The following is a 144,179-nucleotide window of genomic DNA, read 5'->3' as shown; positions in this document are numbered from 1 at the left end:
ACCTGAAACCTGGCTCTCCCCCTGTCAACCTACCAACTCTCACACCTGAAACCTGGCTCTCCCCCTGTCAACCTACCAATCGTCACACCTGAAACCTGGCTCTCTCCCTGTCAACCTACCAACCCTCACACCTGAAACCTGGCTCTCCCCCGTCAACCTACCAATCGTCACACCTGAAACCTGGCTCTCCCCCTGTCTACCTACCAACCCTCACACCTGAAACCTGGCTCTCCCCCTGTCAACCTACCAACCCTCACACCTGAAACCTGGCTCTCCCCCCGTCAACCTACCAACCCTCACACCTGAAACCTGGCTCTCCCCCTGTCAACCTACCAATCGTCACACCTGAAACCTGGCTCTCCCCCGTCAACCTACCAACCGTCACACCTGAAACCTGGCTCTCGCCCTGTCAACCTACCAACTGTCACACCTGAAACTTGGCTCTCCCCTGTCAACCTACCAACTCTCACACCTGAAACCTGGCTCTCCCCCTGTCAACCTACCAATCGTCACACCTGAAACCTGGCTCTCTCCCTGTCAACCTACCAACCCTCACACCTGAAACCTGGCTCTCCCCCGTCAACCTACCAATCGTCACACCTGAAACCTGGCTCTCCCCCTGTCTACCTACCAACCCTCACACCTGAAACCTGGCTCTCCCCCTGTCAACCTACCAACCCTCACCCCTGAAACCTGGCTCTCCCCCCGTCAACCTACCAACCCTCACACCTGAAACCTGGCTCTCCCCCTGTCAACCTACCAACCCTCACACCTGAAACCTGGCTCTCCCCCGTCAACCTACCAATCGTCACACCTGAAACCTGGCTCTCGCCCTGTCAACCTACCAATCGTCACACCTGAAACCTGGCTCTCCCCCTGTCAACCTACCAATCGTCACACCTGAAACCTGGCTCTCCCCCGTCAACCTACCAACCCTCACACCTGAAACCTGGCTCTCCCCCTGTCAACCTACCAACCGTCACACCTGAAACCTGGCTCTCCGAATTTGCCCTCATTGACTCTCCCTATATCTCAAAACTCATCATGTCTTCCAAGACAGCAACTTGCTCCCTAGATCCTTTCCCCACTGTTCTCATCAAAGCCTGCCTGCCTGCTCTCTGTCCATATAACACACACATCGTCAACCTCTCCCTCGCACACAGAACTGTCCCCTCCAACTACAAAACAGCTGAACTCAACCCATCTTAATAATAGCCAGGACTGGACACCACCATCCTCAATAACTTCCGCCCCATTTCCAACCTCCCCTTCCTTGCCAAGACTCTGGAACATACTGATGCCTCCCAATTACAAACCCACCTGCTAATCAACAACCTGTTTGAGCCACCAGCCTGGTTTCTGCCCCCTCCACAGAACTGAAACTGCACTCCTCAAAGTTATCAATGACCTCCTCACCTCTGCTGATGCTGGTGCCCTCAACATCCTGAATCTCCTTGACCTAAATGTCGCTTTGACACAGTGAGTCATTTACATCCTCCACACCAGACTGGAGGGCCTGGGTGTTGAGGACATGGCACTATGCTGGCTACAATCATACCTCACAAACCGGACTCACTAAATCTCCCTCGATGGCTACATCTCAGACTCAGCTGCAGTTATACAGGGTGTCTCCCAGGGCTCTGTGCTGGGTCCCTTCCTCTTCATCATCTACATCCTCCCCCTTGGTCAGATCATCTGTCACTTCAACCTTGACTTCCACTGCTATGCCGATGACACCCGTATCTACCTCGGCACCGAATCCCTCCTCAACCCACCTCTGACCCACATTGAATCCTGCCTCTCTGCAATATAAACATGGATGCAACAAAACTTCCTTAAGCTCAATAGTGATAACATGGAACTCCTCCTCATAGGCCCCAAATCTACCCTCACCAACGCTGGCAACCTCACCCTCACCATTGACAACACCACTATCTCTCCCTCCCTCCAACCTTGGCGCCATCCTGGACACCACCCCTCTCATTTGATCACCACACAAGAGAGACTATCAAATCCTCATTCTTCCACCTCCGCCACATTGCCAAAGTCAGGTCCTCCCTCTCCCGTCCTGCCGCTGAAACCCTCATACATGCATTCATCTCCTCCCGTCTTGACTACTGCAACTCACTACTCTCCGGCATCAACTCAAGCTCCCTCCATAAGCTCCAAATATTTCAAAACTCTGAAGCCCATCTCCTCACCCACACAAGTCCTGGCAGCACATCACCCCTGTCCTCTGTGAACTCCACTGGCTCCCTGTCTCCCAACACATTGATTACAAGATCCTCCTTCTGACCTACAAAGCCCTTCATCACCTTGCCCCTCCATACTTCTCAGACCTTCTACTCCCCCACCAACCCACATGCGCACTCCGTTACGCCATAGGGGCCACTGTGTCATCCCCAGGAGGGAGCTCCAGAGCTTTGGCAGCAGGGCCTTCTCAAGGGCTCTGGAACTCCCTCCCTCCAGCCAGCCGTGACTCGGAGTCCATCACTGTCTTTCAGTCCCTCCTAAAGCCCCACCTTTTTGACAAGGTCTACACTTAAGCCCCCCCCCCCCCTCCACAAACACACAAGCAAATAAATACACTACTAAGACACACCTCTCTTCACCATAGTGAGCAGCACCTAACCCTTACCCTACCTCATATCCAAATCCCAATGCTCCCCCCCACCCCACACTGATACACCACACTCTTTCCCTTCTTTGAGCCCACTCCTCTCTTTAGTCATGTCTTGTTTAGTCTGATGTTTTGTTTTGACTCCTGTTATGTTGTTTTTCTTTTACATTTCTACAATTATAAAGTGACTTTGGCTCCATGAAAAGCGTATATAAGTCCCATGTATTATCATTATAATTAAGTACACTAAGTATAAACAACATTGTATTAACATGTTGTTACATAGTAATTACCCTTTAATTGCATATTGATATAATTGATCAACTCAATTCAGTGTTACCTGCCTAAGTTCATCAGTTTACACTTGTTTATCTTTGAAAGATAAGAAAGACTAAACAATTAAATGGAATGGAACATGAAATAAACGTTAGAGAAGCAACAACATCAAAGTTTATGCATCCTTTCAGTTGATAAATCATTCAAGTCTTCTGATCCTCAGATTAGTTTAGTATTGTGTTTTCATGACAACATTGCACTGAACCTTGACAGGCACGGAGTATTAATTTGTACAATTTGCAGAGTCAAAGATGAAAAATGGGAGAGATTCTGTTTCATCAACCTGAGAAGAAGGCCTGTGTACCAGATAATATATTTTTCTGTGGCCGATGTCTCTCTGTCTGTCTGTGTCTTTTAAAAGGCATTGTAGATTGCTTAGCCTTAACTTACTTGCCTAGAAGAAAGCAATCAGATTTCCTGGCCTTGGTAGATTGGTCCAGAAGGGGGGAACGTATTATACAATTCCGTAGCTCCCTGCTCTTGCCAATCTTTATTTTTCATCATTTTCTTCTTGTAAAGCACACATATGCAAAAGAAATGAACTACATAATACACCTTGTTTATTATTACCTTCAAAATGCCAAGTAAGAGTACAGAATAAAGTGCATTTGGCTCATTTCAAATGTGTTCATAATTCATGTTCATGTCCAGCAGGACCTTTATTATGTAGTTAATTACAGCAGGAGATAGAGATGGAGGATAGAGGTTGAGGATAGAGGTTGAGGATAGAGGTTGAGGATAGAGGTTGAGGATAGAGGTTGAGGATAGAGGTTGAGGATAGAGGTTGAGGATAGAGGTGGAGGATAGAGGTGGAGGATAGAGGTGGAGGATAGAGGTGGAGGATAGAGGTGGAGGATAGAGGTGGAGGATAGAGGTGGAGGATAGGATCTATTACACTGTTTACAGATATATTTTCACTCAGAGCAAAGACAGATTAGTCACAGAATTTTACTCTTGTGATACATGTTGGTAAAATAGTGTATGAAGGGATGTAAAATAAAAAGGTGGACTATGTTTTCCTTGCCTTTTCTTGGGTTTATCCTCAACTGTAGCATTGGGTATATAAGCTTATTGTAAGTTAAATGTAAAACTAAAAGCATAACTTGGAAAATAGGCTGTATTTGTGTTCCGACTCATGTAATCTGGGAGCCTACATTGTTGAAGCTCATGACTTTTACTTGCTATTTTCAAAGCACCTCTCTACAGTCAACAACTGCACTCCACAGTCTAGCTCCTTAATGAAATAAATAAATGATGCGTTAAAACAGTTGTTGAAGGTAGGGAGGGAAGGAGATAGAGAGAGAGCGAGAGGCGATGGAGAAGAAAAGAGAGGTTGGCTGACTGATCGATTGGGGCTTCATTTAAAGAGCTCCAACAGTGCCTGAGAAAGTCCACAAACTATCTTCCCCAGTTAGGCTGATGTGACTTACAGACCTTATGGACACACGCTGGGCTTATACAAAAGGGAGTGTAACATGTGCTTTGAAAATCAAGAAGCTCAGCCTGCACTCCCAAATTTCAACAAGGACACTTTGTGTCTGGGATATGAATGATGTGTTTGGTAGTATTACTCATGATACTGTGAGGTGAAGAACTACAGTGACAAAGGTTTTCAGCACTGGATAGCAGGAGGTATTTAATATAACCCTCCTTTTCTCAGGGGGTATTATAAGTAAGGGATTCTACAATAAATTGAATTTAGAGGAAGGCTTGATAGCAGTATGAATGAATTCTTATGAGCAAAACATTAGCAAAAGCTTAAGATACAATGAATAGACCACAGTTGATTTTCAGTTTTCCAAAGTCCAGTTTGATTTGATTTGATGCCGGAACCCCTGTATAGTTCATAGTTTGTGTTGCTTTAATCTCTGTTTTCAAATGCAAGAAAGAGCTTCTCCAACAGTTGGCTGCGTTTTGAAATATGATTACCCACATAGACTGTATTGATTTAGTGCTTCCAAACACTGAGACGCTTGAAAAACCAGACAACAGCGATGCTAACTCAAAGGCAAATACCCTTAGCATTCCATGCACAGATGCAGAGCCACCCACCTGTGGGTATGGGACGTTGATGGCAATGATCTGCCATACCTTAACATGGTCAGCAATTTCATTTAGACTCTGTAGAGGGAGTAGATTGAAATTGGAATCCGTTTAAGCAGTTCTCACAGATCATTGTCTCTATAGGTGTCACAAGGCATGAATTTAATGCTGATGCTTGTGAGGAATGGTTATAGGAATAGAGGCAGGTAAAGATAGAGAGGTGAGAGAGGAATAAAGGTGGGGAACAGGGAATTGAATGCATGACCGGCTCTCCATCTGAATGGAAATCAGAATGGAATCTAGAATGGAATCTAGAATGGAATCTAGAAGGGAATCTAGAATGCCAGGCTTCTTGTGCTATAATGGATGCACCATTTTATGAGGCCATTAAAATGGTACTGCAACAGGCAGGGTGCAGATAAATCTAGTTTGGGCCATAAAGTGAAACAGACATTTCCTGCAAGTGGTTTTTCTTGCAATGGTGACACCAAGTTGAATGTATTACTGTCATATTTGTGCTCAGGGACCATAACAGAGGGCCAATAGATATGGCTTAATAAGACACCGACATAGATTTCTTGCCACAGTGATAAAACATGCTCTCTTTGTTTGGAAATTACAATGTGGAGTCTATACTGTAATACCTGACCTTTTAATGCAATTGACTTCTTTTCGGCTCAGTTTTATCTCCACATTTGGTCCGTAATTTTGTTTTCAAAGTGCTTTAGTTTCATTTTCACTCACCTGGCCTGTAGCTTCCAGTCTGGCAACTAGAAATAACAATATCTAATCAGTTTCTGTCTGATAAACATCCTCTTGCATAATGAAGCATTGTAAATCCATGATGTAATTCTCCAAGTTCAAATTCTCTGAATGAAATAAACTTTATCATTGCAAGTGAGTTCTATTTTTAGAAAAACCTTTTAGTGTAATGCAAAAATCTTAAAGGAACTCAAGTGACATATCGCAAAGGTTTGGAAGATGCATGTCCTGAAAGTCATAGGGGGCTGTCTGAACTGAATCGCTCATCATTTCAACATACCATTCAGCAAACCAATTAGATGCTGACACCTCATGAATGTCAAAGTGTGACACATATACAAAGCATCATGTATGTGTTCCTTATCAAATCTGTCTCATTATGTAACTTTAAACCATGGCATTGTTGAATACTTGTTCCTAATTGGCTTGAAGGGCATTCTTGAAGGTGCAGTATTTCCCTATAGCGCACGGTGTACTCCGAGTCGGTATTCATGTCATAAGAAGGAATTCCCCTCAACCACGGCCCAAAATTGGGGAAAACAAACATTCTTTCCCATTGATCCCCATTGTAAAAGAGCCAGTTTCGTAGTCTATTTTTTGTTACAAAGAAATAACAAAAAATGTTCAAAAGCTGATGTTCAATGTACACTACTGCTCAAAAGTTTGGGGTCACTTAGAAATGTCCTTATTGTTGAAAGAAAAGGAAATTTTTTGTCCATTAAAATAATATCAAATTGATCAGAAATGTGTACAATGAGCATGCGCTGACCAACTAGTAACTGTCTTCACTGACATTTTCAACCTCTCCCTGTCCGAGTCTGTAATACCAACATGTTTTAAGCAGACCACCATAGTGCCTGTGCCCAAGAACATTAAGGTAACCTGCCTAAATGACTACCGACCTGTAGCATTCACGTCCGTGGCCATGAAGTGCTTTGAAAGGCTGTTCATGGCTCACATCAACACCATTATCCCAGGAACCCTAGACCCACTCCAATTTGCATACCGCCCCAACATATCCACAGATGATGCAGTCTCTACTGCACTCCACACTGCCCTTTCCCACCTGAACAAAAGGAACACCTATGTGAGAATGCTATTCATTGACTATAGCTCAGCGTTCAACACCATAGTGCCCTCAAAGCTCATCAATAAGCTAAGGACCCTGGAACTAAACACCTCCCTGCAACTGGACAGTTGTGAAGCGGGCACGACAAAACCTATCCCCCCTCAGGAGACTGAAAAGATTTGGCATGGGTCCTCAGATCCTCAAAAGGTTCTACAGCTGCACCATCGAGAGCATCCTGACTGGTTGCATCACTGCCTGGTATGGCAACTGCTCAGCCTCCGACGGCAAGGCACTACAGAGGGTAGTGCGTACGGCCCAGTACATCACTGGGGCCAAGCTTCCTGCCATCCAGGACCTCTATACCAGGTGGTGTCAGAGGAAGGCCTTAAAAATTGTCAAAGACTCCAGCCACCCTAGTCATAGACTGTTCTCTCTGCTACCATACGGCAAGCGGTACCGGAGCGCCAAGTCTAGGTCCAAGAGGCTTCTAAGCTTCTACCCCCAAGCCATAAGACCCCTGAACATCTAGTCAAATGGCTACCCAGACTATTCACCCCACCACTGCCACTCTCTGTTGTCATCTATGCAGAGTCACTTTAATTAACTCTACCTACATGTACATACTACCTCAACTAACCGGTGCCCCCGCACATTGACTCTGTACCGGCACCTTCCTGTATATATTATTATTTTTTACTGCTGCTCTTTAATTACTTGTTATTTTTATCTGTTATTCTTATTCAGATTTTTTTAAACTGCACTGTCGGTTAGGGGCTCGTAAAGTAAGCATTTCACTGTAAGGTCCACACCTGTTGTATTCGGCGCATGTGACTAATAACATTTGATTTGAAATACAGTGTAAACATTGTTAATGTTGTAAATTACTATTGTAGCTAGAAACGGCAGATTTTTTTATGGAATATCTACATCGGCGTTTAGAGGCCCATTATCAGCAACCATCACTCAATTGTTCCAATGGCATGTTGTGTTAGCTAATCCAAGTTTATCATTTTAAAAGGCTAATTGATCATTAGAAAACCCTTTTGCAATTATGTTAGCACAGCTGAAAACTGTTGTTCTGATTAAATAATCAATAAAACTGGCCTTCTTTAGACTAGTTGAGTATCTGGAGCATCAGCATTTGTGGGTTTGATTACAGGCTCAAAATGGCCAGAAACAAATAACTTTCTTCTGAAACTCGTCAGTCTATTCTTGTTCTGAGAAATGAAGGCTATTCCATACGAGAAATTGCCAAGAAACTGAAGATCTCGTACAACGCTGTGTCATACTCCCTTCACAGAACAGCGCAAACTGACTCTAACCAGAATAGAAAGAGGAGTGGCAGGCCCCGGTGCACAACTGAGCAAGAAGACAAAAGTACATTAGAGTGTCTAGTTTGAGAAACAGATGCCTCACAAGTCCTCAACTGGCAGCTTCATTAAATAGTACATGCAAAACACCAGTCTCAACATCAACAGTGAAGAGGCGACTCCGGGATGCTGGCCTTCTAGGCAGAGTTGCAAAGAAAAAAACATATCTCAGACTGGCCAATAAAAAGAAAAGATTAAGATCGACAAAAGAACACAGGCACTGGACAGAGGAAGATTGGAAAAAAGTGTTATGGACAGTTTGAGTTTGAGGCGTTCGGATCATTGTATATTTTGTTATTGAATATTTGCCATTGTTCCGATGTTTTTTCAGTGTGTCACACACGTAGGTTCTTTGTGGCACCTTTTTAAGTTGAAAATGATAACATCCGAATACCATACCATACAGTGGGAGATTTGTACAGGGTAAAAGGGATCTTGAAGAAGGAAGGCTATCACTCCATTTTGCAACGCCATGCCATACCCTGAGGACGGTGCTTAATTGGAGCCAATTTCCTCCTACAACAGAACAATGACCCAAAGCACAGCTCTAAGCTATGCAATAGCTATTTAGGGAAGAAGCAGTCAGCTGGTATTCTGTCTCTAATGGAGTGGCCAGCACAGTCACCGGATCTCAACCCTATTGAGCTGTTGTGGGAGCAGCTTGACCGTATGGTACGTAAGAAGTGCCCATCAAGCCATTCCAACTTGTGGGAGGTGCTTCAGGAAGCATGGGGTGAAATCTCTTCAGATTACCTCAACAAATTGACAACTAGAATGCCATAGGTCTGCAAGGCTGTAATTGCTGCAAATGGATGATTCTTTGACGAAAGCAAAGTTTGAAGGATACAATTATTATTTCAATTAAAAAACATGATTCATAACCTTGTCAACGTCTTGACTATATTTCCTATTAATTTTGCAACTCATTTCATGTATGTTTTCATGGAAAACAAGGACATTTCTAAGTGACCCCAAACTTTTGAATGGTAGTGTACATGTAAACCAGGTCAAAAATCCTGACCTATGGTTCACGTTGCTCCCACCTAGGGAAATAGAACCTGCGAGAAAGAGCCCTGTAGCTTCAGACTATCTGATGTAGAAGAGTGGGAATTTGTGGTGACTTGGTGTCCAAGTAGACCTCGCATAGCTATGTGTATGGAAAAACATTTAATCACAGGTAAGACATTTGACTAATTTAATATAGTGCGTTTGTAACGCCACTCACTACTTTTAGCTTCATAGTTTGTTTGTGTTTGGATAGCTTAATGTTCTGGTTGATATTTAGCAAGCAGTCACTCACTTGGCTAAAGTTAGCGCTGTCATAGGAAGGGGCATGAGGGAAGCCATATAACATTACATTTTTCTAAGTGGTTAGAACACCAGGGAGCAGGCAATGTTGAAAAGTAATATTTAGACATATTGTACTTTTCTTAAGTGTAGTTTTCTAATTGACTGTTAGGAGTGTGTATCGGAGGCAAAGTCAGGTGCAGGAGAGCAGAGTGTAGTGAACAGGTGCACTTTTTATTCCGGTCAAAATGACAGCACAAAAATAACATAAAATGTGCCCAAAACACAGAACATAGACAAAAAGTAATGCGCGTAACAATATCCACAATATCAAAATACACGTAACACAAACAATCCTACACAAAGACATGATGGGGAACAGAGGAATAAATACATATGAATTGATTGGGGAATGAAAACCAGGTGTGCAGGGAACAAGACAAAACAAATGGATACATGAAAAATGGAGCTGCGATGGCTAGAAAGCCGGTGACGTCGCCCGCCGAACACCGGCCGAACAAGGAGAGGAGTCGACTTCGGCGGAAGTCGTGACATTGACTAAAACACGCAGACAACAACAAAATTGCTGTGAGCCAATTGGGTAATCAAGGAAACCACAGGCTGTTTTCCCCAAAGTCAGGCAGGGCCGCAATGTTCTATTTAATACTGACTGGTACTATATCAGCACGGTAGAATTACATGTCTATATAGTTTATTCTTACATGTTCTGTATTTGAGCTGCTTTTGAAAGCGAAAGTCGAATTGAAAAAATTATTTGCATTGTTGAATTCGATATTCACAATACCAAACTAGGACTGATGGTTTGGTTAGCTAAACTAGCAAGTCTGTTTGTTTGGTTACCAAGGCAACTACTGTAGCTATCTAGTAAACTTCTTAGCTACTTCAGTGGATGTTGAACATATTTCTACCTACAAATGAATGTTTTTTTGTGACAAATGTGTTCAATTATTGCTATGGTATAAAAGGGATAATCAACTCGGGACTCTATGCATTTTCTGGAAAATAAGGCAACTCAGTGGAAGGTTAGTTCCACTCCACTAGTGAGACTTGGAACATCCACGTCGTTCATTATTTTCCATAGAACACATAGCCCCTCGTTGATTATCCCTTACATGATCTCCTGTTGATGCTGTTTGGAATATAACAATACTTCATTTACCGCATTTACCGAGATATCAGCATGCCACCTCACAATACCAATGTAGCTCTGAGAGTGTATGCCACTTGAGCCATGGTTCTCTTGATGGAATCCTTCCAACTCATTGAAACATTTCTAGCCAATAATAGAGTAGCAGTTTAGTGATGCACATTATCCTCACCAGATAATAAACTGCTAAAGGACCAAAAGAGATACCCAGACACTAGAATTACAAAGGGATTACTCTTGCTATGTATGATACCATGCTACAATGTAACTATTGTTACACAGCTACACAAACTTAATGTGATGTGTTACCCTTAAATTATTCAATCACTCTTTCACTTAGGTATCTATAGAAGGGCACACAGCTAATCATTTGATTCATGATCACTCAATTAGACCATCGGGCACAATGAGAGCAAAGATGCCTTGTCTTGTGGTCTACATGTCAGTGTATACAGTGGTGCACATGACCAAAATAAAATAAAATGTTATTGGTCACATACATATATTTAGCAGATGTTATTGCAGGTGTAGTGAAATGCTTGTGTTCCTACTGTAGCTCCCACAGTGCAGTAATGTCAAACAATGCACAAGAATACACACAAATCTAAAAAGTAAAATAATGGAATTAAGAAATATAGAAATATTAGGACGAGGAAAGTCGGAGTCTAGAGTATAAATATATATATACAGTGCCTTAGGAAAGTATTCAGGCCCCTTGACTTTTTCCACATTTTGTTACATCATAGCCTTATTCTAAAATTGATTAAATAGCTTTTTTCCCCCTCATCAATCTACACACAATACCCCATAATGTTTGCTAATTTATTAAAAATGACAAACGGAAATATTACATTTACATAAGTATTCAGACCTTTTACTCAGTAATTTGTTGAAGCACCTTTTGCAGCAATTACAGCCTCGAGTCTTCTTGGGTATGACAATACAAGCTTAGAAAACCTGTATTTGGGGAGTTTCTTCCATTCTTCTCGGCAGATCCTCTCAAGCTCTGTCAGGTTGGATGGGGAGTGTTGCTGCACAGCTATTTTCAGGTCTCTCCAGAGTTGGTCAAACAGGTTCAAGTCTGGGCTCTGGCTGGGCCACTTAAGGTCATTCAGAGGCTTGTCTCGAAGCCACTGCTGTGTTGTCTTGGCTGTGTGCTTAGGGTCGTTGTCCTGTTGGAAGTTGAATCTTCGCCCCAGTACCCTGTCAAAGGGTCTGAACTCTTTCCGAATGCACTGTATACAGTACCAGTCAAAGGTTTGGACACACCTACTAATTTCAGAGTTTTTCTTTATTTGTACTATTTTCTACATTGTAGAGTAATAGTGAAGACATCAAAACTATGAAATAACACATATGGAATCATGCATTAATCAAAAAAGTGTTTAACAAATCAAAATATATTTTATATTTGAGGTTCTCGAAAGTAGCCACCCTTTGTCTTGATGAGAGCTTTGAACACTCATGAGGTACCTGGAATATATTTCAATTAACAGGTGTGCCTTGTTAAAAACATTTGTTAACTGAGCCAATCAGTTGTGTTGTGACAAGGTAGGGGTGGTATACAGAAGATAGCCCTATTTGGTAAAAGACCAAGTCCATATTATGGCAAGAACTGCTCAAATAAGCAAAGAGAAATGACAGTCCATCATTACATTAAGACATGGTCAGTCAATTCAGAAAATGTCAAGAACTGTCAAACCATCAAGCTCTATGATGATGTCAAACCATCAAGCTCTATGATGATAAGCTCATTAGAGTTACCAGCCTCAGAAATTGCAGTCCAAGTGAATGCTTCACAGAGTTCAAGTAACAGACACATCTCAACATCAACTGTTCAGATGAGACTGCATGAATCAGGCCTTCATGGTCGAATTGCTGCAAATAAACCAATACTAAAGGACACCAATAAGAAGAAGAGACTTGCTTGGGCCAAGAAACACGAGCAATGAACATTAGACCGGTAGAAATCTGTCCTTTGGTCTGATGAGTCCAAATTTGAGATGCTTGGTTCCAACTGCCGTGTCTATGTGAGACGCAGAGTAGGTGAACGGATGATCGATGTATGTGTGGTTGCCCCCGTGAAGCATGGAGGAGGAGGTGTGATGCTGTGGGGGTGCTTTGCTGGTGACTCTGTCAGTGATTTATTTAGAATTCAAGGCACACTTAACCAGCATGGCTACCACAGCATTCTGCAGCGATACGCCATCCCATCTGGATTGCGCGTAGTGGGACTATCTTTTGTTTTCAAGGATATTGGATATTGACTATAATACAGTATATACATTGACTAGAATACAGTATATACATATGAAGTAGGTAAAACAGTATGTAAACAATATTAAAGTGACCAGTGTTCAATGACTATGTACATAGTGCAGTCTCTAAGGTGCAGGGTAGAGTAACTGGGTGGTAGCTGGCAAGTGACAGTGACTAAAGTTCAGGGCAGGGTACTGGGCGGGGGCCTGCTAGTGGTGACTATTTAACAGTCTGATGGCCTTGAGATAAAAGCTGTTTTTCAGTCTCTCGGTCCCAGCTATGATACACCTGTACTGGCCTTGGATGGTAGAGGGGTGACCAGGCTGTGGCTCAGATGGCTGAGGTCCTTGATGATCTTCTTGGCCTTCCTGTGACACGGGGTACGATAGATGCCCTGGATGGCAGGCAGTGTGGGGCAGACCCTCTGGAGAGCCCTGTGGTTGGTGGATGGTGCAGTTGCCGTACCAGGCGGTGATACAGCCCGACAGGATACTCACAATAGTGCATCTGTAAAAGATTGTGACGGTCTTAAAAGGGCCAAGCCACATTTCTTCAGCCTCCTGGGTTTGAAGAGGCGCTGTTGCATCTTCCTTAACACAATGTCTGTGTGGGTGATTTATTTCAGATTGTCAGTGATGTATATGCCGACGCTTTTCACCTTCTCCACTGCGGTCCTGTCAATGTGGATGGGGACTTGCTCCCTCTGCTGTCTCCCGAAGTCCACGATCAGCTCCTTCATTTTGTTGACATTGAGGAAGAGGTTATTTTCCTAGCACCACTCCGCCAGGGCCCTCACCTCCTCCCTGTAGGCTGTCTCGTCATTGTTGGTAATCAGGCCTACTACTGTTGTGTCGTCTGCAAACTTGATGATGGAGTTGGAGAATTGAGTGGCCACGCAGCCAAGGGTGAACAGGAAGTACAGGAGGGGGTTGAGCATACACCCTTGTGGGGCCCCTGTGTTGAGGATCAGCGAAGTGGAGGTGTTGTTGCCTACCTTCACCACCTGGGGGCGGCCCATCAGGAAGTCAAGGACCTAGTTGCACAGGGCGGGGTTCAGACCCAGGGCCCCGAGCCTAATAATGAGCTTGGATGGTACTATTGTGTTGAAGGCTGAGCTGTAGTCAATACACAGCATTCTTACATAGGTATTCTTCTTGTCCAGATGGGATAGGGCTGTGTGCAGTGCGATGGCGATTGCATCGTTTGTGGATCTATTGGAGTGGCATGCAAATTACAGTGTGTCTAGGGTGTCTGTTAAGGTGGAGATGATATGATTTTTAAGTAGCCTATCAAATCACTTCATGATGACATAAGTGAGTGCTATGGGGCGATGGTCATTTACTTCAGTTACCTTCACTTTCTTGGGTACAGGAACAGTGGTGGACATCTTGAAGCAAGTGGGGACAACAGACTGGGATAGGGAGAGAATGAATATGTCTGTAAACACTCCAGCTGGTATGCGCATGCTCTGAGGATGCGGCTAGGGATGCCGTCTGGGCCGGCAGCCCTGCGACGGTTAACCTGCTTAAATGTCTTACATCAGCCACGGAGAACGAGAGCTCACAGTCCACAGGAGCGGTGGTGGCCGGCGTCGACGACACCCTGTTTCCCTCGACGTGGAGGGTTTCCCCTTTATAATCCGTGATTGTCTGGAGTCCCTGTCAAATACGTCTCGTATCTGAGCCGTTGAATTGCGACTCTACTTTGTCTCTGTACTGACGCTTTGGCTGTTTGGTTGCCTTGCGGAGGGCTTAACTGACACATGTGTGATTTGATGAGAGTGGTGGTGATGGTGAGACACCCAGGGGACTGTCTCAGCGAGAGAGGACTCACTGTCAGTCTGACTAGAAGTTGATTTAACCTCTCTAGAAAATAGTGCAGCTTGGAATCTGTCACAGATTGTCACATTGAGTCCTTAATGCAATCCTTTCACTCTGATAGAGCTGCCCTCAGAGGTACAGCAGGGCCAGACTCTGAAAATGAGCTTCAGCAGGAAACAAGTGAGCAAATTAGCAATGAATAAATCATTTGGCGGAAAGAGAAACAGGCCAAAGATCAGAGGAATCTGTGACGATTAGTTTCTAGAGTTTAAGGTTAGTTTAAAAAGCACAAAATGTGCTCATTTGCTTCACCTGTTCAAGCTGTTCCTCTGGCCGTGTGGCTATGATCCCGTGTCACAGCTGTTCCTCTGGCCGTGTGGCTATGATCCCGTGTCACAGCGGTTCCTCTGGCCGTGTGGCTATGATCCTGTGTCACAGTTGTTCCTCTGGCCGTGTGGCTATGATCCCGTGTCACAGCTGTTCCTCTGGCCGTGTGGCTATGATCCCGTGTCACAGCGGTTCCTCTGGCCGTGTGGCTATGATCCCGTGTCACAGCTGTTCCTCTGGCCGTGTGGCTATGATCCCGTGTCACAGCGGTTCCTCTGGCCGTGTGGCTATGATCCCGTGTCACAGCTGTTCCTCTGGCCGTGTGGCTATGATCCCGTGTCGTTCTCTCGTTTTCCACCGCCAGAGATGATACGATTTAGCGCTGCTTCATGAAGGCAATTATTCTTCAGAACGAGTTAAATATTTGACTCTCTGACATTTACATTTTTGCTGCAGATTATTTCAAAAGGTCTTAATCACTAGATCATGCAAATTATCTCATTTGACACATACATAATAAACTTGATAAGCTTGAGGCATTTTCCTTCTGTGGGGTTAGAAGGTTTAGATGTGCTTTCATTGCTCTCATTGCCACACACACACACACACGCACACACACACGCATACACGCACCTCTCTCTCCTCTACCAATGTAGACCCTTATAGCCAAACTACCCAACCATTTTCAATCGCCGCCCTTCTCAATACAGGGAGCTGCAGCTGCTTCCCATTCCATTATAAACTGGAGAGGCGCCCGACAGGATGTTAATTGGCATCTCATCATCTTCCCAAGCCCTGATTATACTCCAGCTTCGAAAGATGAGCACCTTCTGTGCTGCATGGCACCGGGGCGAACCAGTGGGATTCACATAGAATGGATCATGGCATGTCCAAAAGCCATGCCTATGAAAAAGAGACGGATATGGACTGAAGTTAGCTATGCGAAAATTATATTTCCACAGTGTTTACTTTGGATATATTTGCAATTTCACACTTCAGAGAAAGACAAATGAGCTGTGCATTAATCATGTTCTTCTGGAACATACAGTCATTTTTCTTCCTAAGGCTTGTCTCACAGCATAAACAAAATTCCCTTTGCCCCCTCTTTTGACGTTCATAATGTATGTGTTTTGTGGAAATCTGGCTTCATGGTGGATCTTGATGAAGCATCCTGTGAAGGTTGAATAACATTAGGTCTTCAGTGCAGAGCTAAAAGCAACACAAAAATTGCAGAAAACTTACCAATTATCCTGAAATTCAGGCAATTGTTATAGTTCCTACATTTTCGTCCGATCTTGATTTGCAAGTTCTCCAAAGTTCTCAACATGAAAGTCTGTAGACTAGATCTGACAGCTTTATTAAAGTGTTCTGAGCCTAAAATGAAATCAGAGCTGTATTACAATTGGTTACGGTTTGAGTCAAGGTGGGTGTCTTTCAGAAGTATATAGCATTCTGTAAGAGATGTGAATTACTGGCATGATTGCAAAGCACTATAAAGACCCTGGCTGGGATATTATTGTACTCTAGACAAGGAATTGTTTAATCTAGCCTAGGTGACGATGCAGAGATAGTCTGACTTGGATCCGGTAATATTTTTGTCAATAAAGAATGTTCTTGAAGATCCGTCTAATGGAATTGGAACTGAGAGAGAGACTGCCAGGCAGTATTGCACTGATTAAAAATTAAATCTAATTCTTACATTACTCCACGTAGGCTGTTATGAGGTATGAGTAATGAAGAGTGCTGAAGTCTGCATAATACATTATGAATGGGCTATATAGAGTTATGAACATCTATAATGGATCATAATGAAGGTGCTGTCAAACATTTTGTCATATATCCAACCTTGGTTACTGAAAGTGTGTTAGACTGTTAGACTTCACTGCTAAATCCAGATCAAATCAACATTTATTTGTCGCATACACATATTAGCAGATGTTAAAGCAGGTGCAGCAAAATGTTTGTTTTCAGCAGTGCAGTACATGTCTAAGAGTACAATACTAATACACAAATAATCCCAAAGTGGGGCTATGGTGGGCAAAGTTCAGAGGATGGATGACCTTGTTTCACCCGTGATTTTGAGAGGGACAACAGATGCACTGGTATTTCAGATATGTACAGTACGTAGCTGTGACGTCTGATGGTGGGCGGCAGTTAGCCTAGCGGTTAGAGCATTGGGTAACTGAGCCAGGAACTTAACCCTAATTTCTCCAGGGTCACCGTTGATAATGGCAAACCCTAGCCGTGACCCCGCTCTCCGAGGTTGTCTCATGGAGAGTTGGGATATGCAAAAAACACGTTTCCAATTCACACATTAATACACACATGTACATGTGTGAAACAGGACAAATATACATACCCACCAAAGTATTATTACATCACCAGGCCCTCCCACTGGTGAAACAACAACACAGTGCCTCATGGGAAAGGTCCTATTCAGGAAAAGGAAGACATCCGTTGACTCATTTCCTCTAGTAGACTGAGTGGTATTCTTCTGTGAAAGAAAACTGCAGTCAGTGCCCTCTGACACAGAACACATTTTACTTTGATAAAGTCCCTGTACCTCTGAGTTACCTTTGAGGTGTGCCTCTATTCCCCTCACACTCTAGTACAGAACAGGAGGTCACTTGGGAACTAGATGGAGAATTAGGTCATGGTAGTCCAGAGCCCTGTTCTGTTCCGATTGGCCTAAAGGCCCTTGGATGTACTGAAAGTAAAGATAGGCCTTATCACAAACACTAACTTTAAGTGATGTATGACAAATGACTTTAAAATTGACTTTGCCTCCTGTGTGGCACAGGGGTCTAAGGCACTGCATTGCTAGAGGCGTCACTACAGACCCTGGTTTGATCCCAGGCTGTGTCACAACCGGCCGTGATCGGGAGTCCCATAGGGGAGCGCACAATTGGCCCAGCGTCGTCCGGTTTAGGGGAGGGTTTGGCCAGGGGGTAGGCCGTCATTTTAAATAAGAATTTGTTCTTAACTGACTTGCCTCGTTAAAAAAAGCTTAGATAAATAATAAAATAAAATATTTGAGTAATATAATTAAGTAGAACTCTAGTTAAAGTCCCAGAGTGCGTTCGTAGTTGTGCCAAATACCTTCCAAAGTAGTAATCCCGTTATATGCTTTGTTGTTCATTGGGCCATATTTGGATCCTTACAGACTTGTATTTTTTCCCCACTCAATCTTAAGTGTAAGTTATTGATGTGGTTGCCAAAACATTCTTTGTGAGTTGAAAAGTAAGATTTTCTTTGTGACCATTTGTAAAAGGCTAAACTAGCATTCTGCAGTTTGAACACGTCCCCTGGCGTAGCAACCTCTGGCCTCAGCACACAAACTAGGAGACATATTTATGCCAGCAGTTTTTGTTGCTCTTTGATGGAAAATGTACCCTTTGTTCTGAGAGGCGGGAAACAAAACCTGGACTCTTTAGTATTCTTCAGAGCTGTGTCTTTCTCCCAAGTGAGGAGCGTATACTCCTTCGAGCTTGCTGCATTATTTTCACCCCATTTATTTATTTGTTTTAAGAAATAAAAAAGAATAATATGAAAAGGATAAACAGTGAGGCAGAATGCAAATGCAATTTTCAAAAGCAGTCACGCTAGTTCCTCGGGCGCAACTGCATAGCAGAGCAGAGCAGTTGCTCTTGCTTAAAGCACCTCAGTCAGGTAGCGCAGGACCCTGTGGTTAAGCTGCAGCAGTTACATTGTTCCTCTAACCAACTGAAACACTATCAAAACACAGTGGACAGATTGTTCTTCAGATAACATCCACCTGGAATCTGTCTGAACATTATAGGGTTTGTTTTTGCAACAGATGTCATCATTTTTATTAAATTGTGGGCAGATATCAAGTCTTTGATCTCTGTCAGAGAATGACAACTATCTACGGTAGATTCAGTCTTGCAACGATTTCTGTCGGAGCGGAAGGTTAGCGGGCCGGAACATAAATGTAATAAATGACACACTGCAAATTGAACACAACTAAGCCCAAAATGAGATTGCATTTGAAAATAATAACAATTTCATACCTTGATTACATTGAGACGCAATAACATACTGTATATCAGTTTTCTTTATTTGTGGAATGTTTTTTGCTGATTTCCTGGTGATTTAAGTCTTTTTTTACCCCCAAAAATCACTTGCATGGTGGATTTGGTCCGCTGGCCGCCTGTTGCCGACCAATGGCATACTATATATTCCCAGCTATGAACCCAGCCCGACCAATGGCATACTGTATATTCCCAGCTATGAACCCAGCCCGACCAATGGCATACTGTATATCCCCAGCTATGAACCCAGTCCGACCAATGGCATACTGTATTTTCCCAGCTATGAACCCAGCCCGACCAATGGCATACTGTATATCCCCAGCTATGAACCCAGTCCGACCAATGGCATACTGTATTTTCCCAGCCCGACCAATGGCATACTGTATTTTCCCAGCTATGAACCCAGCCCGACCAATGGCATACTGTATATTCCCAGCTATGAACCCAGCCCGACCAATGGCATACTGTATATTCCCAGCTATGAACCCAGTCCTCATTTAGAAGTCATCAAAGGCATTTCACTGTTGACAGACATCATAACGAAATAGATTTTCTTTCTCTTGTTGATTTAATTGGAAGGGAAATTTGTCTAATTTACTGGCATTAAAATGTGCCAGCATCACAAAACTTTCACTGGCACTGTATCTCAATATCGCTTTCATCTCTACACCATGGGACTAAACTGCTGGCTTAGCAGATCCAATATAGCCTACATCAGGATCATAATGTACATGTGGATATGTCAATATACAAGATTCATCTATAGCTTTACAACCTGTTTTGTTCCCCATCCTCCTTTAACCAGTCAGATGTGCACGGTCTAAGATGACCCCATAGAATCCCATCGATGTACACCACCCCATGATTACAGCAGGCCTGTAATATCTACACAAGTTGAACGATTGATGAATTACCATATACATGGTGCCCACTTTGTTTTGTGTGTGTCAGCAAAATCCTGTGGTGCCTCATTTGTAGAGGAGTTCTGAGCGATTAGCGAACACCCCTGGTGAGTCTGTGGGGAACGGCTCCCTTTGAAGGCCAAGCACCACATTCCAGCTCCGTGCCGTTCTCCCGAGACCACACGGTGCCCTGACCTATAGAGAGAAGGAAATCCAATCTAGTGACACAATGGCCTGCAAAATATCACTCAATGGCCCGAGTTCATTGAAAGCTGACTCTGGACACTGAGGTACGGGTGGAGGTGGTGCCGCTGCGATGGCCTCATCTGAGAAAAAGCAGCTGGCAGGAGAACTGTGTGCCCACAAGCAGATAATAGAGCCTCTCTCTTTTCAACTATTTTTCATTTATTGAACTAGGCAAGTCAGTTAAGAATAAATTCTTATTTTCAATGACGGCCTAGGAACAGTGGGTTAACTGCCATGCTCAGAACGACAGATTTGTACCTTGTCAGCTCAGGGATTCAAACTTGCAACCTTTCGGTTACTAGCCCAACACTCTAACCACTAGGCTACCCTGCCCCCCAGGTGCTTAATGGACATACCAATGACTATTATTACTGGTCTAACAACTCTGAGTTTCCATTTTCAAATAAAATCAACGTTTATTGGTCACATATACAGTTTTGCAGATGTTATCGCAAGTGCAGTGAAATTATTATGTTTCTGGCTCCAACAATGCAGGAATATCTAGCAATACAATAACAATGCACACAATATCTAAAAGTAAAAAAAAGAACAAGAAATTAAGACATAACAGAACGAGCAATGTCAGAGTCCAGAATATAAATACACTGCTCAAAAAAATAAAGGGAACACTTAAACAACACAATGTAACTCCAAGTCAATCACACTTCTGTGAAATCAAACTGTCCACTTAGGAAGCAACACTGATTAACAATACATTTCACATGCTGTTGTGCAAATGGAATAGACAACAGGTGGAAATTATAGGCTATTAGCAAGACACCCCCAATAAAGGAGTGGTTCGGCAGGTGGGGACTACAGACCACTTCTCAGTTCCTATGCTTCATGGCTGATGTTTTGGTCACTTTTGAATGCTGGCGGTGCTTTCACTCTAGTGGTAGCATGAGACGGAGTCTACAACCCACACAAGTGGCTCAGGTAGTGCAGCTCATCCAGGATGGCACATCAATGCGAGCTGTGGCAAGAAGATTTGATGTGTCTGTCAGCGTAGTGTCCAGAGGATGGAGGTGCTACCAGGAGACAAGCCAGTACATCAGGAGACGTGGAGGAGGCTGTAGGAGGGCAACAACCCAGCAGCAGGACCGCTACCTCCGCCTTTGTGCAAGGAGGAGCAGGAGAAGCACTGCCAGAGCCCTGCAAAATGACCTCCAGCAGGCCACAAATATGCATGTGTCTGCTCAAACGGTCAGAAACAGACTCCATGAGGGTGGTATGAGGGCCCGACGTCCACAGGTGGGGGTTGTGCTTACAGCCCAACACCGTGCAGGACATTTGGCATTTGCCAGAGAACACCAAGATTGGCAAATTCGCCACTGGCGCCCTGTGCTCTTCACAGATGAAAGCAGGTTCACACTGAGCACGTGACAGACGTGACAGAGTCTGGAGACGCCGTGGAGAACGTTCTGCTGCCTGCAACATCCTCCAGCATGACCGGTTTGGCGGTGGGTAAGTCATGGTGTGGGGTGGCATTTCTTTGGGGGGCCGCACAGCCCTCCATGTGCTCGCCAGAGGTAGCCTGACTGCCATTAGGTACCGAGATGAGATCCTCAGACCCCTTGTGAGACCATATGCTGGTGCGGTTGGCCCTGGGTTCCTCCTAATGCAAGACAATGCTAGACCTCATGTGGCTGGACTGTGTCAGCAGTTCCTGCAAGAGGAAGGCATTGATGCTATGGACTGGCCCGCCCGTTCCCCAGACCTGAATCCAATTGAGCACATCTGGGACATCATGTCTCGCTCCATCCACCAACGCCACGTTGCACCACAGACTGTCCAGGAGTTGGCGGATGCTTTAGTCCAGGTCGGGAGGAGATCTCTCAGGAGGCCATCCGCCACCTCATCAGGAGCATGCCCAGGCGTTGTAGGAAGGTCATACAGGCACGTGGAGCCCACACACACTACTGAGCCTCATTTTGACTTGTTTTAAGGACATTATATCAAAGTTGGATCAGCCTGTAGTGTGGTTTTCCACTTAAATTTTGAGTGTGACTCCAAATCCAGACCTCCATGGGTTGATAAATTGGATTTCCATTGATTATTTTTGTGTGATTTTGTTGTCAGCACATTCAACTATGTAAAGGAAAAGTATTTAATAAGATTATTTCTTTCATTCAGATCTAGGAAGTGTTGTTTAAGTGTTCCCTTTATTTTTTTGAGCAGTATATAGACATACAAACATGCTCAAATTTGTTGGTACCCTTCCACAAAAAAGAAAGAATGCACATTTTTCTCTGAAATAACTTGAAACTGACAAAAGTAATTGGCATCCAGCATTGTTTATTCCATATTTAATAGAAATCAGACTTTGCTTCTGATTTTTTATTCTACATAATATTGTAAATAGTAAAACAAATGAAAATGGCATGGACAACAATAATGGGACCCTTAACCTAATATTTTGTTGCACAACCTTTAGAGGCAATCACTGCAATCAAATGTTTTCTGTAGCTCTCAATGAGACTTCTGCACCTGTTAACAGGTAGTTTGGCCCACTCTTCCTGAGCAAACTGCTCCAGCTGTCTCAGGTTACCATCTGCACCTGTTAACAGGTAGTTTGGCCCACTCTTCCTGAGAGAACTGCTCCAGCTGTCTCAGGTTACCATCTGCACCTGTTAACAGGTAGTTTGGCCCACTCTTCCTGAGAGAACTGCCCCAGCTGTCTCAGGTTTGATGGGTACCTTCTGCACCTGTTAACAGGTAGTTTGGCCCACTCTTCCTGAGCAAACTGCTCCAGCTGTCTCAGGTTTGATGGGCGCCTTCTCCAAACTGCAAGTTTCAGCTCTTTCCATAGATGTTCGATAGGATTCAGATCAGGATTCATAGAAGGCCACTTCAGAATTGTCCAATGTTTTGTTCTTATCCATTCTTGTGTGCTTTTAGATGTGTGATTTGGGTCATTATCCTGTTGGAGGACCCATGACCTGCGACTGAAACAGAGCTTTCTGACACTGTGCAGTACGTTTCGCTCCAGAATGCCTTGATAGACTTAAGATTTCATTGTGCCCTGCACAGATTCATGGCACCCTGTGCCAGCCGCAGCAAAGCAGCCCCAAAACATAACCGAGCCTCCTCCATGTTTCACTGTAGGTATGGTGTTCTTTTCTTTAAAAGCTTAATTCTCTCGCCTGTGAACATAGAGCTGATGTGACTTGGCAAAAAGCTTCCGTTTTGACTCATCTGTCCAAAGGACATTCTCCCAGAAGGATTGTGGCTTGTCAATATGCATTTTAGCAAATTCAAGTCTGGATTTTTTATGTTTTTCTTTCAAAAGTGGAGTGCTCCTGGGTCTTCTTCCATGGAGCCCACTTTCGCTCAGAAACTGACTTATCTTCACCTTGGAGTTCAGCTTGTATCTCTTTGGCAGTTAGCCTTGTTTTTTTTCTATCATTCACACTATCCTTCTGTTCAATCTGGGGTTGATTTTCCTCTTGCGGCCGCGCCCAGGGAGGTTGGCTACAGTTCCATGGACCTTAAACTTAATAATATTTGCAACTGTTGTCACAGGAACATCAAGCTGCTTGGAGATGGTCTTGTAGCCTTTACCATGCTTGTCTATTATTTTCTTTCTGATCTCCTCAGACAAATCTCTCCTTTGCTTTCTCTGGTTCATGTTCAGTGTGGCACACACAATGATACCAAACAGCACAGGGAATACTTTTCTCCATTTAAATAGGCTGGATGACTGATTACAATATTGAAGACGTGTGATACTAATTAAAGAAACAAATTAGTTTGAAATATCACTATAATCCAATTCTTTATTATCTTTTCTAAGGGGTACTAACAAATGTGTCCAGGCCATTTTAGAATATCTTTGTAGAATAAGCAATAATTAATCTCTTTTCACAGCTTCTTTGCTTTATTCTATGACACACCAAAGGCATGCAAGTATACCGTATATGAAAAAATAGCTTTTAATTGCATCACTTTTCAGGATGAATTAAGCATTATTTCAATGAGCTGTAAGGGTACCGACAAATTTGAGCACATCTGTATATGTATGTATGCGAATTGTGTGTATAGACAGTATGGACAGCATCTGAATAGGAAAAGTGTGTACAGCAGTAGTTATATAGGATAAGCCATGACTAGAATACAGTATATACATATAGAGTGGATAAAACAGTACGTAAACATTGTTAAAGTGACCAGTGCTCAATGACTATGTACAGCAGTCTCTAAGGTGCAGGGTAGAGTACCGGTTGGTAGCCGGCAGTGACAGTGACTAAAGTTCAGGGCAGGGTACTGGGCAGGGGCCTGCTAGTGGTGACTATTTAACAGTCTGATGGCCTTGAGATAAAAGCTGTTTTTCAGTCTCTCGGTCCCAGCTTTGATGCACTTGTACTTTCCCTGCCTTCTAGCCGGTAGCGGGGTGAACTGTCCGTGGCTCAGGTGGCTGAGGTCCTTGATGAACTTCTTGGCCTTCCTGTGACACCGGGTGCTGTAGATGTCCTGGAGGGCAGGTAGTGTGCCCCTGATAATGCGTTGGGCTGAACGCACCACCCTCTGGAGAGTCCTGCGGTTGTCGGCGGTGCAGTTGCTGTACCAGGCAACGATACAGTCCGACAGAATACTCTCAATGGTACATCTATAGAAGCTGGTGAGGATCTTATGGACCAAGCAGAATTTCTTCAGCCCCCTGAGGTTGAAGAGGTGCTGTTGTACCTTCTTCACCACACTGTGTGTGTGAAGGGGCTATTTCAAGTCCTCAGTGATGTGCACGCCGAGGAACTTGAAAGCTTTTGACCATTTACACTGCATCCCTATCGATGTGGATGGGTGCATGCTCTCTCTGCTGACTCCTGTAGTCCAAGCTTCTTTGTTTTGTTGATGTTGAGGGAGCTTTTATTTTCCTGTCTCGTTGTTGTTGGTAATCGGGCTTACCACTGTTGTGTCGTCAGCAAACGTAAAAGTTGAGTTAGAGGCGTGCGTCGCCAGTCAGTTATGGGTGAACAGGGAGTACAGGAGGGGGCTGAGCACACACCCTTGTGGGACCCACGCGTTGAGGATCTGCGTGGTGGAGGTGTTGTTGCCTACCTTCACCACCTGGGGTCGGCCTGTCAGGAAGTCTAGAACCCAATTGCACTGAGAGGGGTTTACACCCATGGACCTGAGCTCAGTGATGAGCTTGAAGGGCACTATGGAATTGAAGGCTGAGCTGTAGTCGATGAACAGCTTTCTTACTTAGGTATTCCTCTTGTCCAGGTGGGATGCCAAGGTAACTTGTCATGGCTCACATCAGCACCATCATCCCAGACACCCTGGAGTAGACCAAATACATTGTGCATTGTAACGTTGATTGCGTCATCAGTGGATCTCTTGGGGCTGTATGCAAATTGTATTGGGTCTACTCCAGGGTGTCTGGGATCATGGTGCTGATGTGAGCCATGACCAACCTTTCAAAGCATTTCATGGCTACTGATGTGAGTCATTTAGACAGGTTACCTTGGCATTCTTGGGCATAGGGACTATGGTGGTCTGCCTGAAACATGTAAGTATTACAGACTGGGTCAGGGAGAGGTTGAAAATGTCAGTGAAGACACTTGCCAACTGGTCAGCAGATGCTCTGAGTAAGCGTCTTTCCCCAGGGCCTTGTAAATGTGAGTTCTCTTACACAGTGTTGGAACTGTCCATGGTGCTGATCATGGTGCAATAACACCAAATAGAGTCTTTAAGAAATATCATACTGTAGTGGAGAAAAACAACATGGCAGGAAAATAAACCCCCTGAACATAGACATTAGGAACATGTACAAAACATTAGGAACACCTGCTCTTTCCATGACATAGACTGACCAGGTGAATCCAGGTGAAAGTTATGATCACTTATTGATGTCACTTTTTAAATCCACTTCAATCCGTGTAGATGAAGGGGAGGAAACAGGTTAAAGAAAGATTTCAAAGACAATTGAGACATGGATTGTGTATGTGTGCCATTCAGAGGCTGAATGCGCAAGACAATATTTAAGTACCTTTGAACGAGGTATGGTAATAGAAAGTGCCAGGTGCACCGATTTGGTGTCAAGAACTGCAACGCTGCTGGGTTTTTCACGGTCAACAGTTTCCCGTTTGTATCAAGAATGATTCACCACCCAAAGAACATCCAGTGGTGGGAAGCATTGGAGTCAGCATGGGCCAGCATCCTTGTGGAATGCTTTTGACACCTTATAGAGTCCATGCCATGACGAATTGAGGCTGTTATGAGGGTAAAAGTGCAATGCAATATTAGGAAGGTGTTCTTAATGTTTTGTACACTCATTGTATATTCCAGGTACAGTATATGGAATATGTCTACCTTCAAGATCTATACTGAACAAAAATATAAACGCAACATGCAATAATTGAATAGATTTTACAGAGTTACAGTTAATATAAGAAAATCAGTCAATTGAAACAAATGAATTAGGCCCTAATCTATAGATTTCACATGACCGGGCAGGGGCGCAGCTGTGAGTGGGCCTGGGAGGGCAGAGGCCCACTCACTGGGGAGCCAGGTCCAGCCAATCAGAATTTGTTTTTGTCACACAAAAGGGCTTTATTACAGACAGAAATACTTCTCAGTTTCATCAGCTGTCCGGGTGGCTTGTCTCAGACAATCCCGCAGGTGAAGAAGCCAGATGTGGAGGTCCTGGGCCGGTGTGGTTACTTGTGATCTACAGTTGTAAAGCCAGTTGGACGTACTGCCAAATTCTCTTAAACGACGTTGGAGGAGGCTTATGGTAGATAAATTGACATTCAATTCTATGGCAACAGCTCTGGTGGACATTCCCGCAGTCAGCATGCCAGTTGCACACTCCCTCAAAAATTGAGCCATCTGTGGCATTGTGTTGTGTGACAAAACTACACATTTTAGAGTGACCTTTTATTGTCCCCAGCACAAAGTGCACCTGTGTAATGATCATGCTGTTTAACCTGTTGGGGCTAGGGGGCAGTATTTGCACGGCCGGATAAAAAACGTACCCGATTTAATCTGGTTACTACTCCTGCCCAGTAACTAGAATATGCATATAATTGTTTGATTTGGATGGAAAACACCCTAAAGTTTCTAAAACTGTTTGAATGGTGTCTGTGAGTATAACAGAACTCATCTAATCAACAGCCAGTGGAATCGCGTCGCACTAAATGCAAAACCTCATAAATGCTATAACTTCAATTTCTCAAACATATGACTATTTTACACCGTTTTATAGATACATCAAAAAGGCTTTACAGCAAAAGCAAAACATTAGATTATGTCAGCAGAGTACCCAGCCAGAAATAATCACACAGCCATTTTCAAAGCAACTAGCATGCATCACAAATACCCAAAACACAGCTAAATGCAGCACTAACCTTTGACAACCTTCATCAGATTACACTCCTAGGACATCATGTTACACAACACATGCATTTTTTGTTCGATAAAGTTCATATTTATATATAAAAACAGCATTTTACATCGGCGCATGACGTTCAGAAAATCTTTTGCCTCAAATGCTTCCGGTTTATTTACAAAATTACTATTCGAAAACATTGTTAAAATGTAATATTGTCATTCAAAGACTTATAGATTAACATGTCTTGAATGCCATCTCTTTGCCAGATTTAAAAATAACTTTACTGGGAAATCACACTTTGCAATAAACGACGTGGTATGCCCAGAAAAAAAGTCTAGCCTATAAATGTTGGAGCCATCTTGGATCAACCATCAAAAATACTATTGTAAATAATCCCTTACCTTTGATTATCTTTATCAGAAGGCACTTCTAGGAATCCCAGGTCCATAACAAATGTAGTTTTGTTCAAAGAAGTTAATAATTTATGTCCCAATAGTGTTAGCGCACTCCGAAGGCTAGTGAAAATATACCGTGTGCGTCTGACTTGTTGTCAGGAATGAGCAAAAAATATATATTTAAGTTCGGTCAAACATGTGAAACGTTGTATAACATAAATCTTTAGGGGCTTTTTCAACCAGGGCTTCAATAATATTCCATTGGGACGGTTGCATTGTCTTTCAAAACGTTTCGAAAAGGGAGAGTACCCATGGGCGCCGACGTCACAATGGTAATGGCCCATCCCCTGTGACCAAGATAAACAGGCTCTCTTTCAGTCTTTTTTGATAGTAGGAGACTCAAACCACTTTGTAAAGACTGGGGACATCTAGTGGAAGCCATAGGAAGTACTAAATGATCCACCAGCCCCTGTGTGTTTCAATGGCAAATGTTTGAAGTGATATCCACACATCAGATTTCAGTTTCCTGTCAGGATTTGTCTCAGGGTTTTGCCTGCCATATGAGTTCTGTTATACTCACAGACACCATTCAAACAGTTTTAGAAACTTTAGGGTGTTTTCTATCCAAAGCCAATAATTATATGCATATTCTAGTTACTGGGCAGGAGTAGTAACCAGATTAAATCGGGTACGTTTTTTTATCCGGCCGTGTCAATACTGCCCCCTAGCCCTAACAGGTTTTAAACAGCTTGGAAAATTCCAGAAAATGATGTCATGGCTTTAGAAGCTTCGGATAGGCTAATTGACATAATTTGAGTCAATTGGAGGTGTACCTGTGGATGTATTTCAAGGCCTACCTTCAAACGCAGTGCCTCATTGCTTGACATCATGGGAAAATCAAAAGAAATCAGCCAAGACCTCAGAAAAAAATTGTAGACCTCTAAAAGTCTGGTTCATCCTTGGGAGCAATTTCCAAACACCTGAAGGTACTACGTTGATCTGTACAAACAATAGTACGCAAGTATAAACACCATGGGACCATGCAGCCGTCATACCACTCAGGAAGGAGATGCGCTCTGTCTCCTGGAGATGAACATACTTTGGTGCGAAAAGTGCAAATCAATCTCAGAACAACAGCAAAGGACCTTGTGAAGATGCTGGAGGAAACAGGTACAAAAGTATCTATATCCACAGTAAAATGAGTCCTATATCGACAGAACCTGAAAGGCCGCTCAGCAAGGAAGAAGCCACTGCTCCAAAACTGCCATAAAAAAAGCCAGACTACGGTTTGCAACTGCACATTGGGACAAAGATCGTACTTTTTGGAGAAATGTCCTCTGGTCTGATGAAACAATAATAGAACTGTTTGGCCATAATGACCATCATTATGTTTGGAGGAAAAAGGGGGACGCTTGAAAGCCGAAGAACTCCATCCCAACCGTGAAGCACGGGGGTGGCAGCATCATGTTGTGGGGGTGCTTTGCTGCAGGAGGGACTGGTGCACTTCACAAAATAGATGGCATCAATAGGATGGAAAATTAGGTGAATATATTAAAGCAACATGTCAAGACATCAGTCAGGAAGTTAAAGCTTGGTCGCAAATGATTCTTCCAAATGGACAATGACCCCAAGCATACTTCCAAAGTTGTGGCAAAATGGCTTAAGGACAACAAAGTCAAGGTATTGGAGTGGCCATCACAACGCCCTGACCTCAATCCTATAGAACATTTGTGGGCAGAACTGAAAAAGCGTGTGCGAGCAAGGAGGCCTACAAACCAGACTCAGTTACACCAGCTCTGTCAGGAGGAATGGGCCAAAATTCCCCCAACTTATTGTAGGAAGCTTGTGGAAGGCTACCCGAAACGTTTGACCCAAGTTCAACAATTTAAAGGCAATGCTACCAAATACTATTTGAGTGCATGTCAACTTCTGACCCACTGGGAATGTGATGAAATAAATAAAAGCTGAAATAGATCATTCTCTCTACTATTATTCTGACATTTCACATTCTTAAAATAAATTGGTGATCCTAACTGACCTAAGACATTACATTTTTACGAGGATTAAATGTCAGGAAATGTGAAAAACTGAGTTTAAATGTATTTGGCTAAGGTGTATCTAAACTTCCGACTTCAACTGTATGTATGTATATTATTTTACTGCTCTAGGGATGTAATTTACTATTACTTATTGATTTTCACCTTACTTTTTCTTTCTTTCTTTTGTCTTAGAATTTTTTTTTTCACTCTTTATGCGATGAGCAATGCAGAGAACACCGGAAGAAGAATTATAATTTTATTACCATAGTGAATTATTGTAAAGTTTGTTTGTGTCAATTAATCCCGTAAGGGATGGGTTGCCAAAAAGCGATTTGACACGAAAATACAATTTTATTCATTCATTCATTCATTCATTGTAATGTTGTAGGCTGCATGTTTTGTACCAGAATCTCATCTTCTCTCCGTGCTTTATCATGGTTTGAACTATGTGCATAATTCCAGTCCATCTAATACAGTATAACACAATACAGTAATACAGTTTACACTAAAAAAGATTAGCCTACTGGAGCTAGTTTCATTTATTTACCCAAGAGAGCATATAATAAGCTACATCTATGGGCTTTTCTGTTTTTCTGTTGTGTGTAATGTGCAGTAGCCTATATCATATATGTATTGGATAACGGCAAAATCATTTGGGCTTTTTTGGGCTTGGGCTTATTAAATGTCATTAATAATGAATGGCTCATCAGGCTCAGATAGCATCAGGTTTTACTTTTCATGCTGATCAAAGCTCCAGACATTTCTATGTTTTATAATGCTTTTGAATGACACTTCTGGTTTTGGCGGGAAATACAGGGTTACCCCGGGATGGAACATTTTGTAAAATACCCGGAAAATATTCAACCATAACATCAGGTGACTTGTTGTCATGTAGGCCTACACATCGAGCACTTTCCTATCAGTGGAGGCTGCCGAGGGGAGGATGGCTCATAATAATGTCTCGAACGGAGTAAATGGAATGGAATCAAACATTTGTTTTTTATGTATTTGATACCATTCCATTCCCTCCATTTCTGCTATAAAACTCCATTCCAGCCATTATTATGAGCCATCCTCCCCTCAGCAACCTCCACTGTTTCCCATGTAGCCTAGACGTTCATTAATAAAAAAGTACTTTACCTAACCAACAGTCTTTTTGTCTCAAAATTGTATTCATGGGAACTTGGTGTTCTGCCAATAAAGTAGTTCCTTACCAGCAGTGAAGAGGTTAAACGCTAGTGGCTATCAAACCTGTGTTGTGTATCGATATGACCACCTCTCAGGCAGCGAAGCACAAACAATTAACTGGGGAGCAGGCTAGCCCTCTGATCTCTCCACCATACTCGTTCTGACATCATAAAGAGACCTGTCAAAATGTTGGCGCTACCCTCGCTCTCTCTGCCCTCCTGTGTTGTCATTTTGCGCAACTGAAGTTGCCTAACTAGACAAAGCTTCAAAGCAGAAGCCAAGTCTGACAGGCACTGGTTTCTGTACAGTCCCTTTTTGCATTTCAAGATGGAGTGGATTTACAGTAATTTACAGTTGCTTCAGACATTTATGAACAACATTTATCATCCAGATTTGATCATTTTAGGGGGAAAACGTGACAAGTTTGAATCCTTGAGATGTTCAGAGTACCTTTCTCAACTGCTTAGATAATGTACAGTGTATGTGTGTAGCCATTTGCATTCCACAATACTAGGTGGATTATACTCTGGATAACACAGAGGTTATGTCACCCAAAGAGTGGTTATGAGGAAATAATTATGAGAAATATATTCAGTTGTATACTGATAGATCTTTTCTTATTATCAGCTTCCTCAAACAGTAGTTCAAGAGCTGCGTAGCCTATTACGGTATCCCAACATGTCATGTAACAACATCAAGTAACCACATCATCATGAACCTTGTAACAACAAACTTAACACCATATCGGTCTAACGTAACAACAAATAGTTAAGGGTGTGCTGTGGTTCGTATTGCTCTCAGTGTTGAAATACTGACTGTTATTTTCAATTGCTCTGATTCGCTGGGATCCTCAGAAGACCACTGTGGACAAAATGAAAGGAGAACCACCAAGACAGAGGTCAATCTAATGAGCGCTATATCTGCTGAATGAAAACGGCTGCCAGCCAAAAGGTCAAAGTTGTGTGTACAGCAAACAACAAACAAGGCCTCAGAGGACTATCATAAGAAACATAAGGGCCAATTTTTTTTTCTCCAAGAAACTAGTCTGAGCGGAGTCTCTTTGGCCACATTCCAGCACAAACACAACCATATTTAAATTTTCAGTACATTCTGAAGTCTTTTTAATAACAACTCATCTTTACATGGGTCATTTGAAACTTTGCTTCACACGTGCATGAGCTATCTGATTATCACCAGCGATAAGGAAGGCTGTAAACTTGTGAATATTTACCCACTTCACACTTTTCTATGTGTGAATAAGGAAGGTGTTGCATACACATAGTTCAGCCAATTGAGAACCGAAGGAAACCCTCACAAATAGAGCATAATGACATCTTCCGATGTTGGGTTATAAACAGACTACATTTGGAGAGAAAAAACTCCATATAATGACTGGAAATTATTCATGAACGTTCAAATGAACTGGAATAACTTGGAATGTGAAATGAGCAGCACAGTTCACGAATGCACACAGCACATGAACCCAAGCGATCTACCATCTGATGAGAGATTTCCAGCTGCCAGTATTCCTGTTCTGATATGAAAGGCTGAGGGTTGAACCTCGCAGGATTATTGAAGCTAGCGCTCCATGCCGCAGGATGGATCCATGTAAGAGCAGCAACTCAAAGCTTTGATGCAGTACTATCCCCCACCCCACACAGGAGATGAGAGAAAACGAACGAGACCAGCTCTTTGGAAAAAGAGAGGAAAGAAAGCATTTTTGTGACTATGGTTAAGTGTGTGTTCAGCTGAGATAAAGCCAAAAAGAAAGCCACAGCAACAACTGTATATCTGCTAACTTATCTCAGGGATATTTGCTGAATCACTCATCATGTATCTCCATTTTCTACTAGTAAAAACATTTGGGGGTATAAGCATAGAAATAGAATGAATAGAATGGGCTTGGAACCTCTAACCCTGGCAATTTGAATGGACACCCATTCTATTAATTCTGTTTCTATGAGTATAAGTAGATTCCTTCATTGACTAATAAGAAGAACCAATGAAAATAAGGCATGTGTCCATTTTATTCATTCTCACCAAGACAACTCTGGAAGCAATTACCTCAGCATTAGGAAGATAAAACACTAATTCATTTCTTTCTACCTCCAGAGCTGCCCAAAAGCCTCTCCATAATTTATTGAAAAGTCTTTCCCTCTCTCCAAATGAAAGCATCAATTAGCCTTATATATAGGCCTAACATTGGAGATAAAAGCGGATGATAGGACAGCTTCCCTTGTGGTTAAAATGCAATGGTTTTACATTATTTTAATTAAAATGATAAGTCATCATGAAACCAGTTGTTGGAAGTTCATGTTATCTTTGCAGAGACTCAGATGCACAACCTACCACCAACAGGGTGATTTTGTTGTCTTATCATGTGTCTTTGTTCTCTATGGTTCAGCCAGCTGCACGTATGGTAGCCTCCTTCCCTTCCAACAATTGGATTCTGATTCCTTACAAAACATATGCAGTGCTCCCATAACCATCATAACCATTTTATATTACAGTGCTATTACATCAGGAGAGACAATGGGCACACACACAGCCAGTGGTTGGTGTTATTTGGAACAGGACTGGCACCTCTCCAGTCCATCAGGGTAGCAGGCCTGGCATCGCAGCACACTGATAGACTCATTGAAGCGGTTGGCCAGCATGGACAGCTTGCTGCCATGGCATAGAGAGCATGGGGCACAGCCCGAACCTCCACAATGCTGGCAGCCAGACACTGCATCCTGCTGGAGGCACACACACATACACACAGTGTCACTAACAATCCAGTGAAACACTGCCACCAATGTCAACTCATATGACATATCATTACTAATGAATCCAACAAAATGGTAGAAAAGTACAAGTCAAAAAAAGATGACCTGGGACCAAACAGAGAATGTTAAAAAGGCAACAAAGAGAGAGAGAAAATGAAATATTAGAAAATATGGGGAGGCAGAGGAAATGAGAAACCTAGTGAGAGAAAGAGAGATGAGTTAGGAATGGAAAGACAAAGAGAGAGAGAGGGAGAAAGAGGGAGAGAGAGAATGGGGGGAGCGAGGGGAGAGAGGGAGGGAGGGGAGAGAGCAAATGGGGGGAGTGAGGGGGAGAGAGGGAGGGAAGGGGAGAGCGAGAGGGGGGGAGCGAGTGGGAGAGAGGGAGGGAGGGGGAGAGCGAGAGGGGGGAAGCGAGGGGGAGAGAGGGAGAGAGGGGAGAGCGAGAGGGGGGGGAGCGAGGGAGCGAGGGGGAGAGCGGGAGGGAGGGGGAGAGCGAGAGAGACTGAGAGCGAGTGGGGGGAGAGAGGGGGGCGAGGGGGAGAGAGAGAGGGAGAGCGAGAGGGGGAGAAAGAAGGAGAGAGTGCAACTGGCAATCAGTTGAAGAAGCGACCATGGGGAATTACTGAGAGTATCCCGGCTCATAAATGGCAGCAGAGAAACTGAGTAGTCATCACTATCTGTGCAGTCGGTAGGCAGAGATGGGAGACCATGTGGTTAGAGAGAGACAGAGAAGGGGATAGCATTGCTGAAGCACATTAACACGGTGCAAGGTGTTCTGGTCAGGCATTTTTACCCCGTCCTGTGGATGTGTGCTCTGCTCCTCCCCGTGAGCACAGAGTGCTTTGGGCCTTCTCTTGCCCCCTCTGTTACGCCCCTGTGAGTACTCGTCCATTCCCCCCAGGGTCTGAGGATGTCGCCCCGTCCCTTCTTCCCTCCGAGGGGCCCGGATGATCCGCAGATTGCTGGTGTAGATTATTATCTTTCCGAAGTCCAAAACTGAAGACTAGAGGGCAAACAAAAAGCATGGTCATGGTCTTTGATGTGCATTACTTAGTACAAAGTAGTTGATGTGTGTCTCTTTGTTAACAACAGAGGCGTCGCTCCTAATGGCCGGTGATTTTGATGCAGGAAAACTGAAATCCATTTCACCTAATTTCTACCAGCATATCACCTGTGCAATTTGAGGGGTGGAAAAACTCTAGATCACCTTCACTCCATACATAGAAACGCATACAACGCTCTCTCTCATCCTCCATTTGGCAAATCTGACAATAACTATATCCTCCAGATTCCTGCTTACAAGCTAAAACTCATACAGGAAGTACCAGTGACATGCCCAATACGGAAGTGGTCTGATGAAGTGGATGCTAAGCAACAGGACTGTTTCACTAGCACAGACTGGGATATGTTCCGAGACACATCCGACGCATTGAGGAGTTTACCACATCAGTCACTGGCTTCATTAATGAGTTCATCGACAACGACGTCCCAACAGTGACCCTACGTACTTATCCCAACCAGAAGCCATGGATGAAAGGCAACATCCACACTGAGCTAAAGGTTAGAGCTGCCGCTTTCAAGGAGTGGGACACTAACCTGAATGCTTATAAGAAGTCCCGCTACGCTCTCTGATGAACCATCAAACAAGCAGAGCGTCAATACAGGACTAAAATCGAATCATACCACACAGGCTCTGATGCTCATTGAATGTAGCAGGGCTTCAAACAAGATGCCCAATTACATGAGCACACCAGACTAAATGCCTTCTATGCTCACGTCATGGCAAGCAACACTGAACCATGCGTAAGACTGTGTGATCACGCTCTCCGTAGCCAATGTGAGCAAGACCTTTAAACAAGTTAACATTCACAAGGCCGTAGGGCCAAATGGATTACCAGGATGAGTACTCAGAGCACCCACTGACCAGCTGGCAAGAGCTTTCACTAATATTTTCAACCTCTCTCTGACCCAGTCTGTAATACCTACATGTTTCAAGCAGACCACCATAGACCCTGTGCCCAAGAACTCCAAGGTAATCTGCCTAAATTACTATTGCCCCATAGCACTCACATCTGTAGCCATGAAATGTTTTGAAAGGCTGGTCATGGCTCACATCAACACCATCATCCCAGACACCCTGGACCCACCCCCATTTGCATACTGCCCCAACATACCGACAGATGATGCAATCTCTATTGCACTCCACACTACCATTTCCCACTTGGACAAAAGGAACAGCTACATGAGAATGCTGGTCATTGACTACAACTCAGCATTCAACACAATAGTGCCCTCCAGGTTCATCACTAAGTTAAGGACCCTGGGACTGAACACCTCCCTCTGCAACTGGATCCTGGACTTCCTGACGGGACCCCAGGTGGTAAGGGTAGACAACAACAGATCTGCCATGCTGACCGTCAACACGGGTCCCCTTAGAGGTGCGTGCCTAGTCCCCTCAAGTACTCCCTGTTCACCCACGATTGGGTGGCTGCGCACGACTTCAACACCATCATTAAGTTTGTCGACGACACAATGGTGGTAGGACTGATCACTGACGACGATGAGACAGCCTATCGGCAGGAGGCCAGAGTCCTGGCTGTGTAGTGCCAGGACAACAACCTCTCCCTCAACGTCAGCAAGACAAAGGTGCTGATTGTGGACTACAGGAAAAGGAGGACCAAGCACGCCACCATTCTCATCGACGGGGCTGTAGTGGAGCAGGTTGAGAGCTTCAAGTTCCTTGGTGTCCACATCACTGATCAATCATGGTCCAAACACACCAACCCGGTTGTGAAGAGGGCACAACAACACCTCTTCCCACTCAGGAGGCTGAAAATATTTGGCGTAGGCCCTCAGATCCTCCAAAAGTTTTGGAGCTGCACCATTGAGAGCATCTTGACTTGCTGCATCACTGCTTGGTATAGCAACTGCTTGGCATTCGACTGCACGGCGCTACAGAGGGTAGTGCATACGGTGCAGTACATCACTGGAGTCGAGCTCCCTGCCATCCAGGACCTTAAAACCAGGCGGTGTCAGAGCAAGGCCAAAAAAATTGTCAAAGACTCCAGCCTTCTAAGTCATTGAATTAAAATATGGCGTCGACAGATAGGGCAGCCGTGCTTCTAGCTCCTAAGCAACTTTGCAGAATTTTGTTATTTTATGTATTAATTCTGACATTATCAGCCCATACATTTCTTTGTGTTATTACATACAACTGGAAATAACTTTGGGATATCAGATCGGTGGTAACTCACTCGGTATTACCAGCATTACGACCAGGAATACGACTTTCCCAAATTGAATCCTTTGTTCGTATACCCCAGGGCAATTGAACTGATTCCAGAGGCTGATCCAAATCACATCCAGCGGAGAAGAGGTATTTGGAATGGACTCTTAGTCCGACTCAGGAGGCGCACACACCACCCACCGCTTCCAAGTATATTACTCTCTAATGTTCAGTCTCTGGATAATAAAGTTGACGAGCACAGGGCAAGGATCTCCTTCCAGAGAGACATCAGGGATTGTAACATACTCTGTTTCATGGAAACATGGCTCACTCGGGATATACTGTTTGTGTCCGTACAGCCATTTGGGTTCTCAGTTCATTGCGCAGACAGGAATAAAGATCTCCCCGGAAGAAGAAGAGCGGGGTTGTATGTTTCATTATTAACTGATCATGGTGTGATTGTGATAACATACAGAAACTCAAGTCCTTTTGTTCACCCGACTTATAATACCTCAAAATCAAATGCAGACCGTATTACCTCCCAAGAGAATTCTCTTTGGTTATAGTCACAACCGTGTATATTTCCCCTCAAGCCAATACCACGACGGCCCTCAAATAACTACACTGGACTCTATGCAAACTGGAAACCACATATCCGGAGGCCACATTTATTGTAGTCAGGGATTTTAACAAACCTAATCTGAGGAAAACGTTACCGAAGTTCTACCAACACATTGACTGTAGCACTCGCTCTGAGAAAACATTGGTTTTCTTTGAAAACACTGCTACTCAACTTTTCAAAATGTCTACAAAGCCCTCCCCCGTCCCCCTCCCTTTGGCAAATCTGATCACGACTCCATTTTGCTCTTCCCTTCCTATAGTCAGGAACTCAAACAGGAAGTACTGTGCTACGGACTATTCAACGCTGGTCTGACCAACCGGAATTCATGCTTCAAGATTGTTTTGATCACGTGGACTGGGATATGTTCTGGGTAGCCTCTGAGAATAATATTGACAAATACACAGATATGGTGACTGAGTTTATCAGGAAATGTATATTAGATGTTGTACCCACTGTGACTATTAAAACATACCCAAACCAGAAACCGTGGATAGAAGGCAGCATTTGCACAAAACTGGAAGCGTAAACTACCGCATTTAACCATGGAAAGGTAACTGGGAATATGGCCGAATACAAACACTGTAGTTATTCCCTCCGTAAGGCAATCAAACAGGCAAAAGGTCAGTACAGAGACAAAGTTGAGTCGCAATTCAACAGCTCAGACACGAGATGTATGTGGCAGGGTCTACAGACAATCACGAACTACAAATGGAAAACCAGCCACGTTGCGGACACTGACGTCTTGCTTCCGGATAAGCTAAACACCTTTTTCGCCCACTTTGAGCATAACACAGTGCCACCGACGCCTCAAGCTACCAAGGACTGTGAGTTCTCCTTCTCCGTGGCCAAAGTGAGTAAGACATTTAAGCGCGTTAACCCTCGCAAGGCTGCCGACCCAGACAGCATCCCTAGCCGTGTCCTCAGAGCATGCGCGGACCAGCTGGCTGGAGTGTTTATGGACATATTCAATCCCTCTCTATCCCAGTCTACTGTCCCCACAAGCTTCAAGATGTCCACCGTTGTTCCTGTACCCAAGAAAGCAAAAGTAACTGAACTAAATGACTATCACTCTGTAGCACTCACTTCTGTCATCATGAAGTGCTTTGAGAGACTGCCCTATCCCATCTGGACAAGAGGAATACCTATGTAAGAATGCTGTTCATTGACTATAGCTCAGCATTCAACACCATGGTACCCTCCAAGCTCATCATTAAGCTCGGGGCCCTGGGTCTGAGCCCCGCCCTGTGCAACTGGGTCCTGGACTTCCTGACGGGCCGCCCCCAGGTGGTGAAGGTAGGAAACAACACCTCCACTTCGCTGATCCTCAACACAGGGGTCCCACAAGGGTGCGTGCTCAACCCCCTCCTGTACTCCCTGTTCACCCACGACTGAGTGGCCACACACGCCTCCAACTCAATCGTCAAGTTTGCAGACGACACAACAGTAGTAGGCCTGATTACCAACAATGACGAGGCAGCCTGAGGGCCCTGGGAGTGTGGTGCCAGGAAAAGAACCACTCACTCAACGTCAACAAAACAAGGGAGCTGATCGTGGACTTCAGGAAACAGCAGAAGGAGCGCCCCCCTATCCACATTTACGGGCCGCAGTGGAGAAGGTTAGAAAGCTTCAAGTTCCTCAGCGTACGTGACAAACTGAAATGGTCCACCCACACAGACAGTTTGGTGAAGAAGGTGCAATAGCGCCTCTTCAACCTCCGGAGGCTGAATAAATTTTGGCTTGGCACCTAAAACACTCACAAACTTTTACAGATGCACAATTGAGAGCATCCTGTCGGGCTGTATCAACGCCTAGAGGGTTGTGCGGTCTGCCCAATGCATCACTGGGGGCAAACTACCTGCCATCCAGGACACTTACAGCACCTGATGTCACAGGAAGGCCAAAGAGATCATCAAGCAGAACAACCACCCGAGCCACTGCCTGTTCACCCAGTTATCATCCAGAAGGTGAAGTCAGTACAGGGTCATCAATGCTGGGACTGAGAGACTGAAAAACAGCTTCTATCTCAAGGCCATCAGACTATTAAATAGCCACAACTAGCACCTTAGAGGCTGCTGCCTTATATACATAGAGTTGAAATTACTGGCCAGTTTAATAATGGAACACTAGTCACTTTAATAATGTTTACATATGTTGCATTACTCATCTCATATGTATATACTGTACTCTATTCTATTCTACTGTATTTAAGTCTATGCCGCTCCGACATTGCTCGTCCAAATATTTATATATTCTTAATAATATTCCTTTATTTTAGATCTGTGTGTATTGTTGTGAAATTGTTAGATATTACGTGTTAGATATTACTGCACTGTAAGAGCTAGAAACACAAGCATTTCGCTACACCTGCAATAACATCTGCTAAACATGTGTATGTGACCGATACAATTTGATTTGATTTGATTTGATTTCTCTCTGCTACCGCACGGCAAGAAGCATTGACCCTTTTTTGCAGAAACTTTTTGGCCTCATCACATTGGCTGCTGCTACTGTTTTCCATCTGTCACTGTATTCCTAGTTATATGTACATATCTACCTCAATTACCTCGTACTCAGGGGCGGACTGGCCATCTGGCATTTCTGGCAAATGACAGATAGGCTGGTAAATTTTTTGCCTAGTGGGCCTGTCTAAACTAGTTATTTTTGCACAAAATTATCCTTATCTGGCTAATAATGAGGGCCTGTCATGCCAAATACTCCCCCCCGCATCACAATGGGATTTAATGAGTTAGCAGACTCCACTGATATAGTTATACATCTGTCATATTGAGGTGTCTAGCTATAAATTAAACCTGATCAATCAAATGGATAGGTGTAAGCAATTTTGGTAATTCCAAATGCCCTTAACTAGGTGTCTTTGCTAGACAGAAAACGAGAGGGGGGGGGGAGAAAGTAAGAAAGAAAGGATGAAAGTGAGAGAGGGAGAGAGGTAGGAAAAGAGCGGAAGACAAAGAGAGAGATACAGAGAGAGAAAGACAGCAGTGGAAATGTACTTAGACTTGAGTATTTCAACAACTCTTCTCTTCCAACTTGTTAGGCAATCATATGTACCTACGGGGGAAGGCCGTGCTGACCGAGATGCATGATGGCCATTTCGGAGTGAAGCGCATGATTCTTTTATAAAAAAAAAAACTGTACCCCCTTTTTCTCCCCAATTTCGTGGTATCCAATTGGTAGTAGTTACTGTCTTGTCTCATTGCTGCAACTCCCGTACGGACTCGGGAGAGGCGAAGGTCGAGAGCCATGCGTCCTCCGAAACACAACCCAACCAAGCCGCACTGCTTCTTGACACAATGCACATCCAACCCGGAAGCCAGCCGCACCAATGTGTCGGAGGAAACACCGTACACCTGGCGACCTGGTCAGCGTGCACTGCGCCCGGCCAGCCACAGGAGTCGCTAGTGCGCGATGAGACAAGGATATCCCTGCCGGCCAAACTTGGACGACACTGGGCCAATTGTGCGCCGCCCCATTGGGCCTCCCGGTTGTGACAGAGCCTGGGCTCGAACCCAGAATCTCTGGTGGCACAGCTAGCACTGCGATGCAGTGCCTTAGACCACTGCACCACCCGGGAAGCCCGTGAAGCGCATGATTGCCAAATTCTTCTGATGGGGTATTGTCAAGGAGGTGGACAGCTGGGCAAATGAAATAACCTTTTGTTTATCAATCACATTCTATTATATCTGAATTTATTATGATTTCAATGAATGTCATATCAGAGAGTACACAATGTTTCAATTTTACACTTTTTGCTTAAGGTCAGTACCCTGTCTAGCCTGCCAGAAGTTTGAGAAGGTGAAGACTGTGGCGCCGGAGTTGAAGCCCATCAAAGTTGTTTCACCATGGCATATGATTGGTAAGTGTCCCAATTCAAATTTTGCCCTGATATGTTGTTTTGTAATGGTTGCTTTACTTGACCACAGCAGAGTTCAATATTATAGCATGTGTGTGTGTGTCAGTATGCTTACAAATATGAAAATCTGCATTCTGTATGACACAGATACTGGTAAGAATAAAGTAATCTTCTCTCTAATACTTCAAATGTTATGGGTGGACCTCATCGGACCCTTCACGAAATCCAAGAATGGCAACAGCTAGTGTCTGACGGTGACCGATCGCTTTACCAAATGGGTGAAGGCAATACCCATTAAGGTCAGTAAAGGAAGAGCATGTGCTTAACTCTAAATTCCCTTCTGTAATCCATTAAAAAGGGTGCTTGGAACCAAAAATAGATATTTGTTTTGTTGTTTTGTATGATACCCATCAAGTACGAGACTGGCGAGGCCACCTCCAAGGCAATGATAGACAATGATATCTTCAACACCCACGGTTCTCCTGAGGTCACCTTGAGTGACCGAGGTCATGAACGCTGGAACAAGGTACACATGTTATAGGTAATATTCTGTCAACAATGGTTTGTTTTATTTATTATTTACAATTTGTTTTTTGTTTTTCCATGGTACATACTCTGACATATTTCAATATCTTACATTGTCAATTGATACCCTTTCCTACCCTCTCCTCCAGGTTTGGTGAATGGACCAACCAGATCCTCAAGACTGCCATGGGCAAGTCCCTTGATTGGTACCAGGAAGGGTACAACCTGAAGGTAATTCTCTTTGCACAGAACAACAGCATCCAGCCCGCCAACGAGTTCGGACGCAAGCCGCAGCTGTTGACTGAAGTAAACAATGCAATTGTATATACAGTTATTGTATTTACTGTAGTCTTTCAAATTTGTCATGAGACTTAGTGTTGTTGTTTGTCTATTGCTATTTTTGTAAAACGTACTTTCAGATCACTGAAACCACACCTGATGTGGTGGAAGTTGTCAAACCAGATCAGAACGCCTTCGGTGACCACCTTCGGACACGGATTGAGAAGGATGTGGAGGTTTTTGACCAGGTAAAAATGATTGTCCGCTGTTAATTTATTTTCTGTCCCTGCAAGAGATATGTAAGTAATGTATTTGTAATATGAAATATAATTGCATTTATTCCTGTTATCGATCAAGGTGAGACTAAACATGTACAAAGCACATGAGAAACAGAAGGAGAGCTACCTGAGCAGAATCAAAAAGGGTACCAAGTGCTACTACATCCAGGCGAATTACTTGGTTTGGAAGAAGGACGAAAGGACGAAAGGAAGGCGAGACCTAGGAAACCTCGCTGCTCTTTCGTTCTAGCTGGGGTCACCATCTGTTAAAGTAAATAGAAAAAAATTCAGACTAACTATTTGTATTTGATAACAAAATAACATGAAGCTAGTTTCCATAACACTGATATTTTTATCTTTGTCATCTTAGGGTTAACCTCGGTGGAAGCCAACAAGCAATTGGAGCAGTTGGTCGGTCGACCACTGGAAGAACTGACGCCCTACACTTCGTTGAAGCTCAATAGACAAGGTATGTTAAGCTTTGGTTGCCATTCGAGAAAGCAAGAAATCGTAGTTATGCTGAGCTTATGGAAATGTATCTCTTCAATTTACCTCTCCAAATGACTTTAGGACCATCGACTGTCCGAGTCCCCCAGGATGTACAGTGGCAAGAAAAAGTATGTGAACCCTTTGGAATTACCTGGATTTCTGCATAAATTGGTCATAAAATTTGATCTGTAATTCATCTAAGTCACAACAATAGACAAACATAGTGTGCTTAAACTAATAACAGACAAATGATTGTTGTTTTCTTGTCGATATTGAATACATCATTTAAATATTCACAGTGTAGTTTGGAAAAAGTATGTGAACCCCTAATGACTTCTCCAAAAGCTAGTCGGAGTCAGGAGTCAGCTGACCTGGAGTCCAATCAATGAGACGAGATTGGAGATGTTGTTTAGAGCTGTCTTGCCCTATAAAAAACATTCACAAAATTAGTGTTTGCTATTCACAAGAAGCATTGCCTGATGTGAACTATACCATACCTTGAACAAAAGAGATCTCAGAAGACCTAAGATTAAGAATTGTTGTTACAAAAGTTACTCTAAAAGCCTTGAAGTCCACGGTAAGACAAATTGTCTATAAATGGAGAAAGTTCAGCACTGTTGCTACTATCCTTAGGAGTGGCCATCCTGCAAAGATGACTGCAAGAGCACAGTGCTGAATGCTCAATGAGGTTAAGAGTGTCAGCTAAAGACTTGCAGAAATCTCTGGAACATGCTAACATCTCTGTTGACGATTCTACGATACGTAAAACACTTAACAAGAATGGTGTTCATGGGAAGACAACACGGAAGAAGCCACTGCTGTCCAAAAAAACATTGCTGCACATCTGAAGTTTGCAAAAGTGCACCTGGATGTTCCACAGCGCTACTGGCAAAATATTCTGTGGATTACAGTTCAGTTGTTTTGAAGGAACACACAACACTATGTGTGGAGAAAAAAAGGCACAGCACACCAACATTAAAACCTCATCCTAACTGTAAAGTATGGTGGAGGGAGCATCATGGTTTGGGGCTGCCTCAGGGCCTGGACAGCTTGCTATCATCGACGGAAAAATCAATTCCCAAGTTTATCAAGACATTTTGCAGGAGAATGTTAGGCTATCTGTCCGCCAATTGAACCTCAGCAGAAGTTAGGTGATGCAACAGGAGAACAACCCAAAACACAGAAGTAAATCAACAACAGAATGCTTCAACAGAAGAAAATACGCCTTCTGGAGTGGACCAGTCCTGACCTCAACCCGATTGAGATGCTGTGGCATGACCTCGAGAGAGCGGTTCAGACCAGACTTCCCAAGAATATTGCTGAACTGAAACAGTTTTGTAAAGAGGAATGGTCCAAAATTCCTCCTGACCATTGTGCAGGTTTGATCCGCAAGTACAGAAAACGTTTGGTTGAGATTACTGGTTGACCCTTCTTTGGCAGAAATAATTAAGGGTTCACATACTTTTCCCACACTGCACTGTGAATTTTAACACGGTTTGTTCAATAAAGACATGAAAACGCATAATTGTTTGTGTGTTATTAGTTTAAGCAGACTGTGTTTGTCTATCGTTGTGACCTAGATAAAGATCAGATCAAATTTTATGACCAATTTATGCAGAAATCCAGGCATTTCCAAAGGATTCACATGCTTTTTCTTGCCACTGTATCCCATCCACCAGAACCAGTGAGTTCGGATCAGTCTGATTCACTTTGCTCTGAGTCAAGGGTGGGACCAGCTTGAGGTAGTCTATACATTCCAAAAGTCTTGAAAAGTATGTACAGTTGAGGTCAGATGTTTACATACACCATAGCCAAACACATTTAAACTCAGATTTTCACAATTCCTGACATTTAATCCGAGTAAAAATTCCTTGTCTTTCTTTGGTCAGTTAGGATCACCACTTTATTTTAAGAATGTAAAAAGTCAGATTAATAGTAGAGAGAATGATTTATTTCAGCTTTTATTTCCCATTCCCAGTGGGTGAGAAATTTACATACACTCAATTAGTATTTGGTAGCATTGCCTTTAAATTGTTTAACTTGGGTCAAACATTTCAGGTAGCCTTCTACAAGCTTCCCACAATAAATTGGGTGACTTTTGGCCCATTCCTCCTGACAGAGCTGGTGTAACTGAGTCTGGTTTGTAGGACTCCTTGCTCGCACACGCTTTTCAGATCTGCCCACAAATGTTCTATGGGATTGAGGTCAGGGCTTTGTGATGGCCACTCGAATACCTTGACTTTGTTGTCCTTAAGCCATTTTGCCACAACTTTGGAAGTATGTTTGGGGTCAATGTCCATTTGGAAGACCCATTTGCAACCAAGCTTCAACTTCCTGACTGAATTCTTGAGATGTTGCTTCAATATATCCACATAATTTTCTTCCTCATGATGCCATCTATTTTGTGGAGTGCACCAGTCCCTCCTGCAGCAAAGCACCCCTACAACATGTTGCTGCCACCCCCGTGCTTCACATTTGGGATGCTGTTCTTCGGCTTGCAAGCCTCCCCCTTTTTCCTCCAAACATAACGATGGTCATTATGGCCAAACAATTCTATTTTTGTTTCATCAGACCAGAGGACATTTCTCCAAAAAGTCCGATCTTTGTCCCCATGTGCAGTTGCAAACCATAGTCTGGCTTTTTTGTGGCGGTTTTTGAGAATTGGCTTCTTCCTTGCTTAGCAGCCTTTCAGGTTATGTTGACATATGACTCGCTTTACTGTGGATATAGATACTTTTGTACCTGTTTCTCTCCAGCATCTTCACAAGGTCCTCTGCTGTTGTTCTGGGATTGATATGCACTTTTCACATCAAAGTACGTTCATCTCTAGGAGACAGAATGTGTCTCCTTCCTGAGCAGTATGACGGCTGCGTGGTCCCATGATGTTTATACTTGCGTACTATTGTTTGTACAGATGAACGTGGTATCTTCAGGCGTTTGGAAATTGCTCCCAAGGATGAACCAGACTTGTGGAGGTCTACAATTTTTTTCTGAGGTCTTGGCTGATTTCTTTTGATTTTCCCATGATGTCAAACAATGAGGCACTGAGTTTGAAGATAGGCCTTGAAATACATCCACAGGTACACCTCCAATTGACTCAAATGATGTCAATTAGCCTATCAGAAGCTTCTAAAGCCATGACATCATTTTCTGGAATTTTTCAAGCTGTTTAAAGGCACAGTCAACTTAGTGTATGTAAACGTCTGACCCACTGGAATTGTGATACAGTGAATTATAAGTGAAATAATCTGTCTGTAAACAATTGTTGGAAAAATGACTTGTGTCATGCACAAAGTAGATGTCCTAACCGACTTGCCAAAACTATAGTTTGTTAATAAGAAATTTGTGGAGTGGTTCAAAACCTAGTTTTAATGACTCCAACCTAAGTGTATGTAAACTTCCGACTTCAACTGTATTTGGTCCACATTATTCATTGTTGTATACTGGGACCTACAATATAAACATATATATTCAACCACAAGGGTGTACTAATGAGCTATGCAAGATATATATATTTTTTTAGCATAATAGAGGACTTCTGAAATGATATTATTTCATTGTAGATAACAGAAGGGCAAGTTAAAGTACAAACATGACAGCCAGACAAGCCAGTGTATGAATTAAAAATGATTTGCATATGAATGTAGTGGAAATTAGCTGACATCGTGATCTGTAAATTAAGTCATTTTAATGTGTCAAGCAGATTACATGTTATCTTTGCCATTTCCGAAACGTAGCAACATTTAAGACATGGATTTCATCGTACTCAAAAGTAGTTTGAAGTTTTATTAGCTAAATAAAACGTGTTTAAACAGCAACATTTTCGCAGAAATCAGCCTTGTTTGCAGCGCGATGATGAAAATATCGTCAGTCCAATCCTGCTCATTTTCCTGCACATTGACTCAGTACTGGTACTACTTGTATAAAGCCTAGTTATTGTTACTCATTGTGTATCTATTACTACTTTTATTATTATGTGTTTTACTTTTCTATTATTTCTCTCTACATTATAAGTAATCATTTCACTGTTAGTCCACACCTGTTGTTTATGAAGCATGCGACTAATAACATTTCAATCGTTTTGATTTTGATAGACGGACTTGAATAAAAATGTCTGTTTTAGTGGTTAATACCTGTGTGATAAAATACTAATTGCGTGTTTACGTTTTACTGTCTCTTTTTAAGTGTATTCATTTGCTATTCAGCGGACAACTTGACAACACTCCGAGGGCCTTTGTAAGTCTACAATCATAAACTTTTTATTGGACTGTGTGATACTTGCCTTAAGTCTTTTAGTCTTTTCATTAAAAGTAGTTTGGAGAAATATGACATCGTGATGAAAGTAAACATCTTATGCTTTTCGTATTTTGTTCAGTCTGAACTTCACAGGACAGACTAAAGTAAAGACATTTATCCTGACTGGCTCCAGAGAATAAAACACTGAAGATGTGACTGTTATCTGATCAGCTGATACTTTATTGCTGTATTGCCACAATATTGTACACACATTAAGGTTGGTAAATAACAGCATAAAACAAAAACATTGTTTTGTCCTTCATTTTAACAGTTTGATAAGCTTTAGCGCAACAGCTCATATGATATAATGAAATGCTTTGCAATTATGCAGAATTAAAATTGTACAGCCTTTTCATTTGCAGGGATGGGCACTCTTGAATGTCTTAATTATAGGCTACCCCGACTTTCTCTGTTTCTTACTTCTATCATGTTAAATATTAGCCATCACTGGGCCTAATAACCACATATTAGTTTGCCAATGTACTGATTGTTCCCTTCAGTTGCTATAGCCATTGTTTTGTTAACCTTCATTTGCTTCCTCTGTAAACGCTGTCACGGCCGTGTGGTTGTTGCTGAGGATCATTAGTAACAGTTGATAATATATAAAAAAGTAATGCAGGGTAATTCAATCGTTATGGACCGGAGCGCAGACCAAGCCATAACAGTTTGAACCCGACACATGGCTCAATACTTGGTTGTGTCATCCACAGTTCCATGGTTAGTGCAGGCAATAGACGAGGGTATAACCTACTAGTGTACACTATTCTCCCTACTATAATTCTATGTACATTCATCTTCTAACATTACCATGGGTTAAAGAACTGAATGTGGCAATTTTCTGAATGTATCAAACCACCGTTTTCTTTCTTTTGTGTGTAAAGGCTCTCCAAACCTGTTTTTATGATTCATAAATACGTTCCTAAACCTAAATAATCTAATAATTTATCTACAAATTGTTGTTGAAATGGAGATGAATATGCATATATTTAGATGTATTTTATTTTATTGATCCCTAATATTCTTAAACCGTTCTCTCGATATATTCTAGTCTGTCGCCAAATTTCTAACTAAAAGGTACTCCGTATTTAAATGGATGGCTTAAGATAAATAAGTGTACTGAAACCCTATTGAATGGCCAGCAACTGGGAGGGTTTTCAGAGATTGAATACATTTTATTCAGAGCTCGCAAGATAGCCACACCTGCAGAGTGCGTTACGTAACTGAATAAGCTAACACGGAACCCAAACTGGCTGTGTGCGTGCGCCATCGTGCATAAATGTATTTTGTCCCCCCACACCAAACGCGATCACGACACGCAGGTTAAAATATCAAAACAAACTCTGAACCAATTATATTAATTTGGGGACAGGCTGAAAAGCATTAAACATTTATGGCAAATTTAGCTAGCTAGCTTGCACTAGCTAGCTAATTTGTCCTATTTACCTGAAATGCACAAGGTCCTCTACTCCGCCAATTAATCCACACATAAAAATGGTTGACTGAATCGTTTCTAGTCATCTCTCTTCCTTCCAGGCTTTTTCTTCTCTTGACTTTATATTGCGATTGGCAACTTTCATAAATTAGGTGCATTACCGCCACTGACCTCATTCGTCTTAAGTCACCCACGTGGGTATAGCCAATGAGGAGATGGCACATGGGTACCTGCTTCTATAAACCAATGAGGAGATGGAGAGGCAGGGCTTGCAGCGCGATCTGCATCAGAAATAGAACTGACTTCTATTTTAGCCCTTAGCAACGCAGACGCTCGTTGGTGCGCGCGAGCAGTGTGGGTGCAATAATTGAATAATATAGATTTCTACCTTTACTTTGCAACGCTCGCGCATGCGACTCGAGCGGTGTAGTCAGCCTGTAAGTCTGAATCTCAAATACTGAAGTGAATAGGAAAAGTGAGTGCATTTCCTAAGTTAAATCGGCCCCTTAGAGTCTAATCGGCAAGCAGACACACACCAGGATAGAATACATTACTGATCTAAGACAATTAACCATGCATTACAAAGGCAATGAAAGCAAATAGGGGTGTGGTGAAGGTTGTGTATTGTGCTACAAATCAACAGTTTCATAGCATGGTTTTTCAACCAAGCCACAACTACTCACATTGGGGACTCCCTCCGGTGTATTGCTGTGGGCAGAGGGTCTGTTGTTAGCCCCCCCCCTGTAGACATTGATCCTCTGGGCCATCAGTCCGGTAGGGGGGTACAGACTCTGGTCCTGCATGTCCTGGAAGCCACAGAGCTGCTCCATCTCCAGGTGTCTGGGCATCTTGTGGCTGTGGAAGCTGTGGGGGTATTTCTCCTCTGGGCTGTCCAGCTCCTGGCCATCCTCGTACACATGCTTCAGCACCCTGCCGCTGACCGACGAGGCCAGCTTGAACCTCACCTTTCTGGGTTTGCTGTCATACAGCTGATCGCTGTCATACCGCTTGTCTAGTTTCCTCTGGAGCTCCTCCATGGTTCTCCTGCTGGAAGATGTGACTTTGAGAATCTGCCTGAGACCCTAAGGACCCTATATATTGTACCTACCTGAACAAGGAGCTGAAACGATACGGGGAGTGTTCCATAGACTGCTTGAGATCAGCCTACATCTACCTGCTGTCTGTCTTTAGCTACCACAGCTGAATTATTCAGTGTCAGATCGTATTCACTAAAGGATAATGGGGAAACTGAGACCATATCATCAAATAATCATGTTTGCAGGAGTAGTGGAGTGTTGCTAAAAGCAAGAATTGTGGGCATGGAGCAGAGTGTGAATTACGGGGGGCCCAGGGGGTTCTCAGGCCCCCTGAATGAGACATGAATCCCCCTAAATGCAACACAGTGTAACTGGGGTCCTCTAAATAATGCTAATTTAACCATTCTCCTATTTGTTTAAAATGCAATTTCTACTGCTACAGTGGTACATATTAAAATAAAAGCTTATCCAAATTAAACAAACACCCCAACCTCTGAGTCATGGTTTAAAACGTGTATTTTTTTTGTGGCTGCATCCTGGAACAGTCCTGTATTTCAGCCACTTTTCAAATCAAATCAAAGTTTATTGGTTGCGTACACAGATTTGCAGATGTTTATGTAGGTGCAGTAAAATGCTTGTGTTTCTAGTTCCAACAGTGCAGTAATAATACCTAGTAATACAAAACAATATTCACCAATCCAAAAAAGATTAAAGAAAGAAATTAAGAAATATCAGAATGAGCAATGTCAGGGTCCAGAATATAAATATACACTGAATGTATAAAACATTAGTAACAACTTCCTAATATTGAGTTGCACCCCCCACCTTTTGCCCTCAGAACAGCCTCATTTCTTCGGGGCATGGACTCCGCAAGGTGCCAAAACGTTTCAAAGGGATTCTGGCCCATGTTGATTACAATACTTCCCACAGTTGTGTCAACTTGGTTGGATGTTCTTTGGGTGGTGGACCATTCTTGAATACCAAATACTGAGAAGTGAGTATAACGACTTGGAGCTAGCCATTGTAAGTTCTGAGTCACTCGCCCCAACAGTGCTGGAGGCGACTGAAAGCTCGGGAGAGAGGGGAGAGTGTGGTTGGGGTATCAGATAGGGTGAGACAGGCCAGGGCAGACGGTGAACAGATTTCCAGGTCAAATCCAAGCAGCAGTGCAGCAGGCAACAGGAGTAGGTGTCATGCATTTGGGAGAAGCTTTTATTTCTAGAGGGAGATTTCGTGTAGAAAATGCCAGTGGATGGTCTCTGAACAGCGGGAGGGGGCTTCAAAGGCCCCTGGATTTGGGTGGGGTAGGCTGTGAGAGACTCATGCCATTTGTTGGGCTTGAAGGCTTCGACACCTCTCATTTCACACCTCAGTGCTAATTTAAGTTGTATCTGGTCTGTCTCAGTTCCGGGTTGGATGGTGTCTCCAGGTCTCTGCTGTTTGTTTGCCAGAGAACCCTCTGTATAGCTTGGAAAAAGGAATCCTTGGTAGTAGTAATCCTTCCAGGTAATTTTATCCAAAATTAGGTTGTAGGTTTGGAGGTTTGAATCTGCAGTGAAGGTTATGTTGTGGAGGGTAGCATTCTGTATACAGTTGAAGTCGGAAGTTTACATACACCTTAGCCAAATACATTTAAACTCAGTATTTCACAATTCCTGAAATTTAATCCAAGGAAAGAATCCCTGCCTTAGGTCAGTTAGAGTGGTGATCCTATTTCAAGAATGTGAAATGTCAGATTACTAGTAGAGAGAATGATTTATTTCATATTTTATTTCTTTCACATTCCCACATTCCCAGTGGGTCAGAAGTTTACATACACTCAAATAGTATTTGGTAGCATTGTCTTTAAAGTGTTTAACATGTTCAAACGTTTCAGGAAGCCTTCCACAAGCTTCCCACAATACGTTGGGTGAATTTTGGCCCATTCCTCCTGACAGAGCTGGTGTAACTGAGTCAGGTTTGTAAGCCTCCTAGCACGCACACGCTTTTTCAGTTCTGCCCACAAATGTTCTATAGAATTGAGGTCAGGGCTTTGTGATGGCCCACTCGAATACCTTGACTTTGTTGTCCTTAAAGCCATTTTGCACAACTTTGGAAGTATGCTTGGGGTCAATGTCCATTTGGAAGACCCATTTGAGACCAAGCTTTAACTTCCTGACTGATGTCTTGAGATGTTGCTTCAATATATCCACATCATTTTCCTACTTCATGATGCCATCTATTTTGTGAAGTGCACCAGTCCCTCCTGCAACAAAGCACCCCCACAACATGATGCTGCGACCCCCATGCTTCACTGTTGGGATGGTGTTCTTCGGCTTGCAAGCCTCCACTTTTTCTTCCAAACATAACGATGGTCATTATGGCCAAACAATTCTATTTTTGTTTCATCAGACCAGAGGACATTTCTCCAAAAAGTACAATCTTTGTCCCCACATGCAGTTGCAAACCGTAGTCTGGCTTTTTTGTGGCGGTTTTGGGCAGTGGCTTCTTCCTTGCTGAGAGGCCTTTCAGATTATGTCGATATAGGACTCGTTTTATTGTGGATATAGATATTTTGCACCTGTTTCCTCCAACATCTTCACAAGGTCCTTTGCTGTTGTTCTGTGATTGATTTGCACTTTTTGCACCAAAGTACGTTCATCTCTAGGAGACAGAACGCGTCTCCTTCCTGAGCGTAATGACGGCTGTGTGGTCCATTGGTGTTTATACTTGCATACTATTGTTTGTACAGATGAACGTGGTATCTTCAGGCGTTTGGAAATTGCTCCCAAGGATGAACCAGACTTGTGGAGGTCTACAATTTTTTTCTGAGGTCTTGGCTGATTTCTTTTGATTTCCCCATGATGTCAAGCAAAGAGGCACTCAGTTTGAAGATAGGCTTTGAAATACATCCACAGCTACACCTCCAATTGACTCAAATGATGTCAATTAGCCTATCAGAAGCTCCTAAAGCCATGACATACTTTTCTGGAATTTTCCAAGCTGATTAAAGGCACAGTCAACTTAGTGTATGTAAACTTCTGACCCACTGGAATTGTGATACAGTGAATAATAAGTGAAATAATCTGTCTGTAAACAATTGTTGGAAAAATTACTTGTATCATGCACAAAGCAGATGTCCTAACCGACTTGCCAAAACTATAGTTTGTTAACAAGAAATTCATGGAATTCAACCTAAGTGTATGTAAACTTCCAACTTCAACTGTATGTCCCTGCCAAAAAATCATGCAGCTGTGTCTCTCTCTCTCTCTCTAAATGTGATCCATTACATTTACTAGTTACCTGTCCAAAATTGTAATCAGTAACGTAACTTTTGGATTACCCAAACTCAGTAATGTAATCTGATTACATTCCATTATTTTTAGATTACTTTCCCCTTAAGAGGCATTAGAAGAAGACAAAATGTATGTTACCAATTGAACAACATTTATTGCAGGATAAATCAATGTTAAAGTTAACATAGCTGGCCATATATGGATGTTAAATTTTACTTTATGGGTTGGTTTTGTAGGCTTCTTCTAACCCACCGCTTTCTACTACATATAATAATACGATTAAATTATATATTTACATGAAAAACCAGTCTATTAGAATTCCAGTCACTCCAATAAATGTTATACCCCTTGATCTTCAAGAATAGGACTTGGAAATATGGAAGTATAGATTAGCCAAATTGTTTTATCTAAGCATGACCCCAAAACTAAGGACTTATTAGCCAGCCCTACTCTGTTGTTTATGATTTTGTTGTCATGGAGGACTGATTGGGCTCAATGATTCCAGCTGCAAAATAAATGCTGTGCCCATGGTATGGCATGCTTTCAGCACTACTGAAAAGTTCTATTTACTTGTGAAAAATGAATGCCATATGCTGCATTTGCTATAGGCCTGTTGTTTACTTTTTTGTTTGCGACACTTTGATATCTTGATAATATGCAGCTGTTGAAAGGTCAAATCCATTGATGAAACAATAACAAAACGGTTGCCCCGCCTCTGTTTTGGTAAAAAGCTGAGGGATGGGCCAGAGCTATGGATGCAAGGACTAACCATCCATGATATAACAAGTATTGTTTTAACCATGTTATGAGTCTATACAGTGTTTGTTTACATTTACAATGTTTACAAACATTGGAGAAAGACAAGCTTATATTTTGGGTTCTCATGGAGTGTGACAGTTTAATTAAGATCACGAGTTATATTCTTCAATAATCAATAGATATATATATAATTCATAAGTCCAAAAATGGATGTAGCAACTACAGATTGTCCCTTTAAGTCTATCAAAAGTGTGTAAGTTTGAGCAAGTGTCCATTAGGCCAATGGATAAAAAATGTTATCAGCATGAATTAGATTGAGCAATAAAAGCCCCACTTTTATTCCATAGGCTGGGATCTGCACTATGCAGCTGTTGCGAGAGCCCATTCTTCACTGGCTGCCCACTGGTTTCAAAAACAATGATTGATAGGCAGCTTAAACTTCTTGAATTCAACCTTTATTTGGTTCAAATACACATTTAGATTTATGAACAGCCATCCACAACAATCACAATCCGTAATGCGCAAATAGCTAAATGATAGAGCAGTAGCGTGATTCACATCAATGCGCTATGTAAATATCAATAATAAGTTATATCCATATTGCTGTAGACTACACCACTGCTGTCTTCCTTACCTCCAAGCGTTTATTCAAGTTGGATCATCTTTGGATGCTGTCAGCAGTCGCACTATTGGAAGACATAGCTTGGACTGTGGCCTACAAAAGCCTATTCCTGATATTTTCCCGTGATCCATCAAACACATTTGGTGTGTCATCATAGTGGTCTCTGACTTGTGGTCAGACTCACTCAGGTGGAACAAACTTAAACTTGCGCCTTTTTTCAATGCTGATTTGAATGTCATTGAGAAAACAGAGAAGTGTCAAAGATTTTTTTCTCACAAACATCCTTTCTGAATTTAAAAGTAATCCTTGAAGTAATCATCTAGTTTTTCAAAAGTATCTGTAATCTGATTACAATATTTTTGCTGGTAACGTAATGGATTACAGCTGCCGGTTTTTTTGTAATCCCTTACATGTAACGGATTACATGTAATCCATTACTCCCCAACCCTGTCCTTACTGAAGTATGCCCAGTTTGTCATTTATCAACTTTAACAGATCGCTTTCCACCCTTACCAGTCCCGGTGGTGAAAAGCATAAATCGTCTGTATCCGTCGAGGAGTCGCGTTTTTTGGGGGGAGATTGATTCTCCTCGTTTACTCTCCGCCATGTCTGAGTGTTGCTTGTTTTTGTAATATTTGTTGATACTTTTCTCTTGCCTTATGATTTGTTTTCTGTTGTTATCCAGATTGAAGGTTATTACCTACAAGTATATGAAGTGCTAATATTTAGTCCAATTTACTGACATTGAATATTATGTTTTTATCTTGAGTTCAGTTCTCGTGTTCAGTCCGCCATTTTAAGAAATGATTGGCAAAAGAGCTGATCTGATTGGTCAAAAAAAATATCAGAATTGTGCTGCCTGTGTAAACATGCCATACATATTCAGACTATCATGCTCCCATGGAGTGTGTTAATATCTCGGTTTAGAAATCTCAAATGGCATTAGTAACTTTTAGGGTTGGGGCTTAATGCCTGTGGAGAGCCATTTTAGATAGGCCCTCTAATCTAATCAATGGCTGCCATTAACCCCCATGCATGTCTAAATCAATCTTGCAATTATCTCCACGGAGGACTGTTATTGTATTATGCTTAGATTAATCCCTTTTGTTTCCTTTTACCCAGTCCAAGTCTGTGTAATCTGTTTGCGCTACAACTGTGGGCTCGTTCATGCGAGAAATTGTTTTGGGTGCTTCTCAGTAAAGGAATAACTTAAAGTGTCAGGAATCCTACTGGTTTGGTTGAAATGATTGACACTGTAATCTACATGTAGGCTATGATGTATATTATTAAAGCAATAAGACACAAGGGGGTGTGGTATATGGCAAATATGCCACAGCTAAGGGATTTTCTTAAGCACGACGCAAAGCGGAGTGCCTGGATACAGCCCTTAGCCGTGGTATATAGGCCATATACCACACCCACTGATGTGCCTTATTGCTATTGTAAACTGGTTAGCAACGTAATTAGAACAGTAAAAATAAATGTTTTGTCATACTGGTGGTATACGGTCTGATATTCCACGGCTGTCAGCCAATCAGTATTCAGTGCTGGAACCACCCGGTGTATAATATTCCTTTTAGCACTCAACTGATGCATTTCATATATGTTCGTCTAATAAGGCCATAATAAATAACAGTTTTCAGGTGAACATCCCGCAAAGTATACCTCTGCTTGTCTTCAGCATGCGCTTGCAGATATAATAAAGACTTGAATATATTCCATGTCTGGGCTAAATAATAAATTGTATATGGTTTAAAACACACGCAAAAAATGTAGTCATGACTATCCAAAATGTTTTTCTGAACTATTTTTAAAGGCCTTTACAAAGTTTTACACTACATTATTTGTCATTTCAATGGCCTCTAATGGTATACAATCTGGAAATAGGATTGAGTCCAATTTCAAATTCTCCCATGTGTTAAATCATATATAATCCTAATAGGACATAGCTGAAAATCTGTCAGAAGATTTAATTCACTAAAAACAGGGGCAAACTTACTGAGAGCCCTACCAGAGTGACTGAGGAACAGCTCCTCTTTGTAAGATGACTTCAATAGGCTTTCGTGAGTCCAGCCCAAGAAAAGACAATTTCTGAATGGCAGCCAATATAGTTCCCTTTTAGAATCTCATCCATAATGCATTGCAGGTGATTTGTTCCAGGCAGACATTACGGGTCTATTACCGTCCTGCACATGGAAGTGAAGTTGTACTTTTTGACTTTGTCATCACACTCCAGCCTCCTCTGACAAGAAGGGACGCTACAGATGAGCATGCAATATTCATGTCTGTCTTAAATGACTGGCAAACTGATTCAATACATCATTATTTTGGACTGGGATTTGGTATTTTATTAGGATTCCCATTAGCTGTTGCAAAAGCAGCAGCTACTCTTCCTGGGGTCCAACATTTGAATGGCATTTATTGCAGCACAATGGATTTTATTTGGCAAACAGACAAAGAGATGATTCAGGAGTTTCAGATGTGTTGAGCTGGGACAAAGCACAAACATACCATTTTTACAGGGTAGGTGATCTATTAGGCTGGTTTTCAACAAATAGTAAAGTATTGAATAAATATAATTATCTTAATTACAGCATCTATCAAATGACAAAATGTGGTTAGTCCTTCTCATATTAATATAAGAGCGCAGTGCCAGGCCTGATGCCTCACAGAGCACAGTGCCAAGTCTGATGCCTCACAGAGCACAGTGCCAGGCCTGATGCCTCACAGAGCACAGTGCCAGGCCTGATGCCTCACAGAGCACAGTGCCAAGTCTGATGCCTCACAGAGCACAGTGCCAGGCCTGATGCCTCACAGAGCACAGTGCCAGGCCTGATGCCTCACAGAGCACAGTGCCAAGTCTGATGCCTCACAGAGCACAGTGCCAGGCCTGATGCCTCACAGAGCACAGTGCCAGGCCTGATGCCTCACAGAGCACAGTGCCAAGTCTGATGCCTCACAGAGCACAGTGCCAGGCCTGATGCCTCACAGAGCACAGTGCGAGGCCTGATGACTCACAGAGCACAGTGCCAGGCCTGATGCCTCACAGAGCACAGTGCCAGGCCTGATGCCTCACAGAGCACAGTGCCAGGCCTGATGCCTCACAGAGTACAGTGCTAAGTCTGATGCCTCACAGAGCACAGTCTGATGCCTCACAGAGCACAGTGCCAGGCCTGATGCCTCACAGAGCACAGTGCCAGGCCTGATTCCTCACAGAGCACAGTGCCAAGTCTGATGCCTCACAGAGCACAGTCGGATGCCTCACAGAGCACAGTGCCAGGCCTGATGCCATAGGCAGCCAAGACACCCAGGCTGCTGTTTGGACAAGAGGCTGCTGCTGGTAAGAGGGCAACATATAGGTAGAGGCAGATGCCTATTGTGACAAAATGCAGTATGTACTTGGACAAGAGCATGTCAAGTGAGGTGTAGAAAAAGTAAAACAATAAGGTTATCCAACTGACAATATAATCATTCCTGGACCTATGTACTGTCAGTCAATTGTTTTACAGACCAGGTGGAGAAACAAGGAATTATGAATGTTGAATGTGATTCCATGTGATACCCTATTGGCACTTTCACTGCCTCAATATCTTACACTTTGGCTTGAATGCCATCAAAATGTAGCCTGCTAGGACTGAAGAGGATAACTTTAGCAATATAGATTTTTACTATCATATTACCAGCAGTGAGTTAGGAATATGTTTTCCTTCTTCATTCTCATTTTAATTGCCCTAATGATAGGCACTGTTACCACTCAGTATAGTGTATTCAGTATAATAGAAGTGCTTTAAACTATCACTAATTTCCATTATTCATCAAGGAGCTCTTTTAGTGCAACCCCAACAGTGCTTCATTTAGAATGCAGAGCCAAGGCACATCGCTCGCTGTTTCTTAGACCAATTTAACATTTTCTGTTTACATGTATTATTTTAGCGAAAAAATGAAAAAATTATTATTATTTTTTCAGAGAGATTAGTATTTTTGCATCAAGAGGACCCACAGATAACTCCGTAAGAGGCCAACTGAGAAGTTGCAGCTTGAAAGAGCAGAGCTGAGGGAGGTTAACTATAGTTTGACACATTCCACTAGATTCTGTCGTATAATAAGTACAAAGCATCGTTTTTTTAGGTGACAAGCTTTAGTCTGTGGGAAGCAAACTCAGAAGTTTATTTCCTTGGTGCTAAAGCTCCTGAGGAATAATCTCTTTAAAAAAAAGGTCTGTCTAGGTGTTTGAATGGATTATCGATTGAATGGCAGCTGCCAATATCAGATAAGACGGTGGATGACTCCCAAATGGCACCCTATTCCCTACATAGTGCACTGCTTTTGACCAGAGCCCTTTGGGATGCAACCTGTGTCTGACTGAATCACACACTTCTTCTGGTGGTGGTGAACCTCACTCTGAGCACATGACGCTTGACTGGTGAAGACTAACAGAGCGTTAAGACGCTGATGGCCTTTCCCTCTCAGTGGTTCTCTAACACATTACTGGGAAGCATTATCCCAGCCTGTATGTCTTGGCAAAGTTGTGTCCATTCTTGAGCCTTCCTGCACCTAACCACAACAGCCTTCAGGCTTCCTGCATGCTGTAAGATAAAGGGAAAGAACACAGGACATCTACCTAAAACCCGAGTGAGGAGCTGAACCCACACCAGCCAGGTACCCAGAGGGAAGTCGAGCAGGAGAAGTATCTTTCAGACTCTTTGAGACTCCTGTCTTTCATATCACTTTGCTCTACACCTGGCTGGAGCCAAGAGTTCAAACTAAAATAGGAACTGAACTTCTGAAAGAAACTATTCCAAGTTTCAGGAAGTTGAGGGCAGAATCTGGGCTGTGGCAGTTGAGTTGGGTCAGCGATTTGGAAGATACTGCGCAACTACCTTCGGGACCCACACTGAGTCGTCTCACCTACTTCTCATGCAGTACTGTAAATTACTGACTAGCTATGCCTGTTTGTTTTAGCAGTACAGTACTGTAAATTACTGACTTGCTATGCCTGTTTGTTTTAGCAGTACAGTGATGTAAATTACTAACTAGCCATGCCTGTTGGTTTTAGCAGTACACTACTATAAATTACTGACTAGCTATGCCTTTTTTTAGCAGTACACTACTGTAAATTACTGACTAGCCATGCCTGTTGGTTTTAGCAGTACACTACTGTAAATTACTGACTAGCTATGCCTTTTTTTAGCAGTACAGTACTGTAAACTACTGAATAGCCATGCCTGTTTGTTTTAGCAGTACACTACTGTAAATTACTGACTAGCTATGCCTGTTTGTTTTAGCAGTACACTACTGTAAATTACTGACTAGCTATGCCTGTTTGTTTTAGCAGTACACTACTGTAAATTACTGACTAGCTATGCCTGTTTGTTTTAGCAGTACACTACTGTAAATTACTGACTAGCTATGCCTGTTTGTTTTAGCAGTACACTACTGTAAATTACTGACTAGCTATGCCTGTTTGTTTTAGCAGTACACTACTGTAAATTACTGACTAGCTATGCCTGTTTGTTTTAGCAGTACAGGAGATGGACGCTCGATCATAGAAGCATTGGGATTCTCAGGAATTCCTAAGGAGCTGGACCTGTCTTTTGAGTGATGGCGTCCTGTGGCTGAAATTGAACCTTCATATGACACTTAGTGGGAGAGAACAAGCAGAGTAATTCTGCGTGTGTGTGTGTGTGTGTCAGGTCCACTGTTGCTGACCTCACAGATGTTTCTCTCCAGGCCCACATCGACCCAGACCACTGTCACAATGAACAAGTCTTATTACAGGAAACAGAGACAGTCACGCTGTGAGCTCATTGGGTTTTATCAGTGTTATTAAGACGTCCTGCAGGCACCGGCTCTGAGAACCAGTAGCGATGCAGGCCAGGATATGGATAAGCCATTTATGACCTGCCTAGAACTCATGCCTCAAACTCTGAATAATTCAGCAGTCCCATCCCTATCCAGGTTTTCCCCTCTCTGCTCTGGCTCCTGATCTGCAGCATTCAGACCAGCGCCCTATGAAAAAGCATGGCACGCCACTGGAGAGAGGCTGAAAGTGTTGCTATTCGTTGTTCACAGTCGGATGGATGACATTTTAACATCAATGTAAATGTCCCACAACAGGCACAGTGGAGTGTGTAAGGTCTCTAGAATCCATGCCCTCATAGTTACAGGGCCTTAACTACCTCAAGAAATATGCATGTACATAGAGGCATTGCATTGAACAAGTCAATGAAAAAGGAGAAATTCTACAAGACCTGCAACTGGTAGAGTCTGGTAGTAAGGTCAACAAGACTAAAGGTTGTTTTTCCACTTCATCGTAATGAAACGTCTCACCTTATAGGCATAGACAAAGTCATCCATCCCTTTGGCTTTGGAGCAAAGCCCTTCACTGCACATACACAGGATGCTCATAGACGAGCGGTGCAGGGCCGTGAAGAGCCTCAACGTGTCATCACAGGCTGCAAACATGGAAACACTGGCATAACAGTGAATTTAATGATTACAAATATAGCATGTGACTCCGTGTTTGTGGAATTAAGAGACAGGACAGTGTAGTTAATGCTGTGGTGGGAGGGAGGAGAGACTTCTGAGTGGTCCAAGTCTCTCCACTCCACTTTTGTATATTTTATTTAACCTGTCAGTTAAGAACAACTTCTTATTTACAATGACGGCCTACCGGGGGAAACAGTGGGTTAACTGCCTTGTTCAGGGGCAGAACAACAGATTTTTATCTTGTCAGCTCGGGGATTCGATCCAGCAACCTTTCTGTTACTGGCCCAACGCTCTAACCACTAGGCTCTCCCGCCCCCAAACTTAATCAGTCCAATCCACACATGGTCGTGACTCACGCTGCACGCTTGTGCAAGTTACGCAATGGTCACACTCTTATCGCCAGTAAAACTCATTCCACTTGGTGGAGCAGTGAACCCTCTCTTTTTCACCACATAAGCAGCTTCAATTACAGATGCCTGTCAACCTGATTTCCATGCATGGGTGAAGCAGGCATTGAAAAGATAGAGGCCTATAACTGATAGCTGACCTTTTCCAATAGCAAAGCAGATTAAGGCTTCACTGACAGTGATTTGTCCTTTTTTTTTAAATGACACCTGGTGATCCTTTTTCCTATTATAGTAACCAAGCAAATTACATAGTGTCCAACAAATGTGCATAGGGCTATCATAGATAGACTATTAACGTTCTTTGTATATGAAAGCATTGGAAATGGACTAAATCACTGTCATGCAGAGACAAAGACATGTTTGTGAAAAAGCATTGTTGGTGGAACAGCTAAGGGTGAAAAGGACACACTGTTTGGAGTTTCAAAGTTACCACAGCTTTGTCGACTACTCAGTAAGATCACCTTGCCTTACTGTAGGCAGCAGTCTGAAGAGAGGGGGAAATTCTGCTCTTTTTATCTATAAATAGCTGCCAGGTGGTGTTGTGTTCAGAATACCTGTGGGGGTAAACATGCGAGTATCTATCACGGCGCTAAACACAATAAGATGGTCATCTATCTCTTTCATCTGTCTCTCTGTTTGGCATACAGCAATAACCACTGCACCCAACTCAAACAAACACTGCTCCACAGTGTCTGAAGATATGTTCTGAACAGGTTGTTAGACAAACACTGCTCCACAGTGTCTGAAGATATGTTCTGAACAGGTTGTTAAACAAACACTGCTCCACAGTGTCTGAAGATATGTTCTGAACAGGTTGTTAAACAAACACTGCTCCACAGTGTCTGAAGATATGTTCTGAACAGGTTGTTAAACAAACACTGCTCCACAGTGTCTGAAGATATGTTCTGAACAGGTTGTTAAACAAACACTGCTCCACAGTGTCTGAAGATATGTTCTGAACAGGTTGTTAGACAAACACTGCTCCACAGTGTCTGAAGTTATGTTCTGAACAGGTTGTTAACCTCTATGGGCTAGGTGACTATTTTACAGCATTTTAAAGACAAGACTCTCGTTAATCTAACCACACTGTCCGATTTCAAAAAGGCTTTACAGCGAAAGCAAAACATTAGATTATGTCAGCAGAGTACCCAGCCAGAAATAATCAGACACCCATTTCTCAAGCTAGCATATAATGTCACAAAAAACAAAACCACAGCTAAATGCAGCACTAACCTTTGATGATCTTCATCAGATGACAACCCTAGGACATTATGTTATACAATGCATGCATGTTTTGTTCAATCAAGTTCATATTTATATCAAAACCCAGCTTTTTTACATTAGCATGTGACGTTCAGAACTAGCAAACCCCCGTAAACCTCCGGTGAATTTACTAAATTACTCACGATAAACGTTCACAAAAAACATAAATTATTTTAAGAATTATAGATACAGAACTCCTCTATGCACTCGATATGTCCGATTTTAAAATAGCTTTTCGGTGAAAGCACATTTTGCAATATTCTCAGTAGATAGCCCGGCATCACAGGGCTAGCTATTTAGACACCCAGCAAGTTTAGCCTTCACCAAACTCCGATTTACTATTAGAAAAGTTTGATTACCTTTGGTGTTCTTCGTCAGAATGCACTCCCAGGACTTCTACTTCAATAACAAATGTTGGTTTGGTCCAAAATAATCCATAGTTATATCCAAACGGCGGCGTTTTGTTCGTGCGTTCAAGACACTATCCGAAGTGTAAATAAGGGTCATGAGCATGGCGCATTTCGTGACAAAAGATTTCTAAATATTTCATTTCCGTACTTTGAAGCATGTCAACCGCTGTTTAAAATCAATTTTTATGCCATTTTTCTCGTAAAAAAGTGATAATATTCCGACCGGGAAAGCGTGTAAACGTACAAAGAGAGCGAAAATAAAAGCATGCTATCCTCTCGTGCACGAGCCTGAGTCTCATAGTACTGTTACTGGCCACTATCCAAACGCGCTAATGTTTTTCAGCCAGAGCCTGCAAAGCCAAGATTCAGCTTTTTGCCGCCTTCTCAGATCCTATGGGAGCCGTAGGAAGTGTCACGTAACAGCAGAGATCCTCTGTAATGGATAGAGATAATCAAGAAGGGCAAGAAATGGTCAGACAGGGTACTTCCTGTACAGAATCTTCTCAGGTTTTGGCCTGCCAAAGGAGTTCTGTTATACTCACAGACACCATTCAAACAGTTTTAGAAACTTTGGATTGTTTTCTATCCAAAGCTAATAATTATATGCATATTCTAGTTTCTGGGCAGGAGTAATAATCAGATTAAATCGGGTACGTTTTTTATCCGGCCGTGAAAATACTGCCCCCTAGCCATAACAGGTTAAGGCACTAACAGCTTACAGACGGTAGGCAATTAAGGTCACAGTTATGAAAACTTAGGACACTAAAGAGGCCTTTCTACTGACTCTGAAAAACACCAAAAGAAAGATGCCCAGGGTCCCTGCTCATCTGTGTGAACGTGCCTTAGGAATGCTGCAAGGAGGCATGAGGACTACAGATGTGGCCAGGGAAATAAATGTCCGTACTGTGAGACGCCTAAGACAGTGGAGACAGGACGGACAGCTGATCATCCTCGCAGTGGCAAACCATATGTAACAACACCTGCACAGGATCGGTACATCCGAACATCACACCTGCGGGACAGGTACAGAATGGCAACAACAACTGCCCGAGTTACACCAGGAACACACAATCCCTCCATCAGTGTTCAGACTATCCACAATAGGCTGAGAAAGACTGGACTGAGGGCTTGTAGGCCTGTTGTAAGGCAGGTCCTCACCAGACACCACCGGCAACAGCATCGCCTATGAGCACAAACCCACCGTCGCTGGACCAGACAGGAATGGCAAAAAGTGCTCTTCCCTGACGAGTCGCGGTTTTGTCTCAACTTGGGTGATGGTCGGATTCGCGTTTATCGTAGAAGGAATGAGCGTTACACCAAGGCCTGTACTCTGGAGCAGGATCGATTTGGAGGTGGAGGGTCCATCATGGTCTTGGGCGGTGTGTCACAGCATCATCGGACTGAGCTTGTTGTCATTGCAGGCAATCTCAAAACTGTGCGTTACAGGGAAGACATCCTCCTCCTTCATGTGGTACCCTTCCTGCAGGCTCATCCTGACATGATCCTCCAGCATGACAATGCCAACAGCCATACTGCTCATTCTGTGTGTGATTTCCTGCAAGACAGGAATGTCAGTGTTCTGCCATGGCCAGCGAAGAGCCCAGATCTCAATTCCATTGAGCACTTTTGGGACCTGTTGGATCGGAGGGTGAGGGCTAGGGCCATTCCCCCCAGAAATGTCCGGGAACTTGCAGGTGCTTTGGTGGAAGAATGGGGTAACAATCTCACAGCAAGAACTGGCAAATCTGGTGCAGTCCATGAGGAGGAGATGCACTGCAGTACTTAATGCAGCTGTTGGCCACACTAGATACTGACTGTCACTTTGGATTTTGACTCCCCCTTTGTTCAGGGACACATTATTCCATTTCTGTTAGTCACATGTCTGTGGAACTTGTTCACTTTATGTCTCAGTTGTTGAATCTTGTTACGTTCATACAAACATTTACACGTGTTAAGTTTGCTGAAAATAAACGCAGTTGACAGTGAGAGGACGTTTCTTCTTTGGCTGAGTTTAGCTGTCTGATTACACAATCTGATGGAATGGCTTGTCCTGCACTTTGTAAAAACCCAGAGTGCATTGAGTGAATGTTGAGCTTTTTTTTATCAGCTAATTCTATTATTATTATGATTTTTCAGGGGGTGCTGCAGTACCCTCAGCATCCCTACTTTCTGTGGCTATGTCACAGAGTACACATTAAAGAGGAGTAAGATTGGTTATTTTAAAGAGGACTGTATGTGAAAACACCCTACGTCTACCCGAAGTATAGACGAGGCATACATCTGAAGTTTGGTCTTCCTGAAGTACTGTATAGACGAAACCAACATTACCTTAGTCTCCGTCAAGGTTCTGCACCCACTTGCACTGACTTGCATGCAGAAACACACACACACTCAACTTTGTGTGGATTTGTCATCGAGTGCTGTGTGAGAGGTCCTGCTCTGTACTGCTCTGCTCTCGCCTCTGACAGGCTGATGTCTGCTGACGTATGCCAGAGTGGGCGCCAGCACACATATGGTATAATTGAATCCCTGATGCCACTCTCACTCTTCCCCATCTCTCTCTCCAGTCTCCTTTTCTAGAAGTTTCCATTTCGTCTCTGCCTGTGTCTATGTGTGTGTATGCGGCAGCAGACAGAAAGGTGTGTGTGTGTGTGGGCTGAGTGACTCAAACAGTCAGACATGCTTCATCACCCTCCCTTGTCCTCTGTTGACTTGAGTGACACGTCATCCACACAATATGTTTAAGCCGCTCACATGCCTAGATTGGACATGCTTCTACGATCTTGTAGTCTATTTGAAGACAGACAGCGCTCGTATATTTTTTTCGCTTCATACTTTTAGAGTTCTAGGAAAGTACAACTCTCTGACGGGGGAATGATGATCAGTTGACAAGAGCCGTGCTTCTTCAAATAAGGTTACTCTTGTGGAACGATGAGGCTCCTACTATCATCTCTCATCTCTGGACAAGCACAAAATAAAATTCCCAAATTAAAGTTATTTTCATTTTCTATCCAGACCTGCCTGTATCATCAGTCCGATATCCAGACCTGCCTGTATCATCAGTCCGATATCCAGACCTGCCTGTATCATCAGTCCGATATCCAGACCTGCCTGTATCATCAGTCCGATATCCAGACCTGCCTGTATCATCAGTCCGATATCCAGACCTGCCTGTATCATCAGTCCGATATCCAGACCTGCCTGTATCATCAGTCCGATATCCAGACCTGCCTGTATCATCAGTCCGATATCCAGACCTGCCTGTATCATCAGTCCGATATCCAGACCTGCCTGTATCATCAGTCCGATATCCAGACCTGCCTGTATCATCAGTCCGATATCCAGACCTGCCTGTATCATCAGTCCGATATCCAGACCTGCCCGTATCATCAGTCCGATATCCAGACCTGCCCGTATCATCAGTCCGATATCCAGACCTGCCCGTATCATCAGTCCGATATCCAGACCTGCCCGTATCATCAGTCCGATATCCAGACCTGCCCGTATCATCAGTCCGATATCCAGACCTGCCCGTATCATCAGTCCGATATCCAGACCTGCCCGTATCATCAGTCCGATATCCAGACCTGCCCGTATCATCAGTCCGATAGCCAGACCTGCCCGTATCATCAGTCCGATATCCAGACCTGCCCGTATCATCAGTCCGATATCCAGACCTGCCCGTATCATCAGTCCGATATCCAGACCTGCCCGTATCATCAGTCCGATATCCAGACCTGCCCGTATCATCAGTCCGATATCCAGACACTGCCCGTATCATCAGTCGATATCCAGAACCTGCCCGTATCAATCAGTCCCCGACATCATTCCCGAACCTGCCCGTATCATCAGTCCGATATCCAGACCTGCCCGTATCATCAGTCCGATATCCAGACCTGCCCGTATCTCAGTCCGATATCCAGACGCCCGTATCATCAGTCCGATATCCAGACCTGCCCGTATCATCAGTCCGATATCCAGACCTGCCCGTATCACATCCGATATCCGACCTGCCCGTATCATCAGTCCGATATCCAGACCTGCCCGTATCAAGCAGTCCGATATCCAGACCTGCCCGTAATCATCAGTCCGATATCCAGACCTGCCCGTATCATCAGTCCGATATCCAGACCTCCCGTATCATCAGTCCGATAATCCAGACCTGCCGTATCATCAGTCCGATATCCAGACCTGCCCGATCATCAGTCCGATATCCAGACCTGCCGGCCGTATCATCAGTCCGATACCAGACTGACCGTATCAGTAGCCGATATCCAGACCTGCCCGTATCATCAGTCCGATATCCAGACCTGCCCGTATCATCAGTCCGATATCCAGACCTGCCCGTATCATCAGTCCGAGTATCCAGACCTGCCCGTATCATCAGTCCGATATCCAGACCTGCCCGTATCATCAGTCCGATATCCAGACCTGCCCGTATCATCAGTCCGATATCCAGACCTGCCCGTATCATCAGTCCGATATCCAGACCTGCCCGTATCATCAGTCCGATATCCAGACCTGCCCGTATCATCAGTCCGATATCCAGACCTGCCCGTATCATCAGTCCGATATCCAGACCTGCCCGTATCATCAGTCCGATATCCAGACCTGCCCGTATCATCAGTCCGATATCCAGACCTGCCCGTATCATCAGTCCGATATCCAGACCTGCCCGTATCATCAGTCCGATATCCAGACCTGCCCGTATCATCAGTCCGATATCCAGACCTGCCCGTATCATCAGTCCGATATCCAGACCTGCCCGTATCATCAGTCCGATATCCAGACCTGCCCGTATCATCAGTCCGATATCCAGACCTGCCCGTATCATCAGTCCGATATCCAGACCTGCCCGTATCATCAGTCCGATATCCAGACCTGCCCGTATCATCAGTCCGATATCCAGACCTGCCTGTATCATCAGTCCGATATCCAGACCTGCCTGTATCATCAGTCCGATTTACTGGAATGAATCGGAAAATTATAGTTCTGTTTCTGGAACAGAATGTCAAAGTTTTTTTGCTGACACCTGCTTTCTATTCCACTGATTGACCTAGTGGCTGTGGCTGGCATTCCATTGCAGGAAATATGAGAAGCGGTCTCCTCCACAGCGGAAGCTTCAAGCGGACCCCCTAGCCTGCCAAGAGAATCCCCAGTCATGGGACCATACATGGAGCTCAGGGATAAGCTAAGTCCTTGACTTCATTAGGTATCAAATGCACAGAGTATGAAAACCAGCCTTGCATCTCCTACGTCTGAGAGGAGTTATTAATAGGGTGACCCCTACTCCTGCTGAAGCCCAGTACATTACTTTACTTCAAGTCTTCATTGATTGAAATTTCCCTCACCTCTTTTTTTTTAACAGGGCCTAAATCAGCTGCTGATGTAACAGTGGCTTGATGAACCCTCCCGTTCTGTGTACAGAGAACGTTGGATGAAACGTGGTCTGACCCACCTTCCCACTCCCCTCAATCTCTATTCCCCTCCAGACGAAGAGAAGGGTGAAAATACCCGCCTGAGCTACTAGCCGTCTTATTAATGATGAGAAAATAATGACTTGGTATGGGTAATGAGTTTGGTGAGAAATGCTGGGATTAGAGTGACAACAAATGTATGCAGCCATGTACAGAATGAAATGGCTGTTCAGTGCTGTGGCCACTGAGAACTCCCAGATTGAGTTATTCCCACTCCCTCAACAGGGAAGATTCTACTTTCATTTCTTTGTTGAAAGGATCTCAATGGAGTCGAGGTGTGTTAGTCCATCTGTTATAAAATGTTTGTAGGACAGTTACAGTATCACAGTGAGGGGACCTGTGTGTGTGTGTGTGTGTGTGTGTGTGTGTGTGTGTGTGTGTGTGTGTGTGTGTGTGTGTGTGTGTGTGTGTGTGTGTGTGTGTGCGCGTGCGTGTGGGGCACAGTTGGATAAATATGCATTATTCGAGGCGTCTGATCGTGTTTTAATGAGCTCCATAGAGCGGTTTGTTTTGATGTTCTACAGAAAACTGGTGCATCTGTTGTTCTGTGTCTGTGGGTTGTGTGTGTCTATGTGTGTGTGTCTGTGTGTGCACCATCACGTGCATGTCTTGTGCTGTGCCGACTTTAGGTTCTTTATACTTGTGCTATGACATCAAACTGTCCCAAACAGAGCAGTATGCTCAGTGTGAGGGGTCGTGTGTGGAGTGGTGTGGAGGCTGTTCAAATCAAATTTGATTCTTATGATTAAGTGAGAGATTGGGGACGGGGGGGGGGTTCTCATCTCAAGGTAACAAACCTCCTTGGACCACATCCAAAGCCAGAACATACCCAAGCCAGGGAGATGAGGAGCAAATATTCACAAAGAGAGGAGCTATGATAGATGTGCTAAGATCTATCCTCCGCTGCTCTGCATCAGTGCCACACACACACACACACACACACACACACACACACACACACACACACACACACACACACACACACACACACACACACACACACACACACACACACACAGCATCAATGCCATTCACCACATCTTGCCACAGTGAAAGCCTCTTAACACCCAACAACAAGAGACACTATGCCATGTCGGACGAAAGAGCAGCAACATCAACGGGACCAGGACCTTATGAATCCTGTATGTAGAGCTAAATAAAAGACACACTTCAGCTTGGAGGTGTGAGACAAGATGATGCAGAGAAGGGATAGACAGATGGGGCCCTTCTAACCAACTACTGTAGCCATGCCTGTTCTCCGATCCCTTCATAAGGCTGGAGGAGGGGAGAGGAACAAGAGGAAATGGATTCCACAGGGAAGCAGCAAAGACATGCCCCTAGCCAAGACTGATTCAGTGGACCATGGCAGAGGAACACAGAGCAGACTAGCCCTCCAAAAGCATGCCAGCGGTAAATAGACTAAATAATGACCATCACCCCCTAACTGCCTTGGGGCGGCTGTGACTATGCATGCATCACTTGACTATACACACCCCCCCACCCCACCCCACCCCAAAATATTTGACAAATTTAAATCCCTCTCCTCTGGCCATCTATACAGTATAGAGAACTTGCTGGCTACCAGGCTCTTAACATCTGAACAGTCCTTCCCGTGTGTGTGTGTGTGTGTGCGTGTGTGTGCGGCATATGTGTGTGTGTGAATCTGCCTGGGACGCGAACTCTGTTATGTAAGCCCCAGGTGGCTGTTGTCCTGGGCAGAGTTATCACCAAGGGGACAACTTCCTAGGTCCCCCTGCACCACACCTCCTTTTCTTCCCACGTCATACGCTTGTGAGAGGCTGAGGGACTGAGACATGCTCTGTAGGAGGGATGGTATGGCAGACAAGAGGAGTGTAAGAAATGTCAATAAATCCAGGGGCCAACTCCTCTTAAAGCATCCTTTAAACTGAATCTGAATACCTAGAAGCAGGAACGGTTATGCCAACAGAAGCCTTCATAATGGCTTCACTGCATGGAAGGGAAACGATGAGACAGTGTGTGTAAAATATAAAACACATTATTTAACAAGCCTACCACACTGTGAATGTATGAGAAGAATACACAGGGTATGCATCTACAGTATCACCACTGTTGTTTTTTCCCCCTTTCCTCTCCTCCCTCTCTCTTCTCCTCCCTCCCTCTCATCATCTCCTGGGCTCTGCAGTGGTTTGGCTCCAGCAGTCCCGCCCCCCAGGGGGTCTCACCACAGACCAACAGCATCACCTGCACACCTGGTGCACCAGGCGGGAGGCACACGCAAGCAGCTTTCAGGTCCCTACAGAAGCCCAGGAGGCAGCAGAGCAGCAGTACTGCAGTTCAGGCAACACTGCCATCTACTGGTAGACACATGTAAATGGAGCTGGGCTGATGGCACGGTCACTAAGGCTGTCCATCTGGTTAGAACCAGATTGCCATTAGACTGAGAAACCTTTTTCCATAATGAGAGCATGATGCTGATTGTTATTAGAGGATAAAGTCTGATGAAATCATAATACTGTATTAGCTACCATGCTACTATCATCAAGCTACTATCACCATGCTCCTAGCTAGCCACCCTCTTCACAGGTTGTCATTCATGCATATTTCATCTGGGATCATACAGCATACAAAGGTCAGGGGTCAAGCAAGGACTGCTGTTCAACAACAGGGAGATTAAATGTGAAGGATTGTTGGAAACACACACTACCACTTATGAACTCACTGACTTGGATCAATGTGCTTCTAGTATAGACTTTAAAAAAAAGTGTTCCGTATTTGATGTATAATGCTGAATTAAGCAATAAACAGCAGTTAACAAATTGCATATTCAGCCTTTGGATACACCCCGGCTTGGTGTTGGTTGGCATTTGCGATTCAGAGGGACGTGCAAAATTAGCTTACCGTGATAGAATAATACAATAATAATACAAATATTCAAATAGGTTTTATTATTTAAAGGCTTAGCCTACATGGACTGTTTCATACAATTGGTTAGGAATTTTATTTTACTTTACAAACATTTATGGAACATTGTCTGGTAAAGTATCACTGATGTTCCACATCCTACATAGGCTCAAATACTAAGCCTACTCCAAGTCCCCATCCCCAAATACATTCTTAACTTAATTCTTAACTTAACCAACTTTATTTTACATATGCCAACTCGTCTTTAACAGTGATGTCCTCAGAAACCCTAGAATGATCACGAGGGCTCTCATAAGACACCAAACGGGCACCTGTAGTATGAGGACACCCATAGAGACCTGGAATAATCACCATCTGGACGGATGTGACATATTCATCTGTAATAGTAATCATCTATCCATCTGGGACATAGTAATCATCCATCCAACTGTGACATAGTAATCATTCATCTGTGACATAGTAATCATCCATCCATCTGTGACATAGTAATCATCTATCTGTGACATAGAAATCATCCATCTGTGACATAGTAATCATCCATCTGTGACATAGTAATCATCCATCCATTTGTGACATAGTAATATGCAGACATCAGTGATGCACCAATGAAATGAATGCCTCAGAAGGTTCTATACACAAGCCAAGTTTGCTATAGGTACCAAGGTTAGATCATGAATATTGCAATATGAATAAGATGTGGTCCTGACCTGGATGAATGAATCTAGTACACAGACAGCCATGTTGTCAGGAGCACTCTAGTGCAGTGGATACCTTGTAGGTTTGGCTCTTCATCCTCCTCTTCATCTCTCGGATCATCTGACAGATGGCCAGGGGGTAGCAGCAATTCACTGTAGTCCAGTCCTCACAGACGCTGCCCTGCGCGCGCACCCGCACGCACGCCCGCCCGCCCGCCCGCACACACACACACACACACACACACACACACACACACACACACACACACACACACACACACACACACACACACACACACACACACACACACAGCACACAACAGGGGAAAGTTCACATCTGGTCTCAGGCAGGGGTCTTTATTTCTATCTGAAGCCTGGCTGCTGAAGTAATTTAGTCTTTACATAACAAATCAGAATGAGTCTTTACATAACAAATCAGAATGAGTCTTTACCTAACAAATCAGAATGAGTCTTTACATAACAAATCAGAATGAGTCTTTACATAACAAATCAGAATGAGTCTTTACATAACAAATCAGAATGAGTCTTTACATAACACATCAGAATGAGTCTTTACATAACAAATCAGAATGAGTCTTTACATAACAAATCAGAATGAGTCATTACATTACAAATCAGAATAAGTCTTTACATTAAAAATCAGAAACAAATTTCCCACCGCATGCAATATAAAATAAAATATGGTGTACAGCCACGGCTGCATAGACAGGAGGAAAGTAAATGTGAGGGAGTGAGTGACATGATTTGTTGTACAATAATTTGTTGTACATGATGTGCAACCTACATCTCCTGAAATAAATTGTGATACCGAATTGCTCTGTGAGAGAACACTGCTTTGGTCCCCATGACACCAGCAGGTCGTTAATGGATTCTAATAACACCCATTAACCCCCGTCATTATTGTGTAACAATCCTCACCTGTATCTTGTATCTCTCCCTGATGCCCACCCGCATGGCGAATGTGGAGCCAGGGAGCAGGGGCAGACACAGACACTCCCCGTACTGGTGGGCCAGACTAAGGTCCAAGCAACAGGGCACAAAGGCCCCTAAGAGACCTGGGAAAAACGAGAGCGATACAGGGCTTAGGAAAACTCTACTAGGTTTAGTGCAATGTAATTTTCCACAAGATAGTAGCAGTCGGTTACGGAAAACGTTTCCAATTTGAATACATGTTTAGCAACCCCACAGAGAATTGTAGATTGATATGGTATTATGCAAGAGAATCGTCATCTTTACGAAGTATCCTCTCTTTAACATTGGGTAACATTGAATGTCCTTAACTAACATAAGTAGAGTGTAAGCATGTAAGATAGCAGTATAGCCATCCACCATCTGACTATTTCAGTTACTCAAACCGGCAAATGTAACTTTTACACTTGAGTGTGTACAATGCAGTGTAATAAGCCCAATGCTGTGTCTGCCTCACATGTGGTCCTGTCTCCACACACGTTGAACAGACTGCTGCTCCAGTCCCCTCCCGTCTGAGTGATGGTGGTCACTGTTGTCGTGGTTACCCCCAGGCCAGGCTGCGTGAGCACAGGGAGTTTCATCGCAGCAGAAGCGGCACTCTGTGTGTTCCAGCTTTCTGTTCCTATGTCCCAGCCCCCGGCTTCCTCGTCCTCCTCATCACCTGGGGCCTGCTGCTTTGCAGCTTTGGTGACTGGTGCACAACTGAGATAAACAAGAAAGGAACTATAAAATGTAGAAATGAATGTAGGCTTAGCTGTGTTGCAATGCGGCTTAAGAACATCGGGCTTAAGAACATGTTGGAATGATTCATTACACCCAACAATGATGATCTCTACTGATAAGGGCCTAACACTTACTGGTCTGTGGTGACTATGGCTGTGGTATCCTCCATGCTGACGACTGCTCCCAGCCAGGGAAGGAAGGGGAGACTGGATAAGTTTCCCACTGAGATGGGAGGGAAGGAAGGGGAGACTGGTTGAGTTTCCCACTGAGATGGGGTGTACTACTCCAGAGAGGGCTGGAGCTCAGCGGCTGCTCTGGGAAGATAAGACATTTTGGGCCTCCTCTTCTAGGGGCTCATAACACCCTCTTAGTACAGCATGTGCGCTGCCACAGCAAACAAGGACAGAGCCGGCCTGTTCAAGACTGTATGGAATGGAGCCTCTAATTCAAAGCGCAAATGCCACATTTCCACAGTGTAGGGGCCAAGGCCAAGGCAAGCCAGCGGATCAGTAAGTTCATACTCCCAACACATACATAAACGGGCAGCAGTGACAACGAGAAAATCATTGTAAAATTAAAAGGCAACACTTACCCGAATCACAGACAACAGCAACGTGCTACCGCTTAGTCCTGGACACAAGTGAGCTGTCTGGCACACATGCTCCTGATCACTTCTGCTTTTTGGTACACAGTGTTGGTATGAGAATCGGCTGGGGGAGGCTTGTGGTATAATAAGAAACATCTCAACCGGTTTCTCTGAACAGCCGAGGACATTTCCTGCTGAGTGAGAGCAAAAAGAAGAACATCTATTGTGTAGTGTTTATAGAAACAGAGGCAGACTGTGTTTCAACTGCATGACTGATTTCCAAGGGGGATTTAATTAGCGGTGCTCATACTGCCAGTAGATTGGCTACAGTCCATTATAGAGATGTTTTTCATGTGATTCACGCCAAACTGGTAACCTAGAAGACCACTGCAGAGGGAGTTTAATGTGGCCGTATGTCGCAACATGAAAGAAAAGAAAGAAATGCACCACCCAAATACATAAAAATGTGTTTATTCAATCTCTGACAATTATGCCAGAATATCTTTTGTTTTGTTGACACATTTGTGGAAATGTTTCATTGTATACGGTAGTTATTGGACATATAAGTACAGCTGAAGAGATGTTCAGAAGACACCTTTGCCTGGAACCCCTCAACATATGAATACAAAATATATGGCTTGTATCTAGTGGAAAGAGACCGTAGGCAGAGGGCTGTACAGGTATGCTCCAGAGAAGCTTTATTCATCCGTACTTTAGCACATAATGGCAGACACTGAGCCGCTGAAACAACATAATTACCTTTAATTTCACATAAGATGAGAGGACGAAGGTACACATTCTATTTTAGAACCACTTCAATAGAAAAGGTAAAGGCAAGACTCATGCCTGGCTATACGCCACAGAGCTGTGCATGTTATCTACATAGACCTCAGGCTCAGCAGGAAAATAGTGTCTTGTCATTCTGCTACAGCCCCTGCTGTTCAGTCCCACCCCTCTACACATAGAACAGGGCCCTGTTCAAATACTGTTAACATGCATCCTTCCTACCTTCCTAGAAGGTAATCACTGATATCTATGAGACTAGATGAGCCCTTGTCAGACCAGTGATAGAAGTATTGAAACAGGCCCCAGACCTGTGCTATTGTAACAGGTAAACCAGGGTGTCTCCTATATCCATGCTGAGGCCGACGTCTGTCATGAGGACCTTCCTGTTGGCCAGGCTGATGCTGAAGGAAGAATTGTCAGAGATGGGCAGCTTACCCTCCTCCTCCCTCCCCAGGTTGGGCACCTGGGGAGGGATACTGCATGGTCGGAACTAGACCTGGGGAGGGATACTGCATGGTCGGAACTAGACCTGGGGAGGGATACTGCGCGGTCGGAACTAGATCTGGGGAGGGATACTTCATGGTCGGAACTAGACCTGGGGAGGGATACTGCATGGTCGGAACTAGACCTGGGGAGGGATACTGCATGGTCGGAACTAGAAGCACAAGCATTTCGCTACACTTGCATTAACACCTGCTAACCATGTGTATGTGACAAATACATTTGATTTGATTTGGCGAGGCCCCAGGACTGGGTCCTCAAAGCGCATCAGCTCCACTTTGGACAGGTCTGCATGGGGACAGAGGAGACATGTAGGAGTTCAGGCAACATGGTTACATTGCAGGGTTAAACAACAATAACCTTATAGATGCCTCACTTCAGTCAGGTCTGCAGGACATAAGTGTTGAACTGCAGCCTAAAACAACATCATTCTGCTAATTGTATGATCAAAAGTTACTGTATGAAAACTAAGAGCAGAGTACTCATCTAAATGACTACTAGACATAAACTATTTGTACATCTTAAGGACAACCCTCAGTAAACCCTCACCCTCAGTAAAACTAACTTTTACATTTAACTAAGGAAATGGCAATAGGTCAAGGCAGGCAATTCAAAAAATATGATCAAATATGGCTAAATTATACTCGATCAATAGGAAAGCATTGAAGTTGGAAGGTCTTTAGGGGCTTAAAAATATACCTTTAATTAGCCTGATGGCTTTGGATAGGCTGCGGATGATGCCGTCTCTGCTGTCGCCCTGTCGGATGTTGATGGTGATGGTAAAGAGACCGTTGGATGGATGGGGGTTGACCAGGAACACTGCCACACCAAGCTAGGAGACACACACAGCTCACTGGTCTGAACTATAGTCATAATTCATAAAGTGTTCAAATCATTTCACAGACAGACATACATGTTGTCATAAATAATATGTTGTGTCAAGTGTCAAGTTATTATTTATCATCACTTTCAAAATGTTTAAGTAAACATTTAACATGGACTGATTGAACACGTTTAGTGGTATCAGTGTTTTCAAGATAAAATAATGAATAATAAAGAGGTCTCTCTGGAAACTATGTTGCTGTTACTATAATGATTCTAATAGCATCTACAATGTCCTGTCTGTTTGTCTGTGTGGGGGGCTGATCAAGCAGAAATACAAACTAGTGAAGCAACTGACAGGCAGGTCTTTGTGGTAGAATGGCAGCTCAAACAAAAGGATGTGTCTGTCCGTCTACCTCGGATCTGAAGACACTGAACGGTTTCCCAAGGCAACAGTCCTCCTTTATTTTGCCATCTTTCCTCTGATGCGAACACAGCATCTATCTGATCAAGCTGGGGTGAAGAAGAAGAAGAAGTAGAAGAAGGAGGAAGAGGAGGAGGAGGGAGAGGTAGGACAGGGAGGAGAGGCAGAAGAGGGAGAGAGAGATAGGGAGAAAGATTGAGGGAGAAACCATTAACACAGTAGTTTAATATTTGATAGGGCCAGTGTGACATGTTTGGAGCGTTGTGAATTCATACTGTGGGGAACAGGGGAGATGGTTGGCATTAGCCTGAAATCCTCATGCGATTGGCGCTGCAGAAAAGTTACCCACATTACACATTCAAGGCAACTGTTGTTGTTTCAGTATAATTAAGACTGGTTAGAGAGGGTATTAGAAACTAGATACAGTTAGTTAGACAGGCCTGGTGTGCCAGCAAATGCCCCAAATAAACATCACAGGCTGGCTGAATCACTATGGTCGCTATGGGAGTTATGTAAGGGATAATCAACAAGGGGCTATGCGTTCTATGGTAAATAATGAACGACATGGAAAGTGTGTTCCAAGATGTTTTAGCGGAGTGGCGCCAACCTTCCACGGAGATGCATTATTTTCCAGAGAAAGCATAGAGCCATGGTATAATATTACAGAACTAATAAAGTATGCATCTGTATTGGGGAATTATCTTGGATAATGAATGAGGTGGAACATAGGTGAGATTAATAAAACACATAGGGCTGTATAGTTGGACAATAGTGCTCTTAATCAGATAGACAATAGCTGCATTCAACTCTGGAGGTGGAGGACAAACTGAAAGTCAAACTGAAAACAATCAATTGGGAGAAGGGATGTAAAAAAAAGAAACGCTTGATAGATGTTTCAGAGATTACCAGGGGGCGGAGTTAAGAGAATGAATAGCAGGTTGTAGAGCCTATCCTTCACAACTCATTTCATGAAACATGCACAGCTGGGAGAAAGTGAGGGAAGAGTATTAGGTGTAGCTACCTCCAGAGAGTTTGTCAGTTAAACTATGTTCTCCAGAAGCACTGCACCCGCCCATTCAGGTCAGAGTGTTAGGTGTTGCTACCTCCAGAGAGTTTGTCAGTTAAACTATGTTCTCCAGAAGCACTGCACCCGTCCACTCAGGTCAGAGTGTTATCATCATCCGAAGGAAGATGTACATTTCTCAGGACTTTTTATTGTCGACAGTGACACCAATGTCTGAATGTTGTGCGTGTATCGAACTGTAAGCAAAAGTATTGCACAAGTACTTTTGCAGAAGTGGGTAAATTGTTTTTGCTCTTTTGCACCATAGTATCTCTACTTGCACATCATCATCTGCACATCTATCACTCCAGTGTTAATGCTAAATTGTAATTATTTCGCCTCTATGGCCTATTTATTGCCTTAACTCCCTAATCTTACTACATTTGCGCACACAGTATACAGATTTTTCTATTGTGTTATTGACTGTACGTTTGTTTATCCCATGTGTAACTCTGTGTTTGTCATGTCCTGACCAGTAAAAGGGGTTATTTGTCATTGTAGTTTGGTCAGGGCGTGGCAGGGGGTGTTTGTTTTGTGTGTTTCGGTGTTTTTGGTTTATGTTCTATATTTTCTATGTGTATATCTAGTTTTCTATTTCTATGTTGCGTTTTTGGTAGGACCTCCAATTAGAGACAGCTGGATGTTGTTGTCTCTAATTGGAGGCCATATTTAGTTGGGTTTGTTTTCACTTGTGTTTTGTGGGTGGTTATTTTCCTGTATAGCCTGTGTTGCCTTATGGAACTGTTTTCGTCGTTTGTTTATTTTGTTTAAGTGTTTTCTTTAAAATAAATTAAGAAGATGAGCACATTACCCGCTACGCCTTGGTCCAATCCTTACGACACCTATGACAGTGTTGCTGTTTTTGTCACACTGCTTTACTTTATCTTGGCCAGGTCACAGTTGTAAATGAGAACTTGTTCTCAACTGGCCTACCTGGTTAAATAAATGTGAAATAAAATGTAAAAATGAATTGTTGTATTGGGAAACATAGTATTTTGCATACACACGCTACCACAGCGTTTTCCATAGTGGCTTTTATTAAGGTGTTTTATTGTGCTGGCATGGGCGAGCTTCTAGAGTCCTCCCAGACGGTTCTTGGAGCTTGCTCATACGACCCGTGGTGCCAAGACAGATCTGATAAGAGCTCAGCCTGGCAGAGAGAGGGTGTCATAAATATTGACCCTTTGTCAATCCAAGTAATTAGTTTCTCTCTCTCTCCAAGAGGTGAATGTTTATGTTTATATTGATGCTGTGTTTATAGCCCTTTATAGACATGTTGTAAGTGTAATGCCATTTGTCATTTATTAATGTACATACATGTATATGTCATAGTGATAACCCTTACTGTTTAAATGTGTGCGTATATTTTCCTTATAGAACCACAACAATAAGATTTCCAATTCATTCGGATTATCAAAATTGTATAAACATCTTCAAATGGAAACAGCTGTGTCTGTGTGTGTGGTAGTGACTTTCAAGAGTACAGTGAAGGGCCTCAACATCATGTTCTGACCGGACAGCACCATAGTGGGCAAAACTAAACCAATAACTATATATCGGGTGAGGGCATTCACCACCGACCACTCAGACGGGTGAGGGCATACCAGCCAAACGCTTTTACATGGTCTTTCTTTAGTGACCAACAGTTTTACATGGTCCGCCATTTTCTCCCGATTTAGAGACCAATAGTTTTTACACACACACACACACACACACACACACACACACACACACACACACACACTGGCCTAAGAGCCTTCATATTCACAGCTATTTAGATTGGACCTAATACAGTAGGGTTTTACAGTCCCAACACAGGCAATCATCTGGCTTGGAATATATTGTTTGTTGGATATTTGATCACTTTGACGCAGTCATACCTCTAGCAATACCCATGCTAAGCTCTGAACCACTGAGAAAGGTTATCCAATATTGATCACTGTGGTGCTGGCCCGGTAGTGAATATGGGTTGCGCTGGCCCGGTAGAGAATATGGGTTGCGCTGGCCCGGTAGAGAATATGGGTCGTGCTGGCCCGGTAGTGAATATGGACTGTAGAAATACAAGTGATCTAATGACGGAAACAGTGTCCTCAATGTGCTTACCAACTGTACAGAGCAATATATGTTTTTCAAAAGAATGCAGAGAGCCTAGCAGAGGTCAGCCAAGGGCCGTGTTATAGTGAGGCCCTGGCCCCCACCACAGAGACAGACCAGGGCCCTGGGGGGTGGAGAGGGGCCAACTCTCCTGTCCTCAGCCTCACCTTGATCACAGCAAGGAAAAGTATAACTCTCTCCATCTGTCTCTAGAGCTCCGGCAGGGCGCCCAGCTCCATGGCAATGACCTTGGTATCAGGCAGAGTGCCCTTGTTGCTCTGAGAACACACATCCAGGGAAGAAAATCCCCCCCCCCCCCCCCCCCCCCCCCACACACACACACACACACACACACACACACACACACTACACACAGGAGTGTCAGTCTATCATCAGGGGGATTCCAGGCCGTCAGCAGCATAGCGACTTTCTCTGCCTGTGGGCGGATCACAGCTCACAGTAGGGTCTCTATATTCTGTAGCCACTCCTCCCCAAAACAACAGGAGGGACAAGCTGAAATGCAGATACATTTCAGAACCATCTATTTCTGTGTCTCAAATGGCACTCTATTCCCTAGCTGCATTTACACAGGCAGCCCAATTCTGATATTGACCAATCAGATCAGCTCTTTAGTCAATAATTGGGCAAAATAAGCACAGCAATAAATGCAGCCATTGTGCACTAACTTTGACCAGATCCCTATAGCACCCTATTCCCTATATAGTGTTATTTGGGACATAGAGTCAAGTTCATAGGCTCACTCGGTCTTCCCGGCCTGATTCCCAACCAAGCAGATTCCTGGGGTTAGTCTTGTAGTGTTTTCCCAGCAGAGAGAAGGTATTGTGCTGCCAGGAGGGGTACGTCTTGGCCACGTTGATGGTGCAGTAGAAGGGCTTGGCCAGGGGTTTCACGTCACCCTTCTGTAAAGGGAGGGAGGGAGACGGAGTAACAGACAGAGAAACAGACAGACAATAGAGAGATCAGTCAGTCTGCAGCCTGCTAGCACAGCAGTAGTGTTAGCCTGGCTGTGATGCTCATCAGAGCAGGAAGTCCTGACCCAGCCAGACGTCCATTAGCACCTGGGCTAACATGACATGACTGAGAAATGTCACTCTCTAGTTAATGCTGCCAAGTCTACTGTGTTATATAAGATCCTAAACCTATCTGGAGGATGAGTATTCATTGTACCCCCTCTAAGAGCTACTGTGTGAACTAGTCTCAGTGCCAAGTGGAGCTGGGCATCCGTGAACTCATTTAACATGACAGCTGTCGACTCTCTTCTAGTTACCACACGGGACACTGCCACCACGTTCGTTTTTCTCTCTTCTCAGATGAGTAGTGGAGGGTGTGTGAGCCATACATTAAAGATGCTGTCTAGTCCCTATGGCAGAAAGCTACAGCTAGGCTAATGGTCTGTAAATAGGTCTCTTTGAAGAAGAGCTGTTTTCACTGACTGTTACCAACTATCCTACTCATAGGGGATGTGTAATAGCCGTGTTTATGTTTTCTATGGAAAAAATAATTTCTCTTTACTACATGCACCAAAAAATATAGACAGTGACTGAAGAGCCATCTGTCGAGGCTGGCAGAATACAGCTTCACGTTGTCAATACACTCCTCGCCATAGAATTATGTATGGAACTATCTACGGAGATGTACACAAGATAGGCTACAAGATCAGAGTAGCATTTTAACTTCTGTCTAGGACCGCAGCCATTTGACTGAGACCTCATTGGTTTCTGTGATAACATTAGAATCCAATGAGACCTAAATGTCACCACTGGGTAATTGCTGTACAACTTAGTGACATATGCCTGTATCCAAGGCTGCTTGGTATTTTCAGGGTTTAATGAAGAGACTTGTTTTCTGGCTCACTGTGCTGTGTGAAAGGGAGAGGATTCTGCAGGACCATTATGTCCCATCTAACAATTAAGCTATTCATCAACATTGACCACAAAGGCACATTTCAAACTTAGTTCAGCTCCATTAACCCTTTATACTCGTGGGGAATTGGCCTACATGGATAGAGCTAATTTGAAATGTTTCTTACAGAAGAAATATGAAAAGCATATGGTAGCCATGGTAGCAATTGAAAGGGAACAGTTTGGAGATTATGGGGAAATTATTAGACCAAAGGTTAGGACACAGAAGTTCACCTGACACAAGACTGAATCCAAACAAAACACTGGTGATTTGGTGCGCATTTTACATTTATTGTACTTTTCGCCCGCATTTGTTGATAACGAAATTAGAAAATACTCTGGATACATTCAGTAACATGATAACAATATTCCTGGAAGCCTCCCGGGTGGCGCAGTGGTCTAAGGCACTGTATCGCAGTGCTAGCTGTGCCACCAGAGATTCTGGGTTCGAGCAAAGGCTCTGTCGCAGTCGGCCGTGACCGGGAGGCCCATGGGGAGGCGCAAAACTGGCCCAGCGTCGTCAGGTTAGGGAGGGTTTGGCCGGCAGGGATATCCTTGTCTCATCGCGCACTAGCGACTCCTGTGTCGGGCTGGGAGCAGTGCACGCTGACCAGGTTGCCAAGTGTACGGTGTTTCCTCCGACACATTGGTGCGGCTGGCTTCCGGGTTGGATGTGCATTGTTTCAAGAAGCAGTGCGGCTTGGTTGGGTTGTGTTTCGGAGGACGCATGGATCTCGACCTTCGCCTCTTCCGAGTCCGTACGGGAGTTGCAGCGATGAGACAAGACTGTAACTACTACCAACTGGGGAGAAATAATAAATAAATAAAAGAAAAAGAAAATTCCTGGAAAATTTGGTTTAGGTGCAATACAAGGCAAAAAATGACAAGGGTTTGAGTGAGAGGGCTACTGGTGTCTCCTAGTGGTCACACACCTCTCCAAAGTGTACACAGTTCCTAAGTAAATTCAATGCACTTTTATGACTCAAAGAAGAGTCTTCAACTACAATTCCTGACATTTAATCCTAGTAAATATTCCCTGTCTTAGGTCAGTTAGGATCACAACTTTATTTTAAGAATGTGAAATGTCAGAATAATAGCAGAGAGAATGATCTATTTCAGCTGTTATTTATTTCATCACATTCCCAGTGGGTCAGAAGTTTACATACTCTCAATTAGTATTTGGTAGCATTGCCTATAAATTGTTGAATTTGTTGAATTTGGGTCAAATTGTTGAATTTGGGTCAAACGTTTCGGGTAGCCTTCCACAAGCTTCCCACAATAAGTTGGGTACACGCTTTTTCAGATCTGCCCACAAATGTTCAATAGGATTGAGGTCAGGACTTTGTGATGGCCACTCCAATACCTTGACATTGTTGTCCTTAAGCCATTTTGCTACAACTTTGGAAGTATGCTTGGGGTCAATGTCCATTTGGAAGACCCATTTGAGACCAAGCTTTAACTTCCTGACTGATGTCTTGAGATGTTGCTTCAATATATCCACATAATTTTCCTCCCTCATGATGCCATCTATTCTGTGAAGTGCACCAGTCCCTCCTGCAGCAAAGCACCCCCACAACATGATGCTGCCACCCCCTGTTACGGCTGTCGTCTGAAGGAGTGGACCAAAGCGCAGCGTGGTACGTGTTCAAGATGATTTATTAAACAATGAAACACAAGACCAAAAGAAACAAAATGAAAAGCCAACAGTTCCGTCAGGTAACGAATACAAAACAGAAAACAACTACCCACAAACACAGGTGGGAAAAGGCTGCCTAAGTATGATTCCTAATCAGAGACAACGATAGACAGCTGCCTCTGATTAGGAACCATACTCAGCTCAAAACAAAGAAATACAATACATAGAATGACCACCCCATATCACACCCTGACCTAACTAAACAGAGAAAAACGTCTCTCTCATGTCAGGGAGTGACACCCCCGTGCTTCACGTTTGGGATGGTGTTCTTCTGCTTGCAAGCTCCCTCTTTTTCCTCCAAGCATAATGATGGTCATTATGGCCAAACAGTTCTATTTTTGTTTCATCAGCCCAGAGAACATTTCTCCAAAAAGTACAATCTTTGTCCCCATGTGCAGTTGCAAACCGTAGTCTGGCTTTTTTGTGGCGGTTTTGGAACAGTGGCTTCTTCCTTGCTGAGCGGCCTTTCAAGTTATGTCGATATAGTACTCGTTTTACTGTGGATATAGAAACTTTTGTACCTATTTCTTCCAGCATCTTCACAAGGTCCTTTGCTGTTGTTCTGGGATTAATTTGCACTTTCGCACCAAAGTACGTTCATCTCTAGGAGACAGAGCGCATCTCCTTCCTGAGTGGTATGACGGCTGCGTGGTCCCATGGTGTTTATACTCGCGTACTATTGCTTGTACAGATGAATGTGGTACCTTCAGGTTTTTGGAAATTGCTCCCAAGGATGAACCAGATTTGTGGAGGTCTACAATTTATTTTCTAAGGACTTGGCTGATATATTGAGATTTTCTCCTGATGTCAAGCAAAGAGGCACTGAGTTTGACGGAAGGCCTTGAAATACATCCACAGGTACACCTTCAATTGACTCAAATGATGTCAATTCGTCCATCAGAAGCTTCGAAAGACATGACATCCTTTTCTGGAATTTTCCAAGCTGTTTAAAGGCACAGTCAACTTAGTGTATGTAAACTTCTGACCCACTGTAATTGTGATACAGTGAGGTGTAAGTGAAATAATCTGTCTGTAAACAATTGTTGGAAAAATTACTTGTGTCATACACGTAGATGTCCTAACCGACATGGCAAAACTATAGTTTGTTATCAAGAAATTTGTGGAGTAGTTGAAAAACAAGTTTTATCTTCTTTAGGCTAGGATCCTTTTTTCTCAATTTTCGCATGACTGACGTGCCCAAAATAAAGTGCATGTTGCTCAGGCCCTGAAGCTGGGATATGCATATAATTGGTACCATTGGAAAGAAAACACCCACACTCTGAAGTTTGTAGAAATGTTAAAATAATGTAGGAGACTATAACACAATAGATATGTTTTTTTTGAGAGCCCATGCTCTTACAATGGAAAGTATATCTTCTTAGGGCTAGGGGGCAGTATTGAGAATTTTGAAAAAAATATGTGCCCATTTTTAACTGCCTCCTACACCAACTCAGAAGCTAGAATATGCATATTATTGTTCAGGTTTGGATAGAAAACACTCTGAATTTTCTAAAACTGTTTGAATGGTGTCTGTAAGTATAACAGAACTCATATGGCAGTCAAAACCCTGAGACAGATTCTGACAGGAAGTGGATACCTGATGTGTTGAATTACCTTTAAGCCTATGCCATTGAAACACACAGGGGCTTATTAATGTTTGAGCACTTCCTATTGCTTCCACTAGATGTCACCAGCCTTTACAAAGTGTTTTGAGTCTTCTACTGTGAGATCTGACCGAACAAGAGCCATGGAACGGTGATGGCCGATTAGACTCTGGCGCGCGAGTTCATGTTGGGTACTCTCGTTCCAATACGTTTTAAAAGAGAACGCAATCGTCCGCCTTGAATATTATTCATGTTCTGGTTAAAAAAGGCACTAATGATTTATGCTATACAACGTTTGACATGTTTGAACGAACGTAAATATATTTTTTCCCCTCGTTCATGAAGTGAAGTCCGGCGGGCATAGATCATATGCAAACAACACGGAGCTTTTTGGACATAAATGATGAGCTTTTTCGAACAAAACTACATTCGTTATGGACCTGGGATTCCTGGAAGTGACATCTGATGAAGAGAATCAAAGGTAATGGATTATTTACATAGTATTTTCGATTTTAGATCTCTCCAACATGGCGGTTAGTCTGTATCGCAAAGCGTATTTTTCTGGGCGCAGTGCTCAGATTATTGCAAAGTGTGATTTCCCAGTAAGGTTACTTTTAAATCTGGCAATCCGGTTGCGTTCAAGAGATGTAAATCTATAATTCTTTGAATGACAATATAATATTTTACCAATGTTTTCGAATAGTAATTATTTAATTTGTTGTGCTGACTTGACTGCCGGTTATTGGAGGGAAACGATTTCCTGAACATCAACGCCATAGTAAAACGCTGTTTTTGGATATAAATATGAACTTGATAGAACTAAAAATGCATGTATTGTCTAACATAATGTCCTAGGAGTGTCATCTGATGGAGATTGTCAAAGGTTAGTGCATAATTTTTGCTGATTTTCTGGTTTTGGTGACGCCTGTCTTTGAATTGACAAAACATTACACACAGCTATTGTCAATGTACTCTCCTAACATAATCTAACTTTATGCTTTCGCCGTAAAACCTTTTTGAAATTGGACAACGTGGTTAGATTAAGGAGATGTTTATCTTTCAAAGGGTGTAAGATAGTTGTATGTTTGAAAAATTAGAATTTTGACATTTAATTGGTTTCAAATTTGCCGCTCTTGAAATGCACCTGTTGTTGATAGGGTGCACCACGGGTGGCACGCTTGCGTCCCACATAGCCCCTAGAGGATATGGAAATAATTAAATCTAGCTCTCAGTATGCAATTCCTATGGCTTCCACTGAGTGTCAGTAGTCTTTGTTCAATGTTTCAGGCTTGTTTCTTCCAAAACAAGTAAGAATAATGAGTTTTAGTACAAGGACATCTGCTTGGAAATTTGTGTGACCGCGCACCATGAAGACAACGGGCACCTGCTAATATCGCTTTCCTATTGAACATACTTATTTCCGTATGAAATATTATAGTTTGATTACATTTTAGGGTATCTGAGGATTAATTAGAAATGTATTTTGACTTGTTGAAACAAAGTTTAGGGGTAGATTTTCGGATTGCTATCTTGGAACGCTGAATGAGTGGATTACTCAAATCGATGGCGCCAACTAAACAGACTTTTTGGGATATAAAGAAGGATTTTATCTAACAAAACGACACTACATGTTATAGCTGGGACCTTTTGGATGACAAATCAAAGGAAGATTTTCAAAAAGTAAGTGAATATTTAATAGCTATTTGTGAATTTATGAAACCTTTGCCGGTGGAAAAATATTTTGATGTGGGGCGCCATCCTCAAACAATCGCATGGCATGCTTTCGCTGTAAAGTCTACTGTAAATCGGACAGTGCGATTAGATTAACAAGAATTTAAGCTTTCAACCGATATAAGACACTTGTATGTACCTAAATGTTTAATATCCATAATTATTATGATTATTTATTTGAATTGCGCGCCCTCCAGTTTCACCAGAAGTTGTCCCACTAGCAGGACGCCTAACCTTTTTAATGACTCCAACCTAAGTGTATGTAAACTTCCGACTTCAACTGTATAAGCTTCTATTTTGAGCTCTCCTAGCTGTGCCATTGGGGAACTAGAGAAAGCACAAGTGTAGATGTTTTGAACACAACCCTGCATCCCCGTCATCACACAATTAATGTTGTTCATGCCAGGTATTCCCAAACTGGTGTACGCAATGCCGTCGGGGGGTAAGCTAAATAAAAATGTGATTTACATTTAAAAAAGTACCAGCAGTACAACACCTGCACCTGTCTACCACACAAGTTGTTCGGCTTCCACGAGCACATCCAATGCTAGCATCAGTAATTCTACATTTGTTGTTAGCCCAGCTAGCATGGATACTGACAGTTGTGAATCTGATGCAGCCGAAGAGCTACTGCCCACTTACCCGGGAAAGCACCGAACAACAGACAGGGACGTTGGACCATCGAAGAGGCACAAATATGATGAGAACTACATTGATTTGGGGTTCACTTATATTGGGAGTAGTGCCCTTCCTCAGCCACAGTGTGTTATATGTGCAAAAGTACTATCATCTTATATGGTGAGCTACCGAGTGGCTAGGACAGGCAATCCCCATACTATTGTGGAGGACTTCATTCTTCCTGCTGCCGTGGACATGGCTGGGACAATGCTGGGAGAAAGGCCAAAAAAAACTATACAGACAATGACTTCATCAAACAACACTGTTTCACAACGTATCAGTGACATGGCAGGAGATGTTTTGAAACAATTACTGCATCGCATAAAAGCCAGTGAATTCTATGCGTTACAGCTAGATGAGTCAACAGACGTGGCGGGCCTGGCACAGCTCCTGGTATACCTCCGTTACGTTTATGGGTGGTCAATTAAGGAAGACATCCTGTTCTGCAAACCACTGGAAACAAGGACAACAGGAGAGGATATTTTTAAAGTACTGGATTTTGGTGGTCAAGATGTGTTGGTATCTGTACTGATGGCGCAAAAGCCATGACAGGGATGACATAGTGGAGTGGTAACGGGCGTGCAAGCAGTTGCTCCCAACGCCACTTGGGTACACTGCATTATCCACCTAGAGGCTCTTGCTGCCAAGGGAATGCCTGACAGCTTGAAAGATGTTTTGGACACTACAATGAAAATGGTTAACTTTGTTAATTAAAGCAAGGCCCTTGAACTCTCGTGTATTTTCTGCACTATGCAATGATATGGACAGTGACCATGTAATGCTTTTACAACATACAGAAGTGTGCTGGTTATCAAGGGGAAAGGTATTGACAAGTTTTTTTGAATTTAGAGACGAGCTTAAAGTTTTCTTTGCTGACCATAATTTTCACTTGTCTGACCACTTGCATGATGACGAGTTTCTCACACAACTGGCCTATCTGGGTGATGTTTTTCTTGCCTGAATAATTTGAATCTAGGATTACAGGGACTCTCCGCAACTATATTCAATATGCGGGTGTCACGACTTCCGCCGAAGTTGGTGCCTCTCCTTGTTCGGGCGGCATTCGGCGGTCGATGTCACCAGCTTTCTAGCCGCCACCGATCTACGTTTCTTTTTCTATGTTGTTTTGTCTTGATTGTACACACCAGGTTTCCATTACGTTATAATTTACTCCCTATTTAACCCTTTGGTTCCCACATGGTTTTGTGCGTGTTTGTTCGTTGTGAAGTGGTCAGTATTTCTGTGAGCTGGTGTGTTTCCCAGTGTGGAATATATGTTTGGTTTATTTTCGAGTAAAGTTACGTTTTTACTCAGTTCTGTGTCCTGCGCCTGACTTCGTCCACCCTGCTACACACTGACACTTGACAGAAACACTCACTGAAATTATGGAGTCAGCAGGTGCACCCAGTCCTCCGACCATTCACCCGGCTCCCTCGGGACACGAGAGCGTGTCCGCCCTCATCTCCTGTTTGTCGGGGAAAGCGCTTGAGTGGGCCAATGCTGTCTGGGGAGGAGTAGATGCAGCTTCGGTCCGCTCTGAGGATTTCACCCGCAGCTTCCGGGCGGTCTTCAATCATCCACCTGAGGGGAGAGCGGCGGGGGAATGCTTGTTCCATCTCAGACAGGGGATGAGGAGCGCACAGGACTTCGCTCTGGACTTCAGGACCCTGGCTGCCAGCACGGGATGGAATGAGAGGGCCCTGATCGACCATTACCGATGCAGTCTACGTGAGGGCGTTCGTCGGGAGCTGGCCTGCAGGGACACCACTCTTACCCTCGACCAGCTGGTGGATTTATCCATTCGGCTGGATAACCTGTTGGCCACCCGCGGACGTCCGGATCGGGGCCCGTCCATTCCATCCCCAGCACCTCCGACCCTACACCTATGGAGCTTGGAGGTGCTGCTCTGAGGGTGACCAGAGGGGGGGCCGTTTCCTGCACCACATGTGGCCGCAGAGGGCACACTGCTGGTCGGTGCTGGGGAGGTTCCCCAGGGAGTCGAGGCAGCAGGCAGGGCACTGGTGGATCATCCCAGGTGAGTCGGCACCCGACTCACCCAGAGCTCCCTGTTGCGCACGTGTGTATGTATAGAATTTCATGAGTTTTCCCCGCATAAGGCGTTAGTAGATACAGGCGCAGCTGGGAACTTTATTGACAGTTCATTTGCACGTAGTTTAGGGATCCCTATTGTTCCTGTTGATGTGCCCTTCCCTGTACATGCCTTAGATAGTCGTCCGTTAGGGTCGGGGCTGATTAGGGAGGTCACGGCTCCACTATGTATGATAACACAGGAGGGTCATGAGGAGAGAATTAGTCTCTTTCTGATCAATCCTCCTGTGTTTCCTGTGGTGTTGGGGCTTCCCTGGTTGGCCTATCATGACCAGACTATTTCGTTGCAACAGGGGGCTCTCAAGGGATGGTCACGTCAGTGCTCAGGGAGGTGTGTAGGTGTTTCCATAGGTGCAACTATGGTGGAGAGTCCAAACCAGGTCTCCACCATGCACATCCCCCCTGAATATGCAGATTTGGCTCTCGCCTTCTGTAAGAAGAAGGCGACTCAACTACCACACCATCGACGGGGGATTGTGCGATAAATCTCCTGGTAAACGCAGCACTTCCCAGGAGTCACATGTATCCTCTGTCACGGGAGGAAACATATGTCTCCAAATCTCTGGGACAGGGATACATTCCGCCTTCCACTTCACCTGCCTCCCCGAGTTTATTTTTTGTGAAAAAGAAGGATGGAGGTTTAAGCCCGTGTATTGACTATCGAGGTATAAATCAGACCACGGTGAAGTATAGTTACCCGCTGCCTCTCATAGCCAGTGTGACAGAGTCATTGCACAGGGTGCGCTTCTTCACAAAATTCGATCTCAGGAGCGCTTACAACCTGGTGCGTATCCGGGAGGGAGACGAGTGGAATACGGAATTTAGTACCACCTCTGGGCACTATGAGTACCTAGTCACGCCGTACGGGTTGATGAACGCTCCATCAGTCTTCCAATTCTTTGTAGACAAGATTTTCAGGGACCTGCATGGGCAGGGTGTAGTGGTGTATATAGATGACATTCTAATATACTCTGCTACATGCACCAAGCATGTGTCCCTGGTGTGCAAGGTGCTTGGTCGACTGTTGGAGCATGACCTCTACGTCAATGCTGAGAAATGTCTGTTCTTCCAACAGTCCGTCTCCTTCCTAGGATACCAGACAAAAACTCACACTCATTCTTATGTTTAATAAATGTATCGTATAGTGTGTGTGTGGCAGTCTTACAATGATGGCAAAAAACAACATTTGAGAGTGCGCTGACCCTGGTGCAATCGGGGGTACGCAGCTGGAGGTTGAATGTTTGAAGGGGTATGGGACTATAAAACGTTTGGGAACCACTGGTTTATGCAATCCAAAAACAGTCCATTACAAATAACAATCTGGGTCTGTTCAGACCTGTTCTGTTCAGAACAACTCAGGGTGATGAGCTGATTCTGTTCAGAACAACCCAGGGTGATGAGCCGATTCTGTTCAGAACAACCCAGGGTGATGGGTTGATTCTGTTCAGAACAACCCAGGGTGATGGGCTGATTCTGTTCAGAACAACCCAGGGTGATGGGCTGATTCTGTTCAGAACAACCCAGGGTGATGGGCTGATTATGTTCAGAACAACCCAGGGTGATGAGCTGATTCTGTTCAGAACAACCCAGGGTGATGGGCTGATTATGTTCAGAACAACCCAGGGTGATGGGCTGATTCTGTTCAGAACAACCCAGGGTGATGAGCTGATTATGTTCAGAACAACCCAGGGTGATGGAATGATTCTGTTCAGAACAACCCAGGGTGATGGGCTGATTCTGTTCAGAACAACCCAGGGTGATGGGCTGATTCTGTTCAGAACAACCCAGGGTGATGAGCTGATTCTGTTCAGAACAACCCAGGGTGATGAGCTGATTCTGTTCAGAACAACCCAGGGTGATGGGCTGATTCTGTTCAGAACAACCCAGGGTGATGGGCTGATTCTGTTCAGAACAACCCAGGGTGATGAGCTGATTCTGTTCAGAACAACCCAGGGTGATGAGCTGATACTGTTCAGAACAACCCAGGGTGATGGGCTGATTCTGTTCAGAACAACCCAGGGTGATGGGCTGATTCTGTTCAGAACAACCCAGGGTGATGGGCTGATTCTGTTCAGAACAACCCAGGGTGATGGGCTGATTCTGTTCAGAACAACCCAGGGTGATGGGCTGATTCTGTTCAGAACAACCCAGGGTGATGGGCTGATTCTGTTCAGAACAACCCAGGGGGATGAGCTGATTCTGTTCAGAACAACCCAGGGTGATGGGCTGATTCTGTTCAGAACAGCCCAGGGTATGACGCCATGACATCTTGTAAATGTACATCAAACATAGTGATCATAAACGTTGCCATTGCATATGACATGAGTTTTATGATATGGAAATGTGAAGTGCACAATTGGACTCACAGGTGTTTGGGTTGCTTGTATGACATCAAATAGTTATTTATTATAATCCTCAATGTCTCATCTTTCAAAATACACTGAGTCCTCTTAATTTACAGCATTTCCCTCACTCAGAAAACAAAATGCAAAAGTTGCCCAATTAATGGGAGGGTTGGGGGCAACTTCTTGTGGAGCAAGATGCTCAAGTTCAGAACGGCTGTCAGTCAAAACCCATATCGAGCTGTGAAGCATAGAGCCATAGCTCTGACGTCATCTATAGCTGTACAGCCACTGAGGTACAATTTAAGCGTTTATCAGTGCACAACTCTGCCATTTTCAACACGTATACAAGTACGAGTGTAAAGGGCTACAGCACTTGCACATTAAGATACCTTTCTTGGGTAGGGGGCAGTATTTTCACATCTGGATGAAAAGCATGCCTAAAGTAAACTGCCTGTTACTCAGGCCCAGAAGCTAGGATATGCATATAATTGGTAGATTTGGATAGAAACACTCTAAAGTTTCTAAAACTGTTAAAAAAATGTCTGTGAGTATAACAGAACTGATATGTCAGGCGAAACCCTAAGGACAAAAACATTTCAGCCTACCACTATTTTCAATGGCTGTCACTTTATTATAAGGCGAAGTCCTCCCAGATTGCAGTTCCTAGGGCTTCCACTAGATGTCAACAGTCTTTAGAAAGAGTTTCAGGCTGGTTTTTGGAAAAATGAGCCAGAAATGTTAGTTTTTCTAGGTGGCTCCCATTTTGGCTGTAGTGTTTCCAAGCAAGTGAATGAGAGCGCGTTCTTTGGTATTTTCCTCCGGTAAAGACAATAACGATTCTCCGTCTTAAACTTTATCGTTTATTTACGTATTAGGGTACATAAGGTTTGATTATAAACATTGTTGGACTTGTTTGGAAAAGTTTATTAGTAACGTTTGCAATTCATTTTGTATGCATTTTGATGGAGGGAAACTGGGTGGATTATTGACTGAAGCGCGCCAGCTAAAGTGAGTTTTTATGGATATAAAGGAGGACATTTTCGAACAAAAGGACCATTTGTGATGTAACTGGGACCTTTTAGAGTGCCAACAGAAGAAGATCATCAAAGGTAAGGCATTTATTATATCGCTATTTCTGACTTTCGTGTCGCACCTGCCTGGTTGAAATATGTTTTTCATGGTTTTGTATGCGGGGCGCTGTCCTCAGATAATCGCATGGTGTGCTTTCGCCGTAAAGCCTTTTTGAAATCTGACACAGCGGCTGGATTAACAAGAAGTTAATCTTTATTTTGATGTATTACACTTGTGATTTTATGAAAGTTAAATATTTATAATTCTGTAGTTTGAATTTCGAGCTCCGCAATTTCACTGGATGTTGGCCAGGTGGGAGGCTACCGTCCCACCTGCCCATAAGAAGGTTTAAGGGGATAGTTGGAAAGTTTTGCTCACTAGCTATTCTTTTATTATTTCTGCCTCACTCACACTGGATCAGAGTCAATCAAGATGAAGTGATTGAAGACCCATATATATATATATATATATATATATATATATATATATATATATATATATATATATATATATATATATAAAATGGGAGGGTTTTATATATATATATATATATATATATATATATATATATATATGTGTGTTTTTTTTCAGCGCAATGTGAGTCTGTATAGCCAAGTATTGATCTGTCAGTTTCCCTAGCTAATAAAATAATAATAATAATGTCCCCCCCACTTCTAAAACCATTGTTGCACCCCTGGAAGTTGCTAACAGCCTTATCGCTTTGACAAAAAATCAATGGGAACAGCACAGTGTCTAGAAGTCTATGGGAGTAGCTAGCATGCTCACTGTTCCTGTAAACTTCCAGTCATTGCGCTAATGCTAGTTAGCATTGGCATGTGAAACTACCTCTAACTTCCTTCATACTGGGCGCAGAGCCATAAATGGTATCCACGAGTTCAGCTGACTCTGGGGAAATAGATAAAGGCATTATTGCCAACATCTCTAAGTATCCCTTTAATATTCACTCACCAGCTATTACTGGTACAAATGGATTGTCCCTTGGCAGAGCACTGAGCATTATGTTATCTTGCTTTTCGGGGAGCGCCAGGTAGCTAGATTTAGCCTTGCTCTTGGGTGGCTGCAGGCAGCTAGATTTAGCCTTGCTCTTGGGTGGCTGCAGGCAGCTAGATTAAACCTTGCTCTTGGATGGCTGCAGGCAGCTAGATAAAACCTTGCTCTTGGATGGCTGCAGGAAGCTAGATATAACCTTGCTCTTGGGTGGCTGCAGGTAGCTAGAAATAACCTTGCTCTTGTGTGGCTGCAGGTAGCTAGATATAACCTTGCTCTTGGGGGGCGCCAGGTAGCTAGATATAACCTTGCTCTTGGGGGGCGCCAGGTAGCTAGATATAATCCTGCTCTTGGGGGGCGCCAGGTAGCTAGATATAACCTTGCTCTTGGGGGGCGCCAGGTAGCTAGATATAATCCTGCTCTTGGGGGGCGCCAGGTAGCTAGATATAATCCTGCTCTTGGGGGGCGCTAGGTAGCTAGATATAACCTTGCTCTTGGGGGGCGCCAGGTAGCTAGATATAATCCTGCTCTTGGGGGGCTGCAGGTTGCTTGGTATAACCGGTCTGTGGGAGACAGGAAGGGCCATTATGGTGTTACTTCATGTCCAAAACAAGCTTGCTATTTTTTGGGTTGTGGTTCCAACTTCAGTAGGAAAGGCTGATCCTAAAAATAAACAATCTACCAAAAAGAAAACAAACATCATTATTTTGTTATCCAGAGTGACATTTATTTATTTTCCAAGCTATAGCACCCAATATTTTACATACATCAAGTTTTACATACATACAGGACCAAAAACTTTGGTCTGCTGCGTGTTTTCGTTTTTGGCAGCATGGAAAAAATATTGCGATACTGGTATCGTCCCAGGCCTAATGCCTAACCTATTATATTGTGTACATCTGCTGGTTATAGTGAACCATGGTCCTATGTGGCTCAGTTGGTAGAGTTTGGCACTTGCAATGTCAAGGATCATCGGTTTGATTCCCACTGGGGCACGGATGACTAAGTCGCTCTGGATAAAAGTGTCTGCTAAATGGAATCTACACTACCATTCAAAAGTTTGGGGTCACTTAGAAATGTCCTTTTTTTTTAAAAAAAAGCTAATTTTTTGTTCATTAAAATAACATAAAATTGATCAGAAATACAGTGTATACATCGTTATTGTTGTAAATTACTATTGTAGCTGGAAATGGCAGATTTTTTTATTGAATATCTACATAGGCGTATAGAGGCCCATTATCAGCAACCATCACTCCTGTGTTCCAATGGCACATTTTGTTAACTAATTCATGTTTATAATTTTAAAGGCTAATTGATCATTAGAAAACCCTTTTGCAATTATGTTAGCACAGCTGAAAACTGTTAAAGAAGCAATAAAACTGGCCTTTAGACTAGTTGAGTATCTGGATCATCAGCATTTGTGTGTTTAATTACAGACTCAATGGCCAGAAATAAAGAACTTTCTTCTGAAACTCGTCAGTCTATTCTTGTTCTGAGAAATGAATGCTATTCCATGCGAGAAATTGCCAAGAAACTGAAGATCTCGTACAACGCTGTGTACTACTGCTTTCACAGAATAGCGCAAACTGGCTCTAATTAGAATAGAACGAGGAGTGGGAGGCCCCGGTGCACAACTGAGCAAGAGGACAAATACATTAGAGTGTCTAGTTTGAGAAACAGACGCTTCACAAGTCCTCAACTGGCAGCTTCATTAAATAGTACCCGCAAAACACTAACTAAACGTCAACAGTGAAGAGGCGACTCCGGGATGCTGGCCTTCTAGGCAAAGTTCCTCTGTCCAGTGTCTGTGTTCTTTTGCCCATCTTAATCTTTTATTTTTATTAGCCAGTGCAGTCAGCATGTTAGAACTATGCTAAGGTAAGACATTTCTCCTTGATGGAGATAAATTCGTTGGATGATGATTCCACACTGTGTTAGATTAAATTATCTCATTGGACATTGCAAACTACCTGGCAAAAGCTGGCCCTGTCCTCAGGTTGTTCTGATTGGCTATCATCTCCTTGAAACACTCCATGGACTCCACAAAGTTAGCGTCTTCCACTGTGTCCCCTGGACATCCATGGGCAAGGACACGGACACGGACAACATGGTAAGGCTGTGTTTAACACTCAGGACACACACAACATGGTAAGGTTGTGTTTAACACTCAGGGCACACACAACACAGTAAGGCTGTGTTTAACACTCAGGACACACACAACACAGTAAGGCTGTGTTTAACACTCAGGACACACACAACACAGTAAGGCTGTGTTTAACACTCAGGACACACACAACACAGTAAGGCTGTGTTTAACACTCAGGACACACACAACATGGTAAGGCTGTGTTTAACACTCAGGACACACACAACATGGTAAGGCTGTGTTTAACACTCAGGGCACACACAACATGGAACGGCTGTGTTTAACACTCAGGACACACAACATTGTAAGGCTGTGTTTAACACTCAGGGAACACACAACATGGTAAGGCTGTGCTTAACACTCAGGACACACACACACACACACCATATTAGAGTGGCACTGGTAGAAACAAAGCACTTTGACACTAAAAGCTGAATTTTTGCAATTAGTATAATGATTCATAATGACAGCCTTACATAATCCCTCCTCCATCCCCTCTCCTGTCTTCTACGAAAGTATGTGAAGAGAACAGTGCATTTAGGCAGTCCCACTTCTTCATAAATAACCAGAAGGAAGCAATCAGCCAGAGGAATGGCATCAAATCAACATGACTAATTTACGACCACCACTCTGGGCCAGACCATGGTATTTATTTCTACTCTCCAAGTAGGAAGAGGTGGTCAGAAGGAATGCAGGAAACGCTATCTCACTGCTCTGCTACCCCTTCCAATTCCTTTTCTGTTTCCCTACTAAAGCAAACCCACCCTTCAATCAGAGGAGAAATAGCAGGAAACATTTAGCCATCAAGAAGTAAAGAATGACTAATTGATTATGCTAATGACTTCTGGAGAAAAGGCCTGTAAAATAATGACTGTTCCTCTCATAAAGCTTCCTAGTAATTAGGAGATGTTGAGTTAAGAGGCTGGAAGGCTTATAGGGCCCTACTTACCGTCAGCAGAGAACTTGGAGATGGCGATACTCAGAGTGAAGATGTTGCCATCTGATGAATATGAACAAAGACTGTCAGTAGGATCACATACACACACACACACACACACACACACACAGTATTTGTGCATGACACTTGGCGTCTTCAGACCATATCAAACACACAGGTCCCATGATGCCAGAGCAGGCGACAGAGAGAGTTCAGTGCATCGGTGACTTGTTTGTCGTTAACAAAACCTCTTTCAGAGAAGGGAAAACGTGCCTTTTCAGAGTTCAGTAACAGGTGACCATTCACCCGGACTGCCTGCAGTCATTTTCTGCTGTATACACAAAGATAATCTCCTTCAAAACATGAGAATCTCTAGAGGGGTTGTCTTCCCATCCGTACCATCTGCACAGTGCCTTACCCCATAACTGGTTACACCCTGCAGTAATTAGGCTTATCCTGCCAATCCATTCAAATAATAGAGGTATGGAACTGCATAATTATTCTACACTTGTAAGGACACCAGCTGTATCTAATGTATGTGGACATTAGTCTTATAGTATGACAAGAATAGGACGTACAAGTTCACCCAAAACTGCATAAATCAGAAAAGACAAACAAACCACTTCCAGGTCTCATTAATATACAGCACCCGCACCCATTTCATCATAAAATGAAGGCTCAATTAACTCAATCAATACATAATTCCAGCATTCAATATAGCAAAACAACATTCCCATAAAGCCCAAATAGCTTGTATCCCTGTAGCAGCCCTAGCACCGTAGAGAGGCAGGCCGGCAGACAGGCAGGTAGCCAGGCTGGGGGTTCATCTCACCTGTCTTTGGCCAACACGGCCACATGGTTGTACAATTGATTGGGCACCAGGTCCTTCCCAGACACACGGGCATCCATGGTGTACAAGTACTCAAACTCCCTCCTCAGCCTCTACAGATGTTCCTTGGGGATCTTCATCTTGGGGGAAGGGAGAGCTCTTAAAGAAGATGAAGTCCCACACCTCCCTGGTCATATGTTCTGGCCTGACAGACAGAGAGAGAAAGGGAGACAGAGAGAGCACAGACACAGAGACTCAGATTATAAAGTGGCTCCACTGTATCCATAACCAAAAAACTCTGGCACACTGCTTTCATCCTCTTCCACAAAATATGTTTGAAGTCAGAAGATTACATACACTTAGGTTGGAGTCATTAAAACTAATTTTTCAACCACTCCACAAATTTCTTGTTAACAAACTATAGTTTTGGCAAGTCGGTTAGGACATCTACTTTGTGCATGACACAAGTAATTTTTCCAACAATTGTTTACAGGCAGATTATTTCACTTATTATTCATTGTATCACAATTCCAGTGGGTCAGAAGTTTACATACACTAAGTTGACTGTGCCTTTAAACAGCTTGAAAAATTCCAGAAAATGATGTCATGGCTTTAGAAGCTTCTGTTAGGCTAATTGACATCATTTGAGTCCATTGGAGGTGTACCTGTGGATGTATTTCAAGGCCTATCTTCAAACTCAGTGCCTCTTTGCTTGACATCATGGGAAAATCACCCGACCTCAGAAAAAAATTGTAGACCTCCACAAGTCTGTTTCATCCTTGGGAGCAATTTCAAACGCCTGAAGGTACCTCGTTCATCTGTACAAACAATAGTACGCAAGTATAAACACCATGGGACCACGCAGCCATCATACGCTCAGGAAAGAGACGCGTTCTGTCTCCTAGAGATGAACGTACTTCGGTGCGAAAAGTGCAAATCAATCCCAGAACAACAGCAAAGGACCTTGTGAAGATGTTGGAGGAAACAGGTACAAAAGTTTCTATATCCACAGTAAAACGAGTCCTATATCGACATAATCTGAACGGCCGCTCAGCAAGGAAGAAGCCACTGCTCCAAAACCACCATAAAAAAGCCAGACTACGGTTTGCAACTGCACATGGGGACAAAGATTGTACTTTTTGGAGAAATGTCCTCTGGTCTGATGAAACAAAAATAGAACTGTTTGACCATAATGACCATTGTTATGTTTGGAGGAAAAAGGGGGAGGCTTGCAAGCCGAAGAACACCATCCCAACCGTGAAGCACGTGGGTGGCAGCATCATGTTGTGGGGGTGCTTTGCTGCAGGAGGCACTGGTGCACTTCACAAAATAGATGGCTTCATAACAAAGGAAAATTATATATTGAAACAAAATCTCAAGACATCAGTCAGGAAGTTAAAGCTTGGTCGCAAATGGGTCTTCCAAATGGACAATGACCCCAAGCTACTTCCAAAGTGGCAAAATGGCTTAAGGACAACAAAGTCAACGTAGTGGAGTTGCCATCACAACGCCCTGACCTCAATCATATAGAAAATTTGTGGGCAGAACTGAAAAATCGTGTGCGAGCAAGGAGGCCTAGAAACCTGACTCAGTTACACCAGCTCTGTCAGGAGGAATGGGCCAAACTTCCCCCAACTTATTGTGGGAAGCTTGTGGAAGGCTACCCGAAACGTTTGACCCAAGTTAATCAATTTAAAGGCAATGCTATCAAATACTAATTGAGTGTATGTAAACTTCTGACCCAGTGGGAAAGTGATGAAAGAAATAAAAGCTGAAATAAATCATTCTCTCTACTATTATTCTGACATTTCACATTCTTAAAAGAAAGTGGTGATCTTAACTGACCTAAGACAGGGAATCTTTACTAGGATTAAATGTCAGGAATTGTGAAAAACTGAGTTTAAATGTATTTGGCTAAGGTGTATGTAAACTTCCGACTTCAACTGTATATGCATGTGCAAAATAGTACATTATAATCATATCTCCAACTATTACAATACAAACTTTCTCTATTGTAATAATGTGTTGAAAAGGTCATATTAAGGAGTTATAATGCCCTCAGTCTGCATCTACAGAAGCCTATTTCCACTAAATTAAATGACCATGTGAGAGTAGAGAGTGGTGCATACTTGATCCCTTGAGGCGAAGGTCCCTGTCCGTTGAGCACTCCCCCTAGAGGAAGTGAGCCACGGTGTCGTAGGCCATGTAAATGGTCGAGTCAGACAGGGACTCGATTAGCCACTGCTGGTCCCATGGCAACCTTGTTCCTATAGCAACAAGCACACAGGACCAAAAAAAAACCTAGAAAGAAAAACAATCAACCACCTTCTAGTGTGAACGGTAAGGGATATGCTTATCATAAAATTTGTGTGGTTTACACGCTGGGTCCTCCATTGAAATGGAAAACTGATCATTAAGAATGTGAAACATGTGTCCTTCCTGTAGTTTGGCACATTATCTACTAAAACACGCTTCCTTATTCTGGGTATTTTGCCTCCAAGCAAATTTTACACCATCCAAAACTTCCCCAAAGCCTCTGGTCTCAAAAGATGTGTTCCCGGACGTGAGAGGTTATTTTCTGGAACCATTACATGCCCCCATCTCATTGTTATCTAATTATTAGAGATATACAAATGTTTTTTGCACCCACCATGCGTTATGTGGTCATGTGAGGTGAAATGTATATATTTTTGGATGTGAACACTCAGTGTGTTTGAACTGACGAAGTTCCGTTTCGGGCCCAGACTTTAGTCAGACTGTATGTTACTGGTAGAACTAGGCCCAGAGTTTAGTCAGACTGTATGTTATAAGTAGAACTGGGCCCAGAGTTTAGTCAGACTGTATGTTATAGGTAGAACTAGGCCCAGAGTTTAGTCAGACTGTATGTTACTGGTAGAACAGGGCCCAGAGTTTAGTCAGACTGTATGTTACTGGTAGAACTGGGCCCAGAGTTTAGTCAGACTGTATGTTACTGGTAGAACTGGGCCCAGAGTTTAGTCAGACTGTATGTTACTGGTAGAACAGGGCCCAGAGCTTAGTCAGACTGTATGTTACTGGTAGAAATGGGCCCAGAGTTTAGTCAGACTGTATGTCACTGGTAGACTGGGCCCAGAGTTTAGTCAGACTGTATGTTACTGGTAGAACTGGGCCCAGAGTTTAGTCAGACTGCATGTTACTGGTAGAACTGGGCCCAGAGTTTAGTCAGACTGTATGTTACTGGTAGAACTGGGCCCAGAGTTTAGTCAGACTGCATGTTACTGGTAGAACTGGGCCCAGAGTTTAGTCAGACTGTATGTTACTGGTAGAACTGGGCCCAGAGTTTAGTCAGACTGTATGTTACTGGTAGAACTGGGCCCAGAGTTTAGTCAGACTGCATGTTACTGGTAGAACTGGGCCCAGAGTTTAGTCAGACTGTATGTTACTGGTAGAACTGGGCCCAGAGTTTAGTCAGACTGTATGTTACTGGTAGAACTGGGCCCAGAGTTTAGTCAGACTGCATGTTACTGGTAGAACTGGGCCCAGAGTTTAGTCAGACTGCATGTTACTGGTAGAACTGGGCCCAGAGTTTAGTCAGACTGTATGTTACTGGTAGAACTGGGCCCAGAGTTTAGTCAGACTGTATGTTACTGGTAGAACCACGCCAAGAGTTGTCAGGTCACATGGTCAGTAAAAATCATGGCCCTGCACAGGACATGCTTTGCTGTGACACCAAACTAACTCCACTGATCCTGCCCCATGTCCCCTGTCCAAACTAACTCCACTGATCCTGTCCCATGTCCAAACTAACGCCACTGATTCTGTCCCAAGTCCCCCGTCCAAACTAACTCCACTGATCCTGTCCCATGTCCCCCGTCCAAACTAACTCCACTGATCCTGTCCCATGTCCCCCGTCCAAACTAACTCCACTGATCCTGTCCCATGTCCCCCGTCCAAACTAACTCCACTGATCCTGTCCCATGTCCCCCTTCCAAACTAACTCCACTGATTCTGTCCCATGTCCCCCGTGCAAACTAACTCCACTGATTCTGTCCCATGTCCCCTGTCCAAACTAACTCCACTGATTCTGTCCCATGTCCCCCGTCCAAACTAACTCCACTGATTCTGTCCCATGTCCCCCGTCCAAACTAACTCCACTGATCCTGTCCCATTTCCCCTGTCCAAACTAACTCCACTGATCCTGTCCTTTGTCCAAACTAACTCCACTGATCCTGTCCCATGTCCCCTGTCCAAACTAACTCCACTGATCCTGTCCCATGTCCAAACTAACTCCACTGATCCTGTCCCATGTCCCCTGTCCAAACAAACTCCACTGATCCTGTCCCATGTCCCCCGTCCAAACTAACTCCACTGATCCTGTCCCATGTCCCCGTCCAAACTAACTCCACTGATACTGTCCCATGTCCAAACTAACTTCCCTGTCCAGAGTGGCCTCAAAGTTCTTCCTCGTCTCATCACGGCACCTAAAGAGTGTGTGGTCACAGAGTGCCACCACACATCACCTGCTTCTCTGGCTCCATAGATATCAAAGCTTGGCCCTGGAACATTGGTAGAGGTCCAGGTTAGAACACACTAATGCATAACAAAGAAACGTATCAAACACATCAGCAAAGAGCCCACGTCAACAACCGTAGCAAAGAGCCCACGTCAACAACCGTAGCAAAGAGCCCACGTCAACAACCGTAGCAAACAGCCCACGTCAACAACCGTAGCAAACATCCCACGTCAACAACCGTAGCAAAGAGCCCACGTCAACAACCATAGCAAACATCCCACGTCAACAACCGTAGCAAACAGCCCACGTCAACAACCGTAGCAAAGAGCCCACGTCAACAACCGTAGCAAACATCCCACGTCAACAACCGTAGCAAAGAGCCCACGTCAACAACCGTAGCAAAGAGCCCATGTCAACAACCGTAGCAAAGAGCCCATGTCAACAACCGTAGCAAACAGCCCACGTCAACAACCGTAGCAAAGAGCCCACGTCAACAACCGTAGCAAAGAGCCCACGTCAACAACCGTAGCAAAGAGCCCACGTCAACAATCGTAGCAAAGAGCCCACGTCAACAACCGTAGCAAAGAGCCCACGTCAACAACCGTCGCAAAGAGCCCACGTCAACAACCGTAGCAAACAGCTCACGTCAACAACCGTAGCAAAGAGCCCACGTCAACAACCGTAGCAAACAGCTCACGTCAACAACCGTAGCAAAGAGCCCACGTCAACAACCGTAGCAAACAGCCCACGTCAACAACCGTAGCAAACAGCCCACGTCAACAACCGTAGCAAACAGCCCAGTGTAAACAAACAATATAGTTAAAAAGCAGAAACATGAACACAATAAATATAGATTGGTGTGGTATCTGTGGCAGTGTGAGAAGCATGGGCATAGGTGAAGGAGTCCCACTGCAGCACCATGGACAGCAGCACTCAGTTCAGCACTGCAGAAGACTGCACTACGTTCAAAACCAGGCCAGCCGAAGACAGCTCCACAACTCCTCTCACCCAACAGACCTGTACAAGATTACTAATCAGCAAACCTGCAAGGCATTCCTTAATCAACTGACTGGCACAAGAGCGCAGGCTGGACCTCACTCAGCAGGAGCAGTTAGGAAGACAGCCAGCCTACTCACACTGTGTTTGCGCTCGCCTGCCACAGACTCTGCCAGTGAGGCCACATCGCCGCCATCTTTAACCACCCTCTTGCCTTAACGGCTTGTGGACAAGAACTCCAGAGACACTGAAAGCTAGAGTAAAAGCTTATGAACCTTGAACTCTGTGTGTTTACTCTGTTTCCACTTGTTTAGTCAGGCACACCCCACTCTTCCCGACAGTATGAAATAATGGATTTCAACCAGGGTACCTCCTCCTCCATCATTGTCTTTTGGATGGGTTTATTGACGTCCTGCACTTTTTCGGCCCTTGTAGCCTTCAACCTGCATGATCTGAGAAAAGAAGACACTTCATTACAAACTATGTTGTTGACTTTACTTATATTATTCTAGGTTGTTGTATAGGTCTGCTGCACCTCTGTAGCCATAGCTGTCCTACGAGGATAAATAAAGTGGTATTGTATTACATGTATGCATAGTTGAGATGTTATGTGTTGCCATTAGGACTCACTCCTTCATAGCCCCTCTCCTTGGCCTCTGCCAGCTTCTCACGGTCATTCTGGCTCGGGATTGTCAACTGGTCACAGAACTGGAGGAGCCGACAGATTCCCATAGCCAGGGATCTCAATGATGGGCAGCTGGAGTAGAGCAGCGTGAGTACAAGGCACACAGTACACTGTCTGGTCATTTACAACCAAATAAAGGTTGCGAGAGGCAGCTTACCAGCTCAAAAGGTAAGACCATCTTGTTTTTGATCCCATATTTTTCTCTACCAAACACGGGACATTGTGCATGAGCGAGAGAATAAAGCCATAGACATCTGCATTCTGACGTTTCAATTTAGTCAGACCATTTCAATGCAGATGTAAACCCCTGGAGCAAAACAGACCAAAATAATTCATCGTAATGACTCATAGCAAAAGAGGCAATCCAAGAGCAATGCTGTGGGAGTTGTGTGCAGCATCCCCTCAGGGCCTAAATCAGTAACCATCTTTTTACTTTATTTCAATGTTTACTGTGCTCTACAATGACTTATGCCTCCCTCACTTTAGCTCTTCAAAAGGAGGAAGGCCTCAAGCCCGATCTTGACGTGCTGGAGCAGAGACATCATGGAAGCAATTAAGTGGTATTTGGAGCATTCTTGACTATTCCAATACCTTTGTCCTCCTTGATGGTGAGCATGGGCAGAGCATAGATGGTTTGGTAAGATGTCAGCGGGGCACTAAGAGCACATCCAAGAATATTCTACGGAGAGAGTTAAAAGTGAGTGTGTGTGGTCACATGAGATGTAGTGTGTGTGTATGTGTCAGGCTCACATAAGTTGCAGTGTGTAAGTGTATGTGCAGATACTTAAACATAAGGATGTAATTTAAATGTACCTCTCTTTCCCAGAACATCCATGATCCCTGTGACCTTGCCGTTCTTCTTCTTCGTGAAGCCCTGGTAAGACGTTCCTAGCAGACCTCCGTGTGTTGATGAACACGTCTCCACTGGCCGTCTCGAAGGCTATGTACTTGATGTCAGGATGGACCCAGCAGTTAGTCTGGCCAAACATGCTCTCTGGTCTGAGAGTAGCTGCCACCAAGAAGATGCTCTGATTTTTAATGCCACTGCAGGGACCAGGAAAATAGTGTTCAGAAGAGTGCAAAAAAAATATTGTATTCTCCCGCATCAACCTGCTATAATCTGCTGTAACCTGCTATTAGGACCACCAACTTGCACCTTATGTCACAATTAACAACACAAAATTGATTTGTTACATAAATGATAAAGTTGTTCCGAGTCTCATTCTACATAATAAAATACAGTGAGTCGGGTTGACATAGAGTAGTACCTTAGTTTTGCAGGGTAGGGCTCGACAACCTTCATCTTAATGAGGGTGTAATCCTGTAGATCCCTAGAATGTAAAAACATGATGATTTCTTTTATTTCACCTTTATTTAACCTTTATTTAACCTTTATTTAACCAGGTAGGCCAGTTGAGAACAAGTTCTCATTTACAACTGCAACCTGGCCAAGATAAAGCAAAGCAGCGTGACAAAAACAACACAGAGTTACACATGGAATAAACAATCGTACAGTCAATAACACAATAGAAAAATCTATATACAGTGTGTGCAAATGAAGTAATGAGGATAGGCAATAAATAGTCTAATAGTGGCGAAGTAATTACAATTTAGCAATTTACACTGGAGTGATATATGTGCAGATGCGGATGTGCAGGTAGAAATACTGGTGCGCAAAAGAGCAGAAAAACCAAAACAAATATGGGGATGATGTACGTAGTTGGTTGGATGGGCTATTTACAGATGGGCTGTGTACAGCTGCAGCGATCGGTAAGCTGTTCTGACTGCTGACGCTTAAAGTTAGTGAGGGAGATACAAGTCTCCAACTTCAGTGATTTTTGCAATTCGTTCCACTCATTGGCAGCAGAGAACTGGAAGGAAAGGCAGCTAAAGGAGGAGTTGGCTTTGGAACTGACCAGTGAAATATACCTGCTGGAGCGCGTGCTACGGGTGGGTGTTACTATGGTGACCAGTGAGCTAAGATAAGGCGGAGGTTTACATAGCAAAGACTTATAGATGACCTGGAGCCAGTGGGTTTGGCGACGAATATGTAGTGAGGATCAGCCAATGAGAGCATACAGGTCGCCGTGATGGGTAGTATATGTGGCTTTGATGACAAAAGCTGCAGAGCTGTAGTCACACAACTCATTGAGATTATGTAGTGGTAAGAACATTTTACATCTCCAGTCTGCCTGTCGTGGTCCATACACAGCTTTCCATCTTTCGGTGATTAGATGGTATACCTGCAAAAAGTAATGGCATGACAATGTAATAATGCTACATGGAAAATGCAGGGATATTTTTAACCATTTTCAACAGCTTACCCTTTACCAAACTTTAATGTATTACTCTCATTTAGGGTGATAAACTGCCACCTCACTAAGGAGTTGTAGAAAGGTTTCACAACAAGTACCATCTGTGATATATCACCTTTTTTAATAACATTGTCAGCACCTGAAATACTTTTTCAAAGTAAACTAAAGCATGGTTGTTGCTCTGCACATTCAGGTCTGAATCTTAACTTGAGATCCACACACTTCCACAATAATTATACATTTATGTAAATGCGAGATTTGCAAGAAAATGTAAGTTATTAGCACAGATCTCGAGTTAGGAATCAGTTCTCATGAAACAAATGTATGTATATTGGTTAACATCAGGCTTCCTGGTACTGAATAAGATAAAATTAAGAAACAAGCTCAGTTTTATGGTTTCTTGTCATAATCAGTCACCTTTACACCCATCATCTTTTGGTCTTTCACGGCCTGGGGTGTGAAGTACTCGAGCCAGTGCTCCATGTTGGCAAACAGCACCATCTCCTTGTCACTCAACCCCAGAGACCACATAATGTCCCATTGGAACTACAGCCTTTGCCACTGCTTTGCTCTAAAGATCACACACAAGAGATAAGTTAAATTTTGAATTGTGCATTAAAGGAAACAATTTCCCCCAAGCTTACAAGTAGTGCAGAGGATCAATTGATATTTGCATAAAATGTTCACCTTTATGCCCTTAGATTTGTCTTTAAAGATGAAACTCATCTGCAAACTTGGAGTTCTCTTCCTCCTCATCAGGGAACCTCCATCTCTCACTTCAGCTTGCTTGCACAGGCCTGTGAATTAAGATGAATGTAACCTTCTTAAATAACAGCCGATCATGTTTGATGTGCACAGCAAGCTTCCTGTACAATGCAACCCAAATGGAAATAGGCATTACCTCCCTTTCAAGCAATGGAAACCAACAGCAAACTACAAAGAAAAAAAAGAGCAATGTGTAAAATACATTTTTCACAGAGGATGTTGAACGTAATAAGACCTACACGTAGTACATCTACAAATCAAATCTATATATATCTTACTTCGAAAGGCAGAAAGTATGACTGATATGCAGCCTTCCATTCAAGTAGGGGTGGGTGACAAAGTACTTGTTTTTGCTGTGAATGAAAGGGTGGTACATTAGGTTGGGAAAAGTGGGCGTGAAAACTAAAGTAGGGCGTTGATGATGATAATAATAATGGTCCAAGTAGACTTACTATGTGCTTTCACCAATAGTGGTGGGTGCGTCACAATCAAACCTTTCCTTCTCCCATTTCTGTTGGATTTCCACCTCTATCTTTGGAGAAAGTCCAAGTCTGTTCTGCTCCTAAAATTAATATGTATAATTAATTTAGATTGAAGAACAACATCCTCATTCCTCATCATTATTGCTGCAATCAGCAGTTTAAACAATAACAAAGATTATTCCCTGGTAAAAAGGTAAGGGATGGGGCTGGAGAAATGTAGCCACTCTCATATTCATAGACAGGGTTATGGATGCAAGGGCTGACCATCTAAATTATAGTTTTAACCATGTTTTGAGGCTATATAGTGTCATGCCGTGTATGTAGGTGGCAGGGAAGTCAGGCGCAGGAGAATCAAACTTGGTATAAATTGAGTAGTTTGACAACGTAAAACAAAAACTCCAAAACCAAAGTACATAATAAAATAAACGTGGGTGCAAGAACCTGTCGCGCACCAATCGAATATCACTAGCATAACAACAAACAATCTCTGACAAGGACATGAGGGGGAAACAGAGGGTTAAATACACAACATGTTATGAATGGGATTGGAACCAGGTGTGTAGGAAGACAAGACAAACCCAATTGAAAATGAAAAATGGATCAATGATGGCTAGAAGACCGGTGATGTCGACCGCCGAGCACCGCCCGAACAAGGAGAGGCATCGACTTCCGCAGAAGTCGTGACATATAATGTTTGTTTAGATTTACTTTGTTTACAAAAATTGGAGTAAAACGAACCTTCAGCACTTAGCTGTTGACATCTACAGCTCATTCACACAGCGCAGACTTCTGGGAAATGTAGTATAAGTGAGGGGCTCTTTCACGGTCAGGGCTTTCGTCAAATTAACGTAAAAAAAATATTTAGCATTTAGCTAATCTTAACTTCATACTCCTGACCTGCTACGTTAATTACCCTAACCTGCTGCGTAATTTCACCTAACCAGCTACGAAAAGTCCAATCTGACATTAATTTGTCAAAAACTGGATTCCTTCTGGCCATGAACCTTTTTCACAGCAGAAGGAAGCAGCCTACTGTACTTTCTCTGTAGTACGAAACACAATCAGAATATTCCACACCAATATTTTTTTTAATTTCACCTTTATTTAACCAGGTAGGCCAGTTGAGAACAAGTTCTCATTTACAACTGCGACCTGGCCAAGATAAAGCAAAGCAGTGCGACAAAAACAACACAGAGTTACACATGGAATAAACAATCGTACAGTCAATAACACAATAGAAAAATCTGTATACAGTGTGTGCAAATGAAGTAAGGAGGAAAGGCAATAAATAGGCCAATAGTGGCGAAGTAATTACAATTTAGCAAATTACACTGGAGTGTTCTATGTGCAGATGAGGATGTGCAAGTAGAAATACTGGTGTGCAAAAGAGCAAAAAACAAATACGGGGATGAGATAGGTAGTTGGTTGGATGGGCTATTTACAGATGGGCTGTGTACAGCTGCAGCGATCGGTAAGCTGTTCTGACAGCTGACGCTTAAAATAGTGAGGGAGATACAAGTCTCCAACCAGTGATTTTTGCAATTCGTTCCAATCATTGGCAGCAGAGAACTGGAAGGAAAGGCGGCCAAAGGAGGTGTTGGCTTTGGAGATGACCAGTGAAATATACCTCCTATACCTATCATTGGAAATACATATTTATAGATTATAATTGACATTGTTTATATTTTTTTAAAGGAGTGAAGAAAAAAATGTGATATAAGATTTTAGTTAAGAGTCAACCCTTGCCTGAAGTTTGTTCAAAGAATATTGAAACTTTTACATTAATTACATTTTTAAATAGAGCTGCAAAACCAAAGAGTTTCAGGATTCAGTTTCAGGCTGATTGGTTACTGGTTACTTAGGGTCAGTGCTATCGGGATTCCTTGGGAGTCCCTACCCTAAACCCTAACATTAACATTGCCCAGTTAAATAAATGTTAAAAAAATATATACAAAAAAAATTACTTTAACCATTTTAAATATAAACTTCAGTGGGGGGTAGGGACGTCTTAAGGATCCCGGATAGCACTAAACCCCAATTTTAGTGTGGCCAGCTGATCGGTTTACGACATTGCCAGTTAAGTTGCCATGCCTGTGTTAGAACGTAAAGCAATTCGTCCGACCTGCAAGTGGAGTGACTATTGAAGGCCTAGCTAAGCCTAATATACATTTATAGACGATGAAAGGAGGAATATCACAACGCACATTGAACTTATAGTCAGTATTGTTAAGTCGTTTTCATGATGATCATAGAAAATGTGGAAGCTTTGAAATCTTGGCTGGCAAAACTCCTGGAGCCAATGTGAGTGTTGATTAATTGAAATGACATTTAGCTAGATTGCACGAGTTAGCACTAGCTACGCCACTGCTAACGTTAGCTTGTTATATGGCAGTAAAAATACACATTTAACGTTTGTTCTGTCAATTATGCGACGTTACACGTTCTGCATATCGGATTTGTTGGGTAAATTGCAGACACTAATCTGATTCTAACATTTTAGATATGTGTTTTGCTGCCGCAATTTGGCTAACTATTAAGTAGCTAACATTACAGTAGTAAACTTGGCCAGCTAACTAAAAGCTAGCTTGCTCAACTCAATCAACATCGTTCCAATCAAGGTGAATTACTTATATTAATGGCTGCACAGCACGTTTGGCTTGTGATGAATGGGTAACTACTTAGTCTACTCCTAGTTTAACATCCTATCATAAATGTAGTGGCGAAGTTAGCTGCAGCTACCCGGCCTTAGACATTGCTAGCAGTGACGTCTAGCATTTAGCCAACCAGCTAGCTAACCAGCTAAGAAGCATGTCATCCAAGTTGATGTAACTACGTGTGTTGTCATTTGTAGTATGTGTTATGTAGCACAAGATTAGGGTCTAACCTTCTGCCTTAAAAAACTCAACTTTTTCCTTACAACTCTCTTCGTTACAAATGAATGATTCTAGTTAGATATTGTCTAAAGTAATGTGTCCCAACCTTTTTCGGTTACTGCACCACCAACTGAATTTTGCTCTGCCTGGAGTAACCCACATGTGAATTTTACAAGTATCCTATGGTCTCATTAGTCTTCTAAAGTACCCACAGGTATCCTAGTACCTCTGGTTGGGAACTATGCAAACCCTTTTGAGTAATATGGATAATGTTTGCTTTTGCAGATGTGAGGCCGACCCCTCTGCTTTAGCCAACTATGTTGTGGCTTTGGTAAAGAAGGACAAACCTGAGAAAGAGTTGAAAGCACTTTGTGCAGATCAACTGGATGTCTTTTTACAAAAAGGTAGGCTACGTAACTCCTTAATGTCAGTGTTGGTTTGAATCTCACCAACTAACGTTAGTATTTTCGTTGTGTAAACATGTAGTTGACTGACTGTGAACTCATTTGAGATACATTTTTATAAAAGTCTTATGCCTCGATGCTTTCCCTATTGCAGAAACTACTGGTTTTGTTGATAAGCTCTTTGAATGTTTGACCACCAAAAACTACTTGGGGAATCCACCTCCTAAGGAAGTTCCCAAAGAGGAGCCCAAACTCCCTGTGCTAAAACAGGAGCCTGTGGAGGTAAGAGCTTTTTTGAGCTTTCTCTGTCGTATTATGTCGCAGTCTTTGATAGTGGGGATATACCTAGCTAACTATTGTTTTCTTAAGGCTGAAAATGTAGAAGAGGATAGGGGGGATAACAGGAGGCGGAGAAGTCCACTGAGAAACCGATCTGACTTAAACGAATCAAGGTGAGGCTGAAATCTATGTTTGTTGTTTTCCTGGTGTTTTCAAGTGAGTTCCTCTTGACAGTGATGAAGCTCTCTGGGGTGAAGATGTTAGTTTGATTAGGCCCTTGAGTCTAATGGACTATGCCATTGACACACAATTTAGTTATTGTTGTTGAAATGCTAGTCACATCAATAGTACAGATTACCACAAAGACAGGAAACTCCTTGAGTTCCGGTGCTGTATAAAAAGTGCTGCTAAATGACCAACCTACATGCCTGACCACACAGGGGACGTGGTGACCGCAGACGAGACGACCGCAAGCGGCGTGACATGGACCGCCACGGTAAAAGCACCGATTCCCACCGGGAGAGGCATGACCGGCACGGAGGCAACTCTCGTGGGCGCAGCTACAGTCGCAGCAGGAGCCGAAGTGGGAGCCGAGGCAAGAGCAGGGACAAGGAGCACAGCCGAGGGAGAGGTGAGACCCACAGGGGCGCGGACATGGACATTTGCTTTACTTCACATGTTTAACCTGAAAGGTTGAAAACAAATCTTTGCTAAGAACAAGCAAAAGACATTAGTGTATTGATTGGACTTTTACTGGGGGATCCTTAAATGCCCTCTGTGGTGAGCATGTTTCATAAAGGGGGTATTTTTTTTCCTGGGTTATGTTGCATTTTGTGTCCTTTTAGGTTCAAGCTTTTCTGTGTGTCTGTGTATGTTAAACAGATTACAGGTCAAAGTTTGAAGTGGAGAGAAAGGAGCCAGAGAGTTTCAACTCCACCTCTGGGTCCCTGGTAACCCAACAGCACCCTCCGCCCCTCCTACCTACCCCTCAGCAGCACCCATTTCCCTCCTCCGGGGGCCAAGCAGTCCCAAACTCTGTTACCGTGGTAGCACCCGCTCACCTGCCCGACAGCACTACAGAGAGCTGGTCTAATTACTACTCTAATCACAGGGAGGGCAAGCCGTTCAACAAGGGCACTTCAGTCAAGCACCGCTGCCGTGACTATGACGGTAAGGGCTAACTAAAATGGTCTAATTTCACTCTGGTCTATATTATGATATGAGATGTTACAGATTTGCTGTAAATCTAGCAACAATATCTGGGTTTTATTTTAGCCTGGTAAGTCATTGAGGACACGTTCTCTTTTACAAGAACAAACAGTTATTTGTTTTTATTTTTGTAGCTAAACAGCTCTATCTTTTTTGTGAATGAAAGGCACAAGACTAACTTATCCATAACCAAAATAAGTTCTAATGTATGTACTTGTAAAAGGATGTTGAATTTGGAAGCAGGTGGCCTCACATGGCCTTCTAATCATTGTGTGCTTCAGGGTTCATAACTGTTGACCGTTAAGCTTATGTCTACTCTAATCAAATTGTACAAATATTTAGTAAAATACCAGTCGATTGTGTTTTATTTATGGTTTAAATGCAATCGGTTGTGTGGTATTCCAACCCTTTGTAGGGTGTTTGCCTGGTTTAAAGCAGCACTAATGACCGAAGTTGAACATCCTTCCCCTGAGGGACACTGTTTGTATTCATCCAACAGTCTCAACAGCAATGAGATTTTTCACTCCACCTCACCTTGAGGGTTCAGAGAAGAGTCTGGATCTTGTCAGGAACTGTAAACAAAAAGTGTCAAGGTTGCCAAACCGATAATCTCATTTGGGCTGATATAATTTCTATCTACATTTTTTTTTAAATGTATTATTGGCAAGCGTCTTGCTGAGCGCATTTACAGTAAGAAAGCAATTCATATTTTTTTTAATGGAATTTTGATCAGTCTCTGTCTTCCACAGAAAAAGGTTTCTGTGTGCGTGGTGACCTCTGTCCCTTTGACCACGGCAATGATCCTCTGATCGTGGACGACGTCACGCTGCCCGCCATGATTCCGTTTCCTCCACCTGGCATGCCTCCGCCGGCCCGCATGGCCATGCCCCCCCACGGCCAGCCACCCCCGGCCATCAGGATGCCAATGCCCCCCCACGGCCAGCCGCCCCCACCGGGCATCTTCCCTATGCCCCCTCCTGGTGAGTAATGTTATGTCTCTCCAATTATGAACTCAACCTTGAACCTGGAATGCTCACCAGTCATTGTTTGACATAGGCTAAGTCTATAAGTAGGGCCAAGAGTTTTTCCTGGTCAGGCCACGTGATTAAGAAAAACCCAGGGCCCTAGCTTTAGTTCCTGATGTGGTGAGAGCCTAGAGATGGAGGACTCATGTATATAACCAGTTTTAGCATTGACATTGCCATTGAGGGCCTCTGCCATTTTTAAAGTAGTAAACTAGGTGGGGATTTTCTATGGGTTGTAGCCTCAATGGCACTGCCCATGCTGTCACAATGCTACAATGGCACAGATATAAAGACGAGTTCTATGGATGAGTCATTTTAGGATGCATAGATGTGTGTTTGTATCAATGAGAAGAAAGCTGTTTCCCTGTTGTTCAAGGCTTGCCTGTTCCATGGAGAAATGGCATGTTATAAGGACTCTGTTGTGCTACATAGAAACACGCCTCAGGGAAACAGCTGTCTTTGTTGTCTTACCCTCACTAGTACTCACCCTATACTTAATGTGTATGTCTGTAGTACTTTACCTAGCCTATTCTGTTTAGGAGTTTATTAAGTAAATGACCAGTGTCTATTATTTACTGGGTTCAGCTTGGAATTGTATCTCCCATAGGGCCCCCATTGATACCAACAAGTGGGATAGAAACTCCCAACCACTCAGGGACGAGTTCTGCGTCCTCTCTAGGACCGCCTGGAGTGGGACCTCCTCCTCTTCCTCCACCACCACCACCCTCTTCTGTCTCTCTACACCCCCAATATTCTCAGTCAGAATGTAAGCAGCTATGCTTTTCTCAATACGCTTGGAAAAGTGGTACTTTTATGGGCATAGCTCCCATAATGTTCTCATTTTTGTCAATTTGTTTTCTTTGACATACTTTCAAATCCATGTGAACCAAATGGTATTGTTTGACTGTAGTGAGAAAGGACATAGAAATGCTGTTGTCTTAAATTATTTATGTTCACATGGTTCATTCACGTGTTGCAAATGTTTTCCTTTTGAGTGGGGGTGTTTTGTTTTAGTGCTACTGCCTAGCCTGCATGATCTAGTTGTTTGTTTAGGGTGCAGTAACGTCTTTTGACCAGAGGGTTGCACTGTGGATGAACTAAAGTCCACTGTTCCTGTAAGCTGCACATTAGACAGTGCAAAAACTACTTTTAGTAGTCCTGCCCACATAAGAGAAGAAATTAAAATGCAGTGCGTTTCACTACTCTCAATTGAAATGTTATTTTTAGTTGCTCTAGTTTAGTGCATGCATTATTGAGTCCCAAGCCATTGAACATTATAGAGCAAAAGCAGACTGTATAATATTGAGTTCAATACTACAACTGTATTTCTTTTTCTCCCTGTAGTGTAGCCATATAGTTAAAGTAGGTGTTGTGATGGATAGGCCTATTTGGGTATTCTCACTGTAAAACACTGACTTCTTCTAATGATGTCTGTCTGTTCTCCCTTGTGTTGCCAGATAATTATGACCCAGAGGGTTACAACCCAGAGTCTCCAGGCATGACAGCAGCCGGCCGGCCCCAGTACAGGCAGTTCATCCCCTGCATCCAGACCCAGAGGCCCAACCTGATCGGCCTCACCTCCGGGGATGGCCAGGGATCCAGAGGTATCACATGTGGGTCTTACTTTGGTGGTTTAGTTTGGGTTTTCTTTTTGATCCTAACCTATAGTAAACATGAGGACTTCTGTATTTAGGGTGCTATGAAATCTGTTTTTATTTTTTGACCTGATTCAATTTAGATTTTCCCAAAACTAAATTGGATGTTCTAAGTCCACAGCAATGTTTAAATCACATCCGTAGACCACTTTTGAGGTCAGGGTAAAATATTAGATTTTGGGTTGTAGTTACTAATTGAATTGTGCACCTATCCAAGAGGCTGTTTTGCAGTGTTTTTTTGTAGCGCCCATGTGATGGTAGAGTTTTCAAAACAAATACCCACTGGACTGATTAACATTATCCTGATATAATTATGCCAGGTAAGTATAGGGCCTTGTGAAATTATGCAATTATATCCTGAAGTTTGTAGTTAGCATTTAATTGAAGGTTTTTGGGGAAAGCCTTTCCATCAACCAGAAGATTGTTTTCATTAGCTAGCATCATCGCTAATAGCTACACAAAGTGGTAGAGGTGTGCACCACACAGTGGCATTCTTGTTGCCTCTTCAGAAAGTTGCAGGAAATGCGAATCACTGATGCGTTCTATTCATGTCTTATGATAAACTTGGGCAAATGAATTAATGTTCAATGTATTTAAACTGAACAAGAATATAAATGCAACATGTAAAGTGCCGGTCCCATGTTTCATGAGCTGAAATAAAAATCCCTGAAATTCTCCATATGCACAAAAAGCTTATTTCTCTCATATTTTGTGCCCAAATTTGTTTATATCCCTGTTAGTGAGCATTTCTCATTTGCCAAGATAATCCATCCACCTGACAGGTGTGGTATATCAAGAAGCTGGTTAAACAGCGTGATTAATACACAGGTGTAGCTTGTGCTGGGGACAATAAAGGGCTACTTTAAAATGTCCCGTTTTGTCACGACACATGTCTCAAGTTGAGGGAGCGTACAATTGGCATTCTGACTGCAGGAATGTCCACCAGAGCTGTTGCCAGATAATTAAAATGTTAATTTCTCTACAAACGTAATTTTAGAGAATTTGGCAGTAAGTCCAGCCAGCCTCATAACTGCAGACCAAGATACTCAAAGCACATTTACAACCTTTATTATTCTAAAATGTGAAAAATATTTTTCCATTTCGCCCAACCCCACTACCATAGCCATTTGATCTTTGATATTTTTGAATGAGCTAATGTAATGTTGCAATGTTTTACATAAAGGATGGTTAACCATCCTCCAGGCTTTTATTCCAGTCCCCCTTTAACTACCCACATTTTAGAAATGAGCTGCTCAACCAAACCTTGATAAACTGACTCTGTGTTTGAGCAGGGCTGCATCAAAGCCTGCTCACGAAGTAGCTCTCCAGACTGAGGGTTGACCACATTTTTTAAATATTTTTTATACAGTTGCCTAACAGGTATTCTACTTTGTGGCGGGGGGGGTTTAAGTGCCTTGCACAACGACAGGAGATGGTACATAGGATCAGAGAGCAGCCACTCAGCGTCCAATCCACATTCATGCTTTTTTTTATACGTACGTAGACTACGCCAATTGTTGGTCATGGGAACCATCTGTCAAAATCTGTCTGAATCCTGCCTTTACGTATCCTCAGTGTCAACCAGATTCGAGCTGTCATTATGACTGACAATGTGTTTCTCCTGTCCCAGCGGCTAACATCGTGATCCAGACAGAGCCGGCGGTGGCCAGTGTCCCCAGCAGTGTGTGTCGCTACAGCAGCACAGAGCATGAGAGTAGGAAGAGGCCCCTGGGGCCCACAGAGGGTCCACCGCCCAAAAAACCCTGGATGGACAAGTAAGAACATTGTAAAATTGTATTTGTCACATGTGCCGAATACAACAGGTGTAGTCCTTACAGTGAAATGCTTACTTACAAGCCCTTAACCAACAATGCAATTTTAAGAAAATACCTTTAAAAAAAAGTAAGAAGAATAACTCATTCTCTTCCAGGCCCAACTACCAGGCCAACAACCAGCTCAACTTCCCCAACAAGCCCCAACACGGGGGCTTCCCCAAGAAGAATCACTACGTCAACACTAAGCTTGAAGTTCGCAAAATCCCCCGAGATCTCAACAACATCACCAAATTGAATGAGCACTTTAGCAAGTTTGGTACCATCGTAAACATTCAGGTAAGAAATCTGACAATTCCTTGAAACCATGTGTACCACTAAACAATGAGTCTTAGATCAATAAATGTTAGGGGGTGTACATGCGTTTTACTTTGGAAGGGTGATCAGGGACATAACTTCTGGCCTTCCCGTTTACTACTTTCTGACCTTTCTCCTCCAATAGGTGGTATTTGGTGGTGACCCCGAGGCAGCGCTGATCCAGTACACAGCCAACGAGGAGGCACGGCAGGCCATCTCCAGCACTGAGGCGGTGCTCAACAACCGCTTCATCCGTGTGTACTGGCACCGTGAGGCCAACACCCAGCAGGGACAGGGCATGGGTCAGGGCCAGGGGGACGGACACGGACAGAGCTCTGCCATGGGGCAGCAGCACCCCAACGTTCATAAGGTGGACAGAGCACTTCTGACTACTGCTAAAACCTTTTTAGCTGGCCAAGCATTTATTCATTCGAACAGTAGTTTTGATTTTGAATGGAGAAGTTCTAAGTTCCAGATTAGACGTGATCAACATTTCTTTCATGACTCTTATGTATCTCTGTATAAACCAGCAGGTGATCAAGCAACACAATCCCGGGGCTTATGTGCTGAATAATAAGACGGTGTCCAAACATGTCCTTGGTGTTGGGGTTGTGGCTGGAGGCAAACTGGACGTCCTGCACCCCAGCGCAGACCCTGCAGCGGTAAGCCGTCAGCTCCAATGGTCTGACAGTGCCCCTATGCAGAGCTACAGCATGGTGTTGTATGATGGCAAAGAGAGTAGATTGACACGGGGGTAAGGTAGTAATCAAAGGGTCTGTCTGTCTCTTCCTGTCCTAGGCACTCTTCTCTACTTCTGTGGCCCTTCAGAAGGGGCCCTACAGCTCCACAGTCCACAAGGGAGCGTCCAAGTCACTTGGTAAAACTGCCAAAGCACTTGAAGCACAGGAGATCTTGAAAAAGAAGCAGGCAAGTAATTTTTCCCGTCTGCATTTTGAATGACTTTCATAGTCACTCATTACCTTTTTTATACACAAATCAAAAATACATTATAAATAATTGTTTGCTTTATTCTTGTTTCAGGAGACATTGAAGTTGCAGCAGGACATGAGGAAAAAGAAGCAGGAGATGCTGGAGAAGCAGATTGAATGTCAAAAGGTAAGATGGTTGCTTATACTACATACAGTTGAAGTCGGAAGTTTACATACACTTAAGTTGGAGTCATTAACTTGCTTTTCAACCACTCCACAAATTCCTTGTTAACGAACTATGGTTTTGGCAAGTCGGTTAGAGCATCTACTTTGTGCATGACACAAGTAATTTTTTCAACAATTGTTTACAGGCAGATTATTTCACTTATAATTCACTGTATCACAATTCCAGTGGGTCAGACGTTTACATACACTAAGTTGACTGTGCCTTTAAACAGCTTGGAAAATTCCAGAAAATGGTGTCATGGCTTTAGAAGCTTCTGATAGGCTAATTGACATCATTTCAGTCAATTGGAGGTGTACCTGTGTATGTATTTCAAGGCCTACATTCAAACTCAGTGCCTCTTTGCTGGACATCATGGGAAAATCACCCGACCTCAGAAAAAAATTGTAGACCTCCACAAGTCTGGTTCATCCTTGGGAGAAATTTCCAAAAACCTGAAGGTACTACGTTCATCTTTTACAAACAATAGTACGCAAGTATAAACACCATGGGACCACGCAGCCATCATACCGCTCAGGAAGGAGACGCGTTTTGTCTCCTAGAGATGAACGTACTTTGGTGCTAAAAGTGCAAATCAATCCCAGAACGACACCAAAGGACCTTGTGAAGATGCTGGAGGAAATGGGTACAAAAGTATCTACATCCACAGTAAAACGAGTCCTATATCGACATAACTTGAAAGGCCGCTCAGCAAGGAAGATGCCACTGCTCCAAAACCGCCACAAAAAAGCCAGACTACGGTTTGCAACTGCACATGGGGACAAAGATTGTACTTTTTGGAGAAATGTCCTCTGGTCTGATGAAACAAAAATGGAACTGTTTGAGGGGAGGCTTGCAAGCCAAAGAACACCATCCCAACCGTGAAGCACGTGGGTGGCAGCATCATGTTGTGGGGGTGCTTTGCTGCAGGAGGGACTGGTGCACTTCACAAAATAGATGGCATCATAAGGAAGGAAAATTATGTGGATATATTGAAGCAACATCTCAAGACATCAGTCAGGAAGTTAAAGCTTGATCGCAAATGGGACTTCCAAATGGACAATGACCCCAAGCATACTTCCAAAGTTGTGGCAAAATGGCTTAAGGACAACGATGTCAAGGTATTGGAGTGGCCATCACAAAGCCTTGACCTCAATCCTATAGAACATTTGTGGGTAGAACTGAGAAAGCGTGTGCGAGCAAGGAGGCCTACAAATCTGACTCAGTTACACCAGCTCTGTCAGGAGGAATGGGCCAAAATTCACCCAACTTATTGTGGGAAGCTTGTGGAAGGCTACCTGAAACGGTTGACCCAAGTAAAACAATTTAAAGGCAATGCTACCAAATACTAATTGACTGTATGTAAACTTCTGACCCACTGGGAATGTGACGAAGGAAATAAAAGCTGAAATAAATAATTCTCTCTCCTATTATTCTGACATTTCACATTCTCAAAATAAAGTGGTGATCCTAACTGACTTAAGACAGGGCATTTTTACTAGGATTAAATGTGAGGAATTGTGAAACTGAGCTTGAATGTATTTGGCTAAGGTGTATGTAAACTTCCGACTTCAACTGTATAGTTATTAATTTAAAGGATGCCACCATCACCACCTTTAATTTTAGTTGCAAATAAACCACATGCTGTGATCATCGTGTTGTCCTTTCACTATCAAAACAAGGACACCGCTAGACCAAGAGACCCTGGGTGTTGTCCTGGATACCCTGCTTGTCTTACATTGAATAGTCAGTTGATCTCATGTCCTCCCTCCTATAGGCTCTGATCAACAGACTTGAAAAGAACAGGGCCACATTGAAGCCAGAGGAGAGGGCCAACATTATGAAGACTCTGAAGGATCTGACCGACAAGATCTCCCAGCTTCAGAACGAGATGAACCCAGCCTCCCATTCCACAGCCAACACGGCTCAGTCCAAGACTAAGACGGATGTAAGTCTACCTACCATATCATATTCTGTGATTTGTTGAATCAACTCAACTGACATTACAAAAAATACATTCCATTGCATGCGCTTGATCAGTTAACATAATTTGAATGAACATTTTTACATTAACATGGAAATTGTTGCATCACAATACCAGGCAGCCATTGTAAACCCATGAGTTTACCAGTCAAATTGTCAGGGTTAAGCTCTGTGTCCACTGGCACTTAAAATTAGGGCAAGTTTCAGCTGGCTCGAATGGAATTCTCAAATTCGAGCTGGGTCGAGGGAAACCCGGGCCAGCGCAGTCCGGTTTCACAACTGGTGCCAGCTCTATTAGAGTTCGAGCTGGTGAAGACCTTACTATGCAACCACCAGCTAATCACTGCTGGATGCTGACCCATTAGCTAGCATTTTTATATAATTTTCTATTCATTTTCTGGGCTTGTTGCTGTTAGCTAGCATAGACAAGCAGTATTGTGGCAGTCAGACATTACATAAAATTACCACCATAGCTGGATCCTTCATTCATTTTGGCGCTACACAAACTTTTATAAGAACAGTCAGCCTTCTAATGCTAGCTCCCAAACGTTAGCTAGCAAATCAGTTGAAACAAGCTAGCAAGCCAACTTGAGATAACAGGAATTGTATCCGGCCAGGTCATATTAAAATCTAGCAACATCATATCAATCCTGTCGTCTGGTTTGCTTGGTTAGCTAGCTAGCTAATAACCATTGCCATGGCAAGCAAGGTAGGAATTAAGCTAGCCTGTTATGCTAGCGACGACACTAACCGTTTTGCTATCGTTAGCAAATTAAATACATAGCTCTGATTCTGGCTGGCACTGGCAGGAGTATGGGGTGCTAGATAGCTAGCAACATTAGCGAAGCCACCTGCACAGTCACAAATTGGCTACCTAGCAACATGACGTTTGTAATTCCTGGAGGCACTGGAAATGCAATTTGAGCTAGCCCACCAAGGCCAGCCCAATCTGGGTTGACTTCAAAGTTCCAATGGAGACGGCTTTAGAGGCTCCAAGCCCCTTCTGTACTCTGAGTCTATTTACACTGTACTCTGAGTCTATTTACGTCATAAGAAGGAATTCCCCTTGACCACGCCCACAAATTGGGGAAAACTATTCTTTCCCATTGTAAAAGAGTCAACTTTGTTGTCGATATAAAATAATGTTTAGTTCTACAGAAATAACAAAACATGACAAAGATGTGGTGTTCAATATACATGTAACCTGGTCAAAAATCCGCCCTGCATGTAGGGAAGCCTGCCAGAAGAGCCCTCATGTGGCTACTAGCTTCATTTAAAAGGGGCATGAGGGAAGCCCTAAAATATTATGTTTTTCTAAGTAGTGAAAACGCTCTGGAGCAGGCAATGTTGAAAGTAATCTTTAGACATGTTGTACATTTCCTAATGTACTTTAGCAATTGACTAAAACAAGCAGACAACAAGAACATTGTGTTTTGAAAAGGGTTTGCTGTGAGCCAGTGGGGTAACCAAGGTAACCTCAGGTTGTTTTCCCCCACGGCAGTGGGCCAGAACATTCTGTCTAATACCAACTGGGAGTATTCATTCAATTTCTATGGCGCATGCATTGTGGAAATCCCAAAATAATATCAATGGTGCTCTCCCTCAGGCACAAAAGGAGCTTCTGGATGCAGAGCTTGATTTCCACAAGAAGATGAGTTCTGGAGAGGACACAACCGACCTGAAGAGGAGACTGGGTCAGTTGCAGGTTGAGGTGGGTATACATGGCATCCATCATTTGGGAAGTCCTGTCTAGCATTAATGAACATGTCTGGAATGTGGCAGTCTTCTGGCATACTGAAGGAGGAGTGGCAGCCTAGGCATCTCCAAAACACGTGTACTGTTGGTTAAAATGCAACCTTTACAAGAATGGTCTGAAGCGAGCAGAAAGGCATCACCTTGGATGTGAACATATGCCTTGTCCCACAGCTGTTCTGTCTGTCGCTAGTCACATTATGTCATCCTTGATGTCAGAGGATCAGGCTGGAAACAATAAATGTATTTTTGTTAACAGCCCACTGCATGGCTTTTCCAGCATAGTGTGCTTAAATTAGCCCCCTTGAAATATGCATGGCTTTACCCCTCTTCTGCACATTAAACTGCAGGCACTTACCAAGCCCAGAGGACACCCACTAACGAATCCTAACCAAACAGAGATCCTACATTGATGCATCTGATGTCATTAAAGTTTGAGATTGTGTTCCTTGTAAGAAAGTGGAGGGATGACAATTAGGAGGAGTGGTGTTGGTGCTCTGCTCTAAGCCATCAGGGCCACCACAGTCAGTCTGCTGGTACATGTTCCCTTGGACAGATTAAAGATGGATACCAAGCCTGTGGGGACACTGGTTCTCAGTAGCACTACATTTTCTTCCTGGATACTGACGCTGCTGCCTGGCACTGTTTGGTGAGGACATGCCAGGTAGCACCATCTCCACCACCTTGGTTTGGGGTCTGGTGACACGGCCAGCTGTCTTGATTCCACATTTGGATCTGTGGCATCACCTTAGTGTCAGCTGGCACCTCATGCTGTGTGTTGTTGAGAAATGGAAGTTAGCTGTGGATCTGATGACCTTGTTGACCGTGTTCCCCCAGGCCACCCGGTTGGGCCTGATACCAACCGGGCGTGGGAAGGTGGGCGACGCAGTTGGTGTCAGGGGCAGGGGCCGAGGAAGGGGCAGGGGGCGGGGACACAGAGGAGGGGGCAGAGGAGGGGGCAATCACATGGTGGTGGACCACAGGCCCCGAGCCATCGCTATCCTGGGAGTCACACAGGAAGAGAAGGAGGAGCTGATGCCTCACTTTGTGGTAAGGAAATACGCCCTTATCAAATCCAGCTAGTTGTATAATTTCCCCAAAATGTCTTATTTGAATATTGAAAAGTCTGTGCTAGAACTCGTGGTACATAGCATGAATCATTATAGTAGTAAAAACAGTGCTTCCACCAGAGAGATGTGTAAAGGAGTTTTGACCGGTACTTGCAAATATGACTGTTTCTGTATTCTCGTCTTTGTCACAGAAATTTGGTGAGATAGAGGAGCTCCGTGATCAGGACGCTACCAGTGTTATCATGACGTTCAAGACCCGGAGCGACGCAGAGAATGTATGTCCTGCAGATGGCATGCACACAGTAACATTTTGATGCCTTTATAACCGTGCAAGTTCTCAAGTTTTAATAGAATTTTACCATTCATGATCATTTTCACATTATAGGCTGCAAACCAAGGAGCAAAGTTCAAAGGTCGCGTTCTACAGATTTCATGGTTCAAGCCGAAGACACCATCTGTATCCACAGAACCTGAGGAGGAGGACTCAAAGGAAGAGGTCAATGCGGTAAGTTTCTGTACTTCTCTCCCTATTTCCTGTTTTATTATAGCATTTTGGAAAACCATGTGAAATCATCACTCAATGAACCGCTTGATCTAAAGATTATTTCATTTGATTCCTCCAGGAGGAAGTCAGCCCCTACCTGCTTATGGAGGAAGAGGAGGAAGACGACGATGAGGATGACGAGTATGAGAGTCGTTCATGGAGGCGATGAAGGCAATACGAACGTCACACTTTTATGTGGGAAAGACTGATATATTTTTTAAACTAATTCAAGCTGATTTGATGGAAATCACTTCTTTAGGTTTTTTTTAGACCAGCTTCCAGTATTTTGAAACTGAAGAAATAAGGACTAATATGAGAAAGTCTATACTTTAATGATGCGTGTGAAGCTTGGAAGGGCAGACTGTTTTCTCTTGAAACATCTGAATAATTATTAAAATCTCACTTTTGCTGAGATAAATCTAAACCGTTATAAATAAATGTTTCGATGTGGTTACCAGATAATATCAGTACAACATTTATGACTACTGTGAATAGGTATTTTTATAAATATTTAAGCAATGGATTCATCCTCTCTTATTTGGCTGATATTGTCTATGATTACGAGGCTCAAGGTCCAGGGAAATGCTACGCTGTCACAGCTACGTTTACAGAAGGCATCAGCGTCCCCTGTTGAAATGTAAATTAGATACAGCCTCCATCTTGGATTCAAAGAGAGACACTTGATATTCCACTGAGTATTTTGTTGTCGACTAAATGTGTGGTGCCACTTTATGCACATGTGAACACCAAGACTAATGTTACGCACTTTTGAGATGGTGTTTAACAACTCTTTCTTTTTCTGAGTCATCTCTTCTGTCATCTGAGACCAAAGACATCTTTGGATGAGGATCTAGTCATCTATTGTCAAACTTGTTGGAGATCTGTAGACAATGGTGTTTGAATGTATACTGAGCATTTGGTTTTATATATAATTTTGCCTTACATAATCAGAAGGCTGCATTTTTACGAGATGTTATTTTTCTGCAATAGGAATTACTTTGTTGATATTTTTTCAGTTTGTCATTTGAATGAATGTTGAAATTGTGTCAGGAAAAGAGGTCCCATTTTATTTTCAAGCAAGAGTACTTAATGTCCCTACTTGAGGTAGGTTTGTGTTAAACCAACCCTTGTGGCGTCACTTCACATAACACATTCTTACCAGCTCATGTCTGCCAGGATTTAGCCGCATGGTTTTGAGAGCTGACAAGTAAACCAGCCATTTGTAACAGATTTCTCCATGCACAGTTTCTGATCTTATTTTACAGTAGCAATATTCGGCAGCAGTTTAATCCATTCGATGTGAGGCACTTAGTGTAAATGAGTGAGGACTCCCTGCAAGTCAAGAAGCATTGTGTTGGTGGCTCAAATGAGCAAAGTAACATCCTCTTTTGAATGTGTATACTTGTGTATTATTTGTCCTTACATACTGTATTTACATTTTGTCAGGAGAGGAAAAAATGAATTCTGTATAGCTGCTGCTGAAGTATAGATATTGAACTCTAGAGCATGTTCTTTCATATTTGGCCAGCGTGTCTGTCTAACTCGAGAATAGACCATTTAATTCAACGTTGAGTGCAAACAACAAAAAATTATGTTGCCGTAGCCCCTACCAGATTTTGATCCCTGTTCATTTTACAGTCCTATTGAAAGAGTTCGATTAGAGAAATGTGGAAAGTAGGCTTACTCTTGGACTTCTAGGCTTTGCCTCATCTCCGTCAGTGAGGCTTGGCATTACCATCTAACACATCAGCATGATACTTATCACGTGGCAACATATTTAGTTTTGGAAATAAATAAAATGCCCATTCAAATGTGAGAAAGGGATGACCATAAGACCAGAAGGAAAAGGCTAGAGAATATATTTTTCATTGCACAGTACCCTCACTTGTTTGCTATGTGCTTTTATGAACAGTCCTTTTCTTGAAAATGTCAGTAAAGGACAGATGTCAAAGGACTTACATGTCAAAGTGGGATTTCAGAAATTGCTTTGAGAAACTTCTACACTTGTTTATACTGCCATGTGGATGCTACTCTGACGTCGTAGTGTAAAATGGCACCCATTTATTGGAAGAATCATTTTGGGATTTGTTACTGTTTATATTTGCGGGATGTGGCTGTATTTTTGATTTATTCTGTTTGTAAAATGGATTTCTAACTCACTAGCATGTTTGCTTTTACCAATAAAGATGGAGGAATGGGGTGCTTGGAAGAGGAACAAAATACAAAATATAAACAATTTGAATTAGACACAAGCAACAACAAAAAAAGATCAAAGAAATACATTCAAATTTCTACCTGGGTGGGAGAACATTCCAAAAGAATATTACCTTCAAACCTGTGTTGTCATTCCTTTAGTATTGTCTCACTAACTTTTTCACCCATCATTCATGATTCATTCATGATTATCCATAATTATGGTAGCATCCGCATTCGTGTAAAAGTGTTGACATAAGTCACTCCTAAATGACACGATACATTATTCACCATTCACTTCCTATTGGAGAAAACATAATCTGAAACACAACCAAAACAAGCTGTAAATGCATCGAACAAGTTTGTAGAGTGCAAGAAATATGGGACCAAATACTAAACTTTCTCCAACTTGAATACACTAAGTGAAAGTTGTCCAAATACTTGTGACATCTTCAAATCGGGGTACTAGATATATAAAGTGCTCTCATTTATTAACGGTAAATCAGATGTGTGAAAATACCCTCAAATAAAATAACATTTTGTACTGTTACCTCATGAAACATTTGATCTCAAATCCAAAATGCTGGAGTGTAGAGCCACAAAATATGTTTTACTTGCTTCACTGTCCAAATATATATGGAGAGGGGCTGTACCAGCACATAGTTTTATTTGTATGATGATGGGAAAACAGGGTCATTCTCAGGTGGGCTTCTGCCATGGCACCCATCCCACCGACCAAAACAGAATTCCAACACGGAACTTAAATTGGCTTCAGTGACTTTGACATATTCAAATGTTGATAAATAATGCATGAACATTCCTTACTTTAGGAAGTGAAGTGAAAAACACTCAAGAGTCTATTTGATTTAATGCAAGCGCTGTTGGGTTACCCGTGGGACGAAATGTCAACCACAGCCACTCGTCGTCCTCACATCCCCTGTCGCCCGGGTGATGAGCACTACGTGCATGCGCCACAGATCCCAAAGTGGAGACAGACCGGGAGAGCAGAGACAGACAACAATTGGAGGGTCATTTGGTGAAGGAAACCTTTGGAACTGTACACAGGCTGGGGAGATGAGTGCTGCTGTCACATCTCGATACAAACAAATGCATAAAACTTGTCAGATGCAATCTTCAGAATGGGAATGCACACAGATGACAAGCCAACAATTCACCACAATGACCACTGAATTATACATACTGTTATTAAGAAGTCTAAGAATAAGAGTTCATGTGAGCAAGAGAGAGAAGGACATTAATACATTTCTCCTCTCTGAACATCTTTGCAGCCCAGCTGGGCAGAGTTGGACTTCCTTTAAAGTATAGGCCTACTGTTCAGTATACAGCCTACCCTGCCAAGATGGGGGTTTTTTCTCTCTCTCTCTCTCTCTCTCAACAGGTCCAGTGGTGAGAAAAGACCTTGCCTGTTTTAATCTCTATAATGAATAAGGACATGCCAACGTGGTAATGGATGCCTGCCACCATGCTGCTGAATTATTCACTGTCTGAGGAACCGGAGGAGAGGTGGCCAGGATCAGATGGAAGCGCTGTGTCACTGGCCTGCCTGGCTCCTCTTTCTACTGCTGGGAGAGGCATTCAGCCTGCCACATGAGATCTAATGCACTGAGGACAGGTGCTCTGTTCACCTGCATGGGGAGGGAGACCAGAGCAAGGCCCTGACCTGCTCCAATTAAATTCAGCCAATATTGCTGTTGTGTGTACTGTAGGTGCCTTATCTACAAGATCCTGTAATCAGATTTGGCCAGCATTGATAATCTTGAACTGACCCTATCCCAATGCAATGATGGGAAGGATTAAGATCAGGAATACCTGTAAATAACAAGTCTATGTCGTTTTGGATGGGCAGCATTAAAGTGCTCACTATTTCAGTCAGTCCAGATTCAACTAACATATATTAAGCCTGGTGCTCTATGGGGCATATGAGCCCATAGGAAGGCTGCAGTTTTAGAATAATTTTGACGATCATATTTTTTGATTACTAATAAAAACAATTTTGTACATGTTTTTGTACTTTTACGCCTTTTTCTTCCCAATTTGTAGTTACAGTCTTGTCCCATCGCTGCAACTCCCGTACCGACTCGGGAGAGGCGAAGGTCGAGAGCCATGCTTCCTCCGAAACACGACCCGCCAAGCTGCACTGCTTCTTGACACACTGTTCGCTTAACCCGGAAGCCAGCTGCATCAATGTGTCGGAGGAAACACCGTACACCTGGCGACTGTGTCAGCGTGCATGCGCCCGTCCCGCCACGGGAGTCGCTAGAGCCCGATGGGACAAGGACATCCCCGCCTGCCAAACCCTCCCCTAACCCGGACGACGCTGGGCTAATTATGCGCCGCCTCATGTTCTCCCGGTCGCGGCCAGCTGAGACACAGCCCGGTATCGAACCCGGATCTGTAGTGACGCCTTAGACCGCTGCGCCACTCGGGAGGTCTTAACTAATAATTGTAATGTTTTTTTTATTTATCAGTAAATGCTCGAGAGATAGACATGGGATTGAAAATTACCCAAATCATATTTTCAAGAGAAATCTTATTATAGATTGCTCTTTCGTTTTTGAAAAAGTATGAAGTACGCTAGTTCTTTATCTATACATTTTTAAATCAATGTAGGCCTATAACGTTACATAATGTTGATCATTTTTTAAGGAATTTTCTTTTTTTAATGTGACCAAGTTTTTATTCATTTATGTTTCTTTTTGATCTACCTTTGTTTCTTTTTTGCCTCTTGAAAAAAATGTGGTTTCATATTCTAAGCATACATTGACTGGATTGCATACATCTCGGCCTAGAGCAGTTTATTGAGAATATGAACAAACAATTGTATATGCCTAATCATATTTAGAATCCATTATCACATCTTATGTATAGCTGATAATGAGCCTCTTAGGCCTATTGTTTTTAGTTTGATGGGCAATTTAATTGCGTTCACTTTCAACCGTGCATCACGCTTGCGCACAGCACCCAGCCCATTCCCATGACTTGTAACTTGTAAGTTGAGTAAAGGAGCAGGTGGGGTGAGAGAGAGGCAGAACGGGAGGCGCTGCCAATGGAAATAGCTCACTAACAGCAACGAGCCAGAGAACCGAGCCTGCCTCTATGTCAGGGCCACTTACCTGCAAGGTGCGCATCGAAGATGATGACCATGAACGGCAAGCAGCATTTCTCTATGCACCCTGTGCTGCAGGAGCCCAAATACTCTGGCCTGCACGCGAGTTCGGAAGGCATGCGCAGAGTTTGTCTGCCTGCCCAGCAGGTATGTTTCTCAGTCAATTATTTGAGGCACAAATGTATGAACAAATATCCATTTAAAACGTTTTAAGTGGATCAGAAAGGACTTTGTTTTATCCACTCTCGTACTCGTTCTTTCTTTCGTTCTCCCTCACAACCCCTCCCCCTCCCTCTCTTTCGCTCTCTCATCATCTCGTCTATTCAAGCAAAGCTGCTGCTTTCATATTAATGTTTATGACCTGTGCTTTGAGGAGGGTTCTCCCTGTGCTTAACATTTATTTGAATCCTGAGTTGACAGAATTCCCCACTGATTCCAGTATGCGCACTCTTGCTTCCAGCTCCAGGGCAATATCTTCGGTGGCTTTGATGAGAGTCTACTGGCACGCGCGGAAGCTCTGGCGGCTGCTGACATAGTCTCTCACGGCAAGAGTCACCATTTCAAGCCAGACGTGACTTACCATACCATGAGTAGTGTCCCCTGCACCTCCAACTCCTCTACGGTGCCCATCTCCCATCCTTCCACCCTGACCTCTCACCAACACCACCACCACCACCACCTGAACCAGAGCTTAGAGGGGGATCTCCTGGATCACATCTCGTCCAGTCTCTCTGTGAGCGGGATGGGGGCTCCAGATTCCTCTATGATTACCACGCACCAGCACCACCTCCAGACCATGGGTCACCTCCACCAGGCTATGACCATGGGTCATCCGCACTCTCTATCTGTGCACAACGGAATGTCGTGTGTCAACGACGTGGAGTCTGATCCGAGGGAGCTGGAAGCCTTTGCTGAGCGGTTCAAACAAAGGAGGATAAAGCTCGGGGTGACCCAGGCGGACGTTGGCTCAGCCCTCGCCAACCTGAAGATACCCGGGGTGGGCTCTCTCAGCCAGAGTACTATCTGCAGGTTTGAGTCCCTCACCCTCTCTCACAATAATATGATTGCGCTAAAACCTGTCCTCCAAGCCTGGCTCGAGGAGGCCGAGGCTGCTTACCGGGAGAAAAACAGCAAGCCAGACCTTTTTAATGGTAACGAACGGAAACGAAAACGCACTTCGATAGCCGCACCTGAGAAGCGCTCGTTGGAGGCATATTTTGCGATCCAGCCCCGTCCATCTTCGGAAAAAATTGCTGCAATTGCTGAAAAGCTGGACCTTAAAAAGAACGTGGTTCGTGTGTGGTTTTGCAACCAAAGGCAAAAACAGAAAAGGATGAAATATTCTGCTGTGCATTAGTTCATTAACATTATGCATAAAATACGACATTTTGAAGAGATAACAGGGATCTTTCAACATTTCATCATGTCCGACTGGAATTTACAACCCAGACTCTATAGATTTATTTAAATGTTCATTATGTTGTCTCGTTCACTTTTTTGTCCTCTAACGGGCACATTTTATGTTGTAGATTGGAATGAAACGTGTTGTGCTAAAGGTCTCTTGGATTAAGTTTTCGTTGTTGTTGCTTTTTACTTGACTGCATATCACAACTCACAACTCTCTTCAATCACATAACTATAACAAATAGGCCTATAGAAAATGACCTGTCTCTATCATGTGAGGTGTCCTGTTGAATGCGCGTAAGTCCGGTTAGTTGTTTGGATAATTTAATCAATTACACCAACCTTTTCACGTTTACTGTATGTCTCGAACTGTTTGGATTCATACTTGTGTAGGATGGAATTCATGTGTTTTCACTCAATAGGCGTAACACACCCCCTTAAAAAAACATTGCAAATGAATATGCTCTCTTTGTGAACGAGCTGAACTTCGTTGAAAAATTAATTCACAGTTGTGTGCAAAAGAGGAAAATCACATTTCACAATATTAATGACACAACACGAGTTGATTTTCTTTAATCATTTTCAAGATGTCACTATTTTAACTAAGACACGTCAAACGGGCATGGGAAAGCTGCTATATTTTGACATTACGTATTTTGATGTGAACATGTAAAACAGCTTGGAGTATCACTGAAATATTGTGAGTATTTTTCTTCACTCTTGAATTTCACTTGACAAAATGTGTGAAGTTGAAAATGAATGAATAAATCATTGAATATTTTCTAAAATTCAATTGAATCAGCAATTGATTATTTTGATTACATTGTACATGCTTAATTTGTGTTTTTGTCAGTTGTAGATAATTAGACCTCACTTCATTTAAAGGCAGGAAGAACAAGTTTACCTGGGCTTAAAGTAATTTTGCTATTTGTGTGAGTCTATGTTAAATACAATATCTCTTTCGTTTCTGGGGTTGGAGTAAGGGAATATTAACTCAGGGTTTGTTCTTCCGTGGTCTTTGAATAAATCATGCCTCAAGATACAGATGGGCAATAAAATCATTGTAAAACCTTGAGTTTCACAGAGAACTTGACGTGTTGTATTTATGAATTCCTAATGCTCTGCTACGATTAAAAAGGAATCATATAGCACATAAATATAGAACAAAATATATATTTTCAGTGCTAAATTTATAAACCAAAGTCAAACACCATGCAACACCATGCAACAATAACAATAAGAGACACATCATTTATGTTTTCCTTTTCTTTGATGCTCTGTTACCAGGATCTTGGTCCTAATTAGATCTGTTTAAATAACGAATGCCCGTGTGTTACTGGGGTATATAGTGGTGTTTGAAATTATTAAATAATGAAGATGCAATATTAATTATATATAGGTATAAAATGAGGATTGTTGCTGTGCGGAGGGCTGAGAGTGTGGGAGCTCGTGACTCGAGAGATAGAGGCTTGTGACTCACAATTTCAGGTAAGGATTTGAAGACTTTTATTTATCTTTTAAACCCGTACGAAAATAACATGTTTTTTTCCAGCCCTTTTATCTGTGTGTACTGTAATGGTTTTTTACCCCGTCATTTTAAATGTGTGATTATCTAACTCACTATTAAGGGTATAGCTATGTTTTATTTTCTCCAGTCGGTTGGAGATTTTTAAATCTTTATATAAAGGAGTTTTTGGACTCAAGTTGAATCTGTTATTATACAAATAAAAATACAACAATTGAATTTTGAAATAGTATGTCAAACTGTTATTAGTATTATTTAAACTAATAACAATAATAACTCACTTCATTGTAATTGTATTTATTCTCTTCGTGATTAATAAGTACTGTTGTATGAGTAATTTAGTATTGGATATTCTTTTGTAAAAGTAGAACAGGAGGTCTATAGGCTTTAAATAAATACACATTTGGTTCGATTTGTGTAAATTCGATGCATGTATTAAGGGGAAGTGAAAACAAAAACAAAATATTGTTGATGAAAATAGAAAACAATATACTGTAGGGTGAATTAGGAATAAGTGGGACACTTTGCATTTTCGTCTTCTGTAACCTCTTTCGACGTCTATCCAACATATTAGCCCAACACATGATACATTTCTGAAATCCTCAAGATGTTTCCTAATCACACACACACACAAAGCATATTCACAGGAGGCATGACACACCCATGTGTGTACACTGAGTCAAAACCATATTTTCAGTTCTCATTTGGTATGTGGGACAGAACGTTAAACTGGGACAGCAGGTTATAACTTGGGACAGCAGGTTATAACTTGGGGCAGCGGGTTATAACTTGGGACAGCAGGTTATAACTTGGGACAGCAGGTTAAACTGGGACACCATTATTATAGTCCTAATCGTACCCCTTGACAATTCAATTCAATTTTGTGTGATTTATAAACATGTCACACTTTTTCTGAATTCACTCAAATAACAGTACTAATAACAGTACTAATAACAGTACTAATAACAGTACCAATAACAGTACTAATAACAGTACTAATAACAGTACCAATAACAGTACTAATAACAGTACCAATAACAGTACCAATAACAGTACTAATAACAGTACTAATAACAGTACTAATAACAGTACTAATAACAGTACCAATAACAGTACCAATAACAGTACTAATAACAGTACTAATAACAGTACTAATAACAGTACTAATAACAGTACTAATAACAGTACCAATAACAGTACTAATAACAGTACTAATAACAGTACTAATAACAGTACTAATAACAGTACCAATAACAGTACCAATAACAGTACCAATAACAGTACTAATAACAGTACCAATAACAGTACTAATAACAGTACCAATAACAGTACTAATAACAGTACTAATAACAGTACTAATAACAGTACTAATAACAGTACCAATAACAGTACTAATAACAGTACCAATAACAGTACTAATAACAGTACTAATAACAGTACTAATAACAGTACCAATAACAGTACTACAAGAAAACATTAACAGGATATAGTGCTACAAGAACCAGAGCCCTGCCTAGCCTAATTACAGTGGGTTCCTAATGCAAACGGGATCAAATTCCTCCAGTGGAAATGCTTATAAGACTGTCCCACTTTGCAACACACTTTAGCTACTCCATGTTGTCCCACTTTGCAACACACTTTAGCTACTCCATGCTGTCCTACTTTGCAACACACTTTAGCTACTCCATGTTGTCCCACTTTAGCTACTCCATGTTGTCCCACGTTACAACACACTTTAGCTACTCTATGTTGTCCCACGTTACAACACACTTTAGCAACTCCATGTTGTCCCACTTTACAACACACTTTAGCTACTCCATGTTGTCCCACTTTAGCTACTCCATGTTGTCCCACTTTACAACACACTTTAGCTACTCCATGTTGTCCCACTTTAGCTACTCCATGTTGTCCCATGTTACAACACACTTTAGCTACTCCATGTTGTCCCACGTTACAACACACTTTAGCTACTCCATGTTGTCCCACTTTAGCTACTCCATGTTGTCCCACTTTACAACACACTTTAGCTACTCCATGTTGTCCCACGTTACAACACACTTTAGCTACTCCATGTTGTCCCACGTTACAACACACTTTAGCTACTCCATGTTGTCCCACGTTACAACACACTTTAGCTACTCCATGTTGTACCACTTTACAACACACTTTAGCTACTCCATGTTGTACCACTTTACAACACACTTTAGTATTCCATGTTGTCCCATGTTACAACACACTTTAGTATTCCATGTTGTCCCACTTTATCTAGCTATAGTTGGTAAAGCGGGACAAAAGACTGAATTACAAAATGTAAACAATATTGGCAACTTGTTTCTGTATTTTGATGCACCAGTACATAGTATACACATTTACATCACAATTTGGCACAGTGAATTATTTATGACAGTTTTATAACCTAAACATCAAAACAGAAGAAAATATATGTCACTGATTTTACCATGTGCTTTGCGGAGTGAGCTTCCAGTTTGAAGCTTTCTCTGCACTCCTCTGTGATGTCACACAAATGAGCTGATGAGATTTTGATCATGTGGTTTCTCTACAAGGGCTTAGGAACAATAGTTTAGATTTTCTCTTTTCAGACCAAGAAATAAACACTTGAAGATTAAGCTGCCCCAGTTTCTGAATTCATCCTATGTTATATGTCAATATAACCTGCAGTTATGCTATTTTCCCAAGTGTGATCCAGGCTCTCTCCTGGATATTTTAGCCAGAGGATCAATATTTTGCAAATTAAATATATTCTCTTTGATCTTGATAATTAATTGCTTAGGCAATGTATAATTTACATTGATAAAGAGGAATTTGAAAGAGTGGCAAAAGCAATGCAAATATATAATTGTCTGCTTGCTCATTATGATAACCTAATGGACACAATTCTCTCTTTTTTCTATGTCTTGGGATCATGTGATATGTGGCTACTATAGAGACAGTTTTAAATCAGGTTAAAGACGTATTGTAGACACTTTTATCTCAATATCAAATCAATTCTTGGTAACAATTAAGTACCTTAGTGTTATTTATTTTATTTTATTAAAATGGTCAAAAATAAACAAAAATAGCTTCTTAGCAAAGAGCTATTTCTCAAGCAAGAATTTAGCTAAGAGTGTCCGTGAGTGGTCTGTGTGAGGGGCCAAATTGGTTGAGACTAATGGGAGGGATCTGTAACTTAAAAATGAGCTGTTATTGGCAGAGAGGTTTGAAACTCTCTTTGTTATTGGTCTATTAACTTAAAGTGCATTCTGAAAGTACACAGACAGAACCCTTGACTTTTTACAAATGTTGTTACATTACAGCCTTATTATAAAATGGATGAAATTGTTTTAAACTACACACAATAGCCCATAATGACAAAGCAAAAATTGGTTTTTAGAATTTTTGGGAAATTTATTACAAATAAAAACGTAAATATCACATTTACATAAGTATTCAGACCCTTTACTCAGTACCGCAATCTTATTGGCAGACTCAATAGCCTTGGCTTCTCAAATGACTGCCTCGCCTGGTTCACCAACTACTTTTCAGATAGAGTTCAGTGTGTCAAGTCGGAAGACCTGTTGTCCGGACCTCTGACAGACTCTATGAGGGTGCCACAGGGTTAAATTCTCAGGCCGACTCTTTTCTCTGTATATATCCATGATGTCGCTGTTGCTGCTGGTGATTCTCTGATCCACCTCTACGCAGACGACACCATTCTGTATACATCTGGCCCTTGTTTGGACATTGTGCTAACAAACCTCCCAACAAGCTTCAATGCCATACAACACTCCGTCTGTGGCCTCCAACTGCTTTTAAATGCTAGTTAAACTAAGTTCATGCTCTTCAACCGATTACTGCCCGCACCCTCCCGCCCGACGAGCATCACTACTCTGGACGGTTCTGACTTAGAATATGTGGACAACTACAAATACCTAGTTGTCTGGTTAGACTGTAAACTCTCCTTCCAGACTCACATTAAGCATCTCCAATCTAAAATTAAATCTAGAATCGGCTTCCTATTTTGCAACAAAGCCTTCTTCACTCATGCTGCCACACATACCCTCGTAAAACTGACTATCCTACCGATCCTTGACTTTGGCGATGTCATTTACAAAATAGTCTCCAACACGCTACTCAGCAAATTGGATGTCGTCTATCACAGTGCCATCCGTTTTGTCACCAAAGCCCCATATACTACTCATCACTGCGACCTGTATGCTCTCGTTGGCTGGCCTTCACTACATATTTGTCGCCAAACCCACTGGCTCCAGGTCATCTATAAGTCTTTGCTAGGTAAAGCCCCACCTTATCTCAGCTCACTGGTCATCATAGCAACACCCACCCGTAGCACGCGCTCCAGCAGGTATATTTCATTGGTCATCCCCAAGCCAACACGTACTTTGGCCTCCTTTCCTTCCAGTTCTCTGCTGCCAATGACTTATATCTCCCTCTCTAACTTTAAGCATCAACTGTCAGAGCAGCTTTCCGATCACTGTACCTGTACACAGCCAATCTGTAAATAGCACACCCAACTACCTCATCCCCAAATTGTTACTTATCCCCTTGCTCTTTAACACCCCAGTATCTCTACTTACACATCATCATCTGCACATCTATCACTCCAGTGTTAATGCTAAATTGTAATTATTTTTCCTCTATGGCCTATTTATTGACTTACCTCTCTACTCTTCTACATTTGCACACACTGTACATATATTTTTCTATTGTGTTATTGACTGTACGTTTGTTTATGTGTAACTCTGTGTTGTTGTTTTTGTCGCACTGCTTTGCTTTATCTTGGCCAGGTCGCAGTTGTAAATGAGAACTTGTTCTCAACTGGCTTACCTGGTTAAATAAAGGTGAAATCAAAAATAAATACAAATAAACTTTGTTGAAGCACCTTTGGCAGCGATTACATCCTCGAGACTTCTTGGGTTTGACGCTACAAGCTTGGCACACCTGTGTTTGGGGAGTTTCTCCCATTCATCTCTGCAGATCCTCTCAAGCTCTGTCAGGTTGGATGGGGAGCGTCGCTGCACAGCTATTTTCAGATCTCTCCAGAGATGCTTGTTCAGGTTCAAGTCCGGGCTCTGGCTGGGCCACTCAAGGATATTCAGAGACTTGTCCTGAAGCCACTCCTACGTTGTCTTGGCTGTGTGCTTAGGGTCGTTGTCCTGTTGGAAGGTGAACCGTCGCCCCAGTCTGAGGTCCTGAGTGCACTGGAGCAGGTTTTCATGAAGGATCTCTGTACTTTGCTCTGTTCATCTTTCCCTCGATCCTGACTAGTCTCCCAGTCCCTGCCGCTGAATAACATCCCCACAGCATGATGCTGCCACTACCATGCTTCACCTTAGGGATGGTGCCAGATTTCCTCCAGAAGTGACGCTTTGCATTCAGGTTAAAGAGTTAAATCTTAGTTTCATCAGACCAGAGAATCTTGTTTTTCATGGTCTGAGAGTCCTTTAGGTGCATTTTGGCAAACTCCAAGTGGGCTGTCATGTGCCTTTTACTGAGGAGTGGCTTCTCTCTTGCCACTACCATAAAGGCCTAATTGGTAGAGTGCTGCAGAGATGGTTGTCCTTCTGGAAGGTTCTCCCATCTCCACAGAGGAACTCTGGAGCTCTGTCAGAGTGACCATCGGGTTCTTGGTCACCTCCCCAACCTCATACTGGGGTGAAGGTTCACCTTCCAACAGGACAACGACCCTAAGCACACAGACAAGACAACGTAGGAGTGGCTTTGGGACAAGTCTCTGATTGCTCAGCTTGGCCCGGCGGCCAGCTCTAAGAAGAGTCTTGGTGTTTCCAAACTTCTTCCATTTATGAATGATGGAGGCCGCTGTGTTCTTGGGGACCTTCAATAATGCAGACATTTTTTGGTACCCTTCCCCAGATCTGTGCTTCGTCACAATCCTTTCTCGGAGCTCTACGGACAATTACTTCGACCTCGTGGCTTGGGTTTTGCTCTGACATGCACTGTCATCTGTGGGACCTTATGCAGACAGTTTTGTGCCTTTCCAAATCATGTCCAATCAATTGAATTTACCACAGGTGGACTCCAATCAAGTTGTAGATACATCTCAAGGATGATCAATGGAAACAGGATGCACCTGAGCTCAATTTCGTGTCTCATAGTAAAGGGTCTGAATACTTATGTAAATAATGTATTTTGTGTATATTATTGTTTTGCAAACTTAAAAAAAATGTTTTTGCTTTGTCATTATGTGTGAAGATGTTTTTTCTTTATTTAATCCATTTTAGAATAAGGCTGTAATGTAACAAAATGTGGAAAAGGCAGGCCAAAACTCCATCCCACCCAAACAGGCTGAAATTGCAGGCGGTCTTTTCAAACAACTCTGACACTAAAAGGGCATTATCATAATTTCACAGTATTATTCCAATGTCATAGAGCAGAAATATGCAGTACCAGTCTGGACAAACTTTGGACATATCTACTCATTCAAGGGTTTATCTTTATTTTTACTATTTTCTACATTGTAGAATAATAGTGAAGACATCAGAACTATGAAATAACACATATGGAATCACGTAGTAACCAAAAAAGTGTTAATCAAATGAAAATATATTTTATATTATAGATTCTTCAAAGTAGCCACCCTTTGCCTTGATGACAGCTTTGCACACTCTTGGCATTCTTTCAACCAGCTTCACCTGGAATGCTTTTCCAACAGTTTTGAAGGAGTTCCCACATGCTAAGCACTTTTTGGCTGCTTTTCCTTCACTCTGCAGTCCAACTCATCCCAAACCATCTCAATTGGGTTGAGGTCGGGTGATTGTGAAGGTCAGGTCATCGGATGCAGCACTCCATCACTCTCCTTCTTGGTCAAACAGCCCTTACACTGCCTGGATGTGTGTTGGGTCATTGTCCTGTTGAAAAACAAATGATAGTCCCACTAAGCGCAAACCAGATGGGATGGCTTATCGCTGCAGAATGCTGTGGTAGCCATGCTGGTTAAGTGTGTCTTGAATTCTAAATAAATCAGTGACAGTGTCACCAGCAAAGCACCCCTACACCATCACACCTCCTCCTCCATGCTTTATGGTGGGAAACACACATGCGGAGATCATTCGTTCACCTGCTCTGCGTCTCACAAAGACATGGCGGTTGGAACCAAAAATCTCAAGTCTGGACTCATCAGACCAAAGGACAGATTTCCACCAGTCTAATGTCCATTGCTTGTGTTTCTTGGCACAAGCAAGTCTCTTCTTATTATTAGTGTTTTTTAGTAGTGGTTTCTTTGCAGCAATTTGAACATGAAGGCCTGATTCACGATGTCTCCTCTGAACAGTTGATGTTGAGATGTGTCTGTTACTTGAACTCTGTGAAGCATTTTTATAGGCTGCAATCTGAGGTGCAGTTAACTCTAATGAACTTATTCTCTGCAGCAGAGGTAACTCTGGGTATTTCTTTCCTGTGGTGGTCCTCATGAGAGCCAGTTTCATCATAGCGCTTGATGGTTTTTCTGACTGTACTTGAATGAACTTTCAAAGTCCTTGAAATTGACTGACCTTCATGTCTTAAAGTAATGATGGACTGTCGTTTCTCTTTGCTTGTTTGAGCTGTTCTTGCCATAATATGGACTTGGTCTTTTACCAAATAGGGCTATCTTCTGTATACCACCCCCACCTTGACACAACACAACTGATTGGCTCAAACGCATTAAGAAGGAAAGAAATTACACAAATTAACTTTTAACAAGGCACACCTGTTCATTGAAATGCATTCCAGCTGACTACCTCATGAAGCTGATTGAGAGAATGCCAAGAGTGTGCAAAGCTGTCGTCAAGGCAAAGGCTGGCTCCTTTGAAGAATGTAAAATCTAAAATATATTTTGATTTATTTAACACTTTTTTGGTTACTACATGATTTCATCTGTGTTATGTAGAATGTAGAAAATAGTTAAAATAAGAAAAAAATCCTTGAATGACTAGGTGTGTCCAAACGTTTTGACTGGTGGTGTACCTAAAACACAGGAAAATCACATTTTTGACAGCACTGGACCTTTAAATAAGATTCACCAAAAAATTAAATGCTCATATCATTCAATCGAACTGTTTTGTTAGCGTTGTTTGCACGTGTTTCTGTTGACGTTTTACAAACTTTAGACTAGAGCATTTTCTGAATGTATTTTATCTCCCCAACACTGATTTAAGTTGTTTGAACAATTTGACCATATTAATGTTAAATAAATGACTTGGAGAGGAGGGTTAAATCTTTTTTCGGCCAGGAAGCCGTGTGTAAATTATTGATTGCTGTAATAGCTCGATTGATATCCTGATTCATAACCCTCTTGCTATGAGGTAAGTTGAGCTAAAGGTTAGCGCAGACAAGGAGCGTGTGGCGAGTGAGTCCTGTTCTATTATTCATTCCCAGTTGAAAGGTATTGCAATTTCGCATTGCAATTATTGAGCTGCATTGGCTCTGTGGAACCTGTATTTATTAAACATTATTTTGTGCATTTTCACTTCAGTTCATTTGCAAAATTGCTGCAAAATATAGCTGAAATAAGGCTCTGAAATCTAAGTATGAGATTAAGTATTTTTCAAGTCAATTAACAATATTTTGGTGAGAAAATGTTAAGCCAGCCACAAGAATGGTACAGTTTAGGTATTGCAAAATTAAGGACATACAAATATAGTAACCAAACATTACATTTTTTATTAAATGGGGAGTCATTGTCTTTAGTAAAATATTGAAGAATAAGATGCATTTTGGTTGTCAAGTCTTTTTGGGTGGTGGCCTTGATATGTCTGTATTTGTGGGTGTGAGTGTTTGAGAGAAAGAGAAGAGAGAGGGGTAGAGAGAGAGGGAGAAGGAGAGGGAGCAGGAAAGGGAGAAGGAGAGGTACATTTGCTTGAGATGTTTTCATGGAGCGGAGAGAGGCGGTGCTTGACAGAATGGGGATGAGAGCACTGTTTAATTGCTGCAGACTGCATCCAGGACAGTGTTCTGCACCCCACTCCCCTCCCCTCCCCTTTGCCTACCCTGGGTGGTTGTTCAGTGTTCAGCAATCCCTGTGAGGAGAGCGAGGGGGGAGGTAGGGGTGATGGCAGAACCAAGACACCACCATCTCAATTATTCATAAAGTGCCAGCAGCAACAAATGAGAACGTGACCAATGTAGAGGCAGACAGCTACCTCTGTGCGTTTTATTAGTCTTCTCTTATTATCGTCACATGCCAAGCCATTCCAGGCCTCAGCTCCTCCCCAGCATGTCACCGAGTCATCCCATCCAGAGGGATTCTGTTACTGGGAAACATGAGGCTAGCCACCCTTCAAACGTGAACTTCGAGCGTCCTCTATTCCTCCTGTTTCCTTCCTCTCTTTGTCTCCACCCCCACTTTTCTTTTACTTGTCTTTTCTCTCTGCTGTTTCATGAACCTTTCTCTCTGGTGATGAATCTTAATCGAGATGTGTTTCAACAAAAGTGACAGAGGTGTGTCTGTATGACAATGGATTCTTGCCCCTGCTACCGTATACACTGAGTGTACAAAACAGTACGAACACCTTCCTAATATTGAGTTGCACTCCAATGCTTCTCACAGTTGTGTCAAGTTGGCTGGATATCCTTTGTTTGGTGGACCATTGTTGATTCACAAGGGAAACTGTTGAACATGAAAAACCCAGCTGCATTTCGGTTCTTGACACAAACCGGTGGGCCAGGAACCTACTACCATACACCGTTCAAAGACACTTAAATCTTTTGTCTTGCCCATTCACCTTCTGAATGGCACACATACACAATCCATGTCTCAATTGTCTCCTCCCCTTTATCTACGCTGATCGAAGTGAATTTAACAAGTGATATTAATCACAGCTTTCACCTGGATTCACCTGGTCAGTCTATGTCATGGAAAGAGCAGGTGTTCCTAATGTTTTGTCCACCCAGTGTAAGTTACTAACATTGCTTTTGATAATCGTTCCCACCTTGACAACCATCACATCTGTATACATTTCTACATACAGTAGAATACATATGGACACCAGGTTGGGATTGTTTTTGTCACTTTTAGGCTCTCTCTCTTTACAAGGGAGGAACCTTGTTACAGAAGTATTTTAAACATTGTTCAACTGAGCTTGGGAAAATGTTTTTTTAAAACAAAGACTACACTGCCCCTCTTCCTCGCTCTTCATACTAAACAATACAGCCGAACCTCGTTGCCCAGAATACCTGTCTCTCCATATAGGCTCCCACAGTCCCCCCATGCTCAGCCTGTCCAGCAGGGTCTTACGTTGAGAGAATAATGGATGTGTGGATAGCTGGCTATTCAATAGCCTCTACAATCAGAGTATTTTCAATTCCGGTCCTGGAGGGCTAAACCACTTCTAGTTTTTGTTTATACCTGGTGTCCCAGGTCTGAACCATTCCCTGATTAGAAGGAGAAGATGAAAACCAGAAGTGTTTCAGCACTCTAAGACCAGAATTGAGTATCCCTGCATTATGCATGGGTCAGTGGTTATATCAGGCTGCTTGTCCCTTGACCTCCCATACTGACACTCTGCTCTTCATTTCAGCACAGGCATAACAGAGAGACTCACAATAGTATCTGATTACCCTCGGTCCTGACACCCAAATTGTACAATGTGACCTTATGCAAATGTACGCTGCTGCAATTGTTTGCAATCTGTAGTTAACGTCGCTGTTTAGATACAATTTGTGTTAATAGGGAAAACAGACTAAGCCTATTTAAGTTGCATATTTAAATCATGAATCTGTTTTTATAGCTCACATGAAACTAAGGATAAATATGCGCAAATCCAAGAGCATTGCTATATTTTCTTAACATCTTTTTTTTTTTTTTTTTTACAGTCAAACGCATAAAACACTGCTAAAATGTCTTCTCACTGTGCTAGCTAATTCAAACAGTGAGTCAGGGTAGGGAGGGCTACTGTTAGGACATACAGCCTGGGATGCCACCTGCTTAATTCAGCACCCCCAAGAATAGTATTATACACCACATGCATAATTAAACAACGCTCCATTATAAAAGTGCCATGAGAAATGAGATTAACCCACTCAGAAATAACTCACACTGGCGTGATTTCCACAGAAAAGCACTTAAAAGAGCTTGTGAAACCAGAAACGATACGAACACATCTCCTCAGTCTCTAGAAACCTTATCCTAAAAGTTAACCGAGAGAGGGAGAAAAGGTAGGAAGCCTTCAAAATAGCACAGCCATCTTGTTTCGTCTCTACTTTTCCAAGTCGATCACATCAGGTGGGTTCACTTTGTGACCTGTGGAGTTTGACAGTAAGGTCTTGTGACAACAGGCGCCCATAGAAAGCATCCAGACCAAAGCACTAGAGTGGGCTGCAGGGCAATCACATTATTGTCAGGAATTGAATGCTGTCACTCGCCATGGACTGGCTTTTGAAGAGACATGAAAACAGGGCGAGTCCATAGAGGGGCCCCTGGATATCCCACAGCAGGTGCAGCCTGTGGCCTCCTGCTCCCCAGGCCTGAAGACTGCCCTGGGGCTAAACTCCCAAAATCACAAGATAAAAACCCCTGCCAATGGATTTGGCTAAGGCTTACAAATAGTATTCCTGAGCTCAATTACAAGGGGATTTTATATGTGGTTGTGGTTCTACCTGCACAGATCAGTGATCGGGGAAGCCTGTGTGATCAAGTTGAATGGGAGGACAAATTCCATAGCCTCCAGGCATCAGCTCATTACTGTTTAATAAGGTTTTCTC

At 43.0% G+C, this 144,179-nt stretch overlaps 4 protein-coding genes and 1 pseudogene across 7 annotated transcripts; 2 read left to right on the top strand and 3 right to left on the bottom strand.

Annotated features, from left to right (window-relative positions):
- Positions 1 to 33,225: 33,225 nt before the first annotated feature.
- grxcr2 (glutaredoxin and cysteine rich domain containing 2) lies at positions 33,226 to 35,264 on the bottom strand. 2 transcript variants are annotated; one of them, XM_029699296.1, is made up of 2 exons: positions 34,778 to 35,264; positions 33,226 to 33,954 (listed from the first exon to the last, which is right to left on the bottom strand). In XM_029699296.1, exons 1-2 carry the CDS (start codon positions 34,874 to 34,876, stop codon positions 33,778 to 33,780), a joined length of 276 nt encoding a protein of 91 aa, XP_029555156.1. In that variant the 5' UTR covers positions 34,877 to 35,264; the 3' UTR covers positions 33,226 to 33,777. The 2 variants fall into 2 exon arrangements, with proteins under 2 accessions (XP_029555156.1, XP_029555157.1); XM_029699297.1 differs by having other exon boundaries at positions 33,226 to 33,951.
- A 14,251-nt stretch (positions 35,265 to 49,515) lies between these two features.
- Positions 49,516 to 74,830, bottom strand: LOC115153974 (cornifelin homolog A). 2 transcript variants are annotated; one of them, XM_029699708.1, is made up of 6 exons: positions 74,646 to 74,830; positions 74,188 to 74,275; positions 73,788 to 74,032; positions 73,280 to 73,416; positions 72,417 to 72,521; positions 49,516 to 50,046 (listed from the first exon to the last, which is right to left on the bottom strand). In XM_029699708.1, the coding sequence occupies exons 2-6, from the start codon at positions 74,220 to 74,222 to the stop codon at positions 50,002 to 50,004; spliced, it is 567 nt and encodes a 188-aa protein (XP_029555568.1). In that variant the 5' UTR covers positions 74,223 to 74,275; positions 74,646 to 74,830; the 3' UTR covers positions 49,516 to 50,001. The 2 variants fall into 2 exon arrangements, with proteins under 2 accessions (XP_029555568.1, XP_029555569.1); XM_029699709.1 differs by lacking the exon at positions 49,516 to 50,046 and having other exon boundaries at positions 71,646 to 72,521; positions 74,646 to 74,827.
- Positions 74,831 to 75,738: 908 nt separating this feature from the next.
- On the bottom strand, positions 75,739 to 108,630 carry LOC115155067 (leucine--tRNA ligase, cytoplasmic-like; annotated as a pseudogene).
- Positions 108,631 to 110,210: 1,580 nt separating this feature from the next.
- Positions 110,211 to 126,549, top strand: LOC115153973 (RNA-binding protein 27). 2 transcript variants are annotated; one of them, XM_029699707.1, is made up of 21 exons: positions 110,211 to 110,441; positions 111,299 to 111,417; positions 111,572 to 111,699; positions 111,787 to 111,869; positions 112,137 to 112,327; positions 112,579 to 112,866; positions 113,655 to 113,885; positions 114,538 to 114,696; positions 115,388 to 115,534; positions 117,216 to 117,360; positions 117,516 to 117,696; positions 117,860 to 118,084; positions 118,248 to 118,376; positions 118,513 to 118,641; positions 118,756 to 118,830; positions 120,644 to 120,814; positions 122,456 to 122,560; positions 123,439 to 123,651; positions 123,863 to 123,946; positions 124,057 to 124,176; positions 124,295 to 126,549. In XM_029699707.1, exons 1-21 carry the CDS (start codon positions 110,380 to 110,382, stop codon positions 124,382 to 124,384), a joined length of 3,075 nt encoding a protein of 1,024 aa, XP_029555567.1. In that variant the 5' UTR covers positions 110,211 to 110,379; the 3' UTR covers positions 124,385 to 126,549. The 2 variants fall into 2 exon arrangements, with proteins under 2 accessions (XP_029555567.1, XP_029555565.1); XM_029699705.1 differs by having other exon boundaries at positions 118,245 to 118,376.
- A 2,866-nt stretch (positions 126,550 to 129,415) lies between these two features.
- LOC115153972 (POU domain, class 4, transcription factor 3) lies at positions 129,416 to 131,385 on the top strand. Its single transcript, XM_029699704.1, has 2 exons — positions 129,416 to 129,682; positions 129,996 to 131,385. The coding sequence occupies exons 1-2, from the start codon at positions 129,563 to 129,565 to the stop codon at positions 130,890 to 130,892; spliced, it is 1,017 nt and encodes a 338-aa protein (XP_029555564.1). The 5' UTR covers positions 129,416 to 129,562; the 3' UTR covers positions 130,893 to 131,385.
- The last annotated feature ends 12,794 nt before the right edge of the window (positions 131,386 to 144,179 follow it).

This window comes from Salmo trutta, chromosome 19 (assembly GCF_901001165.1).
Source record: "Salmo trutta chromosome 19, fSalTru1.1, whole genome shotgun sequence".
NCBI lineage: Eukaryota > Metazoa > Chordata > Actinopteri > Salmoniformes > Salmonidae > Salmo > Salmo trutta.
The sequence above is the reverse complement of the archived record's forward strand: the minus strand, read 5'-3'. Positions and strand labels throughout refer to the sequence as shown.

Bases quoted from the DNA above. Each gene is read 5' to 3' on its own strand.
- grxcr2 (XM_029699296.1), bottom strand. From the start codon at position 34,876: ATGGACGAGTACTCACAGGGGCGTAACAGAGGGGGCAAGAGAAGGCCC. The intron at 33,955-34,777 runs GTAAAAATGCCT...GTGTGCCTCCAG, and splicing joins GCACACATCCACAGGACGGG to CAGGATGCAGTGTCTGGCTG.
- LOC115153972 (XM_029699704.1), top strand. From the start codon at position 129,563: ATGATGACCATGAACGGCAAGCAGCATTTCTCTATGCACCCTGTGCTG. The intron at 129,683-129,995 runs GTATGTTTCTCA...TCTTGCTTCCAG, and splicing joins TTTGTCTGCCTGCCCAGCAG to CTCCAGGGCAATATCTTCGG.
- LOC115153973 (XM_029699705.1), top strand. From the start codon at position 110,380: ATGATGATCATAGAAAATGTGGAAGCTTTGAAATCTTGGCTGGCAAAA. The intron at 111,870-112,136 runs GTGAGGCTGAAA...CTGACCACACAG, and splicing joins TCTGACTTAAACGAATCAAG to GGGACGTGGTGACCGCAGAC. The intron at 118,085-118,244 runs GTGGACAGAGCA...TGTATAAACCAG, and splicing joins AGCACCCCAACGTTCATAAG to CAGGTGATCAAGCAACACAA.
- LOC115153974 (XM_029699708.1), bottom strand. From the start codon at position 74,222: ATGGAGGATACCACAGCCATAGTCACCACAGACCA. The intron at 72,522-73,279 runs GTGAGGATTGTT...GTGCGCGCGCAG, and splicing joins GGGAGAGATACAAGATACAG to GGCAGCGTCTGTGAGGACTG. The intron at 50,047-72,416 runs GTATCCACTGCA...ATCTTCCAGCAG, and splicing joins TGAAGAGCCAAACCTACAAG to GAGAACCATGGAGGAGCTCC.